The following is a 141,018-nucleotide window of genomic DNA, read 5'->3' as shown; positions in this document are numbered from 1 at the left end:
CCATCTCCATGTGCAGGAGGAAGGCTGCTCCTGGCTGCGTGCCTGGGACCGACACCACAGAGAACCTACATTCTCATCGAACCCCTGGGCAAGACGGTGACAGGGGAGATGGGCTCTCCAGACAAGGGTGCGTGCCTATTTCGGTGTATTTATAGCGTAGCCTTCCTTTGCTCTGCTCTGTGTCCTTGAGGGATGAGGGTCAATTACGACTGAATGTCAGAGCTAACACCGCTACCCACAGTCATCGTATGAACAGAGGGCTGTCAGCAAGGCGAAGCAGGCAGGGCAGTGAGAGGCCTCGGTGGTCTGTTGTGCAACCTGGCCTTTTGCCAAAAGTGATGCCCCCCTCCCCGTCTCCTCTGGTGATGATGTCTGCAGTATCTCTCCAGCCCCTCACTGTGGGTGCTGCTGTCACTTCAGGAGGCAAAGCCCCTGCAGACAGCATTTCCCACACCCAGCTTGACCCACCTGAAGGGTGGGTGTCAGGTGTAACCTTGCCAGCTGTCTGGAGCAGCTCGGACAGGGCAGGGCAGTGGGCAGCAGGCCCCTGCAGCCAAAGGCACCTGTCCTGTGGAGGGACAAGCCACGCTCTCCAGGTGGAATTAATCCCATCATCCATTTCTTGCTTGTGGACCTGCGTTGTGCACAGGTCATGAATGGTAACTCGGTTTTACCAAACCAGAAAGAAATAAACCCAAGGCAGCAGCGTTTGAGCTGGAGATGTTCCAAATATTATGAACAAATAGAAATCACGGAGCTCTCCTTGTACAAAACATTTGTGGTGCTGTTAAATGAGCCGCTGCAAATGCTGTTCCACTGATTCTTTGTTACTCAGCAACTACTGGGGTGGTTGAGCAGTGAATAGGCTAAGCTGAGTTTTCCTAGCAGAAAAATAAGGAAAGAAAATTGAAATCTCAAGTTTTAGAAGGAGACTGATGAGACTGGTGGCACAGCAGGAGGGAAATGAGGAGCAAATGGGGGCTTGGCAGTCTGGAAAGGTTAGGTTTCAAGCAGAGCCCCTGGAAAGAGGTCAGGGGTTCACCATCCTATTAGGAGATCAAGGGAAGGCAAGTCGTGAAGCCAAATGGGATAATTTTAAGGAGGCTAGTGAGAGGGAGAGATGGGAGCAGCACAACATCATACCAGGGCAGAGATTTGCCTGGTTTGGGACAAAAGGAGTTTGGTAGGACTATTATAATCTTAATTTTCCGATTAACTGAGCAATTACGGAAGATACCAATGCATACTTTGAAGATACATAATTTCAGCTTAAAGTTAAAACTGGTTGAATCTTAGGGGCAGTATCTCAAGTTAAAAGAAAAAACAAATTAAAAATGAATGGCTGGCCAAATCCCTGCGGCTCTGCCTGTGCAGGCAGGACAGCTGATCGCCTTTGCTGCCATCAGGTAAGGGAGCACTCGTGCACAGCCCAGAGCGCTGCTCCCTGTGAGCACTGATCCTGCTTGGAGCTGCCTTTCTAGAAATCCATGTGTGCTCATCATGGGAATAAAGCCTCTCTCCAACTAAGGGAATTATTTTATTTCCTTCACCTGCTTTAACCTATTTCTCATCTTCCTCAAATTCTCCTTAGCATTTTTTCCTCCATTTCTTTTTTTGCACTTCTATTTTGCACTTCCCTCTATACCCTTTATTGGCTGCTGCCAAAGATAAGGTGGACCAGGTTCATTGTTAGGCTGATGTATATGGTCCTTTTTAATGTTCTTCCTTGGATAACAGCTTGCTAAAATTAAATCATTTAGTAAAAGGACAAATTAAATCAGCTGGGGTTCTTTTTTCCACGGGTAACATAAAAGGATGTCTGTTGCATTTCATTTGAATTAAGGATATAATCATATGCACATTGCTGAAACTATTATGTTTCATAAAGTGGTCTTATTATTTTCTGCATATTTTTCTTTGTGTGTGGAGTCTTTTTCTTTCTATTAAATTGCATATCCATGGAGGATTTGGGGGCACTCAGCCAGTCAATCCAATTTGGAGTTGGATGATGGCTGTAGTGGACTAAGTCCCTTATCTGTTCCCTTCAGCTGTTTTACTGCTCTGCTATTGATGGAAACATAAAATTAAAAGTGGAATCAACTCATAGGAAGCAAGAGCCCAGTAAGAGATTTAGGAGGGAAAAGTTGAGGAGGAAGATTCTGACTAATCTCTCTACAGCTGGGGTAATGTGCTGACAGATTTGATTTTAAATACACATGCAGTAGATTGGGTATTTCACAAATATTGCCATTTCATTTATCTTAGTGGGTATCAAAGCAAGTACAAGAAGAAAATTGAAATCAGATTGGTAATGGTTTGGGGTTTTTTTTGAGGAGTGGGATTTATGGAATTCTGGTTTCCCATGTGATGTGTACTGGGAAATTATGAGGAATGAACAGGAGGCCTGGAGGTGGATTAGCCATTCCTACAGGATGATAGCAGAAGCATATAGAGGAACTAGCCAGCGTTTATACTTGATTCTGTGCATGCTTCATGTTATGTACAGGCTATTATGAGAAAGCAGCTCAAGCAATTGAATGAAACCAGTGGTTGCAATAGTGCAAAGTATGATGTAAATAAGAATTAGAATATGATGGAGCAGACTGTCTGGTGTGTCTGTGGGATTCATAGTTCTCTTTGTACCTTTTGACTCTGGACCAGAGAGGGCCTTGCATTTTTTCTACATTAGTATTTCTCAGTAGGCTAAATGGTAACAGCTTCCTACATCCCTCCATGACCCAGATTGCTGGAGCTGCACAGGAGTCAAGTGGTGCTGCTTTCTTTATGCAAACCTCTCTTCTGTGCTTCTGTTTTGGGCTGGCATTTAGCAATGCACACTGACAAATAAAATCTCTTATGTAAGGGGTTTCCCCCCCAGGGAGGATCCTCTGCCTCTTGTATCACAGTGACGTGACAAAGAAAACCTCATGGTCAGCATCAAACCCCATCAGCAGGCTGGTCCGTCTGCAGTGAGGGCAGGAAAAGGACAATCCTTTGTGCCCGATGGACAGATAGGCACATGTTCCTTCTCTTGATGGGATAAACCCCACCTCTTTGTAGGATTCATGTTCTCCAGATCACTTCCCTCTCATCCATGGGGACGACAAAGGTACATCTAGGGCTGGATTCGGTATGAGGAGGGGAACAAGCAGATCTTTGGAGCCTCTGTTTGTGAGACAAGCAGTGGGAGAAGGGCAGAAAGACTGCAAAGGTGTCAGGAGTGGAAGGTAAAGGATCAAGGGAGTTTCTCTGCATCAAGGAAGAGTGAAGGGAAAGCAACATAAGGGAGAGAGAAGCAGTATTTCTGTACTTATGTAAGAATATTAAAAGATGCTGTCATAGATGAAAGGAAAATGTAGCGAAGAGAAAGAGAGGACAAAAGCAGAATGAAGGTGTTTTTCAAATCAGGAAATGTAATGCTAAATGAAGCAAAAAAATACATTGCTGGTGTGAGTGTGATTGATTTGCTCCCTCCTACTGGGCAGCTCAGTGGGCTTCTGAAAAGAAGGATGCTTAAATCTCATGTAGGTGAGGTGTGCTGATGAAAAAAGCTTGGCATCTTGTGGACTTGCCTCCCCACTTGACTGACACTGATGTCTCAGACCACAGATACTGCTTTTTGGATCTTGTACAAATTCTCAGTGGTGCTGCAAGGGACCATTCCTCCCCACTCCTGTCCTTGTGTAGGCACAGACACCTCTGAATCAAGATGCTGATGCTGAAAGCTAATTGTCCTGGCCTGGATTAATGCTTGTGGCTGTCTGAAAGCTACTGTAAGTGCAGGGGAGGTGGTGAGAATGGGCAGCTGGGGGTGGTGTCCAAAGGAACCTTCCTTTACAGTGGTGACACCGATTTATGCCAGATTACAGGACCTGAGTCTCCATGCACATAAGAGGCCTCTCCTGTCTTGATTCTCTGGTGCATAGCAATGTGGGAGTTCTTGTTTATTTATTAGAAACAAAGCTGAAAAGAGGAAGCTCAAGACAGCCTCTGTTTCTGCAACCTGTCAATCTGGCCCCACTCACAGTTATAATCTCCTACGTTTTTCTTGGCTCCTACCCCTCATTTCTCTATGCAGCTTCCAAGGCTCCCCCTTTTAGATGCTCCTGCATGGCACTGCAGTACGTAGAGGAGTCTTTGGTCAAAATCACTAGAACTCCATGTAAATTTTGCCCCAGTACCTACAGCAGAGGCAGGTTTCACAGGTTTCTTGGTCTTTCAAATACATGTTCAGGGCTCACTTGAGCAACTTGCAGAATAGAAGCCCATCTTGAGTTATTTATAGATCCTTCATTGCTCAGGGAGATTGCCTCACTAGTTGTCTCTTGCTAAACAAGAATAACACTTTTTGTCTTTTCTTACAAAAGAAAAGACATATATAGTATAGTAAAGTAAAAAAGCTACTTGGGCCTCCCTTCTTGATAAGAGGCCTTTTTCAGTGAGTCACACTTGGATCAGTTCCCTAGCTCTGTTCACAGAACACTGCCCACCCTTTCAGGGACATAACTTCACAACCCCCTTAAGGATTTTCTTTATATGTGAAGAGATTGCCACATGGTGGCAATTTACCTCCGTTTTACAGTTATATATACAAGTGCCTAACCCAGTCTAGATTCTCATCCAAGTATGTTTTCCTTCCCTTCCTTTGCTCTTAGGAAACATTGGTGCGTCAATGTTGAGATTACTTACTCCTTGTTTGGTTTTGTAGGGGTGTTTGTCCCTCTTGTCTATTCCTTCCCACTCCACAATGCTTAGGATGCCATTACTTTTTCCTTCCTCCTTCCAGCCTTCCTACCAAAAGAGAATATTGGGACGGGCTTGGATTTTATGTAATCCTTGACTACTTTCTTAAAAAGCAATGTAAACTTTTCTTAACAGGCATGAATGGAATGACAATAGGTACAGCTGAGGGAGCAGGGAACTATGTCAGGACAGGTGCAGAGGGTTGAGGCAGACTGCAAGCATGTGCTCAGAACAGCTTCCTACGACCCTCTCTCCTCAAGATGGCCCAGGGAACAAATGAGGAGGCATAACCCAGTCTCTGCTGTAATACCATTGAAACCAAATCATCTCTATGAGAAGTTTACACAGTTACTTTAAAAAAGGCAGCAAGCATGACACGAGTGCTCTATAACAATCATGGTGTGAGGATGTTAACCCTTTGGTGCTCTGAAATGGGTCCAAAGCAGGGCACCATTCCCTGTTGTCCCTCACACGCAGCTGCACAGGGTCCAGCGCTCCCATGCTCTCACCTCTCAAAAGAGCAACACCCCTGAGATGCTGCTTGCAAGTTGAACTGTAGCACTGAAGGAAAAGTATTTCATTCCACTGCACAAAAACAGCAAGAAAGAGAGGAATCCTGGCACAGCAGGAAACCAAGATGTCCCTGGAGTAATTCCAAAGGCTTGCAGGACGATGCATTTTCACAGCATCACAGAAACATGAGCTCTTATTTTTCAAGAGTCCTGATTATAGGTTAGTGCCTTTTGTGCTTTCCCTGTGCTTTCTTTTCAATATGAATTTGTTAAGAAGTATTGAAAGTGATCTCTTACTGAAATTTAGTCTGCACCAACCGACCCCTTTTTGTTGGCATATATGTTTAAAGCACTATTTTTCTCTGTATTGAATTCCATTCTTAGATGGCTGAAATAGATTTAGGAGTGTGAGTATTTATCAAGCAGTGTTTAGGATCAAGCACCATTTTTTGCCATTTAACCATCATAACAAACATATACTCAGCAGACATTCTGAATAAAATTTCATTGTATGGAATTGTCCTCAGTTGTGAATTATATTTTTTATGGCAGATTTACTCCTTTGACAGAGAAAATTCAATATGTAGCTGCATTTCTATTACAGATACAGTCTTCTGCTAGCCAACAGATAAGCTTTTTATCAGCAGCCATGCTTCTGTGGCACTCTTCTGGGCTGCTGCCAAGCTTTGCCGTCCTTCCTTTCATGAACAGATCAATGTGCAAATATTTGAAAACCCTAAATAATATAATAGCTACTTGAATGCATGTTCAAAAAAACAAAAACAAAAACAAACCAAAAAAACCCTCAAAAACAACAACAAAACACCCACCCAAAACAACACAAAGCAAGATCAATTTCAAAACTGTTACACCTACATAATGTACCTAATGCAAATCTACAAAACCAAGGAGAGAAGGGAAAGGGGTAGCATACAGCAACCATTTCCAGAGCTGACCCACAGACCATACAGGTCATCTTTTCCTCTAAGCCACAACGGAAGCCTGTGCCTTCCTGTGCCTCTTCGCCACATTCCCCCTCAAACAGAACATGCAATGCCAGCTTCAACCAGAGCCAGTGATGTTGGGAAGACGAGTATGGGTAAAGAACACGATGAAGAATAAGCACACAGGAGAGATTACACTATGTTGGGTTTTTATTATGCATAGGAGCAATGCTGAGGTGTGTGGGGTGTGTGTACAGCCACTGGTTAGAATCCAGCCTAAAATTCAGAGACGAGCAGCAGGTGCAGCTGTGTTGTCCACAGTGGTTGCTGAGGGCATCCTCTGCTGATAACTGAGCACCCTGCATTTTTAACGAGGCAGTGAGACTCTTCCACTCACACCACCACACAAGCTGCTGGCTTTAGCCCAAGCACATTTTATCTTCTCTGCACTTGTTCTCCTTCTATTTTCTGTTCTTCTTCTTGCAATGGAATAAGAACCTGTGGAGATAAGATCCTTTTTCTCCTCTGCTGCCCTTCAAATGAGAGGATGTGCGCTTGGAGTGATGCCCATTAGCGGAAGCGATGCTGGAATACTGGAATCAAAAAATTCCCCGTGGAGGAACAGCAGTGGTAAAAGAAGAAAATGGAATAAAGTGAAGTGACCTTGGTGGACAGCTACTGAAGGGAAAAAAAATGAGAAAAGAAAGAAGAAAAGCTATCTGGAAATGGGTTAATGTGTGAGGGCAATATAAAATATAAAAAAGTACAAGAAAAGGAATGGGAAGTTAACAAAAATGTCACAACAAGCAGAATGAGAAGGCATAAGCAATAAAGCAAGAGAGGCAAAAAGATTAATCAAATCTCTCCTTATTGCAGGGTTGAATCACTTGCCTTATGTTTTTTTTAAATGTAAATCTATAAATAAACCTCGTTGGCTTTTTTTCCCCCATTGGGGGGATAGAAAAGATGCTAATAAGTTCTTACAATGGGTAAATAGTTTAAGGGGATGATACTAGTAATACTGAAGTATTAAAATGAAGATCAAAGCTAGGACTTCCAGTATAGGGTTTCTAGGTTATCCATACACCGCTACAGCTCTAACAGATTAAAGACTCATTTGAACATAAAAAGCTGAAAAATCATAGGGATCGTGGCTATTATAATAATGGTGTCATTACAAAACATAGTAAAGGCCCAGTTCCTTCAGCCTCAGACCAAATAGTTCTTTATGAATAGTTCCATTAAAATTAGTGGAATCATCTTGGTGGGATCTGTTCCTCATCAAGAGTAAGGGTGCCCAAGGTCAGTCTGCTCAAGTTCAGTGACATTTTTCAACTCTTAGACCAGTTTCCATTCTGACCTCTGGAGCAGTATGGGTGACAGTGATGCTTTGACTGTTCACTTCCATCAGCAGCAGTGCACTTACAGTTTATATAGAGGAATACTTTTCATAAGAAGAAGAATCTGTGCTCTGCAACCTAAACTCATCAGAGCATTGAATATTGTTAAAGTAGGTGCTAGTTCCAGCAGCAGTCTCTGGTGCTATGGGGATGAAGGTTTCTGCATTGAAACTCTACAACTCCTTGGCAACAAGAGCTGTTCTGGGACCAGTAACAGGTAAACAAGTGTAGCTTTCCCTGCTCTCAAAGCCATAGCTCTCCTGGGCATTACCATTTCAGACTCATTCAGTAGAGTAAGACCCTGAATGACATAAAAGTTACACCACAGAACAGAGAAGAACAGATCCCCTTTTTAATCTCCATTTCAAATGTCACCTACTATAGCGATATGCTCTCAGGTCAAGTCAGGTTTGTGGAGAAAAGAAAAGTTGGGTTTGAAAGACAGTGTACTTTTGAGATGGTTTCTTTCTTGCCATTTCCCATGTCAAGTGCCAGCAATTCTAGGATTTTACATATACTCTAGAGTAGGATTGGAAATGGATATGTAAAATTCAGTGTATTAGAACTCTGGAAGTTGCAAACCCCAGCTAAAAAGCAGCTATAAAGGGTAATTGCTCAGGTTTGGTGTTCATACCTTTACATTTCCACCATATACCTGTCCATTTTTTCTCAGATGTCTCAGACTTGATGTTACCATTATGCACATTATGATTACTGTCACGTTACACACAGGACAGGTAATGAAAGAAGGCAAAAGTCCATGAAAAAGCTACCATGCCTTCGAAATTACCTTTAGGATTATGACTTCCAAGACAGACTTGAAATTTGTGACTTGGATTCCCCTATAGGTCTATAAGAAATCTATAAGAAATTCCCCTATAGGTCTATAAGAAATAGAGTACATCCACTCCCGCTGCTGACAGATGGTAGAGCAGAGAACAGCGACTATGAAGATAACAGGATTTCACCCACGAGTTTTTCTTACTATATAGTAGCATAAGGTAGCTGTGAAATCAATGGTGTTTCAGAACACTCCTTGCACTACTGAGGCTTCTGGCTGGAGGTAGCCCAAACACTCAATCAGTCTATAAACTCTCAATCTCAGCACAGAGGTCACATAAAAGAAAAAGATACCTAGCCAGATGACAGGCAGGTTTATGTGGGTCATGGCTGTTTCTACTATGTGCCAGAGGCCAAACCTGCTGCTTTTCACCCTGAAATGAAGAACTACAAAGCTTTAAACCCCTCGGGGCTTTTCCCCCCCTCAGCTTGTCATGACAGCGTCTGGGCAAGATACAAAAAGGAATTGCAGAGAAAAAAGACTGAAAAAAATTGAAGCTCTAATATATTCCTATTCTCTGACCCCATTCCTCCTTTTCTGTGCATCAACAGTTTTAATAATCTGGCAAAAGCAAACCTTGAAACTAGGAAACCCTTTCCTAACCAGTGTCACAAAAGCCCTTGTTATTAAACATTATAATGAGACTCAATGGTTTTCATACGTTATCTCTTCTTCTCTTTTCTTTTTTTTTTTCCTTTTCATTTAATACCACTTAGTTCATCATTTTTTAAATAGCTGTTTTGATAAGACCAATTTGCATTTTACAACAAACAAAAAATTAGGATCTGCTTATGGAATTGAGGTTTGTATGGTAGTGGCTGTTAAAAAAGATAGACGAATAACAATAATAAATATCAGTGAAATCACTCTTACATATAATGTTTTCACTATGAAATAAACCTCTGTTACATCCACGCTAAGCGTATGTAAACAAAACAGATGGGGGATTTCCCACTGCTGGTTTCTTTCTTCTAAGGATGGTTATTTTCAGTTCACAAACTCTCAGCTGTCATCCCTGATTTATCTTCGCAGCAGATTCCTGTTGGGGTCACAGGGCTGGGAGCTGGGGCGATGCGGCACGTCCCCCGCTTGCTGCGCTCTGCCGCCCCTGCCAGCCACAGTGTTCGTAGCTGGGGTTCGTGCTTCCCTTTTAACCCCTATCTCATCCCTCCCTCTGTCAGTGCCTGACATTTTGTGCATCTTGGTTGTGCTCCGGCATGGTGAGAGCCGTGTGAAGGAGAGGCACGAGCTGAGTTTGTTGGTGAGCATCCTCCTTTAATTCGAGGAGGGGAGAGAGGGCTACTAGAGATAACGAAACCCCTCCTGCGTTCAATCTGCTACCCAAACAATGGCTTTATTTAAAGATATGAAGACATCGCTGTGTAGAGATCCTTTAAAAATGTTTTAGCCTTTCCCAGCCGTAGAGAGAGCGACCACTTTATTTGCTGGAAAGGGCTCTTCCCGCCCCTTCCTACTCCTGCCCTCCCTCCGCCCTCCGCCTCCCTTCCCCATATATTATTACTCTATGCCACCAACGTTAGAACAGTCCCACCGCGCTCCGTGCCCGAGCCGCGGCCGGCGGGCAGCCTTTCCCTGGCCCCGAGCAGCCCACGGCCGCCGGGCGGCTCCCCCGGCCCCGGCGCCGGCCCGGCCGTGCGGAGCTGTCTCTCCGCGGCGGGTGCTGAACCGCGCGGCAGCGGCGGCCGGAGCCCTCCCGGCCTCGCCCCGGCGCCCGGAGCGGAGGGAGGCGGCGGAGGGGGCACCGCGGGGGATGGGGGGAGCCGGCGGCGACCCCGCGCCGCCCGCCTGAGGAGCCCGCGCACAAAGCCGCGCCGCGGCCATGGAAGAGGAGCTGAAGTGCCCGGTGTGCGGCTCGCTGTTCCGGGAGCCCATCATCCTGCCCTGCTCGCACAATGTCTGCCTGCCCTGCGCCCGCACCATCGCCGTGCAGACCCCGGAGAGCGAGCAGCACCTGCCGCCCCTGCTCCACTCGCGGGGCCCCGCGCCGCCCGCCGCCGCCGCCGCCGCGCCGGGAGCGACCGCGGGCTCTGCCGCCTGCCTGGACTCGGAGTGCGCGGCGGGGGCCGGCGGCGACCACGCGGACAAGCTGAGCCTGCACAGCGAGACCGACAGCGGCTACGGCTCCTACACCCCCAGCCTGAAGTCCCCCAACGGCGTGCGGGTGCTGCCGCTGGTGCCCGCGCCGCCGGGGGCGGCGGCGGCTCCACGGGGCGCCGGCCCCGCCAGCTCCTCCCTCACCTGCCCGCAGTGCCACCGGAGCGCGTCCCTGGACCAGCGCGGGCTCCGCGGCTTCCAGCGCAACCGGCTGCTGGAGGCCATCGTGCAGCGCTACCAGCAGGGCCGCGCCGCCGCCGCCGCCGCCGCCAAGTGCCAGCTGTGCGACCGCAGCCCGCCCGAGCCGGCCGCCGTGCTGTGCGAGCAGTGCGAGGTGCTGTACTGCGCCGCATGCCAGCTCCGCTGCCACCCGGCCCGCGGGCCCTTCGCCAAGCACCGCCTGGCCCCGCCGCCCGCACACCCGGGCGCCCCCGGCGGCGGCGGGGACGGCGGCGGCGGGAAGGGGGCGGGCGGCGCCCGCAAGCTGCCGACGTGCGCCGAGCACGACCTGGAGAACTACAGCATGTACTGCGTGAGCTGCCGCAGCCCCGTCTGCTACCAGTGCTTGGAGGAGGGCAAGCACAGCAAGCACGACGTGAAGGCCCTGGGAGCCATGTGGAAGCAGCACAAGGTGAGTCCTGACAGCCGGCTGGGAGCTGGGGTGATGCCCAGAGCGGGGGTAATGCCCAGAGCTGGGGTTGGTTCATCCCCAGTGCCCCAACAGTGGGTTGCAGTTTGTGGGACATGAGGTTCTTCATGTCTGTCATCCTCTCAGACTTCCCTCCCTTTGGAACGGTGCTCTGAGGTCTTTGGCCCTTCCTGACTTCCCAATGAGCCTGCAGCCTCTGCTCAGGGTTGGAAAACCCAGACTCCCTCTCATGTTGGCCTCACCTTGACCAGTGAGGCTCAACCAGGTCTCGGGCAGATAGCTGGAATTAGCAAGTCCATCTCACTAACTTGTTTGCCTTCCACAGGGTCCTTGGCCATCCTGTTCTTAGCCTTCCCACCCTCTTGCAGTGGCAGCAGCTACCTGTGAGGAGACAGGATGGTTGTTCCTTCTTTTCACCACCTTCCTTTCATCCAGAACTCAGTGCAAGCTGCCACAACCGTATGTCAGTGAGGGAGAGTGGCCCACAGCCATCCAAATGTTTTAGACAAGAAAGCATGGTACAGATGATTGTGGACATTGGGTCGTCTCCTGGGCCTTAAAGAGGTCTCCTCCCACTCCGTTCTTAAAGAAGCCAGGAGTAATAGCTGGAGGGACTTTCATGACACAAAGATAAATAAGGAATCATAGATGGGGGGACTAGGGACAAGTAAAGCTTTTTCTGATTCACATATTGTCACTGTCTGATTCATGCTTCCCTGCAAGTGATGCTCCCTATACCTCCCTGGATTCCTTTGTGGAGAGGTCAGAGCCATCTGCTTTGCTACACAGGGGTTTAGTGAGGTCTGGTAGAGCTGGCGGGTCACTTGGTTGTGCTTTCCTTGCTAAAAATAAGGCTTTGCAACCATATGAATAAAGAGCAAGACATGGCCTTAGAAGTTGAAAATGTGTATGAAGTTAGTTCTTTCTTGCTGAGAATGATGGAACTTGGAAAAATGATTAGTTAATACATGTGAGTGTACAGAGGGGGCACTTCAATACCTGTGAGCTGAGGACAGTCCTTTGGAGCTTCCTGCTGTTCTGGGGATAAAGGACTCCTCCCACGGCTGTGCAAAGAGCACTTGACCAGCTCTGCTAGATGCCCCTCTTTTTACTCTCTGCTTGCAGTTAGCAGTAAAGAAAGCACAGAGAGAGATCCTTTCAGACACTGCAGGAAAGGTCAAAATCAAGACTGGTGTCATCACCCCTCAGCCATGGAGTGGTTGAGCCCAAGCTAGGCTAAGGTATTTGGCAAGGCAAAAAATTTACTTTCTATTTTAAGATCCAAAAAAGATGTCCCTTGGGGTGATCTGCATTGTTTATCCATCCAAGAAGAAAGACAAACTTCTTCTGTAGGTGTTCCAGTTTGAATGCTCTGCCGGTGTCTCAGCCATCGTTACTCCCTAACATGAAGAATGTTTGTGCAGAGAAGTTCTCTTGGCCCAGAAGCATCAGATTAAACATTTGCAGCTGCTGTTCATATCCCAGTGTCAGAATCCACTTCTGAGCAGAATTGTTTTGATGAGCAGGGTCTGAGTTCACAGTTCAAATGTGACTGATGTTTTGGAGAGCGTGAGAGACAGCTTGTGATGTATTATGTTCTACCTTGAGTTAAAACTGTTTGATGCCTTTTGGAACATTACAGTCCAGTGTAATCAAAGTTCAGAATCAGTGATTTTCTGTTTTTCCTACAGTCAAATACTGAAAAAAACCCTTTTTGCTTGTATTTTTACTGCATTTTTTTCTGTGAGTGTATCACAGAGGTATCACAGAACATTATTTTTCTCTTGATTTGCATATTCAATCAAAGTCAAAATTCTAGCAAAAAGAAACCCTCAAAATTAAGCAGTTTGGAGACTCTAAAATTGTGCTCTTGTGAATATTATATTTTCCAGAAAAGTGTGCTTGGAAGAAAATAAATATAATGGAACTGTACAGCCAGGCAGCCTAAATCATCAGCTCAAGTCATTCAGATAAATTGTTTTGGAATTAGATACTTCTGCTTAGAAATAGTTCTCTGATACAGCAATTTCTACAAGTTTATTACCTGCAGTTACTTTGGCCAAACCATAAATTACTTACATTGACTGGTATGCCAAATGTAATTTAAGGTTTATGTGTTGTCTCCAGATGCTCCAGGCATAGCTGGCACAGGCAGCTGAAAGGTTTGTTCTTAGACCAAGAAGCCTGCCTTGTATTAGCCCTTTGTTTGGCTCCTCCTTTATCTGGGCCTTATGTAGTGACCTAGTGGCAAATTAGAGAGTGCATAACCTTGTCCTGACAGTGCTGCAGACCATGCAAAGAAATGTGAACTTACTCTCAGCTGTGCTGATGACACCAAAGATCTACTAGACTGGTTGGCCCCTGTTAGTGGTGGAGGTTCCCCATTACTTACTGCTGTGTATAAGTTCTCCTAAAGAGAAAGTAAAATTGGTGTTAAATAACAAGGGTCCAATGGCACAAATCTGTGAAAATCCCCTGGTTTAGCTGGACTTTATTATATTCACTTGTCTAAAATGTGCATCTGGACTAGCAGTTCCAGGTCATTAAGTAAAACTCTTAGTCTTCTGTTAAGTTTAGTCCTTTCATGTCTTCTTAGCAAGTACAGTGGTACTGTAATCACATTTAGGTAGGAATTCAGACCTATGAATATGAGGAATGATGGAGGACACATTTCAGCTCTTCCCATTCTAAAGGGTTAACTATATATACATACTGAAATGCTGAAAACACCCACAGCTGGATAGGTCTGTGAAGGGCAGGCAGGCAGGGAGTTGCAAGCAAGCATAGGAATCCACATGCCTGCTTTTACTTCCTGATCTAAAGACTTGTGTTCCCAAAAACATGTGGGCTTTATGAGAATTCAACACCAGGACAAGTTTATCTAATCAATAATCAATCTGCTGCTGAAGAGAGATGGAGGGAAGGCAAGCTAAATGAGCATGAACTGTTTGGTGGAAAAAGGACATGGGCATTATCTGGTTCATTTTCTGAAATCAAAGTAAGCGTTGGTCTTCCCTGCCCGTCTGGGTTTAATTACCCTTGTGATCTCTGTGTTCCTGTAATTGATGGAAATAGAAACTTGATATCCATCTCCAGCCCCCACGTTATTGGTTGCATGACCAGGTATTAAAGATAATGCCAGGTAGAATACCATTTGTCCGGAGTTATTAATTGTCACAGTCAATGGAGCTTTTTACATCTCAGTTTGGCTTGCAATAAATATTTCTGTGGTATGAAAGATTGCTCTGGGTGTACAGGGTGTTTTTTAAGGCTTGGTTGGTTTACTGAGGGCTTAGTCATGTAGCTCCACTTGATTTTAATGAGAAGTGCGTGACTAAATTCCACTGCTTTGCAAGGTATCTTTTACAAATGCTTGGAAAAATAAAGCTATTATCTCTAAGTGGGTTTCACAAATGGAAATCTGGTCTCTATTCGGCTTCATGCTGCAGTCGAGTTAATGCAACCACAGGTTTTAATGAACAGATCAATTTGCTTATGAGCCCTTTAGACAGTGACATGGCTGAGTTTCTGTTGCAGCTCTTTGCAATGGGGGTGTGCCAGGAGCTGGGACTGACTGTGCTGACTGCCATTGGTAGTCATATGCTGTGTACAAGTCGTCTGTGGTGGTTTTCTACAGCTGCTGTGGTGCCCACATACAGCTTTTGTCTCTTCTGATCTGGTGAAATGCACTTTGAGATGATTTGAGAGCTAGGGCAGATGTTGGGAAAGTGGAAGTTTTACTTTTGTCAGGAACAACCATTGGTTTTGATTAGAAAGAAGGGAACCCTTGCCTCCCTGGGACAATTTGGTCAGGACATTCAGTGACAGAGATATAATGCTTTTGCCACCTATTTCTTTCTTGTTTACACCCCAGCTACTTGGTCATATGCTGCTTTCACCTTGTTCTGTATCAGCTTGGCAAACCAAAGGCTCAGATGTGCCTTGCAAGTGGAGCAGAAAGTGATCAAAAAAGATGGGCTTCAAACTTTGGCAGACATGATTAGCCTGTACAGAGCTGACCTCAAGTCCTGATTGATCTGGCAGAAAACTGGGACTCTTTCATGGACCTGGAGTTTGCTTCTGTAACCTCATGTAGTGTTAATATCAAACATCATAATTTCAGGTTTTTGTGCATTTACAAGAGTTTGTGTAGGAAAATAGTAAGGATATTCAAATATTGAGAGGTAGGCACAGTAATGTGTCTTCCCTTTACATTTGTTACAAATGAATTTTGTAAAGCATATTTTCATTTAGAATTTAGCACTAATGTGCTTTCAAAGGGTCATTTTCCAGCCTCTTGTTCCCCAGTCTTACGTACATCCAGGGTTGCTCCATCCCAGGTGCAGAACCCAGCACCTGCCCCTCTTAAACTTCATATGCTTGGTGATTGTCCAGCCCTTAATTTTTCAAGGTCTCTATACAGGGCCTCTCTGCCTTTGAGGGAGTCAACAGCTTCTCCCACTTTAGTGTTGTTGGCAGACTTAATTAGCATAACTTTGTGTCCTGCATCCAAGTCATTTTTGAAGGTGTTGAAGAGCACTGGCCCTAGAATAGAACCCTGTGGATCCCTACTAGTGACAGGTCACCAATCTGATGTCACCTCATTTACCCTTTGTGCCCAGCTCATGAGCCAGTTGCTCACCCATCTCATGACATGTTTATCCAGCTGTGTGCTGGACATTTAGTCCAGAAGGATCCTGTGAGTGTCCGTATTGAAAGCATTACTAAAATCCAAAGAGATGACTTGCCTTGATCACTTACGTGGGTTACCTTGTCACAGAAGGAAATCAAGTTTGACAAGTAGAACTTTCCCCTTGTGAAGCCATGCTGACTGTGACTGGTGACTGCCTTGTCCTTCAGGTATTTATCAGTAAGTCCCAGAATAATCTCCATAATTTTACCAGGCACTGAAGTGAGACCAACAAGCCTGTAGTTTCCAGGGTTTGCAGCAGAATGGATATAGCCTTTGTGTGTAGGTTTATGCCTTTCCTGAAAACTGGGGTGATGTTTGCCAGCTTCCAGTTGACATCTCCTGATTCCCAAGACCATTCAAAAATAATTGAGAGAGGTCTCGCAATGACATCAGCCAGTTCTTTGAGTACACTTGGTGAACCCTGTTGGGACTCGAAGACTTACAGGGATCCATCTGGAGCAGCAAATCCTGCACAAATTTGGGATTGACTGGGAGTTTATCATTCTCACAGTCATGGTCCTCCAGCTCAGGGCACTGAGACCCCCAGAACCCATCACTGGGTCTGCCAGGGGCAAAAGCATTGTTTGCTTCCTGTCCTTGAAGCTCATCAACAAGCCGGTGGTTCAGCTTAGAGATCTCAGGTGTCAGCTGAGGAAAGAAGGTTAGGCCTTCAGTGTGGACTTGAGAAAGACATACTCTATGTGTCTTACCAGTCAAAAGTTAGAGGAAGGGTTTTTTCCAACTTTTCTGGAAACATTCACCCATTTGTTGAGTTGGAGCATGGGAAACTGGCGCCTCAAAGGGACATTACTATGAGGTCTGAGAAGGCAGATTTGTCTTTAAAATCCTAGTGTATCAGGTTTGGTAGGATCTACCAAATTTATAAAAATTTCAGACTTGGATAAAAAAAAGTGTCATTTTGGAAAGCACTTGGGGATTTTTCAGCATGACAGATGCTACTGTGTAAGTGTAAGACTATTACCTCCTTATACATGTGGGTAGCTGTCTTATAAAAAGGTATTTTGACTTACCAAGTTGCTGCAATAAAGTGGAACAGGCAGACACAATACTTGACTGCCCACACATGCATATTTCACCCTCATTAATTCTTACTACAGTAAAAATCTTAACTATTCATTTTCTAGTACAAACACTTTGTGGAATTAAGAATACATGCAACAATAAGTAAGCCTTTTAGCACATTATTAATCATCAAATCCAAGGATTAGTAAGAAACACATTTGCATTTTATCACTAACTTTTTCTTTTTTCTCCTCCTTTTTTCTCCCTTGCAGGCACAGCTGTCTCAGGCTTTAAATGGTGTTTCAGATAAAGCGAAAGAAGCTAAAGAATTTTTGGTTCAGCTGAAAAATTTATTGCAGCAGATCCAGGTAACTGTAGAATATTATCTGTTTTGATAATACAGTAATCAGTAGAATTGAGTAAATAATTTATTTGATGACTTTGTCTCCTGTGCTATTCTCATCTTTGCCTTTCCTGGAATCATCTGACCTTTCTTGAACGGATTCGCTAGGTAAAATTATTCATCAAATAATGTCTGCAAGCCCATCTTAGTTTCTAGATTGTTTGCTGTTTATTGCAAAAAGCTGATACTCAATACTAGACATCTGAGCTGTGTTGATTAGTGTTTGATTGAATCCATTAGTCATGCTTCTGGGCTCCTCCCTGACTGCAATTGCTTGAATTCGGCACTTAGGATAAGTTCTCATTTTAACACATTCAAAATTTACTGCTAGCTTTTCATGTTACATTTCCTTAAAATGTACTAATATCTGCACAAAATCCAGTCAACCTGCCTATTAGAGTACTTGTAGGAATGTCCTACACATACTCAAAATACAGGAATATTCTACTAAAAAAATCCCGTAACTGCTGCTAAATCAATGTGTTGTTTATTGGAGCATAAGTTATTTTCATGCCTGTAATTGTCCAGATTTAGTAGTCAGAAAAAGGGCTCATGGTGAGTGCAGTAATTGAGGGCACAAAACCCAAAATGGAACAAGTCCTATTTACAATCAAATTTAGACTCATCAGTGCTGGAGGTCCCATGATCCTCAAGGTCCTTCTCGCCCTGCAGAGTGTACCTGGAAATGTGCTACTGTAGTATGAGCTGTGCAGTGCCCAGGAGGGGACAATTGTTTTCTGCTGCAGCAATGCTCTACAGTGATGGGACATAACATCCTCTGCTCTTCAATAGCCCACTCTGCTGCTTGCTCATCTTTCATCAACAAGTCCTGTGCTTGCTAGTAGCAGAAAACCAAAGCAGAAGTTCAAAAAGTTTATAATTTAATCATTAAAGTATTCTACTTAAAACCCCAGAGAATGAATTCATACCACAAGAGCTGCCCAAGCTCTTGGGTTGCCTCAGGGCAGCCTAACTACTCACCCTCACAGTCTTCCAGGCCATGGTGCGGAGGGAACAAACCAAAACTGAGAAACTGGTAAAATTAAAGGACATTTAACTGAAAGAAACTTGTGCAAAGGCACTGACTGGCACCTGTAATGTGCTGTATTTTGGCTATAGCGTGAGGTTTCTCTCAGCTGACTTACCCATTTAGCAGTTATGTAGCGCAGCTAGTCTACTCAGACGTCTTTCGCTGTTCAAGGAGAAAAGACAGGCACATCTAGAGAGCACTTCTTCCTGTAGGTATCAACAGCTGTTTTAGGATGGGATAACCCATCCAAAACAGCAGTCTATCACCAATCTTTCTTGAGTCATCTAGCTCCATTAAAAATGTATTTTTCCCTCCTGAAACCTAGAAGTGGCCTATTATGACTATTTATGACTATGCTGTAAAATCCTTTAATGTGTTTCAATAAAATCACTGCCAAATTGCTCTGCATAAGGGAGCTGCTACAGTTAGATCAAAAGACCAAGCCATTTATTTGATGCTGCTCATTGCTTAAAATGCTAGAGGAGAGCTCAGAAGAGGAAATTATATCCAGCAGTACCCTCCAACATTTAGCCAAGTCTGGGCACAAAGCTGAATCTGACCCTCACATATTGAGCTAGTCTTCATCCTGAGCCTGAGTGAAACATCGAATTTCAGCAAACCCAAACAGCAGGACTAATCAGCTGCATATGTATTCCTAAGTAAAACAAGGCTGGGGCATGGCTCCAAGATGATCACCCACATGCTTTAACCCTTAAGGAGCTCCCTGGAATGTTTTTCTCCTGTGACAAATTGCACTCTTCTCATGTGATGATCGAGCAGCCTTTGGTGATAGCACATACCAGGGAATGCTCCTGGTAGTCAGGTTTGGTACAGCCACACTCTTCGAGGGGAAACGGTTTAGATGTGTCATGAGCCAATCTGCCTTTTGACATTTGGACCAGTAAACAGTTCTTGTACTGTTATTTTGGGGGGGAACAGATGTAGCCTTTCTGCATAGGTTTATAGCAGACCCACATATCTCAGAGCAGGTTATTTCCAGTAGAAATCTTATGACGGTTGCCACACTCACATATGGACATTTACCCCTCAGCAAAAATGCTTTTTAATAATACTTTTACACAAAGGGGCAAGCAATTTGTACATTTTATTATCCTGTCTCAATGCACAGCAGACCACACTCTTTATCTCCTCTCTGAGTTTGGCAGAGCTACCAGGAACCGTGCTTTTATCTTACCCGGGGCAGTTTGCAAATTCATAATCTGCTTTTCTTTTCCCTCCTTTGCAGATCTGTTGTTTCCCCCTCTTTTTTCCTTCCTTTTTCTTCTCTGAGGTCACTTTTGTATCTCTTGGTCTTTTCTTTTCAGATACTGCCTGTTCCTCATTGCTCCTGTTGCTTCCTTGCTTCTCCTTGTTGCTGTCATGATCTGATTTTCACATTTTCCCATCTGCTGTAACAATTTCATACTTTCTCACTTGAAGGAGGCATATCGCCAAACACCCCGTTTGATGTGTGAACAGAAAATGAGGAGAGAAATGATGCACTACAGCCATCGACTGATTCAGGCTCTGTGCACAAACCAGCACTTCAAGAGTAACGGGATGGAAATGGGCTTAAGGGGGAGCTGGGTGAGATATAAGCCGAGGAGGGAAGAGATGCAAACAGGAAGAGTCTAAGACAAACCTGTGAGCAGGAACTGAGCTGTCTGGTGTCTCCCCACCACCAGATAAACCCCTGCCCACATCTTGCTGACAGGTCTAGGACTGCAGTGGAGGCCTCTCTGGGAACACTGACCCTGCATCCATCAGCTGGAGAATGGGATGTGCCGGTCACAGTGAGGGAAGGGAGTACAGTGCTGAAAATTTTGAACTCCAAATAAAGAAGACAAAGCAAATGAGTAGAAAAGAAGAGAAAAACAAAAGAGCTAAGAGATAGTAATTAGTTAGGGGAGTACAATGGCTTAGCAAAGAGGTGCTTCTTCTTCAATACGTTTAAAATCTCACATTTAATGATGCTTTTTTTTTTTTAATTGGGGCATGTGGGAGGAAAACTGATAGCACACATAAGTGTCTACTTGGAAGAGGAGGTTGAAAGCTTTCTCCTTCTAGTCTCATGAGCAGAGGAGGTGAGGGAGAGTCTTCCTCTGAATGGGTCCTACGGCAGCAGTTCCAGGGATTTATGTAATGCTAAATTGTATCCAGACCTTAGTAAAGGCTCACTGTTGTCTACCTCATGCTGGTTTCTGCCTAGCAAAGAATTTTACCATAATGTGAATAGAAACTTGCCTTTTTTTTTAAAAGCTAATCAAGTACATAGCTCCACTGCCAAGTGCTAGCTATTTTAAAAAAAGTACTCGAAGCAACATACAAACCTTAGGGCTTTGTACCTCATTAATTTCCTTGTAATAAGGCAGTAGACCAGATTCTGCTCCATAATTCTGGTCTAATTGATGTGGTATAGAGCCAGTGATTTCAAAGTTGCTACAGTGGGATAATTAAAACAGATTGGAGCAGAATCCTCTTATGTATGTATGCACTATGTATGTTACATTTAGCATTTACATTATGTTGTACTACATCTGTTGTCCAGAAAGTGCCAGTAAATCAAAGTTGTGAATAAGACCATTTGTGGCACGTCATTTTACTGTTTCATTTTATATCATGCAGCTATTACTGGTACAGCTGTAATGAAACCAGAAAGGCAGCAAAAATGCTGAGGGTCTTGGAAGGAAAGCTTTTCTGAATAGAAAAGCAGGTATGAGCAATAGCTTAAGATGCAAACTATGCTTTCTTTGATGAGTATGACTCTCACCTTGTTCTAGGAGAACGGGTTGGATTACGAAGCCTGTCTTGTTGCTCAGTGCGATGCCTTGGTTGACGCGTTAACCCGGCAAAAGGCAAAACTGCTCACAAAGGTCACCAAGGAACGGGAGCACAAGCTGAAGGTGAGCGCTTCTCTCATCAGCTCAGCACAGCTGCTGATAGATACCTGGTGTGTTTTGTCAAGTTCCCCAACCCTTTACACCATGAAATTTCCTAGTAACCAAATTCTAAAGTCCTTTAGCAGGTTCCAGTTCAGCAGTTTAGTGAACTATGCCTACACACTTTAAATGATGGATATACTTCAGCAGTTTATTGAATCAGGCCATCAATCTTTATTTATCTGATGGTTTGGGCCTATCTTTTGAGAGGTGCTTATCAGTGAAACCTGTGTATGGTTTGGATTTTGGGACCTTCTGCCCAAGTAAACAGTTGTGATTTTGATATCTCTTCAAATTTTTAAATTCAAGTAAGCCACCTCCAGAAATGCATGAGCTACTCAAAATATATTAATGAAATGCAGTAAAAGGAGATGGCAAGAAGAAATCTAAAATGGTTGAACGAAGTGGCAGTCAAGAAATACTTAAATAGACACATTTCTTAAAATGCTGAACTTCATGTGATTTTGAGGTACTATAGTGCCATTCACATTAAAAGTATCTAAGACAGAAGGAAAATTTGAAGTGGATTATCTAACATAATCAGTTAACAGAATCTACCTGAGATCAATATTTAGCTTGCTTAACAAGAACCAACACTTAGGACATAACTGCTGACAGCACAGCAAACCCTGCAGTTTACTGCTGTCACAAGTTGTCCCGCAGAACACAGTGCTGTTAGACCTAGTCCACAGCCATGTGGCAGCAGAATCAAGGCTAAAATCTGGAAAAATGGGATGCAGCTCTTTTATTTCGTAATCCTGGCAATGTGTTCTTTAGCAGAGCGGGTTCAATGATAAATTGTGAAGAGAATGTTAGAGTGTGATCTGCAAGAAACCACTCCAGGAGTTTGCCTCTAAAGTGAAGGACTTTTTAAAAGCTCAGATGTTAGTTAAAGTGGGACTGAAAATGTGAACACTGCAAATGCAGAAACATGTTCTGTGCCCTTTCTGCCCCAAGCAAGCCTAATCTTTAGCAATTAATCTGCTCTGAAAATTGAGATTCCCCATGCACAACAGTTTGCCAAGCTAATTATCGGTATTTACAATACAGAGCAAGAGAGTGAAGCTGATGGAGATATGGCAATGGCCATATGGCGGCTAAATTAAGCATGGATTTAACACACTCTTCCATTCCTTGTCTCTTCTAAAATAATTTTATGCAATTCACTGCAAGATGAGGCAGCCGTAGAACTGTACTGATGTTTGTTTTCCAGGTTGTTTGGGACCAAATAAATCACTGTACGCTGAAGCTACGCCAGTCAACAGGGCTTATGGAATACTGCCTGGAAGTTATCAAAGAAAATGATCCCTCTGGGTTTTTACAGGTATTTTTCTTCCTAATGTTCTGGGGGGGAAAAAAGGAAAATATGTTAAAGCTAAGTCTAAAAATGTGTAGCTTTGTTAATTAGCCCCTTCCACCTCCAAGGCAGGTTCACCTTAACTCCTATAAACACTGTCTAAAAACTCAGAGAGCCTGAGTGTCCCAGCAAAGAGATGGCTTTAACAGCTGCACCCTGTCTGAGGTGGGGACTTAGTGGTCACACCACTTGCCTAACTCCTGATGTCTTTCCTCTTGCCAGCCTTTCCTTCTAGGCTGAAAGAAAGACGCTATGCAGTTAATGATAGCTTTTTGCAGAATATTATTTTATTCTCGTCTGAGAAACCCAACACAGGGCCCCACAGAGCTCTCTGATCAATGTGGAGAGGTCAGTGACTCAGCAGAGTAGTACTTCTCCCCCTTGTGCTCCTCCCCTTTGCTTTCCCATTGAAAGAGTCCTTTCAACATCTCCCCTGTAAGGAAATCTACTTTGAAGTGGCTTGCTTGTAGCTTTGCTTCACTGAGATTGTTGCATCTCATGTGGCTTCAAGACCTGTTGTAGCTCCAGGTACCTTTTCTTTGCAAAATATGGCCTAGGCAATAACTGCCTTAATTTGCAGGATACTGTTTCTTAGGTGCAAACAGCAAAAGTGTCTATTGATGAGACAAAACAATTACAGTGTTATTTTCCCATAAATTATTTTGCTTAATTTATTCTAATATGTTTATTAATTATTTTATTTTGCCCTATTATTTTTGTTGCCTTATTAATTGCCTAAGAAGAAAGGCACATCAAACAAAATTGCCTATACACATGAATGCATGAGTGTTGTGGATCTGTGAGAGCATCCCTAAAAAACAGGATGAGAATTAGCCAATTTAAACCTATTAGCACTCCAGACTGGTTGTTACTGTCATGTCTAGTCTCAAGCAAGAGAGGGGAATGTGGGGTGTAGATTAGTCTTATGATTACACAGATTTTAACAGGCTGTTGGTTGGACACTACAGGACAAATGAAACCTTTAGGTCTTACCTACATGCTATCTAGATATATGCTTTATTTTCTTTTAAGCATACTTCCCCTGTAACTTTTGGGGCTTTGTTCTTTGCTGCCCCCCTTTATAAAAAAACCCAAACCATTTTTTATTTTATTTTTACTGGTTTATCTAATGATGCTTTCAAGACAGCCAGCAGATGCTCAGTCACTACATTACTTTGAGCAACTACTCCTGCAGCCAGGATATTGAGACACGGCCAAGGGATCCAGCATCCCAGTAAGTGACTCCAAGGTTGCAGGAGGCTATGGGGTGCTCCTCCACTTACAGCACAGAATGATTAGGAGCTGTTGATGCAGGGGCTCAGACAGGAGTGTCCTCAGTAAAAGTAATGAGGAAAAGTACCTGAATTCCTGCAACAAAAGAAAACTCTCTGATATACCCAGAAAAAAATTCTACTCCGTGTGACTTACAGGAAGTTCACCATGAGGGACTCCAGATATCCAAATGGCAGCTTCACTGAACTCAAGGACAGTTGAGTTCATTGATTTCCACAGAGCCAGGATTTCACTTCCAGAAGTGTCTGTTGTGATCATTTTAGTTTGACTTTTGGCCTAATTGTCTGCGGGCTGAGTAAGAGCAAAGCTTTAAAAATTAAATTCAGTTTTAATGTAATGGTAGAAAATCCATCATATACTTTGAAAATCTATCTGACAATTTACCACCCTCACTGTGAGTAATATATACCTTCCTTACCATTTGATTTTTTTAATCCTTTAGCTTTCATCCACTGAATCATCTCTGCTGAATGGAGACACTCTAACATTTAAGCTTCTCTTTGTGCAACTTCTTTTTAAACAGGAGAGCAAAAGTAGACTGTGCAGATCAGAGAACAGAGTACAGAATTATATGTGGCATTCAAAGGCATGACACACAACATAATCTTAACAGGCTTTATAAATGCAGTTTTTACTTTCCTAGCCTAAGATGAGATTTATTTTGAAAAGACAAGATGAAAGGATGCAACATAAATGGACCTCACCCCAAAACAACCAGATCCCACCTCGTCTGTTGTGCTGTCTTAATCCTGTTTCCTTTGTGCTGTGTTACACAGGCGTTCTGTCATTTTTAATGTGTGCATCTGCCATTTCATTAGAAACTTGATACTCTCTTTCAGATTTCGGATGCTTTAATCAAGCGTGTTCAGGTGTCTCAGGAACAGTGGGTCAAAGGAGCCTTGGAGCCAAAAGTGTCTGCTGAGTTTGACTTGACTCTGGATAGTGAACCTTTACTGCAGTCAATTCACCAGCTGGATTTTATTCAGATGAAATGTAGGGGTGAGCTTTTATAATTTTCCTTTTTCTGTTTTTCATGCATGTGTTGAAACAGTGCTGGGAGGTGTGAGGACACCAAAGGAGGAAAGAGGAATGACTTGAATTTGCTGGATAGTTTTAAAAGGTTTTCAGGCAAATTCAGATTACTGGATGTTTCCTGGAAAGGTGTGCTCCCCTCACATGTAGTGAGCTGAACAAGCTCAGATAGAAATACCAGATGCACTTAAAGATTGTAAAGATAAATTCTTCAGAGTAGGGCTTTGAAGATTAGTAAGACATAAGCTGCATGAAACTCCCTGCCATTTTGTAGCATTCCTAGATTTGACATGGTTAATTCAAGATACCAATTACCCCTCTGTTGTCAGAATCGGCTGAAGTAGAAAATAAATATTACTTACACACACACACACACGCTTGAATAGGGGAAAAAACCCCCAGCCTTTGACCTTTGACTTGTATCTGGACTGTGCTGCAGACAGTGCCCATCTTAATAAAAAAATCATGAGGAAGAGATTCACAAGGGGAAAGTAGTTCCATAGTTATACCATTCCATGGTTGCAGGTATCTGGATAGTTCTGATGGACAAGCTAAAGGGAAATGAGGTTAAAAAATGTATCTAAAAGAAAAAGCTGATGAACAGGAGATGCCATTGACATTAAAAAAAAAAAGGAATATGAACATCATGAGCTTCTAATGGGGTTAGTTTATATGGAGCAGGATGAGAACTGCATCAGAATTAGATAGATCCATAGAACAGTTGGATTTGAAAGCCATTGTGGTCCCTGGGAATGATGCCATTAACTTCCCTCAGTGGTGATTCAAGCTTTAATTATACATGTGGGTGACAGGATAGAGGCTGCCAGAAGTCAGTGAATGAGTTAAGGGTATTTGTGTAGTGATGTCAGATGTGCTTTTTTTTGTTCTGAGCAAGCATAAGGAATTTTATTGAGTTTATGTGTTTGCTCTGGGCCTAATTCTGCATCTAAGACACCCAAGATGAAGTAATTAGGGTGGATAATTTGGCAGATATGTGGAGAAACAATGTACAAACAGTTAAAGGCCAGAATCTGCTCACCAAGAATGGTTTGTATCTTGGCATAAGCAGGCTGTGTTAAAGTTATTCAGTAAACATCTGTGAACTGCTCTTTTGAAATGTTGTCAGACAGGTAAGTAGAGTCAAGAGAGAAGGAATAACACTGATAAAACTCCTGTGAATGCTTTCTGCATATGTCTTTTAAAAAATTAGTTTATATTTAATGCTAGCCATATTTATTGTGAAATATATTTAATACTAATCTCCCATCAACTCTTCTTTACAAACATATGAAAAATTTAGTTAAACTAGTCACATAGATTGCTAATTAACCACAGGTTGCCTGAGGTGAGAGCAGCTTAGGTATTTGGCTTGTGGATGTTCACCTGGCCTTAAGATTGAAGACTTACAAGACTTTAATTGATCCAGATTCACTTGTGCTTTATGAAAGATAGTGTTGTCAGCTACGCTATCATTTATCATAAGATGGCAGGGAAGCTCTGGTACCAAGTTGGACACAGTCTGAGGAGCAGAGAAGAGGACAGGACTTTTGTTGGCCAAACCTGTGCAGAGCTTCCAAACACCCTTGGGCTTTGCTCCCCAGGGGCAGGGTTAGCCCTCAGGAAGAGCTTTTGATTGAGCTGTCTTAGTCTTGACCAGGGATTATCCCATCAGGTTGGTCAGCACAACTGGTGTGACCACGCACACACCGTGCAAAGAATAGTGGAAAGGGTGTTAACCTGGCCACCATTCCTTAAGGTGCATCAGGGATGGCATTATTCCCCTTCACACCTCTGTGTGCCCAAGCAGAACAAGCCACCAGCCAGTTCCAAGCTATCATTCATAGGTATTGAGGATTGTTTAGTATAGAGACGTATATTTATCTTTCTCCATTTATGACAGCAAGTCTGTTTCCATTTGAACTGCTCAGTCTGACACTTCAGCCTTTTTTTCCCTGAAATTTTACTTCTGTGACCTCAACCAGCTCTGCGTTATCTTGGAATCATAAAGTGATCTGGGTTGGAAGGGGACCTTAAGGATTGTCTAGTCCCAACCTCCTGTCACAGGCAGGGACACCTTTCAATAGGCCAAGTTGCTCGGAGCCCTATCCAACATGACCTTGAACAGTTCTGAGAACAGGGCATCCATGGCTTCCCTAGGCACCCTGTTCCAGTGCCTCACCACCCTCACAGTGGTAAATACCTAATTTAAACCTGCTCTCTTTCAATTTGAAGCCGTTCTTCCTCGCCTTATTACTACATGCCCTTGTAAAAACTCCCTCTCCAGCTCTCTAGTAGGCCCCCTTTTTAGGTACTAGAAGGCCACAATATGACCTCCCCAGAGCCTTCTCTTCTCCAGGCTGAGAAACCCCAGGTCTCTGCCTGTCTTCATAGGAGATGTACTCCAGCCCTCTGATCATCTTTGTGGCCCTCTTCTGGACCTACTTCAACAGTTCTGTGTCCTTCCTATGTTGAGGGCCCTGGGGATGGACACAGTACACTGAGCCATTGACCACAACTCTTTCAGTGCAGCAATCCAGCCAATTCCTTATCCATGGAGAGGTCCATCCATTAAAATTCTTGTCTCTTCATTTTAGAGGCAGGGATGTCATGTGGGACAGTGTCAGATGCTTTGCACAAGTCCAGGTAGGTGACACGAGAACCTCTTTTCTCGTTCACCACTGCTGTTACTCTGTCACAGAAGGCCGCCAAATTTGCCAGGCACGATTGGCCCTTCTTCAGATGCATTATTTGCATTTCCTTATGCAGAAAATGCATTTGGAAATACAGGTATCACAGAGTAAGCAACTCAGCATTTCAGGAGCAAGCACCCAGACTAATTGGGAACATCACTTTGCTGACTGTAAGGAGGAGCTGCACTTGCTCATGGTGTTTTGCTATTTATCACCATGAGCAGATTGCCCTGAGAGGTTGTGGCATCTCCCTCACTGCAGATAGTCAAGAACTGTAGGGACACAATCCTGTGCCATGTGCTCTGGGATGTCCCTGCTTGAGCAAGGAGGTTGGATCAGATGACCCACGGTGGTCCCTTCCAAATTGACCTGTTCTGTGATTCTGTGACTTGCATATTTCTGAGAATCCAATTTCACAAAGAAAAAATGTATATGTCTCTTCACGTCTGCTCCTCTTTCTTCAATCCTACCTATGCCAGCACACCAACAAGTCATCAATCTTTGCCAAATGTTGGTGTTGAAGTGAGTGTTACTAAGTTATTTTACTGGTTGATCTGACAAGAGCAGGTGCATTAAAAATGTCGATGATCTGTAAAGGAAGTTTGTGAGAGATTTAGGAGACCAGGGCAAGCATGGCTTTTCCAACCGCCAGTTGTTTTTTCCCAAAAGCTTTGCAGTGTAAGATCTGTATTACTGTTACCAGTGCTTACTGCATCACTGAATTTCTATTTTTTTTTCAAACTCTGGCCTCATTTAACCTCACTGAGCTTGCATGGGTCATTTAGAGTGAAAGCATGCTTGTAAGTAAACATTGATTCACTGTGTTACACAAAGAAGAATGAAAATGAGAACAAATCACATTACATTTGCTTTGATGACATGTTTATCTACATTACTGATGCACTCTCTATAAGCACATATCTAAAGCTAATCCCAAAAAATAAAGATCATAGGGTTCTTTTTCTTTTTTACAGAAAAGAAGCAATTTGAGAACAAATTAAATGTGCAGAGATGTGATAGGTGCAGAAGTAATGCTTAGGCAGTCATGTTGACAAAAGGGTCTCACTGAGTCCCACACTCCCTGGGCCAGCTGACCTGAGAGACACTCACACAGCTCTAGTAATTGCTGGCATTTTAGCTTTCCCAGATAATTTTCTCTATCCATGTTTTCTTCCCTCTGTTGCTTTTACTGAGTGCCTTGGCACAAAATTCCTGTCCTCTGATGCCCGGCTTAATGTGTACTTCATATTTCCTTAGTTAAAGCTATTGGCACAGGCAAATACATGTTCTGGGTTTGTTTTATTCACACAGCTGGAGCTGGCATGCAGTCTTGATCGGTTGCAAAACAGGACTACATACAAAATAGGAAAATACGTAGCTACTCTACTTTTCTGTACCACCTCTGAACATTCATTCATATACCCCTTCTTCTTGTCCCAAGTAACTCCTTCCCTCTTCTGCAAACCATGAAGATTCCCGAGACACATCTGCCACAAACCTTCTCTGCTTCTCCAGGCATGAGCTGTACAGCCCCGATAACTAATGGAGAACTGTTTCATAGTAGGCTTTACCTCTTGTTCTATCTGCTCTGTGTCATGGACTCAGCTCGTCATGGTCTCTCCTTCTGTCTCAGCAACACTGCTTTTAGGGCACTTGCTACAGCAGTGACCCAGGCTATTCCAGAGCTGTACTGCAGTTTTGGAGGAAGTCAAAGTTTTCATGCTTCTGAGGCTCCCATTCTTTCAGTGCATTTAGTCCTTTAATCTGGGAAGGTGGATGGCATCATTGCACCACTTGCTTGACAAGAGGACAACAGTCAACATTGTAGAGCAGCCCTACTGTACCTTGTGAGAGGACTACCCTGATCAGCTGTGAGATGCATTGAACAATGTGTTTTGGGAACTGCTGAGTTGACAAGAGACACCAGTCAGTGTCACAGTTCTAACTGAAGAGTGACCTGCATGAAGCACTTTTAAAATAGCAGGACATCATTCAGGCTCATTAGTAAGTCCCGTTGTGCCAATGCAGTGTCATTTGTCCCTTTATATTTTTAATATTTTCCTTCAAAAAGTCTCTTGAGAAGGTTAAGTTGGTCAAGAAGTGGGACAGCACTGTAATTTAACATCTGAGTCTTTTTCTTCCCTGGCACTTTGCCTATATTTTTTTTTCTTAGTCCTATTCCATTGCTTGTTGCTATGAAGTATATACCAGTGTTCCAATTACTCAACTCCCTTTGCACTTTCCTATGATTTTTACAAGTGTTCATGTTTTCTCCTCCCAAAGGGAATTTGGGATCAAGGCAAATCTCTGCCCATCCACATCCAGTGCAGGAAGCAGGAGGGGAGGCACAGAGAGCATCATCCTGCAGAGCTGCACAGCTGCTTGGCGGGAGCTTCTTGCCTCTCCTGCAGGAGAGTTGTGCAGTTCAGGCCACAGGCTGGCTTAAAGAGAGCAGGAGGCTGATGTGAATTACTCACAAAGCCTTCAATATCCAGCAACACATTAAAGGAGCCAAGGCACTTTCCTATGATGTGTGTGGCTCTCACACATTGGGTCAAAATTCACACTTCCACTGGGAAGTGGGAACAACAGCACTCTTTTGGATGAAAACATATTTTATTCCTAGACAGCATTCCTGTTTACATAATTAAAAGGGAACACATACCCTCCTCCATAAGTTCTGCTCTTTTTTTTTCAGCATTGTGCATTACCTGAACAATTCCCGAAAGCCTCCCATCAGTGTTCCTAGGAGTTAGGAGTCTTTTTCAGAGGTTGGAAGGATTAGTGGTTTATTCAGAGGTGAAGGGGCATTGTCTGTTTTTCATCTTATAAACTACAGGAATTAGGTTTTCATCCAGTCTTGCCAGAAGTAGTCTCAGAAGTGAGGAGGACCAGACAAATACCTCCTGAGAGGGCTAACCAGCTAGCAAAAGTGGCAGGCGTGTGGATGGCTGATACAGCCCTATCTTCTCCCAGGCTTGTCAATCACCAGGAATACATAGGCTAACAAATACAGACAAAACTCTAAACTTAAAATGGTTCACTTGAAAAATCCCATTACCTCTGAATTCCTCATTTTCAGGTTTTTGACTCTTGTCACATTTCTGTGACTTCTCCAGACACAGTGTCTCCTAGAGAAAAGTCTGAACTTTCCATCTGAGAAAACAAGCAGGTTTTTATTTATGACACCCTCTGAATCATCCTTAAATATCAAGGAATAGGAACAAGGCTTCCTTTTCACAGAAAAACCTTCAAGAGCTAATTTATAAAGCTCTTTTGTTTCGTTCTTCTGGGCTACCAACCATCTGCGTTCACTGTGGTGATGGATAATGCCAGCGGAAAGCCGTGGTAGCTTCTGCACTGTTTATCACAAGTGTGAAGTTGACTTTTCGTGTCACTTCCAAAGTGGGGGTGAAGCCTCAGTTCTGTCACACAGTAGCATCCATTTTCCCACAGTCTGCTTGGTACACAGAACATGAACAGTCCTCTTTTATCCAGAGATGTAAAATAGGACGAAAGGAACAGCTCAAGGGCTTAGCTCTCATGCAGACAGAAGGAGGAAAATAAACTAGAAGGCCAAAGCAGAGCAGATAAAAGAAGAGCAAATGATACCATTAAGCCAATGAATTCTCAGAGCACTCAGTTTCTTCTAAGGCATGATTGAGCTCAGCAGAAATGATACTGAGATATTGAATGGTGAAATTTAGCCTTGGGCAGAAGACCAGGCAGGGTCCGTGCATCACTTGCATCCTACTTAACCTGTATGGTTTCAACAGTGCATGAAATGCATGCCAGGTCTATCCAGAAGATTAAATTTTATAATTTATAATATAATTATATATATATATATTTTTAAATATATAATTTATAATATAATTTAAAATTAAAGTTTATAATTGCTAGCGAAGAGTGAACAGTGAGAGTTTAGCTGTGGTTTGGAGAGATGGGATAGAGGTCTCTTTCCCACAGATACACAGCTGAATGTTTTACTGTTTCTTTTTATTTTTAAGATGCTGGTCTGGTAAACAGTCTCTTGGTGTTTCTTCTGAGCAGGTCACTGAAAAGGCACGTTGATAGAAAATGCTGCATTTGTAATTTCCATGAGGAGTCTCTTGTGATGCAGGAGTTCCTTTTGCTACCTGAACCATGGGATTTAGATAAAGTTTGCAGATGGGACAATTTTCTTCAATAGTTTATTTTAAGTATGGTTGCCATAAAGATAACATAGCCAGGGTGGTTTTGATGAAAAACTAGGGAGAGAGGGGGAGAGAGAGGGGTGGTAAACTATAATTTTAAAACACCCCACAACTATAGTGAGGAATTGTTTCCCTGCTGTTGGTGGAATTCAGGCTCTCTCTCTCAGCTGTGTGGGGAGGAGTGGCTGCTCTGCTTGTTAACAACCCAATTCTTTGTTAATGCACTGGGCTCCCTGGCAGCATTGCATCTGCCATGCCCCCCTATGGCTTGAGACACCCCCTGCCCCTCCTTTTGGGGGCAGTGGGTGCTCTGGTGGGAAAAAGAATTCTTCCAGACAGTTACTCCTGGAAAGGAAACCACACATGGATTCCCCAAACTCTAGTTCTTATGAGAAATGACAACCAAGTCCAGATATGTTTCTGTTTACATGTTTCAGTGAAATTATTTGTCTAACTGGGTAACAACATTTTGTTATATAATTTTACTGCCTTTTATTTCAAGGAAGAGAATGGACTCTCTTCCTAGCAAACACTCCCCTGCGAGGGGAAGGAGGTGAGCAGTTGCCATGCTGCTTACGGCACAGACTAATGGGGTAGGGCAGAGTTACACTAATCTGTACCCAGTTCCTGTTTCAGTGCCACCCGTCCCATTACTGCAGCTGGAGAAGTGTTGCACCAGGAACAACAGTGTGACGTTGGCCTGGAGGATGCCACCTTTGAGCCACAACCCAGTGGAGGGTTATATCTTGGAACTTGATGATGGAGATGGTGGCCAATTCCGAGTGAGAATTTCATTCAGCATTTATTTGTGTTTCTTTGTATGTGAGTTTCCTCTAGATATGGATTTGTTTTCTGTCCGAGGGTGGGGAGAGGGGTAGGGAACATGTGGGTTGTCAAAACTTCCCTAAGTCCATTGTGTTGATGGAGAAAGCAGTGCAGATGCTGCTTAATAGAAGGACCACTGGCTTAGGTAGGAAATTTGTTTGAGGTTATTCTCAGGGCTCTTGCAAAGAGGGCTTTGAGTTATCCCCAGTGCGTTCCAGAGTAGAAAATCCCATACAAGCCTGCAGGAGCTGGAAGTGGTTCATTGCACAAACAGAAATTTCTTTGAAGCCCCTACTCTCATCTGTCCATAGCACTCTGTTTCAGCAGCTGACATTCTTGGTCCAGAAATGCAACTCAGTCATTCCTGATTTTCTGAGTAAAAATATGATCCTGCATAGAAATACAGGATTTATAAATCTTGCCCCTGGGAGTGGATGAGACCAGGCTGGTGGAAACTTTTTCCACTGTCATGCTGTGATGGAATTGATAAATATGGAAAGGCTTCCCAAGTGCTGTCCTTCCAGATCCTCAGGGTGATTCCTCAACATGATGCTCCTGGTTGCAAGTGCAGGGTGCTTATTGGCTCTTATACTTTCTCGACACATCCTGATAAACAACCTAGAGAAGCAATTCAATCAGCTTTCTTCCAGCCATGCCCTCCTAGAAGCTGTGGCCCTTCCTCCTCAGAAAGGCTTCATGCTCCTATTGCTCAGACCCAGGCTGGCCCAGTGCTTTCCCTAGCGGCTAGTGCCTCGAAAGCATCTGGAGATCATTGTGGAGTACAGCTGCTCTCTTCACAAATGGGGAGTTTTGCCAAAAACATGTGATGGCATTTCTTCAGGAGCTGCTAACTGGCTCCTCACTGGAAATGTAAAGATTTCTCATGCTGAAAATGTCCTGGCATGGATCCACCTAAGGATCTGCCATACCACTACACTCATAGCCAGCAAAGGTTCCTGATTGAGACACCACTCATTAGAAGAGGCAGCGATATTGGCAGGGCATTTTGAAGAGGGCACTGTGGTTTTGGAAGGTCTCCTCAGTTCCTTGGTCCAAGTAGCATTTCACAGGGATTTGAAGAGTTTCCACAACTAAAGGTGTGAAAATGTACTTTTGTGAATGGCTGCTGAGAGCTGCCAATATAGTCAATATTAGTGGGTAAGAGGGTTATCAGTGTGTGATGAATGAAGAGTTAGAATAAGGTGATAGAATCTAGTACCTTTTATCCAGTTTATCCAGGATAAAGCTTTTAAAGTAGTATTCATGTCTTGTGAATAACAAGATTTCAGGCTGGTGTGTATCCAAGTTCATTTGTGTGGGTGAGTTTTGTTACTGCCAAAGGTTTTAGGATTGCCAGCAGTGCCATATAAGATGTTGGATTGGAAAAAATACAAAACCATCTCAATCCTTAAATCTTAATCCTTTTTCATCACATCCTTTTGGGTTTATACGAAAGAGCCTTAATCATCAGAACTATTCCTAGGCATTACTTAAGTCTTAAGTGAACTGGACCTGAGTGGTTTGCTTAGTGACAGGTTTAAGCACTTCAGTGCCTTTGCTACCATAAACCTACAGAGGTCACAGAATGAGAGAAGTCAGAGGTGGAAAGGAATTATCTTTCAACCTGCTGCCAAGACAGGATTTTCTAGGCTTCTTTCAGTTCATCCTAGCTTGTATAATCTGATCTTCATTGGTCTGCCTAGATGTTCCTCCTCCTGAAATATTTCACATTACAGAAGTACTTGCTGTATGATAAATCTTTGAAGACTTTTGTCATGGTTTAGCATAGTTTGGGTTTTTAGTAAAGAGGGCTCCATCAGCCACGGAAGTGATTCTCTTGCAAAGAGGTGCTTACAGGTTCCTCTGGACCCAACAGAACCAATCAACTGGCTAGTTTGAATATTGGCAACTTTTTTAAGCCACTTAAGAAGCTTGACACGCCTCTGTAATCCACATTTAAGAACGAACAAAACCAGGAAACCTCTCTTGCTTCCAGCTTTTGGACAGGTAACTGGGGGCCCGCAGCATGGCCTGGTGTGCTGAGATCTCAGCCGCTTCTGCTCGCTGGACACCTGGCACAGCCCCTCAGTGCGGGTTGGGCCGGCCGGGACACAGCCACCCCGGAGCCTCAGAGCCCTGTTCCACCCGCGGCCCTGCTGCGTGCAGGCGGCCCCGCAGTGCGGCTTGGCCAGCCCTCGCCCAGGGCAGCCAAATTCATCTGAGGCCGCTGCCCGGCAAAGCTCAGGTGACCAACAGCGATAAGGGAATTGCAGCTGTGGGGCCCAGGTGAGATTGATGCTTTTAGTGCTGTAAGATTCCTCCAGAGCAGATGAAGCCTGCAGACATTAATCCTCTCCCAAGTCAAAGGAAAGGGAAAGGTGAAGGCACCTGAAAAAAACACCATAAAGACACCAAAGTCAGTGAAGAAGGAAGAGCTGAAACCCCAAGAGAGGAGAAAGAGGAGATGCTTCGAGCTTAGAAGCTGAAATTCTGTTGTAAAGCTATGGTGATGGACTATGATACATCAGAGTACCCATTGTAATTTCATGAAAGCATGGGGGGTGGAGCGTTCAAACTGCAATTGTGAGCAAAAGTACCTGTGCTGAAACAAGCAATTGTTGAAGTAGCTGTGATTTGATGAGAAGCTTGAACAGAGAGAGATGAAAGTAATGAGGACCCTTGCTCCCAGGGAAGAAGAAGACCTCTGTTCCTAGAGATGAAGATGCTCCCAGAGATAGATGAAGAGAACTTTTGCTTCTGAACAGCTCATCCTTAAAATTGTACCCCAGTAGCTCAAGAGTGGACCCTTGAAAGCAGTTGTGGGGAAAGCTGTAAGATGAGGGAAGGGAGTCTCACATGCGAGCAGAGAACCAAGCCAGGCGGCTGGCTCACTGTGACATTGAAGCTGTGAGAGAACTGTTTCTTGTGGAGATGTCTCCACAGCATGAGCAAGAGAGACTCCTCTCCCTAAGTGAACTGAAGAAGATTATTATAGAGGTGGTAAACTGACTGAAAATCTCAAGGGTTGTCTTTTTACATTGTCAGTGGGTGAAGGGAGAAAGCTGGGGGGAGGAGAAGTGTTCTGAAGGTTTGGTCTGATTTTTTTTTTCCTTCCTTTTAGTTCTGTTAATAAACTTCTTTATATTCTTTAAAGTTTTGTGCTGCGTTGCTTTCTCCTAATTCTTATCTCACAGAAGGAAGATAAGTAAATAATGGATTTTGAACCAAAACCACTACACTTAATTGGTGTTTCTGCCCGGTTTATGAACTGAACCCGCTACAACTTTTTTGATCTCTTCGTTGTCTAGTTACTGTTTCATCATGTGGTGCATGTAATCCTAATTTTTAGGAGATAGTTTTATTCTGGATCTGTGTTTTCAGTTGTCAAAATTATATTTTAACCTAGACTTGAGGTAACCTTTCCAACAGAATAAAACTGCACTTGTTTTTTTATTCTTACATGCCCCTTTTTATTTTATCTTGCATAAAATAGCAGCCACAGTGTGTCAGATACTGGGACTACTCTCCAAAATAGTGATTTGGAGTAGATATTTAGGATAAGAGGAGCACAAAGATCTTTTTGTGTTGCCCTTTATTGCTTTACCCTTCCAGCTTCATCTTCACCTTAGTTTCTCCAGTGCTAACCCTCCTCGATGTCTCGCATGCTGTGGCTGTCTGCGTTATAACAGCATAACTCGTACATCCTGGGAAGCAAAGAGAAGCTGTTCACTTTTGGCTTATATTTAGAAGTCATAACTGTGTTAAGCTATGCCACTCATTCTCTCTCTCTCTCTCTCTCTCCTTTTTCTCTGAATGTTTAGGAAGTATATGTTGGCAAGGAGACACTCTGCACCATCGACGGCCTTCATTTCAACAGCACTTACAATGCCAGAGTCAAAGCTTTCAACTCCTCGGGCGTTGGTCCTTACAGCAAGACAGTCATTTTGCAGACATCAGATGGTGAGCTGGGGTTTTGCCACTTCCTAAATGAAAAGCTGCAGGTCTCAGTGGCAGGACACTTTCATCCCTTTACACCCATTAATGTATTTGACACCTACTGGCATTTTCCATTATCAGTAACACTTCAGGCTTCAAGTCATGTGATTTTAGTTGCCTGTAAAAGTCTGAGATCTAGCTAAGATACTTGCTTTAGCATACAGAAGCAGTTATGCAACTCACAGGATATTTTTTGATCCACTCTGTCTCCCTTTCTCTATACATCTTTGGGATTTGCCTTTTTATTCACTACTGCTTTAATTTCCCAGCAAGGTTTGATAATACAAAGATGGGAATTCATGCTTGTTCTTCTGTAATTATACTTGACATCCATACAGACATTACAGGAAGTTCATCTTCATTAATGATATTGTAATGAATCAAGAAGTGCATGCTATTATCACTTCCACTTTTATGCTGTGTTGCCAAAATAGGGCAGTATAAAATATTTATACTTCAAGAGCTTTTGGGGCATTTTTTTCCTTTTTTTAAGAAAAACTTCACTTTGATAAAATAGTGAAGTCAATCCTAACCAGCATGGACACAGCTAATCTCCATTTCCATTAAAGGTGATCCTGAACCAATTCACCTATGTGAGTAGTTTCCCTGTCGTGGAGAAGCCTTTGTCTCCTCAGTGACTTTCTTGTTACTCTGTGGACAGAATGTCACTACTCTTAGCAGCTAAATTTCAGAGGCACAAGGGTAAATAATATAAAGCACTTCTGAGCTGAAAAACAGCAGGGTACCAGCTCAGATTAATCTTGTGTAGCTGCCTACAGTAACAAGGAAAGATTGTCTTTATCACCTCAAAGTGCACTGGGGTCCTTACAAAGGCATAATTTTGTCCTTCTTAGTGAAGTAAAGCAGACAACACTTGGACACAGCCCCTCCTGATACAATGCTGCCTTTCCTTTTCCCCTTCCACAGTGGCGTGGTTCACCTTCGACCCCTCCTCAGCTCACAGAGACATAGTGCTGTCAAATGACAACCAGACTGCCACCTGCAACAGCTACGATGACCGGGTGGTCCTAGGCACCGCAGCCTTCTCCAAGGGCGTGCATTACTGGGAACTGCATGTGGACAGGTACGACAACCACCCGGATCCAGCCTTTGGCATCGCCAGGATTAACGTGGTCAAGGACATGATGCTGGGCAAGGACGACAAGGCGTGGGCCATGTATGTGGACAACAACCGCAGCTGGTTCATGCACTGCAATTCCCACACCAATCGGTGAGTGCTGCCTGGGGGCTTTTCTCCTTACAGGCCATTTTTCTGCTGTGCATCAGAGGCAGGTGTCTCAGCAAGCCATCTAGTCCAGCTCCGAGCTAAATGTTCTTATTTTATTCCTTCTTAAAAATCACTAGTGACAGTGATTGCACCTTAACAGTCTGTGTTGGTGTTTGTTATCCTCACTGTTACCAGTTTTTCCCTGAGAGCTTGCCTAAATCCCCCCTGCTGTGATTTAAGCCTGTTATTGCGTGTTCCACCCACATCAGCAGACAGGAGCACAGCACAGTGGGATGCAGGACTTGCACATTGCTGGAGGGAGAAAGGGGGTTGATTCCCTTCATTAGGAGGAATCTTGGCTGCGGATTTATACAATAATTAGACTGCAGGTGTTTATTTCCAGTTCTGAAAGCTATTAAGGGTTTTGCTGTAGGTCGCAGTGAGGCAGATTTGGACACAAGGGCTTGTTTGGCAGTGAGGGCTAAGTAACAGCTTTGGTTCTACTGAGCCATTGTACCAAAGAGCTTTGAAAAGCACCTCAACTAGTACAACCAACTTAGACAGGGTAGGATTTCAGAATACCCCCAAGCCACTGTTACCACGCCTCTCTCTCCCACCATTCAGAGGCTCTGTGTTCTCAGTGCATCTGAGCAGTGGAGAGACATGGTCTAGCTGCAGGTACCTCCAGGGATGGATCACACAGAGAGAACAACTGTCAGCACAGATCCTGTGTTATACTGACATGGTTGCATGACTTTCACTGCTCAGGATAGTTACCTCTACCAAGTGCTGGCTTTTGTTTCATTGTCGTGATGCCAGACTGTGTAGGGGAGACATGGTTAACTTTTCTTGAAGCTCCCCAAGGTATCAGAGCAGAACTGCTCTGCTCTCTCTCTGTGTCCCATGAGAGGGTCAGCCTTAGCTGAAGGTCAGCTGGGTACTCAGACCCTTGAGGAGATCTCCTCTGAAGAGAGCATCCTAAGTCCCTTGCTTATTTTGGAAAATGGTGTATTTATATACCTAATCTATCACAACAGGAGGTTGATGTATGAGTAAAGTGACTGACTAAGGATATGTAGCACATCTGTGGCAGAGCTGGAATCAACTTCTGTTTAGTTTTCTACTGACTGTCCCAGCAGATCTTCCACACTAACTGTCTCAGGTGCTTTTTCTGTTATGCCAAATGATAAAAACAAAGTTTTGCAGTGATTTTTAAAACACTGAAATGCAGGTGTCTCCTTAAAGAGATAAGGTTATGTCAACATGCACTGTAGCCCAAGGTTGGTTGCAATGTCTCCCGTTGAATAGTCCTTTATACAGCACACCTGTGCTTTAAACAAGTACACTGCAATTGCTGGGAAGTTTTGTTTGAAACATGGTTTGATTTTGCAGTTCATTACAGACAGGTGGAAGAACCCTGCAGCTGGATCAAAAGATTCTGAAGTCACTTGGATTATTTTCCATGGCTCCAAAGACCGTAGATCATGTCCTAAGACAATACAGAGTAAAATAACATCAGTATAATAAATATACCAAAAAGTTGTCTGTCCCTTTAACATCTTGATTTGATTCAGGGCAGAAGTAATGTTAAGCTGTATTAATTTTAATGCTCTGTGGAACAGCTTATGTGTTCTGGAAAAAAAGCTGGCAACCATTCTGTACATGACTGTCCCAGAAACCTATTTTATGAATTTGGTCCTTGGCATGCTCCTCCCGGCAAGCAACACACAAGCTAAGCAAAAGCTTTTCTCTGGGAAGCACAACAATGGAAACACTTAGGACTTCCAATCATTGTACTTAATCAGGAGAGCAAAGTGCTTTCTGTTGATGATAGTTTCCCAGTTTTTACCTGATAAAACACAAAGGCATGTGCAAGGCATGGTTAGACCCATGGAATATCTGTTCAAGGGAAGTACACTCGCAGAGGGCATGTAGTCTTATGAAATCACATGCGCTTCAATGAAATTAGGTCTAGGCATTATATTTTAACTGCGGCAGTCAACTAGGTCAATTTTTTAACTCATTAGCTGTAATAGTCTTGTGGAAACAGTTATTGCTGCCTATTTGTGTTTCCCCACTGGACACGAGTGCATGACAGCACAGTATCACAATCCAGAGGGAATTCATAGTCAACTTTTAGCCTCTGGGATGTTATTGTGATGAAAGTTACACCTTAGTAATAGTTTCATGCTTCGTAATCTCTGTAAGAATAAATTAGGGTAGTTAATAAATGAGTAGTTTCAAGGATAACCTGAGGTAGAGCTTGAAAGACTAATTTGTGTGACCCGTCACATTTAGAGGACTTTTCTGTTCCTTTCCTTCATAGCATGCAAAATTGGATCTAGCATGACTTCTGTAATGCTGGAAGGGGCATGAACAGAAGACTCTAATGCATCCAGAAACAGAGGGATCCTTTTGAGAATAGGCTGAGGAAACTGGTTAAGAAATTACTTTAGGGCAGAGATACAGCTTTGGGAGGCACTTTTTAGTCTTCTTGTTCCTGGAAATCCGTGCCTGGGTAAATCATGGAACAGATCCTTCCAGAAGCTATGCTAAGGCACATGGAGGACAGGGAGGTAATTCAAGACAGCGAGCATGGCTTTATCAAGGGCAAGTCCTGCCTTACCAACCTCATGGACTTCTATGATGGAATGACTACAGCAGTGGACAAGGGCAGAACTATGGGCAACATCCATCTGGACTTCTGTAGGGCCTTTGACATAGTCCCCCACAACATCCTTCTCTCTAAATTGGAGACATACGGATTTGATGAATGGAGGGTCTGATGGATAAGGAACTGTTTGGATAGTCACATCCAGAGAGTAGTGGTCAACAGCTGCATATTCAGATGGAGGGTGGTGACAAGTGGTGTCCCTCAGGGGTCCATACTGGGGCCAGTTCTATTTAATGTCTTCATCAATGTCACAGAGAGTCGGATCAAGTGCACCCTCAGTAAGTTCACAGATGACACCGAGATGAATGGTGTGGTTGACACACCTGAGGGATGAGCTGCTATCCAGAGAGACCTGGACAAGTTCAAGAAATGGGGCCATGGAATCCTCCTGGGCTTCAACAAAACCAAGTGTACAGTCCTGCATCTGGGTCAGGGCAGTATGGAGGATGAAAGGACTGAGAACACCCCTGACAAGAAGGACTTGGGAACAGTGGTGCATGGGAGGCTGGCCATGTTCTGTCAGTGTGCACTTGCAGCCCAGAAGGACAACTGTATCCTGGAAAAAATTGTCAGAGGGATGGAACATCTCGCCTTTGAAGGAAGGCTGAGAGAGATGGGGTTGCTCAGCCTGGAGAAGAGAAAGCTCCAGGGAGACCTGATTGTGCTCTTTTCAGCACTTAGAGGGGGTTTAAAAGAAAGATGGGACAGTCTTTTTAGCAGGGCCTGTTGTGATAGGACAAGGGGTGATAGTTTTAAACTGAAAGAGGATAAATTCAGGCTAGCTATAAGGAACATGTTTTTATAATGAGGGTAGTGAAACACTGAAACTGGTTGCTCAGAGAGGTGGTGGATGCCCCATCCCTAGAAACATTCAAGGTCAGATTGGATGGGCCTTTGAGCAGATTGACCTAGTTGAAGATGTCCCTGCTCTTCACAGGGGGGTTGGATTAGATGACCTTTAAAGGCCCCTTCCAGTCCAAACTATTCTGAGAGGTGCTGTGTGCCCATTAACAGGAGGCGTTGACATTCAATGCAATAGAACTGTTCCTTGGCAAAGTTCTCAAGAGCAGGACTACCAGGTGCTACAGACAATACTCCAGCCACTACATGTTTATGTAAAGAAAGAGATGTAAATCACACTGAAATATTTTGTACTGAAAAACAACAGGAAGTCAAAATCTAGAGTATTTGCATTTTTGTCTTAAAAGCCCCTTGCAATCAGGGGAGTGTCTTGACTGACTTCAGAGACCTCAAGAGCAGGTTTTTTCATCACACAAATATGCTACAAATGAATGAAAAATGCTGTCACTGGCAATATATATAGTAAAGTTGTTAAGGTGCTGTAAAGATAGCACTTAAAATACTGTTAATGGAGAGTTGGACTAATTATTCAGTTTATTAAATTGTTCATAAATCGTTAACATTTTTTAAAAATAATAGTGAAACTACTCTTCTTAATTCCTCAAGCCAGTTAGTGCAATCATATTCTGTGCATTGTCTAAGCTGTTACTGAAAGCATCTTGGAATAACAGCCTCTACTGCCACAGGCAGTGGCATTTCTCATGGTAGCCAAATTCTCCTTTCTGTACTCTGACCTTCCAGGCTTCTGCACGCACTTCTGCACTCAGGACTTATTGTTGCATACAGAAATCAAAATGTGCAGGACAAGTGGGATTTACCTCAAAAAATGAAATAAGATTGCCTATCTCCAGAACTGGATTGTCATTTAATGAATACTAAGTATTTATTGAGGGAGTATTGCAACAAAAAGGTTTTATTTTTCTTTTAAATGAAAGGTTATTGGGGTTGTGTGGTGTGTCATTAAGTAGCTTAAAAATACATTACAGTAAAGGAGCAGGGTTTTTTTTGCATGGTGCCACAGGAGTGTACCAGGAGGGAGCAGCATCAGTTTGAGTCTCTTGAGCTATTTGGCTTCTTTTACCACAACAACCGAAAAATTATCCTGTAATGCTGTTTAAATGGTGTACATAAGAGTGAGGAAATGCCTTGCATAAGTTTTCTCATAAAACATACTCTCCCATCTCTCCTCCTAGAGAAAGCAACCAGGCAAATAGTTCAAAAAGTGCTGGAGTCCTCAAAGTACTGTTCCCAAGGAAAGCATGGGATGCTCAGTAAGGCTGTTCAGCCTCAGAAGTCCAGCCTCCCTGGTAGCAGTGTGGTGAAGAGCTCCTGCCTGTTTCTGCCCTCCCTTAATCTTGCCAGAGCCAGTTGCTCACTTTGGGGAGATGGCGAAGTAGGAAGGGGGCAATCTACCTGTGGAATTCCTGCAGGACTTGGGGCAGGAAGGAAGGGAGAAGGTCCCCTTCCTTCTGTTTTGCCCCCACACCCCTGTGGCTCCTGTAGGGGCCTAAGCTGGGTCCTGCCCTTGCCTGGGCTGGAATCTGCAGGCAGAATCTATCTCCTCTTCAGTGGGGCTGTCCCCAGGGGCTGCAGAGGAGTCACTCAATGTCACTGTGCAGCTCACAGCTAATTAGCCCACAAGAAACAAATTAGCTTGTCGTATAGGAAAGAACATCATAATCTCAAAAAGGCAAAGTTACTGTTTCTGTTTCCCTAAGAGAATAATTTATGTCATTTAAAAGGATGTAATAAAATCTGTTTTAAGCAGGATCTAAAATTTGGTGTCCTACAATCAAAGCTGTTCCCAAACAGAGGGAAAAAAGTAATCTATTTGTAAATAGCTCCAAATCATAGTACTGTTGCTTCCCACAATCTCATAATGAGTTTTATGATTGAGGGCTTTTAATAAAAACAGTCTATATAGTGAGATACTGAGGGTAGGTAAGTGTCTTAAGTTTTGATGGAAAATAATTTACCTTGCAGTTTTGGAGAAGAGCTCAAAGAGAAACCTATTAATGCTTATAGGACTGGAAATCAAATCAAAGGAACCTGAGAACAGTGAATTTTCACGTCTGACATGTCTCAGAGACAATCCGTGATTCTTAGCTATTATACTATTATTGTTTGAAGAGCTTTAAATGGAGAAGTCAGAACAGTTTCCTGTAATCTACCTTCAGATGAAATGCCACATGCCACATTTAGTCTGAGGGAAAACAGTTTATGACACCTAGTGGACAAAAGGAAAATTTCTTGCCCTGCACTATATTCTTCCTAATTATATTCCAATCCCCCCCCCTTCCTTTTTTTTAAATATTTTGCCTACCTATTGTGATAAATTTTATGATAGAATAGCTTTAATCTTGTGAATGTTGTATGCCTGAGGCGAGTGCATGGGACAAAAGACAGCTGCTTCCCTTCCTACTGCAAATTATTTGAAATCTGATTTACCCTGGACAAATTGTGTCAGGCTGTAAATCCATCGCAGAGCCCCGTGATATTAGCAGAATAGCAGTGCCTGTGGCCAATCTGCATATCTAGTGGATATTTTCGCTCAGTGTTCTTTAAAGAAATACTGAGTTTGACTAACCCCCAAGTCAGAGTGCATTAATGTCAAATCGCTCAAGCGTGTAATGGCTGACTGAGTCTGTCTTGGCAAGCTCTGATACTGGAGTAGCTCTCAGCAGCTGCTCGTGACACAACCAATTATCACTGGTGTTAATAACTGTGCCTGTGCACTCGAGACAGCTCCCAGTCCTATAGCTGAGCACCTTGTCAGTCAGAAGCTACACTTATGCCTAATGAGCCCCAACTTCTCTTCCTCCCCAAAACTGCTGTCTGTTGTACCTGTGCTGGCTCCCTGAGCTCTGGAAATCTGGGTGCCCTTAGAGCATGCCAAGGTGAGTAGTTAAACTGGAAGTCTATTTCTCAAGCTGTTAGAAGGATATTGATTGGAAATGAACACCTAGCAAAACAACTTCCTTCTTTTTCATTTCCTGCCATGCATCACTTCACTATAACAGGGATACTCAGAGGTGCCGTGTCTCCAGGACTCCATTGGATTGCCTCCCTGTTTGTCATTAGCCAAGGGGACCTGTTAGCTCTGGACCCCATTTTCACCTCTTAAATTGCAGTTGCAGGAGAGGTGGATCTAATTTCTCTTTAGGATCCCTCATTGAGCTCCCATGGTTGTGGTACATATGCTTCAGATAAAGGTGTGGGTCAGTCATTGCCAAATGCCTCAGGGATAATCATTTCACTGTGCTGCTCCACGCTCCCTTTGCTTAGGAAGGCTGGCTTGTCCTAGAGACAGCAGCACAGTGTAGCCCTCTGCCTTCACCAGGAATGTACCCTTTGTACCTTAGGACTGAAGGAGGAGTTTCTAAAGGTGCCACCGTTGGTGTTCTCCTGGATCTGAACAAGCACAACCTGACCTTTTACATAAATGGTCAGCAGCAGGGGCCTGCAGCGTTTGAAAACATCGAGGGAGTCTTCATGCCTGCATTGAGCCTCAACCGAAACGTCCAGGTAAATCTTCTGCAGTCCAGCCCCACTTACCCTTTCCATCTAAAGGAGCTGATAGCATCATCTGTAGGTAGTCAGTACAGATAGGGGTTCTTTCCTTCTCAGACTTACATCTAGGCTACTCACACTTTTTGGACTGCATTTGACCTTTTGCCTTGCCTGTCCAATGTGAAGAGTAGTGCTGTAAAACAAGTAAAAGTACCTGCACACACTAATTCCTGTTCTGATTTTCCTGTGATGCTCCACTTGGAAAGCAGTGTCTCTAAAGTTTTCTCCTGCCAGTTTGATTAAAAACCATTCTAATTCCTCCTAGATCTTATGTTTGGAGATAGTTAACATTGGCAAATGACTGAAGTGTGAACAGCACAGTGGTAAGGAGAGCAAAGGCAGCATAGGTCAGGGAAGTAGTGCAACAGAGAAGACTCAGTCAGCACATCATTCTTGTGCTCTGTGTAAAAGAGGTTTTCCTCTTGGAGGAACTGCCTTTAAATATAATGCGTTTTTACTTCAAGACCACTGCTCATGGCTAGAAGCTGGATGCAAGTGTAAGAGAGAACCTGTGGGAATACCCAGGAGCCTGAGGACTGAAGGAGGTCAGGTTAGGTCAGGCAAGACCATGACAGCCAGGATGGAACACTCATCATGTAGATGGGTTCCACTCTGTGACCTCTGTCCTGAAGCACTTGGGGTCCCTCACGCAGAGGCCCCATCCACCTTGTATCTAGCAAGCAGCACTTCTGGATACGTACAGCTGGTGGCTAGATTTGGGAAAAGGTACAGACACCTGGCTTCTACATCCCAAAGTGTTCAGGAGGGAAGGAGGAAGGAGACTTGTTTATTTCAAAGACTAGATGTCATTGTCATTAATAGTCTTGATTTAAACTTGGACCTGCGATCCTGCAGCCCGTTCCATGTCATTTACCTGCACTTTGCCTTCACAAATGCTGTTTGTTGAGGATGTCTCAGTTTTGAATCTAATGTTATTTCTTCTTTTCAGGTGACCCTGCACACAGGACTGGAGGTGCCACAATCTGTAAAACAGCCCAAGTTGCCCAACAACTAATGAAGCCCCCGTCTGACACTGTGCTGGATTCTGTAAGGTTTCTCTGTGTGTTTTGGCACTTTTCAGTAAGTCAGTAAAAAAGCATCCTCGTCCCTGACTTAAAACACTGTGCAGCATGTCACTGAATAATGGGCTGGTTAGAGCCAGGCCACTCCATTTTCAATTTAACAGCCATAGCAAGCACATCCACTGAGCTGGCACTCGACTGCAGATGGGTACTGAACATACCCGCTCTGCGTTGCATACATATGTACACTCATGTGCACACACGCACGAACACGTCTGTAAAGCAAAAGGTTAAATGAGTGTATTTGCTCTCCCATGGCTGGACTTGTGCTTAAATATCCAGGATGCTGGAAAAAAAGGGTGAGACTGAAGGACAACGGATGTTGGAGCAGTTTACCAGTAGATGAACTGGATTCCCTTGCCACCTGAAGTCCTTAAATAAAGAAAGCATATGTTTTGACAGCTGAAGTGGAGGTTATATGCCCAAGAATTCCTGGTTCTCAATTACATTCAGGGGCTCAGATGACCATGAATTATTCCTTCTGGCTCTAGACTGCAGTAAGCTATAGGATAATGTCCCCTTAGAATTCAGTGGCAGAACTTAACCTTTATCTGCAACAAGACCAAGATTGGTTCCCAAACACTGCCATGAAATAGTTGGGCTCATTTTAGCTAACATAATGATACAAGCAGAATTCAGATACAGAAAGTAGAAAGAAAAACATCCATGATAACATTTTAGTGTTTGTTATTTAGGCATGACTGTGGAGACACGTACAGAAGAGCTGATTGTGGTTATCAGCACAACTCTCGAAAAACAGTGCAGGGGAGATTCCTTTGAACTGAAATGATAAGAGATTTATTTAAATATGGCACATGCAAAGTCTCCCACATTGAAAAATGCTGCTTTCCAGCCTTGATCCTGATAAACCCTGTGCAGCTGTAGTTCCAATGTAGCTTTGAGATCTGAAGCCTTAATTTTCTATTAGATTACTGTGAGCTAATTAATGTCTTGATCTTAATGAAACACTTGAGAGAGATTAATAGCAGTAATGCAAAACCTGTCCTTAAGAATTTTTCTGGATTGGGACATAAATCTTTTTCAAGACTTGACCAGTGCCTGGCATCTCCCATGAAAGTGAGCAGCCATTGCAGGTGCTGCCCGTGACAACTGGAGTCTGACTGACAGTGATCTTTGCTCACAGCCATGGCACTGTCACGTGCATGCAGTTGTCAGCAAACACATTGGTTTGCCTGTGTGCTCTGTTTTCTCTGAACCCAGTTAATGTACGCAAGTGTGTGTGTGTGTATAGTGGCAATGCGTGAGGACAAGATGCAGCAGACTGCTGAGCCCATGACATCCTGGACTCACGTGTTACTCTAACCCTATAGAAATGTGGTGCTATCAAACAAGAAAAGCTAAACTCTCAAATCCTATCAATGTACTATTTCCTTTTTTTAAATCCTGCTGCTTATACAAGTTTTCCTCTTCAAGCATACGTATACGCACACGCATATTGTTATCAGGCATGTAATTATTAAACCTGAAAACAAATACTCTAACCAAAATCCAGCTTACTGCTTTGCATTAAAGCACAGCCACAGGACAAACAGCCCAGGCCTGCCTTCAGGCAGCCTGCCAGCCCCCAGATATCCTGCTGCAGGCCCACTGCTGGTCTCTGTCTGGAGCACATCACTCAGCTAGTGCTGAGTGATGGCAAGGCTTCTCTGTGGCAGAGCAGCCAGAATCCTCCCTTGGGTCATCCCATCTCACAGCCATCGTGGGAAGGGGAAGGCAGCCCAGAACAGAACTTGGCTATTGCACAGACACAAAGCAGTCTGCCATCCTGCTGCCTCTAACCAGCCAAGCATCCTGTAGCCCACTTCTCCTGCAGAACAGCAGCACACCTTCAGCAACGTCAAGACTGAAATAGGAAATAAAACCAACGATGGAGTAGGAATAACATATGCTTTTAAGTGAGAAAGCAACAGTACTTCCTTTAAAGTCTGGAATGGATTGTATTAGTAAACTTGTAGACAATGGAATAACTGTGCTATGCTTATCTTGGTTTCACAAAGAATATCAAGAGACCAAGTGTGTTATAATCTTCAGTTTCATTCAATACCATATGAACTCATGCAAGATTTTCTAATTAGCAGGTCTGTTTTAACCTACCTCAGCTGGAACGCTACCAGACCCCAAATTTCCTCTTGAGTGTGCTCTTCTATGAACCTAACAGTTGTAATCATAGCATTGGCTTTGAGTATTGCCAGTCAGAGTAGTGTATGGGAATATTGTACATAAATTGCACATAGTTTTTTATATTGGGAAACATCCTGTGATAATTTTAATATGGAAGACACTCCACTTTCACTTGAATTAAAAAAGATGGGCATTGTTTGTTTTGGGACAGAACCTTTGTCTTTACTCCCAACCTCTGTAAAGGAAACAGAAATGAATTTATATCTTTCTAATCCTCATCCATTGCCAGATGTTTAAAATTAATTCTGAATATGTTTTAGAAGTGTTTGCAGTACTCAATTTTTGTTTTCATAGTTGCTTTGGTGTCAGTTCCTGGTGTATTATGTCTTGAGGAGAACACATTGAGTGACATGTTGTTAATTTCTAATGAATATATGGACAGTAGGTAGGAACAGTGAGTAGATAAGCTCGGTTTTTACCCTCTACTCATTCTAACATTCACAAAAGTAGGGTAGCTACCATTATAGTCTCCTTTTAACCTAGCAGAAATGCAAATCAATTAAAATGAATACAGTTAGAAGTAGGCTACCTGCATTAGTAAGACTACTTTACCCTAGGTCAGAAACTAAACAAAGTGTTTGCATGGGTTGGTTGTGTACACAATCAAGGACTTATATTTGGCATGGCCTGTAGCAATAAACCAGTTATCCTCATAGAGTGCACTCTTGTGACTTCAACTGGATACATTTTCATAGTTTGATTAACAGAAATAACACTTAAGTAGTTAAAATTACTCTAGGAAACTAACACTTCCACACGTGAATATTTATGCAGAGCACGCAGGGGCCATCTGAACATAAAGCAGAGCAGAATTTTCCCTTTGCAGAACAGCATTAGGTGGGGAGAGGTGGGGCACTCCCACTGCTCTGCACAGGCTGGAGGTAGTTTCCTCTGCAGGCAACTTCCCCAAGGTTGATCTCATTATAAACCCACCAGTTTTCCCGTCCTTCATCTACAGTATCTCTTACGTCAGTTTTTGTTTCCTCCAAATCCTTTCTTTAGGAGGGAGTCAGCCTTAAGTCCTTGCAGAAACTGTGTTGCTGACTGTCCAGGGAGAAAACAGAGAGCAGAAGAGTGGCATAGATACCCAGGGGGACCACTTTGTATGCTCTTCTTCCTTTTGTTTCCTCAGAGGATTTCTGCAGCTCTCTGGGACTCTAAGCTCCTCTGGCACCTGGGCCCACACAAAGCTGCCTGTTACGGGACTCTTCAGCTCCTAGAGGCCAGGTTGCTTCTTACAAGCAGGAGAGCAAAGCCTTTTGCACTGGGATGAATCTTATCCACTATGGTACAGAGCCCACACAAGGTAGCTGTAAATTGACTAATGTTTAAAAAAACCCCACCAAAACAGAAACAGGCCCTCCCCTTATTAACAAAACAAAGCTTGACTTCTGCATACACCAGTTTGGAATCTAAACAGCTGCAAAATAAATACAGCAGTCGAACTTTCTGTCCTGCAGAGCAGCAAAGGACTCCCAGTTTTCACCTATCCCTGGGAGCCCCAACCTTAGCCTTTTGTGACCCTTCTTCCTGGCTCTTTCCTCTGCAAATTTCCGTTAATTTCAGGAGCACTGTCAGACTTCCCAAGGCATGCAATGCTATACAATTTTCACTTCCTCCTTTTCCCTCATCAACTTGAAAAGAGCTCACAAGAAGATCTCTTAGTAAGACTTAATGTCAATATAAGCACACACATAGCTGACAATCCCTTGCTCCTTCTGCTGTGGAAAGGTATGCGCTATAAAATAAATGTCAGTGAGGATAGTAGCATACTGTGATGTATTACAAATTTGGAAAGCAATTTGGCTTCTGAAAACAGAAAAGATAGGCAAACAGCACTGTCACCTCATATACTTGCCTATGCACTTAAGATACATAGAGGAAAATATATTGGACCGAACAAAATAAATAAAATAAGCATGAGCTTACATATATCAGAGTTTAAGAGGAAAAGTATTAAATGTAATTTATTATATGCATAACATTCCATCATGTTGTAAATAACGCCATGATAGTGTATTGCTGTAGTTTGTTCTTGGCTGGTGATAGAGTTCTGTGGTAGTGCTGTGTAAGTTGTTTTTTAATTTATTTCTTTTTTCCTCAAAGCTTAGTTAGTAAAGATGGCCGAGAGCACCCCATACTCTGTTTTCCGAGTTGTCCTAGAGCAAGAAGAAATGTGAGACGCAGCTTTTTTTTTCTTTCTTTCTTACATGATAATATTTCTTAAACAAGGTAAGAGAGATGAGATTAAGGCTAAGCTGCCACCACCACTGTATGAAAAACGCTGTGTTTGCAACTGCCAACAAGAGGTAGTGCATTTCTGGACCACAGTTCAGATCAACTGTCCCTGTGAGAAGGGGTGCAAAATTCCACAACCTGGTAACAGCAGCTTTCTGGTGCCATCTAGTATGTCCTTTGGTCACAAACAGAAAGATGAGGAAGGAGAGATGTTAGACCTTATCTCAGGCCTTACCACCTTTGCAGCATTCTGCTTAAATAGCAAAACCAAAAAATTCAATTTTGAACCAGGCAAGATAATATGAAAACACCAAGCATCTTGGCTAGATCAGCTTTGGAAGGGAGATTAGTTACAAATCAACCACGTTGCAAATGCAAAGGGCACTTGTCACTGAAAATTACCAGACAAAGATGGAGAGTCTTTTTTTTTTTTCTTTTTTTGGGAAAAAAGGGTGAGCTGCTTCTAGTTTTTACTGACAGCATTTCTGGTGATTCCTCTGCCCAGCTCTACTGAACGCTGCATACACCCAAGCAGGTGGAGCAGCAGCCTGAAGCACAAATCCATCATCAATAAGACACACTTGGTCTTCTCAGGTGCAGAAGCCCGTATGCAAACCTCAGAGACTAGATGTGTGGGGCTCCTGCATCTTTGCACAATACAGGAGACAAGATGTGTGTTTCACTGACAGAGGCACTCAGCAGCCTTTTCTCCTTCTGTTAAACGACCTTTTTGTTGTATTTGTTATTGCAAACAGTTCCAAGCAGAATTAAAAAATTATTTTTAATGCTAATTGGAGAATTTCTAACATTTGCTCGTGAAGCAGTAGATAGAAATATTCCTGAAGCCTGATTGCATTCCTTTATCCTCCACCTCCCTTAAATGTTGTCAATAAAAACACTAACCTTTCTAGGTAGCATGGTGAGAAGACATTATGTGATGAATATTAAAAATAAATGCATGAGGTAAACCTGCTGTTATTTCTGATTGTTATATGAAGCATGAGTAACACTAATTTAAATGTTGGCAACTAAAAAACTGCAAAGGAATAAGATAATGGTGTTCAATTCTGGTTAAATGAAAGACAAGAAGTTGTTTCTGTCTTCTTAACTACATTTTTTTTCTTTACTGTCATTTCCCATAGCTTGTATGAATTTGGAGCTGGTGAAATATACATCTCTGCTATATGTGTCTGTCACCAGATCAAGAGGAAAATACAAAGTTTTTATAATTTTGTACCTGTAGCAAACGTTTGTATTTTTTGAATTAGAAACAAACTGCTTTTTGTCTCTTGGTCCAACTAAAACTTTGTGTATTATTACTATTATTACCCTTTTGAAAAACCTGACATGTAAGTTTATGCTGTTTTACAGTTTCTAAATAAATTCTTATAACATTGCCAACAAATTCAGCATCAGTACCCTATTTATTACAAATTATGATTAAATAATATTATGCCATTATGTAGATGAAGCATTCATACGGTTTTCATGCCTATCTCCTGCTGTTGATAGTGCTTTGTTACCACAGTCAAGAATAATCCAGTAAATGGAGAAAGGCAAGAGTCCTTCCTCAGGGCAACCATGTGTCCCTCAACTTCAGACATACCCTGATTGAGTGCCATGAAACACCTCTCTTTCTCAGCACCACTCCGTTAGCTCTGGCTCATGTTGGTTATAGGATGCCTGGTTGCAGTCACTTAGCTGTGACCCACCTTAGACACTTTGGGAAATCACCCAGCCTCCAGCAGTTTCTAACACTGGAATAAGCAGAGCCTGGAAAGAACTATGGCATCAGTAGGGTCGTATTGGAAAGCCCTTTGGGTAAAAGTCAGACTGGGCAGAAAGCTTGTCAGGGCAGGGAGGATGCAGACTTTGTGAGATCGTCTTGGAGCTGCACACCTCTATCAAGCAGATGGCCTGTGAGGACTCAGCAGTGCTACGGAGGCAGCACACTCAGCATACACAGCCCCTGCAAAAAGGCACTTGCAAAGCTAGACAACCTTCACAGATGTCTTGTCAGTAAGGCAGAATAAAGCACTCTGACACAGCGACAGCAGCACCAGGGTAAGAAAGAGGAACCCAGCCAAAACAATCACAGGTAAGTACAGGCAACAGTATGGAGATATCATCCATCACAGCCTTTCTTTTTTTCTGCTGCAAAAGACACAACTTGTTGTCAACTCCTTTATGGCAAAGGGTTTAACTGAGAGGAAAGATAATCACATGTGGCTTAACATGTAGGGAAACAGGGAATAAAGATAACTGTAACAGGAAAACGCATGAGAAAGAGAGCAGATAAGGAGAAATCCTTGAATTCTTCTTTATACCTCAATCCTTTATGCAACTGCAAACAGAGGGCAAAATAAATTGTGCCCTGCTCTCCTGTCCCCATAATCAATCTGTTATTCAGTCAATACTGGCTTTCATGTACCAGCACGTGCTCCAAAACCAACACAGCTTGCTGTCTGTACACTGACATACTCTCTTAATCACCAACACACACCAGCCCAGAGAAACACTAGGTTCAACAGGTTCTCAGCAGTCTGGTTTGCCAATGTTGATGCATCTAGTAACAAAGCAGACTGAAAGTACCACGTTTACCTGAGCACAGCATTCTACAAGAATGCAGCATGCCCAACTCAAATCGCCTTGGAGACTTGATATGAAAAAACAAACCTATCTCCCTGAAACAGAAGCCTTTCATAATGCATATACACAACATTAAAGTGTGAAAATGCAAAACTTTGAATAAACTTTTCCTTCCCCCAAACACTTTCATGTTCCACTATCAACTTGGCATTTCAGTTTTCAACTTTTTAGTTTAAGAACTGATTTTTTTCAACTTTTTACAGATCTTACAAGCTTGACTGCAAAAATTAGATGGTCCATTCTGACCAAGTTTCAGTCCCAAATAGCTTTTGGGAGCTGTGGTGGTGGAAAGTGAACACTTTGAGTTACCAAAGCTGATGGAGAACATAAAGTCCCACATTATATGCAAAGTGAGCTGAACGAAACTTTATCAAGAAGTGAGCAGTGAGAACTAAGCTCAAGGATTAACCAGGAATTGAAAGTTACAGGTAACCCTACAACATCGAAAGCTCATGTGTTGCCTGAACAAGTCTTGATGCTCTGTACAAAGTTCTGCTCAGTGGTTACACCTTCATGTGCCGTCGTGATTTGACATTTCTCTAATGTTAAATAAGTCATTAAGTCTGTAACCATACAGGAATCTTAATTCCAGTTTGAATCTGCAACCAATACTGAGTAAGAAGAAATCAAATTATGCGATTATGAAATGTGAAAACAGCATTTAGCAACCAAACTCTGCACACCCCTCCTCTTCCTACATGGCTCCAGAAACACTCCCTTCTGCTTTTTATCTGGCACTTGATCCCTCCAAGCCCTCTCCCTCCTCTTAGTCCTCTCTGTGCTGGCAGAGCACTTCTCCAGGACCTCCAAGTAAGGTGGAAGGTATGGGGGAAGCAGTGTGCCAGAAAGCATCCCTGTTCGCGGTGTGGCTCTCCCTATCCCAAACCACTTTCCCATCCTGAGAGGGGAGCAGCTTCTGATGCTGCTGTTGTATTTACCTGCTGCAAGCTGACACAGACCTCAGGGTTAGGGATCACCTTGCTCAGGCTCCCAGCCCACAGGGGTACCACTATACCTAGAACAAGTTTCTGGAGTAAGGGCTGTTTTCCTTCTCATGTACACATCCTTCACTGCCAGACCTGTTCCAACAAGCTCCACATCTCCTTACAACACAGAACAAACTCTGTTATTTAAGTTATGCTTATTTTTGTCTCCCCCTAAAATACTGAAGTTTCTTTTGGAAGAGTTACTAATCATTGCCCTTTCTAATGGATGGACCTTAAAAGCAACAAAACAAAGTATTTAGCTACAGAAGACAAACAGTGTTCTTCCAGAAACACCAGATTGCTGAAATCCAAATAGCACCAAAACACAGTTTTGGCAAAGATTCCGTAGAAAAGCCTTGAGAGGTATGGAATTAAAACAAACACCAAGAACAACCAGTAGCTATTGAGTGTCCGTGCTCATTTGGCTCAGTCTTACATGGTTTTGTTTTTACAAACCAACCAACCAACCAAGCCAACAAACCACACTTTGAAAGTGCTTATTTGGAGATCTCTACAGAGATATACAAGATGAGTGTGTAATTCTTGCCTGGGACAAAACTTCAGAAAAATATTATTTTCATTCCAAAGCAGGTAATTTTGAAACATTAAGAGGTTTTGCTGGACAGGAAAATTCTTGTGGAGTTCCACTATCCACTAACAATCCATAAGGATACAGATTTATGTCCAATAAATGTTTGGAGAACACCTACTTCAGGCTGAGAGTGAGTAAGGTATTTCTTTTTCCATATTCCTTCCATATGAGAGTGAAGATATATATATAAATCCGTTAATTTATGGATTAAAAGAGTATTTTACTTACAGCCAATAAGCTGATTCTAGAAAAAGAAATGTTTTCTTTAGCACATATTGACTAACAAAAACAGCCTGTATAACTTTTTTAATAAAAAGTCTAATTTTTATTTATAACATGGTAAATTCTAATGTTCATCCCAAGGCAGAATGGTACATAAAAATCCTGCAATAGCAAATAAGATTAAAAAATTAGTATATGGTGGGTAGGCAAAAGGCTCCAGAAGTCTGTGTTGGTAGCAATGTGAATTCCATCTTATGCATATTGTCCATTTCACTCTGTATCATTAAGTTCATTTGCTAACTTTAGATGATTTAATTTTCTTTATGTCACGGCTTTGCAGAATCAAGGTCCCATTTCTGAATTTTCCAACTTGTCCTGCAGGCCAAATGCTAGGCACAGATTTCTTCCTTTTGACCTTCCTGAAACAGGGAGAGGAAAAACAGTAATTAAAAGAAACAGCAGAAACACATGGTGAACATGATGAAAAATGTCACCTATTTATGCAGCATTTGGTATTACGGAGTATCAAACCATAGCATGTAATGACTTCAGAACATTTTACCTTCACAGACATTCAAAATTTGCAGCACATTACAGCATGGTTTACATTTTTAAATGTTTAGAAACATGAAGATGTTTGGATAGAGAAGGAAGATGGAGTACAGAGGGAACCTGCTGCACTAGGATTAGAAAATGTCAGCTCACTTTCAAGCCTCTGTATACTGTAGTCTGTGCTTTGCAGAAATTATTTCTTAGGGCAAATGCTCTGAGTAAGTGGTGTCTCATGAGTCTGCACACAGGGATTTTCATCCCTCTGACCTCCATCTTAAGACTAGGAGTCTTAAGATGTGTTGGGGCAGAACTGACATACTTTCAGTAAAGCTGTGTAACTGAAGCCTCTGGAACTGCTAGGCACAGAGCAGTGTCACTATTTTCTGAGGAGCTCAGCACTTGGAGAAATTTGTTCCACTGTGATGTGCACGACTTCTAGAGCAAGACTGTCCAGCTACATAGGAGAGATACACTGGGGAGACCATGTTAAAAACACCTCACCTCTCCTTCTGTTCCTTCTGCTTCTTCTTCTTAAGAGAATCACCCTTATGTTCCTGTTTTTAAAGACACATATTTTAACAAAAAAGGGATAGAGCATGTTGGTTAAACAACCACCTGCACACAAAACACACAGTAGCCTTTGCTTCACAGAGCAGCACGCACTTAGAGCAAGCTGGGAAACCTTCTGACAGAACAAGTGATGCAACACATTATGGAGACACTGGCAGGAGTGCCCAGAGCCCTTCCAAACGCCTTATGGAAAGTACAGCCCACTCACGACCAATGTGCTGTTCCTGCCACGTGCAGAAGCAGAGGCTTCCTTCTTGGGCATGAGACAGATCCTAGGGTCAGAAGATGGACTTGCTACCAGGCAGGTGTGTCCTGTCACCCAACTGAGGGCAGCTGTCAAATAACAGGGTTCAGCTGTGACTGGTCATGCACTGGATGCACTGAGCCACATGACAGAGGAGGAGAAGTAGGTTCCTGGGAAAGAGGGTGGCAGGAAACCGGCTGATAGAGCAATTATCAGCCCCACCAGCCTGCTCCCACCTACACAAGAAGGCTCCTTGTCAAGGCAGAAAGTAGGCTTAGAGCCAGATGGGCTGTGCTATAGGATGGATGCAACAGAAACCTCACCCTTGCTTTAAATAATGAGTAAGATCCTAGATGGAATTGAGCTGATAAAAAAGCAGTTGAAGATCTGGCTCTCTGTGGTTAGACACACGCAACAAACTTTAATTGGGGACCATTTTGTTTCCTCTTGAGAGGAAAGGATAAAAAAAAACCCTGCTGATTTTGTGTCATCAGTCTATCAGCCTGAAAGGGTGAGGCAGTGAAACCGACCACAAAGCAAACCTAACTCTGTGCCTTCATACTGCACACAACCAGCTTTTACCAATGAGATTATTCCTGTGGGAGCCAGGAACCCAATCCACAGGGAGCACCAGGTGTCAAGCTCGGGCAATTCTCCTGCACCTGAGGCATTATCTGTCAGGATTTTGGGCTGGCTCCTACATGCTGCCTTTTTATACAGAATATTTCACACAAACCTTTTCCTTATCAGCATCCTTTGCTGCTTTTTTCTCTTTCATTTTCTCTTGGTAAGTCCTGTAGTTCACATGTTCCTTTTTGGGGGGCTGCAACAAAGATTGGGAGGGATATCACTGATTAAATTTTCAAATAGGTTCAAAAATTATTCACACACTTACACAGACAGTATTTTTCAGGTGGCGGTGATGGCAAAACACTAGAAATGCTTATTTCCTTTTGGGTGAGAGGAATTGACTTAAGGGATGTAAAGTAGACACAAATTGTATCTTTCTTGGTGAAGACAGTAGAGAGAGGCAATAATGCTCTGTTATCAGTCCTACAAGGTTTATACACACACACTGAGCTAGGAAAATACCCCACTTCCTAAAAAACACCTAAACCATTATTTTTTTCTTTTACACTATAGTTATGATAAACTAAAAACTTTTCTCCACCTTTAACTCACTGGGAAAATGAAGTTTTAAAAAGTGAGCCCCTCTCTCCAACTATTTATTTTTGAATGGCCTGACTAAAAATTAGTAAATGTTGTTTTTCAGCCTGATCAGTCATATTTCATCTATACTACTTCCCTGATAAAACAACCATACTAATTGTCCAATCATCTACAGAAAATAGACAAGACAGAATGGATGATGTGAAAGTATGGATAATGAAGTGAGAGAAGGGTCAGGGCAGGGGATCTTGTAATTTAAAGGAGTAATACCAAAGCCCCTCACGTTCTTTACTGCTTTTCTGCACTGTAACAGCTGGGTGACCTCCAGCACAAACCTAGGGACAATTACCTTGGCTCCCAGCATGATAGCACGCTCCTGTTCCCAAACGCGTTGGTCCTGCTTCTTGTAGCCAGTGATTCCAAACTTGTGCACTTCCAGACGAGCCTACAACATTACAGAAAATAGCAATCATTTCATAATGTCCAACCTGTTGTAAAGTAATGCCTGGAAAAGTGCAGCAAAATCATGCTCCCAAAGAAATCCTGGCTAATACTGGAAATCGATGTGCTGTAAAATAAAACTGAGTTCGGAGCTATACTGCAGAGCAGTTAACCACTGTCCAACTAATCTCTGGATAGTGAGGACTGTCAGGGGGATGATTTTCAATTTTCCTCATTTCACATTAAAGTAACATATAGAATGGATTTCCTCCACGTAAAAAATGAGCACTTAACCAGTTTAAAACATGAATGGGCAGATGGTGGTTTGACTGCACACATAGGCAGAGTTAACACTACACACGAATACCTTGGCAAAACCACTAATGAAACCATAATTTTCTAAAAATGAGTGATTAAATCCCCACTCTTAGCAGTGCAGAGCTTCATGCAGAATCTCCAGTGAGAGATTCCACTAGATGATAGCACATCCCTGAGCAGAGATTAGGCACATAAAACAGCTCACACAGATCTGTAAACAAATTAGTAGCTAAGGTGGCCAATGCTAGTTATGCTCATGTAAGAACAGATGAGAATAAAAAGACAAATGGAAAAAAGCCATCTGTTGTTTCAAAACTGGATGCCAATACACTTTTTTTTTCCTTCCCACATGAGATGCCAGAGATTTAACACCATGGGGCTGAAAGAGCTGTGCTAAACATTATGGGAACTCAAGCACCTTCACACAGCTAAAATACAGTGATCCCCCTCAAATTCTCATGGAAAGACCAGAAAGAAAGGCCACAGAGTTGTAACAGCCTGTCTCCACATGGAGCAGTTGACTGCTGCCAGCCTGCTCCTCTTTTGGCATGGCATGCAGCCAGAATTACCTATTAGGAAATCCTCACCTACAAGAGGTAGCCATTTCTGGAAGGGTTTCCCATCAGTCCCACTGTAGCTTTCTCAAGTACACACATACACATACATAACTGTACAATAAACTAGTGACATTACACTGGTCCTACTGACTTACCTTTTCAAAGTTAAATTCTTGTCTGACTGCATCTTTCTCTTCATTCACTGTTTGGGTCTATAAATGAAACAAAACATTCCAAATTAATATGACAAATAACACCAGTTTAAATGCTGACTGGGATAGTTTTTTGAAGTCAGTTGTATGAAAGAATACACAGGTTTCCAGCAGTATTTTTTTCTAGGTTTATTACCTGGATCTATTAAAAGAGACAGTTTCAATGGCATTTTTCTAGATAAGTAAGAGAAAAACTGCCACATGTGAGCTATGAATCACTTGTATTTCCATTTCCAAACCTGTACCAAACTGCTAATGTAAAATAGGACATGAATTTTAAGTTATTTTGTTTTGAGACAGAGAGCACAGTGGTAATAGTGCATGTACTCACAGCTGGGGCAACATGCAGAACAAGCTTAATTCCCAACTGCATGGACATATATTAATGCCCATATCCAGCTCCACTAATGCCAGAGACACAGCTCCACAGGGTGCACTGTCAGCACAAGGCAGAAGCCACTCAGCACTGTCTGAAGAAAATACTTGCTCAAAATGAGCTCAGTGAAAACTACATCTTTTCTACTCCACAATTTACAGAGACCTTTCATCAGCAGTTCTCAGTTTGGAGGGGGACTCTCTAGGGGCAACGGACTGTATCCTAGAAAGAAAAAGAAGTACAAAATCCCCAGGGAGAGAGTTCCATGCTTGCTTGTTACAGGAGTGTCCCACACGGGACACTGTGGAGCAGCTACAAATCTCCCAGGGTTATTTTAGACTGTCTGCTTTCTGATTTCAGGGAGGATGTGCTGAGCCACCTCTCTGAGTGGAAGCTTAGCCCACTCCCAAGCATGCTGATGCAGGCAGGCAAACTGCCATCTGTTCAAGAGATTCTCCTGTTCACCTTCCCCTGTTTGCTCTCAAGGGTACAATCCACTCAAAGGAAGCAGGAGTACTACATAAGCATTAAAGCTGAACTGAAATATGTTTCATGCATTTCCTTTTCACTCTCCAGGACCTCAGGGCACAGTGAGTCACAGGTCCAGGCCCGAGGGCTACACCAGGGCTTCCCTCTGCATCCACCACAGTCAAACTCCTCTCAGCTCTGCAAAGGCTTCTATATAGAATTACCATTTCAACCACAAATAAACCTGGTTATCTTCAGAATGTTTTGCTAACAAGCCTAACAGCAGTCTTTACAGGTAGAAAAACTTAAGCCGTAAAAAACTTAAGAAAATTTTTAGCGGAAAACATGCTGGAAAAAGCACAAAAGTTTATGGATTCAAACAATTGCTGGATCAATCTCTTGAAGTTCCCAATTCCAAGTAATCAAACCCCCAATATCAGTAAGTCTCTCCGAATTCAAGACAGCCATATGTTGGCCCTTCAGAGCTTATTTCTAGAATGGGCTTCTGATGTTATGACCATAAAGACAACTCAAGGAAAACAACCGGAGAAGCTATAAAGAGGGATTGGAGACCAATCAACCTCTCTGCTCAGCTTCCAGCCAAACCTATCCAGACCTCCTTGCTGAAGCAACTCAGATACAGTTTTTGATAGTGCAAAGTAGTTTAGCAGTGACAAACCAAACCAGAAGACAGAGATCTAATGCTGTTATGCATTCCCCCACTGACTACCAACACTGATCCTCCAAGACAAATGCTGCTTGCCAATGGCCCAGTGCTGCTGGGATGCCAGAGAACAGAAGCAAGTTTTGGCACCTCCCATTCACACCTACTGACAAGAACAGAGCACCACACAAAATTCGTGGGCACTGAAGTAACCAAGAGGCTTTGCTTTCCATTTCGTTCATTTTTTGCAATAACATCAACAAATCAACTTATTTTGCTGAAAAACGCCTATTTCAAACACAGGATTCTTATCCAGAGATCTTCTGAAATTGAAAAAAATTGCCTTCAAGTCCTGCCCCCACCCCTGCTTCATCCTGCCCCTGCTTCCAGCAGCCCCACTGGAAATCTGCAGGGCTGGATGCCATCGAGCTGAGCACGTGGATAGCCAAAGGATCCCGGCTTTCCAGGCAGCTGTATCAGCAAGAGGGACAAACTCGGCACGGCAGGGGGCTGGCGCCGTGTCCAGGGACCGCATCCTTCGGGAAGGGGCGGCTCGGGGGCAGCGGGGACCCCGCACCCGCCCGGCTCTACCTGTGCTCCGCCGGCGGGCGCTGCCGGGGGGCCGTGCCGCTCCTTCCTCCTCCTCCCGCGGAACACCACGATCTCCACGGCGGGCGGGGCGCCGGGGGTCGGCGGGGCGGCGGCGGCGGCGCTCAGCTCGGCCCGCAACTCCCCGAAGAAGCCGCGGGCCCCGCGCCGCCCGCCCGCCGCCGGCTGCGGCCCCCGTCTCTCCTGCTCCTCCTGCTCTTCTTTCTGCGCCGCCGGCGGCACTGCTCTCGCTTCGCCGTCCTCCGCAGCGCGCCGAGCACCGCCAGGCTCCTCACCTGTGCCGAGCACATGCCGCGGGTCAGCTCCGCGCCGCCACCGCTTCGGTCCAGAGCGCCCACGCCCAGCCCCCCTCCCCTCCTCTCCCCGGTCCCCGGAGAAGACCGCGGTGCTGGCGCAGCGCCCAGCCCGGCCCCGCGCACCCACCCAGGTCGTAGAGGGCACCGAGCACCGCCTCCAGCCGGTGGCGCGGCTCCCGCGGCCCCATGGTTGCCGCGGCGGGCGGGCGGACCGGCGTGTGACCCCCGGCGGCTCCCGTCGCACCCGACATGGCGCCGCCCATGGCGCGGTGCCCCCGCCTTCCTCCGCCGCCGCACCGCACCAGGCAGCCGGGCCGGGGCGGCACGGGGCTATGGGCGCCGCGGGAGGCGGCGGCGGGCGGCAGGGCACCGCGGCGGGGTAGGACGGGCGAGCGGGGCGCGGGGCGGCGTGGCGGAGCTCGCAGGACCATGGCGACGGCGGCGGCGGCGCCCGGTCGGGCGCGGCGAGGGGCGCCCATGTACTCGGTAGGCGGGAGCGGCGGCGGGAGCGGTGCCGTGGGGAAGGGGCTGCTCACCTCACCCATCTCTCCCACCCCCGTGCCGCGGCGGTGCCGCTCACTCTGAAGCGGAATGACGGCGCTTGGCGTAATCTGCCCTCCCATCCCTTATCCCCGGTTTGGGTCCCCGGGAAAGCGAGGACCACGCTCCGGAGGGAGGGACGAGGCCTTTCTCGGGGCCGGACGTTTCCCCTCACCAGCTGACCTTCCCGCGCGCCCTCTTCTGCCTCGGGTACTCCTTCACTACCTGTGGTGTCAGTCGCGACAGCCAGAGCTCCCGATCCCGAGCGCCGCGTCTCCCCTCAGAGCTGCTGCGGAAGGCCCGCTGGGTTAGGGGAGCTGGGAAGTGGCTCCTGCTTACGGAGGCAGTGTCCCGGAGCAGCTCTCTGCGGTGGCAGCTCTCCGGGCACCGGGCGCTCCGCAGGGCTTCAGCCCCCCAGAAACCTGTCCTGCCAGCGACGGTGAACTCAGCGCTGGGAGACTGTCGTGGGGATGGAGTGGCCGAAGCGGGTTTTCCCGTGTTACATAGTGAAAATTATTTTATTGACCTTGTTTGCTCCCTGCAGCTCCTTTCCCAGCCTCAGACAAGGAGGTTTGGGTGTGGGGTGCTAAACCCCACCTCTGTACAAGCAATTGGAGGAGGGGACTAGGGAGAGAGGGAAACAGCTCCTTGCTTCGGCAGAGATTCGTAAACTTCTCTTTTGTGTCTTGTCTCTATGTTGGTATCCCAAGGACATCGCGAGCACCATCATTACTATTGCATATCCTAGTTACATGGAAGCAGAGGAGTTCCAGGCTCCTGCTGTTTTGCTTTCATACTTCACCGCTGTTGCAGTAACAGTGCATGTCACTGAATTTCTGATGTCCAGGTTTCCAACAGTGTGTTTTCTAAGTGTGTTCTCTACCAGTTGGCAATTGAAGCTGGAACAATGGCTTGGCTGTAATATTTGAAAGCACAGTTAGATATCTTTAGTGGTTGGTGAAGTGTGTGGTTTGGCTCCCTCAGTGCTCCTTCAGAACAGGGCGTGAAAATAACTATTGCTGTGGAGAGAAATCAGTTGCACATCAAGTCTGAAAACATCAGATGAGGAGCAGAGGCAGAGAGGTGATTTTTCAATGGGCCATGGCCTTTGCAAAGCTCTGCTCACCAGAGCTGCATTGGGGAACAGCTATAGCAGTGTGGTGACTGCTGATGAGGCCGATGGTGCCTGTGCTGAGTGCAGGGTTTCTTTGTCTGGGTTTCATGTAGTTGCAGATTGCAGGATTTGAACTTTTGTAACTGACATAAACATTGCTTGGATTTTCTGAGCAATGATTTGTCACATACTGATCTGAGTAGGTGATACTGAGAGGCAAATAATATTTTCTGCTACTATTCTGAGTTATCTTTTTTTGCCATTACAGAGCATAAGGGATTTATTTCTATTTTGTTTTTTAATCAAGGGGGTTGATATAAGGTGTCAACAGCAACAGATGGCTAATAGAAACTATTTCCAGTCATCTTAACAGATCTGAGCTTACTCAGCTCTTGCAAAATACCAACCAGTTGAAAGCTGTGGAAGAAGAGAGATTGAAAGCTGTAATGCTAAACCATATAGGATAAGAACTCCTAAAAGTTTTACATTAATAGAGATCTGGGTTTAATATCTGTATAGGATTATCTTGAAAGTTCCTGAAGAGTTTATTCTGCAGTCACTGTGAGGGAATTCTCTACACTGCAGTTGTGGAAAGAAAAGTTACACAATCTACTAAATGTAGTTATAGTAGAAGGATGGTCTCCAAATTTGCCTGTCCTGTGTGGGTAAAAGAACTTGAAATGCTCAAACATTATCGTAGGATTTGTGTCCTCCAACAAAACAAAATTGACTTTTGATACAGATGAGGCTTTGAAGGATTTTTTGGTCGTTCTGAATATCTCTTTAAGTGGAGATATTCCTGATTTGAGTTTTTTTGTTTAGTTCCACCAAATTACCTTGTGCTGATGAATGGACAGGAGCTGAAGATTTGCTCTCTACTAAGTGTCAGCTGGTCTGATAGTGTTGCTGATGGGGCTGTGCTCAGCTGTCAGTGAAAGCTGACTCCCTCTCCCAAGGTTGAAAAGCCAGCTGCCACTGGGCATTTTGCTTATCTGTTCCTGGTGTTCCCCTGTGTGTTTGCTGGCCAGGCTTTCCACTCGGCACCAGAAAAGGTCACTCTAAGAGCCCATGAAACATGTTTTATCCTTCGTTATCAGACTGGTTCTGCACAGGCCATATATAGAAAGAGGAGGTAGAATGAATGAAAAGGTTGCCAGTGCTACCTTTCAAGTGGTACTGTGGAGGAAGACATAAGCATTTTTATTTTTAGCATCTTCTAATAAATATACTTGGTCATAACTAATGCTTTTATATTTTTCTTTCACAGAGGCTTACTCCAGTTGTCTTACTTATCTGGTGGCTATTGCTGCTATTTTGAAGTTTAGAGAAATACATTTTCAGTCTTGGGAAGACTGAGGGGTCATTCATACAAACTGTAGTGATATAGGAGACATCTCTCTCTAGTGCAGGGCTCTACTGGCTCAAAGGGAAGAGTTTTGTCTCTGAGTTTTCTGCAGTAGGATGGATCCACAATTAGTTCTCGATGTCCTGGGTATTTTTCCTCCTTAACAGTGGTATTGGTTATGCAGAGGCTGTGCTCTCTTTTTACCTATGTGTGTACCATATTGAAATAATGAGGCTGACAGTGAGGTGTTTTTTTTTTTTTTTTTGTTCCTGCCTGGTAATGTTTCCTGTACCTTACATCCAGGCTTTGTGAAAGCCACAAGTCATCAAGGCCCCAAATGCAACTTTAAGTAGCAGGGATTATTTTCTGTAATATTGATAAAGTCAATTGATGATTGCATTTTTATAATGTCAATCATGGCATTGTCTTAATGAAGCTGTGAGATTTGGAATCAAAGGTCTTTTAGTTAATACCTATTAATCATGGAGAGGCTGGAGGCAGGGCATTTCAGCTTTAAAAGCCCATGTGTTCTCTCAGCTTCTTCCTGTTGGGTGGAATTAAGTAACGTGGCATAGGGTGATTTGGGGATCTTTGCAGTTGGGAATGGTTAGGGTGGGTTTTTTGGGGGGTGGGGAGGTGTTGTTTGTTTATTTTTCTTTTTAGTTTCCTTTTGGATCACTCTTCCAAGCAGGTAGTATGGGTTCCTGCAGTCACAGAGTATAGAATGCAAACATTTTTGAAAGCTAAAAAGAAATCCCAAGTGTTGCACAACATTGCATATCATTATGTTGGTGCTGTAACCAGGCAGATCACCAAATAGCTCAAGACAGTGTCTCATTCTTCATTTGTATGTTCCTAGCAGAAAGAGCTCACATCAAAGAAAAGAGATGAGTTTGAGGATATCTTGGAGGAAAGACGATTGTCCAGTGATTTGAGATACGCGATGAAATGTTACACCCCAGTGATCTACAAGGGACTTTCACCTTGCAAGCCAAATGCTATCAAAAATGCTGTTCTCCAGTCAGAGCAAGTTCAATATGTTATCAAGCAGGTGAGTCTGGACAATGCACTCGAAGATGAGGTGGACTGAACACAGCCAACTTTTGTGCAGCAGCCGGGAAAAAGAGATTATTGCTGACCTTGTTAAAATGATAACTGTAGTTTGGAAGGCAGTCCATTAAATAAATAACTCTCTTTTGGCAGGAAAAAAAATACTGGAGTTGCCACTAAAACTATCAGGTTCATGAAAGTGTTTCGATTTTGCATATACAACACTTCACCTTTAACTTATGCAGTGTGCCTGACTTCTTTTTTTTTCTTTCTACTCCTACTCCACTGTTCTCACCACAGAGCAATGTTGTGAAAGACATTAGCGCTCTCCTTCTTAGTAGACATTTTTATACTTTGAGGATAGGAATTTTTCTTGTAGGAATTTTATAGGTTAGTGATGTATTTAGGAACCAGTCCTGAATGCTGCTTTCACTAAAATGAGAGTTGTATTTCACAGATAATTCTTTGAATTAGAAACACTGTTTAAGATGTAACCGTATTTTTGTTTTAACATGAAGGGCAGCTACTACTTTATAATGAATAAAGTATTTTATGGTTAGACTGTCTGATATTTTGCACTGTGTTTAAATGCCGGAAATAAGTGTGTGTGTTAGTTAGCAGGATACCTAATTTCAGTATCCATGAAAAATAATTCCAAGTGTGTAGAAATATCTAATATGTTTTGGTTAGTCCTGAGTGACAAGCTACTGTAAATTTTTCTATTTATTTATTTTAATGGTTAGTGTTACCTATGATATATCAAAATCTGTTATAATGTGACAAAGTAAACAAAGTAGTTCTGTTTCCATTATGGATTGCTAAGTAGTATGAAAGCCAAAAAAATCTTTTAACTCTAGATACACTAAAAAACTTACTGAAAGAAAATACTTTACAGAGGATTTGACAGAAAGATGTTTGTGTGATGTTTTCTTCTGAAGTGCTTTTTTGATACAAAATGATTTTGATGGATATTTTCTGGGCTGGCATCAAGTGGTTGAAGGGAGTTAGCAGACCTGCCATTGCAGCCTGGTTACCAGTTTTGCACTAGAGATTACTGGAAGTATCTAACTGAGAGTGTCTTGGGCACTGTGCCCAGCAGTCTCTGATTAGAGTCCCTCCTGCCTGGGCATGGTTTACACAGCTTTACACAGGCGTACCAGAATTTGTTCTCATGCCAAATTGTTGAGGTTACTAAAGTTCAGTATGGGAAGTTAAGGTAATTTGTTTGTTTTAGCTTGCTGTATGTGACTGGTCTGGCTTATTGATTTCTGCTTTTGGGAAAAAGTGGATTTGCACTTAAATCACACTAGTGAAATGTATGGTAAGCTTTTTGCTGGCTGGTGAATGAGATCAAAATCTGTTCGTGGTGAATAACAAGAATTTTTTGGCTTCCTAAACAAGAGTGATTTTCTCAGGCTTAAGTGGAAGCAGTTTTTGGCTTCTTTAAGTGGCTGAAATAATCAGTTTAAACTACATGTGGAAATACTTAGGATGATGGGTAATGCATTTAAGAAAACACAGTTGAACCAGTAGATATGGTAGTAAAGTATATGGAAGTAGAGGAGACGGATTTTCTCATATGTCACAAAATAGAAATAATAAGTAAGCAGCACTGGCTTCCAATCAGAGCCATGCTTTTTTGGAGGCTTTTTCTTCTGCCATTCCTTTTCTTTCCTCCTCTGTGTTGAGTAAAAGTTATTTTCCTTATTCCATAACAGTAAAAGGCTTAACTTTTCAATTAATCAATTCAATTAATCAATTTAGATTCAAAGTGCCAAATCAGAGGGATGGCCATTATTTAAGTCTATTTCAAGAAACTTCAAAAGGGAATGTTCATGGCAACAGAAGAAAGATCATTGATATGCACAGTTGGTAGAGACAGTGCTTTGTATGCAATTCAGCTCTCCATTGCCAAAGTAAAACATTATGAAGAAATAGAAGTGTGATAGGGCTGAGGTTCTTTGTAAACTCTAACCCAAAAGCACTTAAAATATTTGTGTTTTGACTGTCTCTACAAACATAGGCTTCATTTTACTATTCAAAGGAAAAGGCACAGATCCTTCTTCATTCCTTCTGATAATACAGGAAGTATTCTTTGAACTTAAATCTCCCCTGAATATGCTACAAGTTTTAACATTCAGATGGTGTGTTTGGGGGGAGGATTGTTGTACACCATCCCCTCCCCCCATTGACATCTAAGCTCATTTTGATTTTCAAGCAGCTTAAACTTGGTTTTGTCATGTTGGCTGGCACCGAACACTTCTATATGATTCGATCCATGCCTATCACATAAAATAAAATCTTGTGGACTATTGCAGTAGCTCTCCCATAGTAGCTGTGGCACATGAGAATGGTGTGCATGGGCAAGGAGAAGATAACAAGTTGTCACTGCTGTTTTGTTTCTCTTTAGTTAGCAAAAGAGATGGGAGAATCACCTGATATTATTCAAGAAGAAGCCATGGAAATCCTGGATGAGATGGGCCACCGTATGCAGCTAGGAGCTGTCAGATTTTTTGCCTTCACTCTGAGCAAAATATTTAAACAGCTTTTCCAGAGAGTTTGTGTGAATGAAGAAGGAATGCAGAGAGTGAGTACTGGTGGGAGGGAAAAAGTTATTTTCATACCAGTCACTTGGACAAGAACTCTAATCTTCAAATAACAAATATGAAAAATAACCTTTGAAAAAAAAATGACAGCACTCACTTTTGTTTATTGGTGCATTTCTTAGTAAATCTGGGAGGAAAGACAGATGATATACAAGTATTTTAGAGGCAAACAGCTATCAGGATTTTTTCTATATTTTCCAAGTGCTTTCTATGGTAAGGAATACCATGTGTCTGTGATTCTGGTAGATCAGCCACTGAGTCTTTTTGATCTTCTATTATAAAATAATAATGCATTTAGCTGAATTGGGGGTCAAAATATAATATTTCATGGCTGAGTGGACTGGCTGTTCTGCAAAGCCCTCATACAACTAAGAGTGGTGACACACTGTGCACCTCTGAGGCAAGAGATGCTTTAGGTTTGCCTCAGTTTCCGGGAACTGTTGTCCCCCTATTTCATGTAAGAATGTTGCTGTTCTGGAGGGTGCAGTGCATTCCCTGGGAGTCAGCAATGTCAGTCCTGGCAGCCCCTATTTGGTTTCCCATCCCCATCAAAAGGGATTGTAAATGCACTATCCCATAATGGGGTGGCCCTAGTTTTTGAGTCCTGTGATGCTTGTGAACCTCAGGTTGCTACTCTGGAAACAACTGCTCCAAATTTCCTATGGCTTCCCTGTTGAAAGAGGTATTGATTGTGTCAACAGAGAAACAACCCTGAAGCAAATGGGGTTTTGTTTGCTTTAAGCCCTGTGCAGGTCTATATTTGCAAATTTCAACAGTCACTAAATATTGGGACAAGATTGTTTGCACTGTTCTTTTCCAGTTGCAACACGCCATTCAGGAGCATCCCGTTGTGCTGCTGCCCAGCCACCGAAGCTACGTAGACTTTTTGATGCTGTCTTATTTGCTATACACATATGACTTGGCCTTGCCTGTCATTGCTGCAGGAATAGGCAAGTATGTTTTAAACAATGTTTTCAGGATTCAGAGAATTGGTAGCATTCTCTGGTAGCTGCAACTATAAGTAATTGTGTTTTAACTTCTGTGTCAAATACGTCTTGTTAAATCCTCCTTGGGTGAGGTGCTTACAATGTCTGAAAGCTTCTCATTGGTGCTGAGTCCTGTCAAAAAGGTGACTTTTTTTCATAGCAAATTTGCCCAGAAGTACCCCATCTGTAGACCTGAGGCTGGGGCAGAGATAAGGGTTGTGAAGAAGACTTCTATTTGCTTTTATAGCCTGGGAACAGGCAAAAAGTTGCCCAGGTGCTACTGTGGATGCAGAACTTTTTGTGATACTTTATACAGTTTAAAATGCAGTCACAGTAGCCAGATACGAAGTACCAGCCACCTTATGCTTGTTTCTGATGTGACTGATTTCTTTGAAGCATTGGCAGAACTTTGTGAAATGCTGACAGCAGAGCTGTCTGGGAAGTGGTATGTCATATCAAAGGTCAGGATTTTGGACATACTTAGTTGTGAAGCAGATGAAGCCAGTATATTTGTGGGAAACAGTTCTTGAGGGCTTGAACAGTAAATGTCTTCTGAATTAATGTGCTTTTTGATTATCTGGATGCTGTCAGCATTTAACTTAGAAACCTGATCTTGGAAGTCTCAGGTATCATTCAGATCTTCTAAGCAGGCAGAAAACCACCTCAGGTCTGGTGCAGCACTGTAATATCCACAGGTAAGCTAGCAGAGATCTTGGAACCACTGCTTTACTGTAGTCTGCTATTCCAATCAAGAAATTAGGAAGACTGATAGAAGCTGTGAGAATGTGCTTGCTATGGAAGATGAGATTTCCCTGGTCTTTGAGTTTGTGTCAGGGTGATGCAGGTTAGATTCCCAAGTTGATGTTTCACAGCTGCCTTGATCAAGCTATTGCGGTTTGCCTGTTGTCTATTGTTCAGAATATGCTCACACGCTGTTATAGGTATTGGTGTAATCCTTTGCTGACTTGGATTAGAGTATTTTTGAGTTTTGGACCTCAAAATAGTATCTTAAGATACTATTAGTTTAGCTTACAAGGAATTTTTAAGGATTAACATTTTTTGAGTGTTTTGGGTGCTTCAGGGTCAAAGTTCTCCTAAAGAATTAGGGGCTTGTATCTTGAAGCTGCCTGCACGTGCATATTATTTTAAATTCCTTTGGAGAAAATACAGTTCTTTATGGTTGTAGTTGTATTTACTGTATATCATGTTCGAGGTTCACAAGATGTGGTTTACAAACTCACTCTCAAAGCAGCACTTGTGCTGAGTGGAGAGACTCTCCTGATACAGGTGATAAGTGCCTTTGCTTTGTTAGTTATCTCTTGGCTTCAAGCATACGGATATGTGGGGATTAGCTAAGGGAAGATAAACAGTTGCCAGTAACTCTCTAGGACATCCTCATACGGTACATTAGCAGGAATCTAGTTGGTGCTGGAATGACCTTTTTGACACCTTCAGGGCAGTCACTGTCAACGTTACCTCTAGAAATGTGAGTTTATTTTACTGAGTGCATATCTGTTCTTCAGTGTTTCATGGATTGAGGTGGCAAGGAGATCGGAGTGGCACATTGCCAGCTGATGTGTAGACTTGTTTTAAATGCTTACATAAGAAATTTGTTAATGTTAAATGTTTTTTCCTGCTTTTGACAAGTTAAGCATTGACTGTCATTGCTTAAAACTAAAAAACTGTAAAATAATTTTAGGTGGTTCAGTGTACATGCCCCAGAATGATGAGTCAGGATCATAGATGGTCTAATATAGTTTAATTGGCTGCTTGATTTCTGTGTCTTCTGGGATACATTCAGTAGTAACTGCTTTTTTCTAAAGATGAGTGAGACAATGTACTTTAGAAACTTAGTCTTTATTATGGTTGAACTCTGGCCATCTAAATTATGAAAACAAATTGCTCTAAGTGAATGCAGCTTAAAAAAAATTGAAAGCATATTATAATATGCCATTCTTGTTTATGTAAGTCTTGCTAGACTATCTGAAAGCAGATAAATGTATTGGCAACAATGGAATCCTTGAAAGAGATCTTCTGTATTCTGGTAGTCAGCATGCTAGAGAACATGGTTGATTCTGCTGGCTGATATTAATCAATACATTTTGTGTGTATGATTTGTTTTTTCTTTGATTGTTTTTCAGATTTCCTAGGAATGAAAATAGTTGGTGAGCTGCTACGAAGGGCAGGTGCCTTTTTTATGCGACGTTCCTTTGGTGGGAACAGACTCTACTGGGCAGTGTTTGCTGAATATGTAAAAACAATGTTAAGGGTAAATAACTTCCTGAACTCTCACAATGTATACTTAAGAAATACTCTGTTGGAACAATTCAGGCGAAGCGTGCAGGATGTTACGGCTGTGTGATTGAAAGTCTTCATGGTGATCTGATTAAATGCTTTTTACCTCAGATTTGCTGTAGGTGAAGACCACATGTGCACTCTATTATTATTATACACTTCAGTAAATGATAAACAAATTACTACTCATCAGTTGCTTTGGATTGTGTGCCCATATCTCATGACAGACCCAACATTTTCATTAATAAAACTATACAGTGTGGCAAATACAATGGATGAATGTAGGCTTGCAGATGACTTAAGTTAGATATATGTGTCTTTCATTAAAAAAAAACAACTAACTTACATTTGAAGTACTTAAAACTATTTTTGGACAATAAAGAAGAAATGTTTTTTCTGACTAGCTTTTCGTTTGTTTGCTTGTCTTACTTTTAAAGAGTGGCTATGCCCCCATTGAATTTTTCCTTGAGGGGACTAGAAGCCGCACTGCCAAGACTCTGACTCCAAAATTTGGTATGTTTATTTAAGATTTGGAAATTTTAATATTATTAGTGTTTTCTTTAGTGGCTATGTGCTTTGTAAGTTCTTTGGATAGAAAGGGATGTTAAAGTAGAGGGAAATTGGGGAAGTCTGTCGAGTACTGGAAAACACTATGACTGGGTTCCAAGGCCAGACAAAGAACAGCAATACATTCCACTTGCACGCTACTGCTTTTGCTCCCTTTGCCCCATTGTGTACTAAATTCAATAATTCTTCACCCTTTTCTTCCTAGACAATAGGCATCCCTTGGCCAGCAGAGAAATACTGTAGTTCTCAATGTAAAAGTAATTGGGAATCTTTAGGAGGATGCTGTGTGAGCACAGAGCAGTCCTGCTGAAAAGAGCACAAATAGCTGTCCAAGGGCATTGCTTCCATTTACCCTCTGTTTTAAGACTTGGACAATGTCTCTTGCTTCTGCTTGCTTGAAGGGAGAACAGGCACAGTGCACACCTATTAGCAGCTTCTAAAATGCAAAGATATCCTTTCCAAAGTTAAATTGCCGTTGCTTTTCCCTCTTTTTTTCCCAACTGGCAGGTCTTCTCAGCATTGTGATGGAACCCTTTTTCAAACGTGAAGTCTTTGACACATACCTTGTTCCCATCAGCATCAGCTATGAGAGGATATTAGAAGAATCTCTCTATGCGTATGAACTCCTAGGAGTCCCAAAGCCCAAAGAATCTACATCTGTATGTAAATTCCTTAAGAACAGAAGTGGACATATACACATCCTATAGCACCAGAATTTAAGTTTTCCTCTTCCCATTTTCATAGGGGTTGTTAAAAGCCAGGAGAATCCTCAGTGACAATTTTGGTACCATACATATCTACGTTGGCCAGCCAATATCCCTTAGAACCTTGGCCTCTGGGAGGATCAATCGGTGCCCATACAATTTGGTTCCCAGGTACCACATCTTTCCATGGTGTATGCACAGGAAAAACATTTGTTTAGTCTACAACTGTGTGAACTAAGATGTCCTCTTTGTTTTTGTATTCTCTCACCTCCCTCCATCTGACTGTTCAAACTGCTGAACCTCTTTGGTCTGAGCAGAGGCTTATTGTCCTTGTGACTGGCTGTTTCTGAAGTGAATTGTTACTTGTGTGGCTTTGCCCTGTGTTGAGAAGAGGCCACTTTAAAACTTAATGGTAATGCCTGAACCAGGCAAAGCTCTGTTTTCTGAGAATGTGGTGCTTTTGCCGCTTAAAATTTTCACCTTTCTCTCACTTCTTGCATTATTCCTGCAAGCTGTTAAGTGATCGTGTGTCAGGGAGCTGTAGCTGTGTCTGGATTGTGAGGCTTTTGCAATTTTCTATGTAAAACATAATGCTTTTGAATTTTGTTTGAAGATAGCAAATGTTCAGCATCCATACAGAGGTCTGTGCTTCAGGTAGTCGTGCAGCTACTGATGTTTTGCTCTGTACTTGTTTTACATGGCATGTAGAATCACCCTCCAGATGTTAGGTGCTGTAAAGTTATGGATCTGGGAGCAATATGGAAGAAATAAAGAGGGGGCTGATTTATATTCCACTTTTTGAGCTCTATACCTTAAATTGCATTGTTTTTTTCAGGCATCTTCCCCAAAAGCCATCTGAGGATATCCAAGAATTTGTCAGTGATGTAGCTTATAAAATGGAGCTCCTGCAAATAGAAAACATGGTTTTGAGCCCATGGGTGCTAGTTGCTGCTATCCTGCTCCAGAATTTGCCAGCCATGGAATTTGAACTTCTAATAGAAAAGACTCTGTGGCTTAAAGGCTTAACACAGACTTTTGGAGGATTCGTTGAATGGCCTGGTATGCAGAGAAAATGTTATTTCTGTTCCTCTTGTTGCTTATGAAGGATAAATTATGTTTCTGTGGAAGTAATGTGTGGTAACAGCTTTACAGAATTCTTAGAATTATGAACGGATTTTAGGATATGGCAAAAATTATGCTGAAACCTGACAGGTTTTGACTTAACCTGTTGAAGATAATACTTTAAAAAACAGTTAGGTGGAAACAGAACAGATATTTTACTGTTGTGTCATGAAGTGTGGCATGAGAGAGAAATTGTAAGGTACTTTATTAGAGTACTGCGGTTTGTCTAATGTCTGTCTTTCTGAACTCTGTGTTAAGCCACAGGCAGTTTCCTGATCTGCATCAGTGAACTCTACGTAATGCTACATTTCCTGCTTGGTACTGACTATAGTATGAGTTGTTACTGGTGCAAAGAACTAACAGAAACAAATGGATGGGAGAAAATCAAAACTCTCAGTTGTCTGTTTATTTTTAAATTTCACTTTATCTCCAGAAATGATGACTTTCGGAGGGAAGGCTTCTTTGGTGGTCTTAGTAATACACACACACACACTTATATATATATATATATATATGTAAAATATATATATTAGCTGCTGAAAGGTTGATTGTGCTTTCAAACTTTCTGTTTTGAACTTCTCTCTGTGAGCCAGAGTGACACAGGCAATTAACTTTAGAGCCTCAGGATGTAAGTGGTAAAGCTAGCAAAGAACAGTATTGTATAATGCGAGTACATTTGCCTTTCCGCTGTGGGCAGACTTAAACCAAGGATCTTTGCTTTTGTAGTCCTGTGTATAATCAAGGATCCCTCTCACTACTACAGTAAAGGAATAGGAGCTGGCTACTGGTATAAAAGAACTCTGTCACCTCTGGAAGAAAACCACTTCTTTCAGGGATTGGCACTAAAGGGAATGAAGGCAAGGTCTATTTCTGCCAGACTGGTAAAAGCAAGAATTTAATGGCAATATTTAAACAACATTTAGAGTCTTACTACACAATAAACTGAAAAACATACCACATTCAGGTTTACTTATTTATTTGGTTTATTTTGTTAGCAACAGTGAGTAAGCATTTGCTCTAGTGGAGTTGTGATGTAGTCAGGGAATAGCAAATAGGCATGGTAATGAAATGGAGAAATGACAACAGCTGAGTGGATTTTGTTGGAGTGTGCTGGCTGTGCTCAAGGCATCAGTTGCATGGAAACTGGGTTTGTTGTTTTGGTTTGGACTGTCAATTTGAAAGAATAAATACATATTAAAGGCCAATTTGCTGATGCCAGCAACTACATGTACCCTCTCCATTCTTTGGTCTCCAAACAGCTGGTTGGTTCTACCTTTGTCGTGCTGGTTGGTTGTTACAGGCAGAACATTTGCTTGGCTGTTAGAAATTTTATATTCAAAACAGGAACTGTAAAATGACTTGCTCAGACTTCTGCCTCCTATTGCCCTGAGAAACTTGAGAGCTTTAGCAAAACTGGAACAAAGTAGGCTTAAGGAGGAAATAAGATGCAAGGAGACTCTATATGAAATCTGTCTTAAAGGACAACAATATGGTGGGTTTTTTCTGTCAGAGGCTATATTGATTTGATATGCTTGTGGTGCTGTGAACATGTAAAGTGTATTTTAGTGTTCAATATGAAGTTTTTATTTCTTGCCTGTCAAATTGATTCCAATTTGATGCAGGGAGTGTTTCTCATTGAGTAGGTATGTTATGTAACCATATTTATGTTAAGAATTTTTCTTAATTTAATTTGAGTTGAGGCCTTGCTTGTGTATGAGAGTTGATGAAAAAGTTTATAAAGACCTGTACCTCCGAGTCCAAACCTGTAGTGTCAGAAATGCTTAAGCAGAAGTATAGTCTCCATTTCCTTGCTAATGCATGTATCCATCAAACAGATCTATGCCTTTTATATTCGGAGGCTCAGAATACTTGTTCCAGAAACAAAGGAAGTATTCGTAATTGTTAGTAAGTGGAAGAATTCAATGTGTTTTAATTATAGAAATGTCTGAAATTTGTTCTCTCCATGTCATACTATGCCTAGTTTGCCAATTCCTGGTATGGATTGTATTGGAACACCTCTCTAACTGAATGTTTGGTGTAGTGTCTAAAATACTGGTGCATTTTAGGCTGTTGCAATAGAGTTATGCTCCCTCTTGCAACTTCCTGGGTGTTACATTTTCCTCCTAGATAACCTGTGTGCCAAAAAAGCAGTCCTGTCTGGCCTCAGCCTGCATTCCAACATTGCTTGCCTTGTCGATGGCCACGTGGTCCTAAATGACAAGGGGGTGGAAGATGGAGCCGTAGGGGAAATTGTCTTCAGGCGCGCGCTGGCCATGCTCATGTGTGCCACGTACAGGAACCAGCTGCTGAACGTCTTCGTGCGCCCGGCCCTGGTGGCACTCGCCTTGCAGATGACACCCAGCTTCAGAAAAGGTACACTGGGGCTCTGAGAAGCTGCTGGCTTTGCTCCTTGTGCCATCAGCTGGGAGAGGAGCACGAGGGTCTGGTGACTGCTAGCAGGAGCTATCTGAGGCTGTTATACTTGGGATAAGGTAGATGTGTTGGGAGGGCAGGGGTTGTTTTGCTTGCCTTTTTTTGTTTGTTTACCCTTTGATCCTTTTGTAGGATTTGATTGTGGCATTTAATGCGTGTTCTGAGAAGCTACAAGCCTCTGCTCTTTCCTTTTCTTAACAGTTGAGTCAAGTTATTTGAGTACTTGCTGTTCTGTTGTGGTTTCTGCCATTGTATGTATGTTTTTAATGTCAAGTCCATATCTTAATTGAAGTAGGTACTCTCTCAAATAAGAAGTAAATGGCTTTTCACTTGCATTTACTATATTTTTTTCAGAGGAAGTCTATAGCTGCTTCAGCTTCTTGAGAGATGTTTTTTCTGACGAGTTCATCTTTTTTCCTGGCATTTCATTGAAGGTAAAAGCATCCTTTATACAAAAATACTGATAGTAATGCAGCCAACTAAAATAGCATCTGATTCCAGGGCTCTGCCAAACAAGGGCTTTGTGATAAACACCTATGGTGATATCACCTTGATCTGTAAGTGGGAGGTAGAACTTAAAAGAGGGTCATTTAGTTGGTTGCAAAATATTGTCTGAATCCACAAGGTTGCATGTGGAATTTTTTTCCCCATTCCAGTGAAAAACCAAAAAAGCCTGAAACTGCCCAATTCTGAACTATTAAAACGAGCTGTTGCACAAGTTTGGCTTTTTTGCATAAAGCTACCAGCCTTCCAGCACAGATCTGAAAATCCATGTTATATAACAGTCTTTTAAATGAAGTGTAAATGCTGTCAGGGATTTAGCCTGTGAAGGTTTTTGAAGTGAGAGCTTTCCTAATGGCATAAAAGTTTCCTTCTTAGAGTCGTATGGAAGCTTTAGTTGCATCCTTGTTTGCTCGAAAAGAGTTTCCCCTCATTTTACCTCCTGCCCCATGCTGCCATCAGTCAGACAAAGCCAGTATTGTTCCTGCATACTGCCTTATTCCAGGGCTCAGTGTGCCTGCATGCACCCCTAGCACAGCTGGATACGGGCGAGCTGGGAAAACTGCAGGCAGCACTTGGCTCTCTGCAGGACTTGCTCTGTCAGTTTGTACACAAACCTGCTGGGTCAGAGCTGGCTCTGGTCCAGCCTGCTTGAAATGCAGGTGAAAACAAGTTTATCAGTTAAAAAACTGGTTCAACATCACACACAACATAAATTGGTATGTGTAGTTTTATATTTGGATTTTAAACTGATTGCATGTGGTTTTTATCAATGCTAAGGCCAAATATAGCATGATGATAGTTGTAATCTTTCCTGCATTATAAAAGAGAGAAGTATAATTTTCACAAGAATATTCAAGACTTGCAAATATATTAAAATCTCATAGATTTTTATGTAGAAGAGAATTGGGCTTTTTTTAAAGGCTGATTGGAACTGTTATATTAAGTTTTATTTGTTAGCAATTGTTGGTCTCTTGCGGCTTTTTTGAAATAGCAGAAAGTAGCAGGGAGCAGGAAGGTGGCTGGCTATGACTGACTTTGCTGGAGTGAGATGAAAGAGTTGCTGTGATGCGAAGGGATCTTTCACCCACCCACTCACCCCATTATTTGTTCATATGTCTGTCATGTCCATTTCCCATCCCCTTGTGTTATCTGTCCCCCTTTTGCCCGTATTGGCAGTAAAATGGTATTGTCATTGACATTTCCATAATTTGTAATTTTTTGGCCATTTTGTTTTCTCTTTGGTAGAGGGCAGGTCAGTGAACTGTATCATCATTTATTGCAAATAGTGGACCTGAGATAAAGGCAAACCGTTGCTTCCATAAAAAACACCCACAGGAAAAAAAACCTAAACTGGGCAACCTGACCCTGCTTTGACAAAATCCTGAGGGAGCTCAGGCTGGCTGTTGCAGTAAGAGCTGGGCCGCTTTCTTTGTGCCAGGGCCTGTTGTGCATTGACATACTGCTGTGTTCAAGGACATGTTCCCACTACCTTTCTATAAGGGTATTGCTGGGAGATAGGAAAAGTTGTGTTTGATTCTCTTGAGAACTGAGTGCAGAAATGGAAGTGGTGCCCTGTTGTGGGGGTTTCTGTTGTTGATTTTGTGAGAAATGCTAGCTGCACTTCCTGTAAACGTTAGAATTTCAGTTATGCATCTCTCTCCCAGGATTTTGAGGAAGGATGTTTTCTACTCACAAAATGTGATGCCATTCAAACGAGTCAACAGGAGATTTACCCTACTGACAAAGGAAGTGGTACAGTGTCTTTCTTGTCAGCTATGTTCAGACCTTTTGTGGAAGGTTATCAGGTATGTTGTCCGTAAAAAAATGATCTTTTTTTTCCAGTGTTTTATAGGGAAACTAAGAGAGCTGTGATACTTCTGAGATGTAAATAGTGACTCTTTTCGTGGCTGGGAAATGCAAGAGTTAAGAAATAGCAGTAATAAATCTTAAACACCACCCTCCCCCCAGGATCTCAATTTTAGCTTTTGGCTCAGACTTGTCCAATTTACTAAGGCGGTAACTACCGTGTAATGTGATGGCTCATTGTGGGTTTATAAGATTCATAGGGAGTGTGCTGCTACCAGGTTCATTGTTCTTTTTTATGAGGAGCTCTTGCTTAATTCATTTTATGTGGGCTGTCCTGCCAGGTGTGGAAATGAGTTTGCATATCCTATCTGGTAGCTTTTATGAGAGTCATGAATTCCATCCATAGCTCTTTAAATCCTCCTGGTTTTTCCAAGGTTTTAGTAAGATTACATTCCTGTAGTAAGCAATGTATACAAACCCAGAAGGCTAAAATCTCAGGTAAGTCAGCATGAGATTGGTGAGACTGTAGATGTTTAACATAGGGAAGTCTAGTTAGTGATCTGATGTATGAGGTGGGTTGAACTGTACTGATGTGCCTACTTTTTCTCATCTTTAGAACAGGTATTGCTTTAAAAAAAAGAAACTGTTTTTGATTGTAAGAACAAGGATGTAAAATTAATGTCTAAGGTGGCTATTAAATACTGAGTCTTATTTTAATATTGGGATTCTCTTGCCTGTAAAACAGTAATAAAACTTTCAGATGCCCTATGCAACGATGCCTTTTGAGTTCCTCTCCTACGCTTTTCAAAGTGGAGTAATATTACTTACAAGGGCACATCTGTTTATAATTCACTGCAAGCTGACAATCAAAAAGAAAAAAAATGCTCATTTTCTTTAAAATCTTAGTTAATTTTCAGATACCTCTCAAAGGAAATGAAAGAAGCATTTACAGAGAAGCAGTTTATACCCGGAGTCCGCAACTTTGTTTTTCAGCTTCTCGAGAAGGGTGTGTACAGCTGTTATGCAATATCATTTTACAAGAGTAGTCTGTTAATTGAAAATTACAAAAATTTTAATTGTGTTTCTGCTTTCTCCATAGGGAGTACACAATGTTATGAAGCGCTGTCTTCTGACATGCAGAAAAATGCCTTATCAGCTCTTGTGCAACTGGGTGCAGTGAAGAAGAAGAAAATGTAAGTAACATTAGATTTTTGGTGTATAGAAATCACTGTGCAGTCTTAGTGGCAATTCTTAATATTAGAGATCCTAGTATGAAGCAGAACAGCAGAACCCCAAATGCCTGAGCACCAGAGGTTGACTGGATTTCCTGGAATTGTGGAGAAGACCCGGTAATTCCTTTCTGTACGTGATGTAGAAGTGGAACGCCACACCCTCATAGTGGAAAGACTCCTGTGGGACCTAGCAACAAAATTCATTAACTCACTAGTAGGCTGCTTCTGACTCCCTTTACTTTTTGAGCTTTTCTCCTGAGGCTCTGATAAGCAGAAAGAACAGCACTGCTTATTTGTAATAGAAACACTGTGTTACTGTAAGCCTTGTCAGGCTATGTAAACAATAATCAGGAATACTGCAGGTTTTGGGGGAGTTCAGCACTGAACTCATCTCAAGGCAATTTAACTGTAAAGCTTAATCATTTGAGTCTTTTAACACAGTTCATGGTTTGTAGGCCTAAGATTAAAACCCACCTGTTGCTGTATTATGCATTACTCTGTTATCAAATGAATTTGTGTTGTGGTGCTTCTTACTGTATTTAAAAGTATGACCATGGAAGTCCCCAGTACAAGTCCCTGCAGTGTCTTGAGTGTTTCACGGAACATAGCTGGCAGCTGATGACTTGAGCCATTTCCTTATGCCTCTGTTCATGAAATGAATAGGTTAGGATAGATGTCTATAGCTAAATTCCCCTTTCAAGTAAAAGGAATAAATTGAGTGCAGCAGAATTTGGGGACTGTAAACAAGAGAAAAGATAAAGAAGCCATGACTGCTCCTGAGTAGAGTCTGACATGTCCTTAAACTTAATATGCATGCTGGTAGGATGAAAAATACTGTGTAATTATGAAAATGTTTTAATTCAGATTATTTGTGTAGAAATGACTGGAATAAGAAATCTTTGTTGAATAAACTTTTTTTTTTTTGTAGGCCCAGTGGATTCACTTATAATGTAAATCAAGAGGCTGTTAGTAAAATCCTGGACATGTTTGGTAAGTGTTCTCTAATTAATTTAAAGAGAGCTTCTCAAGTTATAAATTACTTTGGACAATACACATATATTAGATGTAGTGCTTTTTCCCTAGTAATTCCATAGATTTAACTGTATAAAAATCCTAGTAATATTTTTTTACAATACTTCTTCTGGTGTCATTAGCTGCAGCTTTCAATCTCCCTTCTTTATTTCACATACTGTGCAACTCAGTGACTGAGGGCAATAAAGTAAGGAGTAGTTTATTTGTGTGGTGTTTACAGCATGTTGATCAGAAGTGTTTGATGTGGGTTTTTTTGTTAGATGCTCGGATACCTGTACAGAAACCTGTGGCTGCACGACTCTAAATGGTTGCCGATGCTGTGAGTGGATGTAAGCTCCTGCTGAGAACATGGACCACTATCCCCCAGGAGCAGGGATGGGAGTGGACAAGGTTCCCCTCTTGCCCAGCCAGCCTACAAGCATGGGAGGCACAGAAGTGTTACTTCAGCTGGACAGCTCTCTATTGCCACTTAGGAAATGCTGCTGAGGGGCTTAGAGGTGTATGTGCATCCTCACCGTGTTTTGTTTTTTAAAACAAATTAAACATTGTCTTTTTCTAAATAAATATTTAAAGAAATATGCACAGTAATGACTACCTAAATACATTTTTCTAGACTTGTAACAAGGAATGTGATTGGATTCAAATATTTGATGGATGTGAAAATGTAACAGGGAATTAAAAGACTTGCTATTAAATTAATATTTAGAAAAAACCATTGCTGGCTGGCTAAATGCAAGGCAAGGCCCTCATGAGTAAAGAGCACAAATCAAACCCTTGGGCAATAGCAGAACTGATAAATGTGTTGAATTTTGTGTTTTGGTATTTTTTGTTTGGGCTGGTTTTGTTTTTTTTTTTCCTTTTTTTTTTTTTTAAAGGCAGCTTGGCATTATTTTAATTACTTAATGAATGTTATATTTAAACATTGAATTAAAGCAGCGTCGTTCACGTGTCTGTCATGTCTTCCCCCCGTCTCACCGCTGCTTGCGGTGTCCATTGAGGCAGAGTTCTGCCTTCGTCTTCCAGGGGTTTTATTTTTCCCAGTCCTCTCCCTGCTGCCGCGTTACAAAAGCCGGGGCGGGCCAGGGGCGGGGCTGAGCCCGGAACGGGGCCGGGCGGGCGGGGCCGGGCCCGGCACGCTGCCGGGCGGGGCCGGCGCAGCCCCCGGCCCTCTCGGCGCCCGGCGGCCCACGGCAGCAGCATGGCTCCCGGCGTGGAGCTGGGCTTCGCGGCGGCGGCGGCGGAGCCGGGCGGTGCTTGGCGGCTGCGCAGCGCCTACTTCCCCAGCAAGGTCGGGGGGCGGCCGGCGTGGCTGGGTGAGGCCGGGCTGCCGGGCCCCGCTGCGCTGCGCTGCGGCCGCTGCCAGCAGCCCTGCGCCTTTCTGCTCCAGCTGTACGCGCCGCTGCCCGGCCGCCCCGACGCCTTCCACCGCACCCTCTTCGTGTTCGCCTGCCGCAGCCCCGCCTGCTATCGCCTGGCGGGCCCGTGCGGGCCCTTCCGCGGTGAGGCGCAGGGACGGAGGGAGGGACGGGGCGAGGGCCGCCGGCCGCCGTCCGGCTGACAGGCGTGTCTCGCCCGCAGTGTTCCGCAACCAGCTGCCGCGGCGGAACGACACGTACCCCGAGGAGCCGCCCCCCGAGGAGCCGCCCCCGGGCCCGGCCCCCGCGCCCCCGCGGCAGCTGGGCAGCGGCGCCGCGCTGTGCCGCGTCTGCGGCTGCCTGGGGCCGCGCTGCTGCGGGCGCTGCCGCCGCGCCGCCTACTGCGGGCCCGAGCACCAGGCGCTGGACTGGCGGCGCGGGCACCGCCGCTCCTGCGGGCAGCGCGCTGCCGGAGGTGGGTCCGCGGCGGTCAGGGACCTCTGAAGCGGGGGGAACTCGACACGCGTGGTTAATACTGCACCGAGCTGCAGGTTTTGAGTTCTTAAATGCTGCTGCTAGCACTGTTTGGTCTGCCTTCCACATTCCTTGGATTTACAGAGGTTCAAAGCAACGTGATTCCTGTTGCAGTTTTCCACTGTCCTTAATGTAACAGTGTTTCTTAACCTTCAGGTCAGATGTAGCAGTAATGTAAATCGTTCTTGCTCGTGCAGTGTTTCTGCTATGTAGATTGCTGTGTAGCTTTTGGGGAGAAGGACGTGAAATACGAGATGACATTGTGAAGTGGTATCTGTTTTCTCTTTTCTAGATGACTCGCCAGATGCCATTCCAGAGCATAACGAATTCCTTTTTCCAGAATATGAAATTTTGATAGAACCTGAGGAACCAGAATTTCCTGCTGACAGCACTGATGATGAACAAGGAGCTGTAGATACATCAAAGGATGTGAAAGAACAAGAGAAACTTGGAGCTGCAGGCATTGCAGGTCAGAAATAAAATGCTGCCTGTAATTCTTCCCAGTGATACCTGGTCTCACATCTTTCAAATACTGTGATTTTTAAGTGTTCATTGTATTCATTGTAAACTACTGGTGAAAAAAGGCTAAATCTCCACTCATTTGCAATGCAAGTTTGTTGTAGAGATCTCATAATATAAGTTGCCTTTATGGGAGAGACTTACTAAGCTCTGACCCCAGGAGCTGTTGAAGCAGCTGCTGCTGCAGATAGCTCGGAGTTACAGTGTGTCCCTGTGTGCTTCCAATAGGTAAGGAACAACTCAAGTGAGAAAGGCAGGACCCTGAGCACCTACTGCTGGATGCTGTTGGAATCAGGAGATTGTTAGATGGTCTTGGCTTGACTTAGTTCTATTTGTCTTAATTTATGGAAAATAAAATTTCCTTGTCTGTGCCAGAAGAAAACCGGTTTGAGGGTATTTTAATTGACTTTGAATTAAGCAGTTGAAGTGCCGGCTCCTTCGTCCCGCCTCCCCCTAAATTCGGGATGGGTTTGCAGCGACCACGCTGGCTTTGAACATACCCAGGGTGGAGAGTTTGTGGTGGTGCCAGGGAGGATGCTGGCAGTCCCTTGCTGTGGTTCAAAGCTGTCTCAAGAGTGCTTAGTGCCCCCAGTTGATGTGGGTGTTGGAGTGCAACAGATACACTCTTCAGTGCTAAAACTGAAGTCTGGCACATGTGCAGCACGTGGAGCCTTTTTCAAACGTCATATCCTGAAGGTTCTGTGATCTCAGTGATACCTCCTGGGAGCCATAAACTTTGGTAGATTAATTCCTTACCTTTCCAGTATTCCAGTACTGACATCTATGTTTAAAATGAAACTAAAACTAGTAATTGGGCCTGTATGTGACCGAATCTTAACATGCCATGAAAAGAAAGAAAATTTTAGATTTATCCCAGGAATGACTTATGAAGCAAAATTAAGTTACACGTACTAATACTGTTTTTAATTTTTTACTGTCTTGTATTAACCTGTAACTTTTACTGGTTTTTTTCTTGCCTAGATGATGCACTTCAGTCCTTAGATGAAGAGACATTGGAAGCAATGGCAAAACATGAGACTGAAGAAGAAAAGATCTTCCAAATGTTTAAAAAACAAGTAGCTACTGAACCAGAGCAGGTCAGAAGATGGGGCAGCCTTAGAACTTAGCAGTTCTGGCACAGCATCCTGCTGCACCTGCAACATGTTTCACTGCCTTTTGTACCTAGTTAGAAATGGGGATGCTTCCTCATCCTCCACACACCCAACCAACACACCCTCATCTTCCTTACATGTTGAAGTTAATTCGTGCTGAAGTAAGAGTTTAGCGCCTGCTCATCCATCTTCAACAACTTTTGGTTGACATGGCACAAGAATGCTGAAGCCCCCACAGTGTGGGAAGGAGTCACCATCCCGCAATGTGGTTCCAACCAAAAAACATGGGGAACCACTGCACTCTTCCCCAGCCTGTGGCCCTGTTGGCTGTCCTCAGCACAACGAAACTGCAGAGAAGAGCTCTGTCATTGTCATCAGCTGCACTGGGGGGTGGTTTGGCTTTTTTTAAGGTTGAAGAAATCAGTGATGGCTTTAAATTTTCACTATTTAAAACAGAAATTTCCCCCCATGCTATGTCTTATTACTGCAAAAAGCTAAAAAGCTACATTGTCAAACAAAACCATGGTCCCTCCTTTCATTCAGAGAAGACACAGGCCTAAATCCATCAAAGCGGTGAAGAAGAAACTGACTCCATGTTTTGCCTGGTAGCTGAGTGGTTAAGGTACACACCCAGAAAGTAGGAGACTTTGAGTGTGTTCCCTTCTCTGCTTTAGGTACGTGCCTCACTCTGGCCGTCTCTGTACTGACTGATCTGTCCAAGTGTCCTTTTGCTGATAATGCCAGATTTGGTAGTAACAGGAAAACAAAGAACATGTCTGAAAATACCTTATTGAACACTAGGACAGTCTGCTTGTATTTAGATGCAGAACTGCAGACAGAAAGATCTGGATTGCATTCCTGACTGTGTGCAGGTCTGTGGGCTGATTTATCCAGCTGCTCTCTCTCTGTCTCAAGACCGTAGCACACCCAACCTTGCGTTTCCAGGTGCCTTAATTAGGGAAATACAAATCACTGCAGTTTATCCCTGGATCACTGACAAAATGCAATATGAGTACCTGCATGATTCACATAGTTAGAAAACTCATATAAGCAATCTGTCTTATTTAGAATACTACATTTACAAATGATATTTTACCATGGTTATTACTTCGAGGAACTGACCTTTTTCTGCTCCATCTACAGCTTTGTCTATGTCAGTAAACACCAATTTTATACCAAGATGAAAAGAAAGTCATGTGAACTTAAAACTTTTGCTGTATTTCAGATAATTAGATACTGCAGAGGAGGAGAAGGTCCACTCTGGGTATCAGGTGAAAATCAGCCTGAAGAGAAAGATATCCCAAATTGTGTATGTGGCGCCAAAAGGATATTTGAATTCCAGGTATGTAAACTCATTTAAAAATAATACAGGTAATGTATTTCAGACTCACGATCTGTTTGTGTAGGTGGTTGGTTTGTAATTTGAGCAAGAAGGTTGAAGTTGCAACAAACTAGCTATGGTAAAGGATTGTACAGAATCTTTATTTACTCCTCTAACTGCTTTTTCACTTCATGATGAACATTGTAAATAAGTTTGGCTGGAAGTATTCAGCTGCAGAATTATGAATGCTGGAAGTGTATGTATGGCAAACATGCTTCACATCATGCAAAAGCAAAACATAGTTACTAAGGGACTTTTAAATGGCAGGAGGCTCACAGAACAGGCAAGGCTTATAAGGTCAAATAAAACTTACATAGATATCCAGATTTATTTTATTTGAGCTGCTGTATACATAGTAGCTTCAGCTGGGATTTTGGTGTAAGAACATAAATTCTCTTACACCAAATGCAGGGTTGTTCTTCAGGAGGAGTGGGGAGAGGGGAGAAGTCTGGGGCCTGCCTATAAACCTTTTGGTTTTCCTTGAAGATTATGCCACAGCTCCTGAATCACCTTCACGTTGACAGCCTTGGAGAGAGCATTGACTGGGGAACGCTGGTGGTGTACACTTGTGCTGACAACTGCGGTGGGGGAAACGAATACCTGGAAGAATTCATATGGAAACAAGACTATTCCATGGGCTGTACTTTATGAAATTGGGTCATCCAACTGGAATACTCGATTTGGTTCACTGCACCTCTGCACTATGCAAACAGGTAGTTGAACTAGTCACTGAAAACTGTGCATCTTGTAACAGTGAGGAAACTGCGGTAACTAGACCTTGACAGCCTCTCTTGTGCTCCAGGGGAGCTTTTACTTCGAGCTGGTAATGAAGCCAAATGCATTTGTTTCAGAGAGCTTCATTTCAAATCTCATTTTTGGAAGTTTATTAAATAAAAGATGAAAAACTTTTGGATTGGTGAAATAATCTTTTGTTGGTAATGGAACTCAAAAGATTGTAGTCTGTCAGGATTTTCAATGGGCTACTCAAAAATTAGCATTCATTCAAAGAAAAGCAGACTGCTGTAAACTCGCTTGAGTGCTTATGTTGAAGAGCTGTACAGGAGTCAGCTAAGACAAAGCTCCACAGCATTTTGCTCTGAACTTAAATCTGGTTCCCTTTCTCAACAGGTACACTGAACCTAACTTGGGAGTTTGTTGCATGTTCTGACTGAGTGGTTATTTGAGATAAAATGCACAAAAATTAAGTATTTTATCTGACTTAAAACTATTGGCCCCATGCAGAAATAGTTTAAACAAAGTCAACCCTACCAGAACACATTTGTCTTGTTACACACTGTCTGTAGCAGCAGATTTTCAAGCTGAATTGTACATCTGCCATCATTGGTGAAGTTTAAAAATAAGTGTCCTCTGCAGGGATTCTTCCACTATATGACTGCCATATAGCTGAGGCAAGAGAAAATGAAACCGTAAATGCTGAGCTTTACTGTGGTAGTTGCTTAACTACTCCTATGGCTTTGGCTGTATTTGCAGAAAAGGCTTTTTTGTGTGTTTCAGTATAGAATTGACTTCAGTTACATATTTCCTTATCCTGCTCCAACCATTCCTGGTTGCTTACCTGTGACTCTGTGGAGCCCACTGTGGGGTTTTTGAAATCTTCTGGATGTTGAAAGTACTCAAATGAGCAGGCAGAGAATGCTGTACCTGTAAGTGGTTTTGTTATTACAGAACTTAATTTCTAGCAGAGTAGTTTTAAGCCCTGGTGTGTGTTGTGAGACAGCAAACTGTCTTAAGTCACTGTAGTACAGCTCGACTGATTTTGTTGAAAACCATCCCATGGTTTCTTAGGGCTCCAAGCTTTCTGAAGAGTTGAAGAGTTTTGCACATAGTTGGTAATAGTTCAAGTCCTGCAAAAGCATGGGCAGCCATACAGTTATAGTCAAGAGCTCTCAGGAACACTCATGAGCTCACAGCACAGAGTGGAGCAGCACTGAAGGCAATGCAGCATTTGAGTATCTTGAACTTAGCCTGCACAGCTACGTCAATAAACAGCATCTTTCTGGTAAGATGAAACAGGTTATTAAAACACCTGGAAAGATACTGGTGTAGACAGAAGACTGAAGATTAAGGTCACTTGGGATTTGCAAATGGAGCAGTATCAAAGCCAGCCAAAACTTCATTTCATCTGGAATGAAACACTAACTTGGTAATGAGACCATTGTTTACATTTGGGTTAGTTTCAGATAAAAGCTGTTTGAAATAATGTGTAAGTCATAGAGAGGTTACTATTACTGGAAATTTACTGAAGAAAAAAAAAGTTTCTTTTTAGTTCTCAGCCCGTTAGGCTTCAAGCATGGTTCAGAAGGAAGATTATGTACATACTGACTTCAGTCGGAAGGGCTTTGACATTTTACAGGAACACTAATATAGTGAGGCTGTCACAGCTGGTAAAATACAAAAGTAGTAATTTAAAGAAATTCTAGAAGCTAAAGAGGGATCTTTTGCTTCAATTCAGTCAAGTGCAGCTATTTAAGACTTGCCTAGATCCCATCTGTTGAATATAAGGCAACACATACTCAAACACAAGCTTCTTTAACCAGTCATCTCTTTTGCTTTAACATATTGGAAATATTCAAGGTAGACGTTGCCAAGGATGTGACTGCTGGTATGCAAGCCAAAGCACTGCTAAGATTCTCTCAAAACTAAAAATCACTTACAGTAGTGAATCTGCTATTAAAAAATCGATTAAATAAAAAACAATTGATGTATTTCATTCTACCAGCTGGGTAATTTTAAAATTTATTAAGACAGTTCCCATAGTTGTATAAACAGGGTTTATTGTACATGTGGAGTTGAAGAAGGAAAGAGAAGAAAGGTATATATTATATATATATGTACAGTGAGCCATTTTAATTAATAAATTCATTCTATCCTGCTTAATACTGGAAGGAGGGAATGTGTCTGGCACCAAAGAAATTTAAAACGGAAAAAATTTAAAAGCTAAAGTTCTGAAAATTATAAAAACCATGGTCTTATGGAAGGAACTTAAAACATATATACATGGCAATTTAAGTGGTTTGTACACTGAGTGACACAGTTGCATTTGTCTTTAAACCAAATTACCAATTTTCTATTAATAGAACTGGCATTAAAACTATTTAAAAGCTAGAATATAAATAAAAGTTGGAGGGACTGCTCCAGGAACAGCCCAGTAAAGCAACTCACAGTAACTCAGTAGATGTATTCAAGAATACAGTTCCCCTTCAGCATCAGGGAAGTAGGCACTAACTGGGAAATAGTCCAAGTTCTGGTGTTGCAGTTGCACTGGAAGTCCATTTCTTGTTACTGCTGTGCCATACACAATACCTTGTAAAATATACCCCTGATTTCTCTGAAACATGTAGAAACTGTTACGTTGTCTTTCTGAATCCCTTTAAAATAGGATAGATGTTTTCAAATGCTTCATAGATTTCTGCTCGTACTTTAGCGCCTGGAAAAAGAGAAGGGATTAAATTAGTTTGTACCTTTCACCAAATACTTAATTTTAGCTTTTACAATGTGTATTTGAGTGCAACTCTATATAAAACTTATGTGTATCCACAAATCTCTATTTTTACAATCCTTTTTAACACATTTCATACAGAGCTTACATTACCAGCCTTCTCTGTTTAATCTGACAACTGCTAAAACTTTCCCTAGCATCTCTGTGATGATGCTATGTTGCACATGGAATTTTCATATACATAATTTCCACAGGAGACCCAACAACAATGCACAGCCCTGTAGGAGGTTTGTGCAGAAAGGCCTAACTGTTTTTGAGAGTGAGAATATCAGGGTGAGGAAGGTCTGGCAATGGAGACCACTGCAGAGGACTGCATTTCCCCACACTGCAGGGACATGATCCTTCTTTTGTCTGTGGGTCTTGTGGGTTTTCTTCTCCACGGTAAGACACAGCGTGAGAGGAAATGGGAGGGAGTAGGTGGAGCACCCAAGGCTGAGGAGGTCCTAGAGCTCAAGTATCTCCTCTTCTTTGGCTGCTGTATCATGACCATGGCAGCAGCCGGCAGCCAAGCTGCCAAAGAACAGCTAGCTCAATCACACATACTCAGCCCACAGAAACAAGTCTTTAGATTTTGCCAGAAAGATCACCTGCATTCTTACAGCTTTTTTGGCACCTGAATACCTGACTAGGGCTCATGATCATTGTTCCTTTGAGCTAGCCAAATGTGCTGTTGCTTTGTGCATTCTCATCTGTTCAGAAATACAGTGTGGGTAGCTCTGTGTGCAGTGGCAGTGCTGAGCTGCAGGCTGAGCTCTGGGTGCAGGACCCCCAGGAAATCGGCCTGAACTGCTGAATCTTTGCATAACAAAGCCTGGTGCTGAGCCCTCAAGAAAGCCTGGTCTGACTGTGAGTGGGGTGTGTAGGGAGTCAAGCAGGGCACCTGCTGGCTCGATGGAGCTGCCCACTGCAAACAGGCTTTGGTCCTACTTCAGCTTGTGCAGCTGCTGGATGGCTGCACAAGGAATTTTCCTTAACATCACCATCCACGGAGTACTCTATTAACTCTCCTTTCTCCGTACTGTCATCTCTAAAAGAGAAGTACCTGGCAACTTAGGTATCCCTGTGTGTTCTCTTGTCATAGTCTAAATCTCACCTCTTGGAGCAAGATACTGTCTTCACTTACCAGTTAAAACCACTTTTCCAGAAACAAAAATAAGCAGAACAATTCTTGGCTTAATCATTCTGTAGATTAAGCCAGGAAACAATTCCGGCTCATAGCTGTAAGAGAAGAGAGTGAGTGTTTACATGTGCTTGCAGACACATGTTCCCATCTATCTTCTGGGCCCAGTCTAGGACTGGGCAGAGCAGATGCTGACTTCCCTGAAACTTGGAGAGGGTAGCAGGGAAGGTAATTTTGACAAGTTCACATTGGGCAACCTCAGTTACACCTGGGGCAGTGCAGAGATGGGAACAAAGATGCAGTTTTCCCTGTGGTGCAAGGGAATAATCTAAACAGATCTCACTCTCTAAGATAGTATGCAACAAGAATGAAACATAAGCAAGCCTTTTTTTACCTGCTGAACTGCTGGTGTGTAAGTACCAATCCTTCCAGTCTGATGGGAAATTTCACATCACAGCTGCCCACCATATTCTGAATTTTAAAATCCAAAAATTTTGCAGGAAAACCCAGTTTCTGAACAACTCTTGCATACTTCCTTGCTGCCAGTCTGGATTGCTCCTCACTGAAGTAAGAAAAGGATATCCGTATTACTGCCTCAGTTAAGTATTACTTCAAGCAAACAGCATTAAACCACAAATACCTAACTGGGGAAAAAAGTCTGTGTGGAGGGAGAGGGGAGCTCACATGCATAATTTTTACATCCCAAATTAACAACTAGCTCTGCTTTCCATGCTAATTTTGGTAATAGGCTCCTGGTCACCATTAGTGTTGCATTCACTACTTCATGAGAGACAAAACAGTAAATTATAAATCCATACATTTTATACTTTTAAAATATTGACCAGAGTCCCTCTAATGGGACATTAAGACTGTTACTTAAGTTTTCACCGTAGAACAACCTTGAACTACAACTGCTAGAAAATACGTATTTCTATAAAAATCTGTCAACTGCCAAAATCTTCTGCTTGATTCAGCCCACACATTCAAACATGGGTTTAACACAACTGCACAGCCTTACATACTGTTGCAGAATTCAGTTTGCTTCAGGTTTGTAAACAGCTGAGGATCTGTTTGCTCCTGATGCAGACTAAGACAACTTGAATTTCAAGTGCCACCAGGCAGAGAAAGTGTTTCCCTGTACAGATCTAGTCATTCATCCTGCTCATTAGTATATTCCTTCTGGATTCCTAGCAGACTTCTTCAGAGCAGAGATCTCTCCTGCCCACAAGAGTTAAGCTTATGTTTAGTTTTCAATCCTTGTGCTTCAAAGGTCATGTTAAGAACAGATCAGACTACAGGAACCAGAGATTTGGAGCTCTTGTCCTGTGATAAATGAATCCTTCTGTCGCCATCCTTTACACTTTAAGCAGTTCCAATGCATAGCTGCTGAATTTTTTAAATTACTAGAAAAAGCAGATAACTGCAAAGCCAAAAAATTGAAAACAGTAACCTCTCCAAACCAGTTTATCAGACCGAATGAAAGCACTTCAGAAATAGAACTACCATTTCCCTGTAAGTTAGGAAGTCTCTTCAATCATAAACAGGCATTTTCTGTAGAAATGTGTATAATTTGAAGTAACTGAAGCAAGATTAGCTGTACCTGTACAACTTTGATCTGTATATATAAACAAGCATCATGGTACACAAGAAAAGACAGCCTGAATTAGTTTGCTTGTAATGCCTAAACATACCTTTTTGCTCCTGTGCACACCATTTTTCCAGAGCTGAATATCAGTGCAGTAGTACGTGGTTCTCTTATTCTCATAATAACAGCAGCAAAACGCTGAAGTGTGAGCATCGAGACTGTTAGTGACACACTGCTGTCATCATTACATTAAAAACAAATCTGCATCATCTAAGTAGCAAGTTACATTGTAGTGCAAGGAAAACTACGGTCAAACATACTTCCAGATCCCTCAAAGTTTACTTGAAATGTTTAAACCATAAGTACCTTCAACCACACACACTGAGAGGCAGAGCCGGCAGGAAGGATATTTACTGTTGCATTCCTACTCATCTCTCATTACTATATATGCAACATACAAATAATGCTAGCATTCGCATCAGAGCAATAGAAACAATTTTAAAAATAAATTTTTAAAAATTCCTCCATATGTGTTGAAATTTTATCTCTTATAAGTAGGATGGAAAACTATCCCAAAAAATTGGGACAGTGTTACAATACCAGCAAACAGAACAGCTGGAGATCAAAGTCCTGTGTAAACAGAAGTCACCTCAGCTACCACAGTAGGACACAGCAGCCCAATTAGCTCTAGCTTTTTATTCTAAGTAAGCATTTCCAAATATTCTTAAATTCCTTGAAGCAAGAGATACTGGAAACTGATGTAGGCATACACACACAAACCCCTGTTTGTTATATTTAACTTGGAACAGCTCATGATGCAGCCCCATGAATTGTTCTGCTGACATAACCAAGGCGGTAGCGTGGGTTACCCAACAGCACATTTGTCAAAATATGACTTAAATAATACAGCCAAGCAACATCTTTCTTTGATAGATGAATGTACTGACTAAGGAGTGTCAGGAGTGTGTTACATAACCCTTCTTTCCCTCTGCCATGGAAAACTGTGTTTCATATTGATTATTCTAGCCTACAAGTTTTACACAGCCACCTACCCCCCCTACCCTGGGAGTCACCAAGGCATGCTCAAATGTTTGCTGCGCTAATATCTTACTCACAATTATGTAACAACATCACTGGTATAAGCTTACAGTAATAGTCATTTATCATATATGCCTGCATGCGTGCTTTAACCTTTGAGAGCAGAGTTCAGGTCAACTGCAGCAAAATACTAAATGCTAAAACAAAGAAAACACACACATCCCAGGAAAACTGAAGCCTTCCCAAGACAAGCCAATTCAACTACACAACATCTAAACTTTTATTAGTGTCCAGCTACTGTTGTTGGAAAAGATAACATTTTCAAAAGGAGTCACCCAAAAGAAACATGAAGCGACATAATTTTCTTGATTTAATACTCCAGGGTCCTTTGCTGTTGTTCAGGTGTCCCAAGCTAAAAAGAAGCCACTTATTTAGAACCCCACTACTATTTAGAAGCAGCAGGCAACTTTGAAGTCAATAAAAATCAATTTAACTTTGCCGTTCCACCAAACTTAAGCTATCAGAAGCAATGAGATGGCAGAAGTACTGGGGGAGAACATGAGAGAACAGAGGGGAAGCAAGACTGAAGAATGAGCAAATGCCCCGCGACCATAAGAATTCCAGAGGAGCAGCTAGGTGGAGGAAACCACAGCTCTGGCAGGAGCCCAGGACTTGAATCCTTTCCTTTCTCCTTTTTGGGAGATAGGGAACAAGATTTCATCATCAAACATTTCACAGTAACATGCAAAAAGAGCTCTCTGAGCACTACCAACAAATATACCTATATGAACAGCAGCAGAGGCCAGCTCTACCCCAAAAAGCTTGGCCAGTCTATTACACTGTTGCTTATGTTTTTTCTAAATCTAACAACTTACAACCTGGTGCACATCACAGCTACCTCAGCATAAAAATGCTTTTTATTAATTTGAACATTCCAAATGTATTAAAATTTCCCTTTTAACGACACTATAAAACTGCATATATAGCAGGTAGGTTTTTCAGTCTATTGCAGCAGCCTGCAGCCACAACCTGTGCCTTTGATATATCTGTTATAGGATGAACTCTAATACATTTCTCTTACCTTGGGATTATATTCAGCATTTCGGGCACGAAGTGCAATAGTTTTTAGGTCAAGTTTGCAACCAAGATTCACTGTGGACACAATATTCCTAAAGACAGATCAGAGAAATATATTAAAAAGACAGGAAGGAATTAATGTGTCTTCCTCATTTTTAACCACACCTGATCAATTTTATTTTTTTATCATTTTGTTTCTCCAAGTGAGTTTGAATGGCATCTTTCCTACTAACAGGAGCACTGAGCAGTGTTTTGGCTCAGGAACCTCCTTTTGTAGGGCAGAAGCTCCTAAGGCATAATTGCTGATTCCTCCTTATCTGTCAGCTATTATGAAAAGTGTCCCATGAGAAGAATCTCTATTTCAGTTTGGCAGGAAAAATTATTGATGCTGAGAGCCCTCACCACAATCAGGGAAGCTGCTGGAAACAGGAGAAAATGAGGTATTACCATCTGAAATTTTCCTTGCTATGCCCTTCAAGGAGGAAGGTGCAGAACTAAGTGGGAATGACCCAGGAGGTAAACCCATTGCCAGGAGATGGGATAGCGAGTCTCCAGAAAGTTTAAAAGAAGATCCTAGATAAAAAATTTTGTTTTCTGGGAAAACCCTGAAATGTAAAGGTCCTCAGTGAGGGAAAAAAAATGAAAAATATGAGAAAACTACTCTTTCAATTCATGTTACCAACCATTTCCCTTTGTTCCTTCCATAAATTTCTGAAATAGTCTCTTTAAAGCTGAAGTTCACTGAAAATACTTCCATACCTAAACTTAGAACTAGTTCTAGGGCTTTTTCCCTTCTCAGTGTTAGCCATGCATTGGAAAAGAGAACATCATGAACTCCTGAAGTGCAAGGAGTTAAAAGTTAGGATGGTGTTAAATGAAGACATATATAACCCTCCACTGGTATGCTTCAAAGATGTACCGCTGACAAATCACTAAGAAACTGTTTATATTACTACGTGGTTTAGTAATGAAGCTAAGCTAAAATTAAAAGCAAAAATCACTCATATTGCTACAGGAGACTCGTAAATTCTCAGGACCTCCCTTCCCACCAAAATGCAGTACCTAACTCCTGATGTGACTTTGGTCCCAAGTCTTAAAGGGACTGAAAAAGGACATGATGCACTCGCATAGGGGCACTCACTGTAGTTGTGGCACTATGCCAGAGCTCTCTGATGCTGGTGTTGCAGGAGTTATTGGAGTCATTGGAGTCATTGGAGAGGGGTACAGAGGTGTGGTTCCTGGTAAAGGGGCTGTGGTAAGAGTCTGTGAATGGAAGAGCTGGGGGGTTTGACCAGATGTTCCCTGTGTTGCTTGCTGTGATGTGGATTGCTGTGCTGCTTGCTGCTGCTGCTGCTGCTGCTGCTGCCGCTGCTGTTCCTCCAATATGGACAGACTGTTGGTGCTCTGGACAGGCTGCGGTGTCAGTCCTGTGCCATATGGCATCATCGGGCTAAAAATTGGAATTCCTGGAGTCATTGCACCCTACAGAAGAAAATGTGACACAGAAACCACAGTTCATGTTGACTCCATTTTGTTTTCAAGAGACAAAGTTTTCAGGAGGAGTCTAAAAATAAATCTATGTTAGCTGAGTTGCTCATATCAAACCTGAAGCATATAGCAGTAAATCATTAAAAACAGAAAAACCTTGAAAATGCAGCTGTTCTATGGAATAAAATACTACCCCATAGGAACCTAGGGACATGACACGCTTCTCACACTGCCTTGCAAGCATGTCTCAACATTAACCCACAACTGAACTTGAAATTGTTTGAACACCAACTGTGCTCACTGTACCCAGTGCATTCATAGCCAGCAACAATCCCTTATGTACATAGTTTAAGGAGCAACCACCAAAATTAAATTAATCCTTCCAATTTGTCAGTCATGTTTCAACTTAGAGCAACCCCATTAAGAAATATTCTTACACTCTATGTGTAAGAAACCACATGTTTCTCATACTTCTGGATATAGACATCAATGGTTTTAAAATTCTGCTTCATACTATTAATACTATAGTATTATTCTATACCTAGCAGAATTTTTCAGATCTGCAAACAAAAAACATGAAGCTACACGCAAGAAACAGAAAATGCTTTCATAAAAGAAATTCAGATCATAGTTGCATCTTAAATCATTTGTTTTTACCTGAGGGGAGGCTAAGCCTTGAGCGTAGGGTGGCAAACTGTTGTTCTGATCCATGATTCCAGTTATTTCTTTGGTGAGGCCAGAAGTACTTCCTTCAACTAATTTAAATAAACCTTGAATCCTAGAGGGTTTTTAACCATTTAAAACATTCCAGCAAAGTAGCTTTTAAAGCCAAGCTGAAAGTGATAGGAAAACATCAGCTCCAGAGAAACACGTTATGAGTCTAAAACACTAACCAAAGCCTGGAAAGAAAAAAAGTAATATCTTGAGAATAATATCTAAACACAAACCCAAAAGTAAACCTATCAGCTGCTGACTCAGATAAGAGACACCCACGTACAAAAACATGTAAGAACATTCACGCATATGCACACACGCATGCACAATCCATAAAAATAACCTTTTTCAGGCACGCTCCATAGAAACTTTGCAGCATGATTCTGCTGAAGTCCCTGGCAGGTTACCTGACTCACATGGGCAGGCCTCTGTTTAACCAAACCCTCCTGCACAAACAGCTCAAGCTGTTAATGCTCATTCTACTGCGAGCTTTGCTTTACCTGGAAAAGCACTTATTTTTTAGAATTTAATTCCCCTGACTACTAACTGACAAGCTTACTGACACATTGCTTGTAAGTCTCTTCCTGGCCATTTTAAGGCTTGGGCTTTCAAAAAAAACCTTCTTCTTTTCTATGAGAAAAGCATGGCTGGTCAAATCAGAGCTAGGAAAACCTCTTCCATCCAATTCCATAAAATAAAGCACTAACAGATTTCAAACTGCAATGACATGCATTTCACGAGAAAAAAAAGAAATACGTGAAAACCAGTTTCCAGTACACAAGTGAAACGTACAATGATTTTCTTTTAGGTTTTAACTATATTTCTGTTGCTGTGTTATGGAAATAAACAACACAAGTGGAGAATTTAAATGTTATGATACCAATGATATAAAATATTTTCCCATTAATTTGTAAGTTCCTTAACTATTGCCGAGAAATATTCAAGGTCATTATCAAGCCAGAGGTAGGCCACCTCAAAAGCTGAAGACAGCCTATTCAGCCTCTTTTTTTTAAGATATGAGAGCTTAGAATTACATTGATATTTACACTGCAGCTAAAAAGGCCTGCTTTTTTCCACCCATGACCATAAGATATTATCATCTTTACCCCTACCAAAGGTATCAAGCAGAGCACCCAGGTTTTACAACGGGGGTACATTACAAGCCTAAACATTATCCTGGAAGAAAAAAAAGTCAACTCCTCGACAGCCGAGCTGTTTAATAAGAAGGCTGGATACCAGGCATGCCAAAACCTGCAGCCAGGGCACCTTCTACGCAGAGGTCCCTCCCGTAACCGCTCAACGCGGCTTGCTCGGATTTCCACTACAAACGTCGGGCGACGTTTTCATCGAGGGAACAGAGTCCAGAAGCAGGAGACAGCCCGGAGGAGGCCCCGACCCACCCCCGAGGCCCCTTGCGGGCTCTCCACCAGCCACACAGCAGCGTTCGGCGTGCGGTCACAGCCTGCCCGCACGCCCCAGCCCTCCTCGCTCCCCACCCAACACCGACCCCAGCCCCGCGCAGCCCCCGCCCCGCTCCCGCCCGCCCTCGTAGGGTCCCGCCGCTGCCCGCGCCCATCCCGCGGCCGCCGCTCGCCCCCGAGCCGCGGCGAGGGAGAGAAAGGCGGCCGTCGCCTCCCCGCCGCGGGAGTCCCTCCCCGCTCCCCCCGCCGCGGCTCAGGCCGCCCCGGAGGTGCGGAGCCAGCCCGGCCCGCGCACCGTCCCCGCCCTCCAGGCCCGGCCTGCCCCGCACCATCGCGGCCCCACCGGCGGCCGGCGGCCCGTCCGCGGGCAGCGGGGCGAGCAGCGGCCGCGGGGCAGCGGCGGGCGCTCGGTACCTGGCGCTCGCTCCGCTCCCGCCGCGCTCAGCGCCCGCCGGAGCCCGGCCGCGCCCCGCCCCCGCGCCACCGGCGCGCCCGGCGCGTCACTTCCCGCCGCCAGCGGGACCAGAGCCTTCGCAGGGAAGAGCCTTCCGAAATTAAACAAGGACAAGTGCAGGGTCCTGCACCTGGAGAGAAGTAACCGTATGCACCAGGACAGGCGGGGGGCCAACCTGCTAGGAAGCAGCTCTGCGGTGAAGGACCTGGGGGTCCTGGTGGACAACAGGCTGTCCATGAGCCAGCAGTGTCCTTGTGGCCAAGAAGGCCAGTGGTGTTCTGGGATACATTAGGAAGAGCATTGCCAGCAGCCCTGGTGAGGCCACATCTGCAGTGTGTGTCCTGTTATGGGCTCCTCAGGACAGGAGAGACATGGAGCTCCTGGAGCAAATCCAGCAGAGGGCTATAGAGATGATTAAGGGACTGGAGCATCTCTCTTATGAGCACAGGCTGAAGGGCTTGGGCCTGTTCAGTCTTGAGAAGAGATGACTGAGAGGGGACCTCATTAATGTGTATAAATATCTAAAGGGTGGATGTGAAGAGGATTCAGCTGGGTTCTTCATGGTGGTGCCAAGCAATAGGACTAGAGGCAGTGGGTAGATACTGATGCACAGGAAGTTCCACCTGAATATGAGGAAGAACTGCTTCACTGTGCAGGTGACTGAGCACTGGAAGAGATTGTCCGGAGAGGTTGTGGAGTCTCCCTCACTGGAGATGTTCAAGAACCATCTGGACACAATCCCGTGCCAGGTGCTCTAGGATGACCCTGCCTGAGCAGAAAGGTTGCACCAGATCACCCCCTGTGGTCCCTTCCAGCCTGATGGATCCTGTGAATCTGTGGGGGTCCCTGGCAGTGCACCAAGCCCTCACAGAGGCTGTGGTTCCTCACGTTGGAGCTGTACAGAGTTCCACACTGCGGTGCTGCCACCTTCGGGTCTCGCTGCTGTGTGTGCACATGGAGACTGCAGCCACCACGGTTTTGCTTCCCAAGCACAGCAACACACTTCTCCTCAGGAGCACCACATGTGTTCCCTGCATCTCACTGTCCCCCCTCCATCCTTCTCCCCTAGCACCTCTTTGAACTTCTATCCCAGCCCTTCCCGCTTGTTTCCACTTGTGCCATGGTGCCTGGCACTATGCCCCATGGTGAGACCCCATCTGGAGTACTATGTCCAGCTCTGGGGTCCTCAGCACAAGAAAGACGTGGACCTGTCGGAGCAGTCCAGAGGAGGGCCATCAAGATGCTTAGAAGGATGAAGCATCTCTTCTATGAGGAAAGGCTGAGATAATTTTGATTATTCAGCCTGGATAAGAGAAGGCTTCAGGGTGACCTACTAGAAAGGTGGAGAGGGACTTTTCACAAAAGCATGCAGTGACAGGGCAAGGGGGAATGGCTTCAAACTGAAAGAGAGACGGTTTAGATTAGATATTACGAGGAAGTTCTTTGCTCTGAGGGTGGTGGGGCACTGGCACAAGCTGCCCAGGGAAGTTGTGGATACCCATCCCCGGAAGTGTTCAAGGCCAGGCAGGATGGAGCTCTGAGCAACTTGGTCTGGTGAAAGGTGTCCCTGCCCGTGACAGGGGGTTTGGGACGAGATGATCTTTAAGGTCCCTTACAACTCCAACCATCCCATGATTCTATGATTCCCGACCCTTGCTCTTCACAGCAGTTCCAAAGGCGCTCTCTCCTACAGAGCAGGAGCCACCCTGCTGCCCACCCGCCCAAACATGAGGGGTGTTTGATGGCCTCACCACAGCCACTGATCAGCCTGTGTGTTTCCACGAGAGGGCACGCAGGTGACAGCGCTTGGACAAGAGGCGGTGCCGACGCTGCCTGGGGGCCCAGGCACACGCACCTTGCCCCGGGCTCCGCTCCAGAGCGGTCCCGCCGCCCTCCGGCCAGGGCAGGGCGCTCGCCGCCCGGCAGAGCAGCCGAGAGGAGGCGGTGCTCAGGGCCCTCCCCGAGCGGCTCCGCTTCCGCCTCCGGTGCCGCCATTTCGTCGTGAGACAGCAGCGATCGGGCCTCCGCGATGCTGTCCACCGCGGGACACGGGCCCTCCCGGCCCGGGACGGGCTACGAGCTGGAGGCGCCCGTGCAGCACTACCGCTTCTCGCCATACACCTTCAACGGAGGGTGAGGGGCCGGGGCGGGGAGCGGGCGGGACGGGGCACCCTCGCCCGGGACAGGGGGCCCAGGGGAGAGCGGCTCCGGGTTGGGCCTGCCTCGCCTTGCTCCTGCCTCCCCCCGGTGCTCAGTGCGGGTTTATCTCCCCTCACGGTCTCCTCTTTGTAGAGAGAGCGGCAGCACAAGGAGGAGCTGGGCTCGGGCTTGCCTTGAGTCCTTGCAGCCTTTCAGGGTGTTCTTGCCTGTCCGTGTGGCTTTTGGGATGCTCGGGCTCCCTAAACTTTGACTGGTCTTAAAGTACGCATCTTTTGTCTCCCGCAGAGTCGTTTCTTTCTAGTGTCTTAGGAAACCCAGGTAATGGTCCTATTACAGAATAGTTAGGGTTGGAAGGGACCTCTGGAGATCATCCAGTCCAACCCCCCTGCCAAGGCAAGGCGGGGTCACCTCGAGCAGGTGACACCAGAACGCGTCCAGGTGAGTTTGAATGTCTCTAGACAGGCAGACTCCACGAGCTCCCTGGGCAGCCTGTTCCAGTGCTCTGCCACCCTCAATGTAAAGAAGTTCTTCCTCGTGTTGAGGTGGAACTTCTTGTGTTTTAGTTTATGGCCACTGCTCCTTGTCCTGTTGCTAGTAAATTTGTAACTGGGTTGAACGCTACTTTGCTCTAACTGTTAAAGTCAGGTCGTGTTTTACACACCTGAGTTGGTGACATGATCTGGCCAGGTAGGTGTTTTTTTTCTTAGGATGACTACTGTTTTTTAAAAGGCATCTCTTTGTAACTTAATGGTAGTACACCTGTGGTGATCACAAAACTAGTTGTTAGGAAGTAATACCACCAGATTTAAAAAGTGGGGTTTATGTAAGTGTATTTATACTGTTGCTTAGTACTTTGCTTGTTTTAGAAGGATGAATCATTGTCAGTCAAATAAAATACCTCGTCCATTGGGTCTGGTTCTTGTCTGGTGTAGAGTCTCTGTTTTACCAAGTTTCCATACAGTTTAAATCAAAGTAGAGGGCCACGTGCATATATTTTCTTCAGTGTGTCTAGCATCTTCTTCCTTTGATGTTGAGTAGGGATGTGCATAGTGGGAAAAATAGCAAGGAACATAAGATGCTTGACAAAATGTGAGTCTGGTTACAGAATTACTATCTAGTTTGTTTCTGTGTTGCCTGAGAAGATACTTGTGCTGAAGGTCATGATTTATCAATTCTCTTTTTTAAGGACTGTGCTGGCGATTGCTGGAGAAGACTTCTGTATTGTTGCCTCTGACACGCGTCTGAGTGAAGGCTATTCAATTCACTGCCGGGACAGTCCAAAATGCTACAAGCTGTAAGTCCAGATCTGCAAGGATTGAAAAAGATGGAAAATCTTTTGTATAGCTGACCATGTCACCTGCATCCTGCTTTAAGCAGAATTCTTAGAAGAAAAAGCACGGTAACAAAGTAGATTTTGGGGTCATGGTGACCCTTGCTGTAATGCAAGATGTGATGTGATGTTGTAAATACAGCCAGATTTCTTCTTTCATGCTCTTGAAGTTAACTGAGAACAGAACTTTTTTTGCACAATACAAACCTTAATGTGGGGTTTTTTGTCTGGATAATCAGAAGAATTTTTAATTTAACTGTAGCAAAATTTAATCCTATGGTAACTCGCTCTGCTTCATCAGAAGACCTGGTGATGGTACACAAGTGTGCCCACTGCTGCCAGTTGTAGTGTGTCTCTTGTTAACTACCTGGCACTTTGCAGAGGTAAACCTATCAGTCGTTCCATTTTTGAACTTTCTATGCTCATTTTATGCTTAGTTTGACTCACCTGGGTGGCATCTCCGTGGTGTACAACTGCACATTATTTATGTTTATTTTACTGCAGCAGGTGCTTGCCTTGTAGGCTGTCATCAACTGTGTGAACATTTTTTGTCTTATGGGTTATTATTTCTTTTTCTAATTGATGACATGAGATCAAAATAGCTTAGGTTTCTCCTGGCTAACTTGTTACTCTGTTTGACTCCCTGATACTGCCCAAATGTACTCTGGTACAGTATACACACTGCATATGATGGCTTTGTGTAATTCTAGTGACAGGCTGAGAGGAGATTTTGTTTAAAGATGTTTTCTGAATGACTGCTTTCGGTTGGTCTGTGAGTGTTAATGTTTCTAGACTCTTTTCTATTTCCTAGAATTAAAATTCCAAGTGTGTGTTCCCGTGGTTAGTGTTTATAAAACATTTGAAAACTGAGCAAAGAGCTAAGCTCCTCTGATGCATCTGCAGCCAGATCACTTCTGTTGCGCTGACACAGAAAGCCACCAACACCATAAATGTCATGTAACCATCCTACAAGCTTAATGCAGCCCTCTGGTCCAATGGAGTAAAAATTGGACTGAGTGATAGGATCTGTGGCTCCTCAGTGTAAAATGGATATTCTAGCAAGACTGAATTGCTACAGCTGGAGTCAGGGGTGCATGAAGAAATGGAGAATTTCTTTTTGTCAGTCTTACTGACAGTTGAAGAAGGAAGTGGGTTGAAGAAAAACGTCTGCATGGTCCTGTGTTTAATAAGTCCTCTCTAAGATGTAGGTTGCAGGTGCCTTTCATACACCACAGATCTGTTAGTACATTTTAGACAACTTTTTGACAGCATTACAAAAACTGAAAATACATTTGATGTTTTCATAATAACGTACTGTGTGAGAAATTGCTGTTATTCATGCTAAGTCTAAAATTGCAACAAAATTTTACGTTTTTCAGAACAGAACAAACGGTCATTGGATGCACTGGTTTCCATGGGGACTGCCTTACCCTTACTAAAATTATTGAAGCCAGATTAAAGGTAACTACCTATCCTATTTTATTTAGAGACTTAGATTCCTAATAGTACACTTGAGACTGATAATAAGGTAAATTTTAAGCATAACTTCTGCTGGTTTTTTTCAAATGTTTGTATTATAACTGTTTTGCTAGTGAAAGATCTGGCAGGGAAAATTGGTGCTGTGTTCTTACTAAGTGTGACACCACAAATTTATGGAATGGAGGAGCTGGAGAAGATATTGTTAATGAGGCAACACCTATTAATTACAAAACTTTGAAGGTGTGTTAATCTCTGGCTTGTAAAAAGACATGTAGACCAAGGTGTTTTCACTGATGGTGCTGGTTAATTTTACTTAGCATCAGATTCTTCTGTAGTGAGGTTACAGAAAATGTAATTCTGATTGAACGTCAGCTTTAGTGTTTGACTTTCTTCTTGGATGTGCTCTACCACTGGCAGATGTACAGACATTCCAACAACAAGACCATGACTACTGGGGCTATTGCAGCAATGCTGTCTACAATCCTGTATTCTCGACGTTTCTTTCCCTACTATGTTTACAACATAATTGGTGGACTTGATGAAGAAGGTAAGACTTTAAACAGAAAAACAACAAAAAAAAGAGAGGCTGAATTTCTGTGGATGGATAGCTATTGCTTTACATCTCAGGGGTACTGATTGAATAACAAAGTTTGTGTTCCTATTCCTAACACCTGCCTTTATGCATTATGGTATTTATACAGATTAAATATATATTACGTATCTGGCTTGTTTCCTAGTTTTTGTTACTCACTTGATCTTTCATCTCTAAAGGTCTGAAAGTATAAAAACTGTTATAATTATTTGATTACAAATAAAATCTCTGAAGTGAAATAATTCATACTTTAGACTGGAAAATTTTACAACAGTTTTGCTGGATTTCTTAATCACATCTTTAAAGTAGATGTCACCAGTAAAATTGTCAGTGTTTTACTCAGACCTGTGAGTGTGGTAAAGGCTATTAAATACGAAGACTTACTCCAGAGACAGGTTTCCACAAAGTTATTTTTAAATATTAACTGACCTCTAATGAAAATCATGACTTCTACACCGAAGGTGTAGTTTAATGTACAGCCCTTCCAGGACTTACTGGGCTTCTGTCCAGTGATTTGGTTGAGTTGCTGAAATACTGTGTTCTCTGGCTTTGAGAAGGAGCTCAGAGGTGGTCTTGTCTGGATAATTTTAGCCATTGCCTGCAGTTTGTTTTTACCATTAAGTTACACTGCTTTCCCAGTCTTGCTAAGACATGTCTATGATTTGTGGGATCTGGCAGGGGATTAGTCTGCCCTGGATAATGATAAATCTCAGATTATAAGGGTGTATAGCAGCTGATCAGAATCAGAGTGCAGGTTTGCTTGCATGGACTAAATTTGGGTGCAGCAAGATTGATTTTTGATTTGGCTGGCTTTCTCAGGGCTGTTCAGCTCCTGTGCTGTGCTGGCAAGGGCACTGGCCAGATAATTGAGTCAGATGCAGCCTGTCTGAGCAGAAAGGTTGGGCTTGGCCAGCTCCTGCATTCTGACTGGCATGTCCTCATCAAACCCTGATGCTTCAGAGCTACAGTGCTTCTGTATCTCTGATGTTGGTGCAAGCCAGTAGACTTTGCACAGCTTGGCCTGGCTTCAGAGGGAAGTGTGCAACAGACCAGAGCATCATCCCTGGTTCTGGGAGTGTGATGCAGAGGCATCCAAGCATGCTTTCTGGAGGTAATTCAAGAAATGTATAGTTCAAGAATGATGTCTGAGCTGCCTGTGTTAGCCTTGGAACCCCTGGGGTTCTTTGTGCAGCACTACACTCTAGCACATTTTTCTGCTTTGATTATTCTGCATCAGCTCTTTTTCTGTGGCAAGTACTGTAGGAAACATCTGTTGGACCGTGGTTGTGGCTTAAATAGAGAAAATAACCTTGGCCACAGCCATAGTGAGTTTGCTGTACAAAGCATCATCTGAACATACTTAGTGTTGTTTGGTAAAGGTTTACTGGGATCTGCAATGTTCCAGACACTGCTTATCCAGAGAGCTGGTTTTGTTAAAAATGCTTATCAGTATTGAGCATCTTTCTGAATTGTGATTGCATACTACTTTTTTTTTTTTTTTTCAGGGAAGGGAGCAGTTTATAGCTTTGATCCGGTGGGCTCCTATGAGAGAGATTCTTACAAAGCAGGTGGATCAGCAAGTGCCATGCTGCAGCCTCTGCTGGATAACCAGGTAAAACAGCTTGTTGGGTTTTGTTTTGGTTGTTTTTTTCTTATCTCAATAAACATTTGCGACATTCAGATTAATGTAGCTTAACTTCTGGGGAATACTACTTTTGAGAGAAGTTTTAAATCTGTTACAGGTAGGATTTATTAATCTGTACATTTATAAATTACGTGACTTTACTTTCTCAGGAGAAATCAAAGTTTTGCTTTGGGATCTCTTCAGGTTTTTAATATGTTATTAATAGTGCAGTGCCTGTTTAAAAGATAGAAATGTTTTAATTGGGGAGCTTCTCATAGAAGTTGTTTGGAGGTTTTTTTCCTGGGTGTTGGGAGTCTTTTCTTGGCCAATAACATAAATATGCCTGTTACTTAGCATGAATTAATACTAAATTAAGAACACAGAATTAATACATACATTTTATCATTTAACATACTCTTGGTTAAGTCTTCAGTTTTACACAGCTCAGATACCATTTTCCACTAAGAATATTCTTATATAAAACTGCTGGAAACTTATTCAGCTAAATCTGTCCAAAATACTTGAAGAATATTTTCATATTTAGTTGAAGCTGTTAATAATTGAATGGGAGAGATACCAAAACATGTTTTACTCGTTTTAATTTTTTGACATTGGTGTTGGTATTTAGTCACTTGAACCTGATGTCAACACAACTTTTGTGGTTACAAGTGGTGAGCATTCTTGACTCTTACTTGAGAAAGGAATAGAGTCTTCCTTTTTTTTTTAAACTTCATTAACTGAAGGAAATATCTTCTGCAAAAACCAAGTTGTCATAAGCAATTTTTGCTTATGGTTTTCAGGCAAAACATGCAACTCTTCTCCATTACCTGTTCTGATGCTTAAGTTGGCACTTATATTTATGAGCTAACTTACGCTATTTAGTAGGACCAGATGTGCTCCAATATAGACTTAGTTTTGAAGTCTAAGTATCTTAAGGAATATTTGCTTTTAAGAAATGTTCCTAACTGGAGCTGGCCAGAGAAAAAAAGCTCATGTGCAGTTCTGATACTGCCGACCCAGTGAGAAGTTTGTGAGGAATTAGATCAGATCCAAATGTTCATTGTGATCTTATATGTGCTGAATGAGCAGGAGGAGCTTTGCTGGCTGTGCATTGGATGGATGTGCTTCTAGTTAATTTTCTAAGAGTACTGGTATTGGCAAAGCTCTCAACTGTAAACTCTATGGAGAAATACGTTTTCAGCTTTTGTTTTTTTAAAATAGACAAGCCATTTTTAGTAATTCACCTAAATCTGTTCATTCTAGTGCAGAGACTGAAACAGTTTTCATAGATGGATAAAATGCATTTTCATCTCTTCTTAGATTGGCTTCAAGAACATGCAAAATGTGGAACATGTACCTCTGACCCTGGAAAAGGCTTTGCAGCTGGTTAAGGATGTCTTCATTTCTGCTGCTGAGAGAGATGTGTACACTGGGGATGCACTTAAGATTTGCATTGTCACAAAAGATGGAATTAAAGAGCAAACTATCCAGTTACGAAAAGACTAATTCAGTTCCTGTGTAAGCAAGTAATATATGATGTATGATTTACCTGTGCTATGAAGACATTTGTCTTATTAAACTTTTTTCAAGAAGTTCAACTACTCTGATGCTGAGTATTTTGTCTTTGTTAGAAGTAGTAGTATTTTTTAGAAACCAGAGCAGTTCATGGTAAGGAAGCAGCTAAAAGTTACAATTCAGTTTCCTTATTCTCATCTTAATCTATCAATCAGTCTAATTCTAATGGCAAGTTTAATCCCCTTCTCACAATCCCTTATGCTGCAATATGAGGGAGTTTAAACTTAGGAAAATTTAGGTTCACAGACTATTCTGATAATTCTTTCAGTTCAGCTTTGGTTTAGTGAGTAAAGCATTTTCTCTGTTCATGCTGCCTTTTTTGCGCTTCATAGCTTGCTTTTCCTGTCTTCTCCTTTATTTCTCTGACATGCTGTCGTGACATTTGACTTCTGTGTACTTACTTGCAAAGACTGTATGGCTCACCTGAAACCAGTATCACTGTGTTAGAGGGAAGAATGCTAAATGGAATCTTTCAGAGTTTGGTCCTGGACTCTGCATCTGGGCTCACTTCTGTGTGTTTCTGTTTGGTTAATGCCCAGAATTTGAAGCATTGTCCCCTTCTGGCTACTGATGGCAAATAACTTAAACTGGAGATTCCTTGCGTGCCTTTTAATGCCTGGGGCTTTTGTTAGCCCTACTACTGCTTTTGATTCTTGGGAAATTGCATCAAGTGTAGTTTGTTTGATGTGCTGTATCACATCCCTGGAACTTGGCTTCAGTACTAGGACCTTTAGAAAAGTGGGGCTGCATCATCAAGGGTTAGATAATTTTCTCTTGTCCAAGAATCCTTTCACAGTCTGTAGCTCTTTAAAAAAAGACATATAAAATATCTCGTTGCTTGAGGTGCCATAGTTGTTCCTTAAAAGAACAATCTTGCTGATGTGCTTGACCCTATGGTAGCCTTGTCTCCTGTTTGGATGTGTGTTTTAGGTACTCTTAGCTCTGGCTATCTTCACCAGTGATGGTAGTCTCAGGCTTCCTAGACAGTTTAGATAGTGGGTAGCATTTTGAACCTCAGTAATCGAAGAACTAGTGCTTTTAAACAGACTCTGGCTGTGTTCAGGAAATCCACCAAGTTTCCCAGAGCATTTGTGAATGCTTGGCCACACTTGGCCACTGGGTGCCAGTGTTGGGCCGAGTAAGGAGGGAACAGCTCGTTCCTGGGTAGTTGGGCAGTAAGAAAGGCACGCAGTGTCTCAGTCTACTGCGGCTGAAGTCCCTTGGTCACACAAGTCAGAACTTCCAGACATGTTCAGGTGTCTTAAGGGGATGTTTAACGTTATTTGCAAGAGTCATCTTAGATGGACAAGGTTGGTGGTATAAATGACTGCAGCTGTGTGCTGTCTGTACTGAGCAAATGGCACACAGTGCAGTAATTCTAAGAACAGAAAGCCTGTGCCTATTTAAAGTACAAATCAGCAATATAGAATTAAATACATGCTTTGTGACTTCTGTAAAATTAAGCTAAAGCACGTTAAGCTCAGCTGTCTTTGATACCAGATTTATGTTGAATTGCTCAAGCGTTTCACAAGAGGCTGTTAGAGCTTCACGCAAAGTTGTTGAAATCTACTGAAACTAAATAGTGTTTCAGTTGCAAAGAAAAGCAGGAGAGGCTAACAATTTGACATGCCTGCCTTTGGGATGGGTCTGTGTGCAGTATTTGGGGTCTAAACAGTGAAGGGAACAAACAAGGGGAACTACCTAATTTCTACATGAACTGACTTAACGTTCTTGCAGGATGCCAGATGTGTAAGGGAGTTGCAGTGATTTAACTCAAAAGTTTTGATAAATTTGGCTGTTCTTATATTTAAGGGTAAATTTTACATCCAAAATAAATGCATGTTGACAGGTTTTAGGAATTACTGGCTTTAGTTTGATGTGGCTTGCCTCTCTAAGTTCTTTCAGGAGAAACACAAGGTGATTAGAATTTTCAGGTGTCCTTTGCAGACTCAGAAGAGATACAAGAGCAGGTACCTGTTTTCCTGACACTGTGTCAGTGCCATCCTGTTGGTGCACTTGTGCCGATGTGAGATGGCTGTTTTGTCTCCTTTTCAGATTTCCCTGCAGAATACATCTAGCTGAAGAGCCAGCAGGGAAAGGAAGCTCTTTCGCAGGCCCATTGGACTGAAAATGCCAAATTTCTTTCACAGAAGAACGTAGCACTGTGTTCACGCCCTTTGTGGATGGGTTTGGAACCAGTGAGATGGGAAGGTTTGTTTCCCACATTTTTAACTTTCCAGTTATGCCCTGCCCTGATGCCATCGACTGCTTGTGCTCAGAGTGAGGAGTTGCAGGAGTGACAGATGTGTGAGTACAAAAGTATTCACAGGCTGCTCAGCAGAAAGTTGCTTGCTTATTAGTATTAAAATATCCCAATGTGTCAGATGTGTATTACAGATGAAAGGCACCAAGATGTCTTTTTTTTTAATCCACCAAGTTCCCTATCTCTGTTTGTGAAGCTTGTCATCATCTCAGGATGAAAGGTGGGAAGGCCCTGACTGTCTGCAGCTCTCCTTAGTTCCATGCCTGTACTTCCCATGTGGAAGTCAGCTCAGTATTCATCTAGCACTGTGTCTACAATGTAAATTAACAGTTTATGAAGCATTTTGGGCCTTACTGGGTTACAGAACTGTCTAGGCAGGCAGGCTATAGAGGTGCAGCTAGGCAAAACAGTTGTAAATGCCACTTAGGGCTACTAGAAAGAAAGGTCTGGGTTTGACAGATCTGCTTGGGCAGGGATTAGATGTCTTTAATACAATTTTGTGAAAGAGAAAGAAGGGAGAGCAAAAGTATTCATCTTGCAATTCTTTTCTTAATTTAAAATATGTTACATGTACCTTCGAGTGAGGGTTGTGCTGCGGGATTGGAATAGCCTTGGAGCGAGCGCTTCTAACTATGAGGGTGTGTAACAAGAGCAGTGTAACGCTTCACCTGCAGCAGTACTGAGGGCCGCCCTAAGGTGGCAATAGCTGCTCGCTGTCGCAGCCTCGGCACAATTACATACTGGGTGGGTGGAAATAGCCACACATACTCCCAGTGTCCCACTGTCATGTGCTTTGTGGTGCTGTTTGTTGAGGCGAGGGGAGGCTTTATTTTGATCTCAGCAAATGGCTGTGTACCCTTGCTTATGTAAAGGACTGTACAAGGTCAGAATCAGCCTTAAAAACTAGGTTTGTAAAGCAAAGTCTTTATTAATTTTGGACATGTTTCCAGCAATATTGTTTATGCATCAAGTCCATTTTATATACGGAAGAGGGGGCTTGTTACTATGGAAAGTGAAAGTGCTTGACAGGACATAAATATTGCCTTTATGCTTCTAAAAGCTTAGTTCACTATATCAGTCAGTTATAAGTTTAATTTTCTTTTAACTAAAACCGAGACTTTCTTGAGGCTGAATCATAAGATGATGTTATATAAACCAAATACCAAGCTTTCTCACTCTAGGGTGACATTTTTCCTTTTGCATTGAGGACATTGAGCCTGTAACATTACATATGCCTTAGTGTGATGGGAGCCAGGACCAGGCTGCTGACTAGAGAAAAGAATTTAAGTGGAAATTATAAAACACAGGAGTTTGAAGTGGTCCTACAGCATCTTATTCCTTTATATTATTACGTATTTATTTACTTAGGGGACAAAGTTGTAATTTTCCACATTTGATAAACCTTTTTTTGATACCTGTAATCATACATCCTTGCAAGCTACTTTGGCAATTTTTTTCTCTCTTTTTAGTAATTTGGGATTTTACAAATCTAAACTTGGGGAGAGGTGGCAGGAGCAGGTGGGAACTGATTAAAACAGTATTCATGTGAATCCAGGCAAAATAAAGTAGTCCTGTTTCTCTCCAGTTTGGTTGAAGATAGTTTATGCTCCTGAAAACTAACTGCTGCCTTATTCAGGGTCACTTATCAAAAATCAGGAACCAACTTTTGAGTAGAAGGGATTTGGAAATGACAGCTTTCAAATTCCTCTTTTCTCTTTCTTTCAGCCATTGCTTTTGTTTAGTGTGAATGTCCTTTGCTTTTAGCCCATTTGGGGCAGTCGTAAACCAGACAATAAGGCACATGGGCCTGAAGTTAACTAAGATTGGTCTCCAGATCTCTCTTCTCAAGCCAAATTCCTTCTGAGAAGGGTTTTTGTCTGTGTGAGTGCAACAGAGTGAGACCAGTTTTATATTCTTTCAACACTAATATGTAGTTAGTTTAATTGTATGGACCATTTTCTGTGTACTTCCTTTTCCAAGCAATTTCAACAAAGTATTCATAATTACAAAAACATGGTTTAGCAGAAAAAACAAACAAAAAATTCTGAGTATCTTTCCTGTTAGGCTGTTCTTGGCCCTTTTCCTAACAGTTGCTGGCAAAGTTCAACTTCACTGTTCATTTCAGAGGCTCAAGTGGGGGTAGGGATGGACTTCACTGTAGCCTACAATAATTAATATTCTTTGGCACAAGACACAGATTAAAGGGCTACTGGCAAGAGAGTGGTCACGGTACCAGAAATTTAACCAGTCCTTTGTAATTGAGCTCCAAGAACCATAAAAGGAATGTTAAAAAACAGGATTGCCGTTTGTGCTGAGGAAAAGCAACAAGGTGTCGAAGTTTTTGCTGTTACATAGATACTTCACTGTTACGGTAAAGTGCTATTGACTTTCCTGAGACCTGGCTTCCCTGAAACATAGGTATTTCTGTTGCTTAGCTTTCTGCAGCTGCACAGGTTTGGTGATTCTGATGGTTCCACAAGAAGTCACCAGTGTGCTGATTCACCTAGATGCCCACACAGGTGTGGGTATGTGACACACACAGTGCCTGGGCCAGTGATGTGGCTTAGCTGAACAGGATTACAGGCTCTCTGGACCAATCCTCTGTTTGACCAGGCTTCGTGGAAGCTGGCTGTGATCAGCTTGGCAGTCAGATTGGGTGGATGATCAAGCTGGTCATTGCTCTTTCAAGGCTACACTCCCATACTGGAGCCCCTGGGTGGCTCAGCTGAGCACCTCCTCTCCAACCTGGGCAGCTGATGGAGGCATAACCAGCTGGGGGTACCTGGCAGGTGGGAGATGCTGTAGAATGCCTCCAAAGTCAGTCCCCTACCAGGAGCCCATCCTCAAAGATCCTAGCAGGAAACACACTTCTGTTTGTAGCTTGTTTATGCAGCCTTTGCAGAGTACCTCATGCACCAAGATACCAGAAAGTTAAGGGTCCTGATGGGGAAATGCCCCCCCCACACAACAAAAACCATGAATTGAAGTGGAGCCTTTTTTTCAGGGTTTATATAAGTGATCATTTTGGAGAAAGCTGCATTCCAGTGTCACTGCCTTGTGCTTGATCTGAACTTTTCTTGACATGTACCCTTGAATGCAGAACGGTTAACACAATCTCCACTAAGTCCCATAGCAAACAAACGTTTTGGTGTGGCTGGTATGTGTTTGCTAGTTGCAGACAAGCCAATCTCATTAGAACTGCATTTACAACTTTTGCCAAGCGTTTTGAAACTGGTTGACATGCACAACAGCTGCCTGAGCTGGAATGACATTCCATTCCCTGCCTCCATCTTATTAGCAGAGGGGATGGCTTGATTAATGACAATTAGATGGGATTTTTAAAAATTAAAGATCATTTGTCTTTGGAAGGGCCATGCAATGTGTTTTCATTCTCTGTTTTAAAATAAGTCACAAAGTGTCAGTTTTTATGGCTTTTCTCAAAAGCCAAGAGAAGTGCTTACCCTGAGCTAACCCACAAAATTTGAAGTGAAAACATTTTAAAGGGTGATGCAAAGTGTTTTCAGCTGGTGCATAGCTCAACTGCAGACAAAAGCATTTCCACAGGAACAGGAGGACCTGGTTTCCCCCTCATTTCTCCAGGCCCTCAGTGCAGAGCTATTAAGCTTACAGCCTTGAATAGAGAGTCCTGATTCAGTGCAGGCTGTTACATCTAAACCACTCAATGTATTTTGTTTGGCTCTACAGCCTGTAAAGTCAGTGGCTGTGGTGCCCTCCATCTCTGTTAAGATGCCTCTCTGTCAAAGGGACGCTCTCCATCAAACACAGCAAAGCACCAAACAGACAAGATGCTCTTCTCTGAGCAGCTGGGGAGTTACAGTGGCCAAAGCAGTTTCTATATGTTGGCATTCATATATCTGATTTAACCCATAAAATTCCTGCACAAACATTTAACAGGGGTTTCTGGTGGTTTAGTTCAAGCCCAGTGCTTAGTTTAAGTCCAGTGTTAGCAGAAAAGCTACACTGATGTTCACTGCACAAACCTAGAGCTCTGAACTCCAGTTTTTGCTCACAGATAAATTTAACTATGCTGCTAGAAGTCATCATTGCAATTTAAATTAAAAAAAGACAATGAATCAGACTCCTGAAGTAAGTGAGGTCCTTTTGGCTAGTTGGCTCAGGTTAAAATAAAATAAAAAATAGACTTCTCATAAGAGAATGCACTTGCAATGTTTTAACTAATATTTTGACCTGAACAGGTAGAGGGTTGTTTTCATGAATGTTCCCATTCAGAGACAAAATGCATTTTGGAACTACTCCAAGAATTTAGTTTTGATAAGAGGCTACACAAATCTGCCCTTTTCTTGCACCATTTCCTTCTCACACTCTTGCTAACAAAAGAACATCCAACAGGCCAAGCTACCCAGCAGCAACTAGTGGATAGCCCTTGAGTGTACAGTTTGAGATCCCAGCAGTCTTGGCTCTGAACTGGAGATTAAAAGCTGCCTGTTTGTTGAATTTAGCTGAGTTCCTCTAGTTAGTCTCACTACAGAGAAGGTGAAGTCAGAGGTGGTCTGATACATTCAAGCTTTATCTTAGGAGCTGTGGGGTAGTTCATGAGAGACACAGTTTTCCATCCACATCCACATCCCAACCCACGTGCAAGCACTTGGTCAGCCAGTGTGGCTCCAGCTACAGTGTTGGACTACAGGACTGCTGCCTTGTAAACGCCAATTGTAAGTTTTAATGAGACAAACCAATTAGATGGCTTGACAGACCATCACAACAGTGACGCAACCGCGCTCAACCCCCATTACAGGAGCAGCAGACTTTCAAAGAACTGCTATTAAAGAAAAGTCACAGAATAGCTCGCACACAGCCCTGCAAACAACAACATCACCCACAGGCTGTGGAGCAAGGGGAAGGGCGGTGAGAGTAAAGCAGAAACAAGTGAAAGGAATTAATCCAAATACTGATTTTTCCCTTTGTAACACTCAGCATGGGCACAGCTTGGGTTTCAGGTACCATCTATGAAATACAACTGCTGTACATAACTCCTACCATATTATTGGTCCAACAGAGCCTCAAGAGAGTTATAATATGGCCTTTGCAAAAATGCACCTGAACAAAATCACTTGTGCCAGGCCGTGCGTTACATTGTCCTACAGATACCACCCAATACGCAGGGCTGTATTCACTGATCCTCCCACACCCACAAGGCATTCATTCCCTTCCTGAAAGCCGGAGGAAATTTTTATCACTCCACACCCTGACCTGCAGGTGTGATCACTGCAGAGGATCAAGGGATATGGATTTTGGAATTTTTTCTCCTCTTCATTCTCCCTTGGGTACCAGTTCATATATCACCTGCTGTCCCTCGTGGTTTGAACTAGGAGTTTGGCCATCCCCACAGCTTGCTACAGGTAAGCTCTCTGGATGATTAGCCTCAGAACACTTGTTTTCAGCATGTTGAGCCCAACACCTTTAATGTCACTAAGACACAATCCAATCTACAGAGTATTTGGGTGATGCTCCCAAGATAAAATTCCCTTTGCAGGGTGTGCATTGAGTAGTTCTCAGCAGTTACAGTCCTCTCCTGTTGACACTGAAAGACACATCAAATAGAATGTCCCAAAGGCATGGCAAGGCCCCACTTGTTAAACCAGAGAGCATTTTACACAGCTCTTTTTTCCAAATGAGCCACTTTCCCTTATTTTTACATATGTGTCAAGGAGGATCCAAGACTAACAGAGTAATGAAAGTTGCTGGCTACTGAATTCACTGTGGCTTGTCAAAGTTATTTTCCCTAAATTAAAGACCCATAAACACACCCCTCTTGGACTGCATGACACACGGATCATAAAAGGTAATCTCAAGACCTGAGCTGATGCTGAGAGGACCCTTTGTTGATGTTAATCACGAGAGCGAAGGGGACCCCTGTGATGCTGCAGTACACTGACAGGGATGTGGGCAGCAGGAGCTCATGTGACTGTGTGGAACATCTGTTCTGCCCCATGGATGCTGTCCAAGTCTCTCTTCCCAGCCTACTGCTTGTCTATTCAAAGAAGTATTAACACAGCGTCACCTCCTTTGCCATCAGCTCTGACTGACCCCTGTCCCAGTAAGCTGTTGGTGGGAAGCACCCACCAACGACTGTGAGGCACCATACCGTGGTTTCAGCCTCAGATCCAGAAACCATAACATAGCTGGAGCTGCAATGCAGGCCACCACAGGCTGCAAACTCTCTCACTGCTTTTCATGTTAGTATAAATCACTTGACACCATGTGAAGTATCTCTGCCAGCTCTTGACAGCCTCTCTGTAAGATCTAACAGACCACAACATGTCAGAGTGGGAGTTTTGCCTTAACAAGTCCAAACCAAGCTACTCCAACCCTTGTGAGCAAAGAGCAACACTTCAGGAGGAGAATAGATGAACTTTGTACACTAGAAACATGTCTGTATTTGTTTCTGTGGGGTAAAATCTGTCAAGCAGCAGGTCATTAACACATAACTAGGTAGTTTTCAATAAACTGGTGCCCAGCTACTGTGGCAGTAAATGATAACCTAGTGCCTGGTAGCATCAATGAAGCCAAAGGATGTGCCATTCCTAGCTACCACACAGTCACAGCTCTGGAGATTCTGATATGCACAGTAATAAATGATGTGCTTTAGAGAGAGGGAAGACAAGGCAGAGCAACCTGGTGCAGAGTAGAAAAGCTACTCTGCGGACAGCGAGCTCACTGCAGATGCAAAATGTTGGCAGGGTGGGAGATACACGCCCTGGAGCTGCCCTTATAGCCTTAGTCCCAGCCCCAGATAAAGGGGTGTTTCTTGGGAGCGCATCCTCTACGCACGTGCATTACAGACACCAGTGAAGAGCTGCTGCCACAGGGATGTGGTGGGCAGTAAGCACAATGACTGCTTTCCAGGGACATGGGCTTAACGAGGGGGGACAGCTGAGTGCTGCACAACAACTGCCTCCTTTTCCACACTCCATTCAGAGCACTAGAGCCAGTGACAGGTCAGACCTCTGCAGACTTATGTCAAGGGTTAAACAAAAGCCAAACTGCTGTCAGCAGCAAAGTGAACCTGCAACTGTATGCCAAAATGTGGATACAGGTCCGCAGCATGCTTCTCTTGCAGAGCACCCTGACACACTACTCAGGAGGCAGAAAATCAAGCCAAAACAAAACAAACAAAAAAAAGCAAGATAGAAGAACAGCATTACATGTGGCTTACAAGGCCATTAACTGCAAGATGGAAGTCTTGCATGCAGTGACTTCAGGGTTGGTCCAGTCAGTGAAACTTGGAGCAGTGCACAGCAATGCCATTTAGGAGGAGCAGAGCAAAACTGCGGTTTTCAAGATTTTCCTGGCCACCACTTTGATCCTGACATTCCCCAGTAAAAGGGCTGAAATATGAACTTGAGATAACACACAGGCACAGTGCAAAGCTCTGAGGCCTTCCTTCCCGTTTACTCAGGCACCTGTGTGGTAGCATCACAAGCTGACAGAACGCAGCCTCGGTCCTTCAGTCCTATCTCCCCTCTGCCCCCCAAAACCCGCCCGAATTTGTCACAATGGCTCAAGAGGGAGTGAGGCTCACTTTCCTCCGCTGGCCCCCTCACAATAGAGGATTGCCCTATTTGTGTGTGAAGGAGAGGGGCTGCTGCCCCAGCCCTCGCATCTGTAAGGGCTGGAGACAAGCCGCACAGATAGGCAGAAATCAATAAGCTGGCGGATCAGAGGGCCTGGCGGAGGAGCCGCTCCTTGCACACGCACAGGGGCCGAACATCTGTCAGGCAAACAAAAAGCAACCCAAGCGGAACAAAAGAGAGGATTATTTTAACTCAAGTTCTTCTTCAGTCTCAGCAGGCAACGTTCAAGCCGTCCTCGTATTCAGACACTGAGGCCTTATGGAGTACGGGCTGTCCGGGAAATGCCAAACACTGTTACCAGAAGACAAAAGAGGGGGGAGAGAAAAAAAAAAAAAAGTAGATATGGAAAATTCAGAATGTCTTGTTGAGTGCGACTGAGCAGGGGGAAGGTGGAGGGGCACCAATAAGGGGGCAGAGGGCAGGGAGGGGAGGAGGACAGAGTGACGATGCAACGAAGAAGTTGATGGCAAATCTCCACAGCAGTGCTGGAAAACAAAGCTGATCATATCAAATCTGCCAGAGAAGCATAAAATATTGTCTCACAGCTATGGATTGACAAGCACTGAGGGCTGCACCCCCCAGCTCCCTCCCTCGTGTGAAAGGGCAGGCTCACTGCAGCCCTTCTGCTTGTGCAGGCAAACCCCGGGGAGCTGGCAGAGCTGGCCCCATACCCCAGTGCCCTCCTCACCTGGAGGAAGCCCAGCTTTAACCACAAGCCCTTGGCACTTCTGGGGGAGCAAAGGATTTAGAGAAGCTCAGAAGCAAGCTGCCATGCTCCTCCCTTGTGGCTGGTGTTAGCCAGTGTACATGGTTACTTTGCAGATTGGTTTCTCCAGCACAGCTGTCTCTTCTAATCAACATGTGGTATATGTGCTAGAAATAGGTGCAAAACAGTGAATTCAAGATAAAACAGATCTAGTAAAATCAGATTTGGGCTTAAAATGCCAGAAACCTTTATCCTTTCTGAAAGAGAGGAGATCATGTCAGAGCTGAGAATGCCCTGTATTGTATTCACATGCTACTGCTCTGTGCCCTTATGCTGCTGTGGGCTTGGTGCATTTTCAAACTGAAGTATTATTAGGGAAAAAACCTTCTAGGTTTTGGGTTTTCTTCAGCAGTTTCACAGTATGTAGGCTGCCTTCACTGCTGAAAGCAGAAGCTGTTCTGAGTAAAGGTGGATTTGTTCAGTTGAAGATTCTGAAGTTGCAGTTCTGTGGCCTGGGATGCATGCATCCATCGAATACTACCCCACACATCCCACAAAACAGATATATGTCTCAGCCTTAAAAGCGACTTGCCATAAAAGATGTGGGTTCTTAATGGCATTCTAGGAAGCATCACAAAGGTATTTTGAGCCAGCGTCATTTGATTACATTCTGTTTGGGGTGGGGGGAGGAATGCGAACTGAAAGAGATTTTGACTTAGAGAAAACCAACTCTTTTATTAAAAAAATAAAGTAATGATTTGGAAAAAAAACCCACTCCAAAACATATGCTTAGCTGCTGCCTCATCTTGAAAAGTTCTAAATTTCCTTAGCCTTATTTACAGTGCCAGACACAACTGGGCTGGCTATCTTAACACACATTACCCTTAAAAAAGAGTAATCCTTGTTTTTTTTTGTTTTGATTGAGAGAGCAAAGGAGAAAGAAGGACTGCCTTGCTTACCACTGGGGAGGGTCTGGGCACAAAGCCCCAGCTGGCCACAGGTGACTTCCTAGATCTCTTGAATTCAGCCTCTACACAACAAGGAGGAGTAAGATTTTGAGGGACTTATGCTGCCTGTGTATTTTGCTGACAGGTACCACCTACCTGAGAGGAACCAGAGGTAGCAGAATAGGGGCTCTGGTCAGCAGCTGGAGACAGGTACAGCAGCCTGGTGCTGGCAGCATGCTCCTTCATCACCAGCAAACAAAGGCATCTGCCACAGATGCAGCTCCTCTCTTTCTTGGAAGCTTTGCTCAGGTGTACTGTGAGCATTTCATAACCCACAGGCAGGACAGTAACCTCTGCCAGCCACTGCAGATGCTGCAGACCTGGGTGCCTTCACCACATGTACCCTGGAGATTCCCCAGCACTCATGGAGAGGGCAAATGGAGGTTCAAGCAGCAGCAGACATACCGTGCCTGCTGCACTGCAGGTCTGTTCAGGGAGAGCACATCCAGCCCTGTGCACGTGTCCTACACAGATTGTGCACATGCACCTGGACTATCTGCCCAAATACTGAAAGGGTTCACAATGCCAGAAACTCTCTTCCTAAAACACAGTAATTCAGATGCCAGCCTTCGGCATCTCCTTATCCAGGCTTCATTGGTCCTGAGCCTTCACCTCTGCTACAGGGACTCTCATCCAGCTTCCCCCTGAGAGGAGCCCCAAACCCAGAAACAGAATCTATTTCCCACTGCTGTTTCTGGCCTACCCAGGTTGTTGTTGACTTTCCTTCATCAGCATTTACTCAACTCAGCTGCAGCCTTTCCTGGAGACCTCACTTCACCTGGGCTGCAGTTCTTTGTAAGAAGTGTTTCCAACCGACTGCTTGGTCATGTCAGGAATTGCAGAGGTCCCCTATTTTCCTGTTGCAAGCAGTTGTCCTACAGTAGCAAATCAATACCTTCTTATCTCACTGTTAAGACATTACTAACATTTGTCCATAGTCAATGATTTTCCTTAAAGCCAAAGTACTTGAGTTTCTTCTGCTGTTTTGGGTTATTTTTTGCAGGTCTTGAACTACATACAAGTCCTATGTTAAGCCGTACAAGCAGATGCTTCTATAGAGCTGGGCTTTAGAGAGAGGCTGTTAAAACAAGGGGTTTGATGTTATGCTGGTAAATAATAAAAAAATAATACAAAGCTGAACATTTACAGGAGAGAAAACTGTTTAATGTGAGGAACAGTTGTGGTAAGGGAACAGTACAGTACATTGTGCAGTAAAACAGGGAAGGTGTTGCCCTTTAGCGTCCATCACAGAAACATGCTCCTGATTGTCCTTGTGCACTGGCTCCTCCAGAAGCTGCATAAGAACCAAAGGAAAAGGCAAGAAAGGAAAGTAGTAAAACTAATAAAAATAATGTGCATCTTTTATGTGAAATTTTGCAACTTCACCATTGGAAAATAAGTTTGTTTGATGTGTTTAATTTTGTTGTTGTCTATCAGCAATGAAAGAGAAGCCATCTCATCAGGAGGATCTTTCTTGAAGGGGATTAGGCCTGAGTCAATCTGGCTGTGAGAAGCCCTTGGATTAGGGTCTTTTTTGCACGCAGTCTGGCATTGCTCTTTCCTTAGAAAAACAGGCTTTGGTGTTGTTTTGATGCCTGTGAGGTTGCTCCACAGGCAAAGGATGGACCTGGAACATGCAAACCAGGGACAGGGAACCTAGACAGAAGGCAGCACTGGTCACCTGCGAGTGGAGACTGACAGACACCTGCTCAAATATGATCTGTTGGTGTGATGGGTCCCCATTTCCTCTGGAGCCACGGAGCACCCTGCAGTCTGTCCATGCTCCTTCTCAAAGCATTAGAGAGACAATGCCAATGTGTGATAGAATGCACATGATGTGTGTTAGAACAGCTCTGTAGATGAGCTGACATGGTCCATTAGACTGCACCTTGGGCACTCCTGCTCCAGTAGCCTAAAAGAGAGATAGGACAACCCCCAGACAAGCAGCTGTGATGTGTGATCACAATGAATTGATGGTGGCCACAGTTTTGACAGTTAAAACCAAAACAACTGAACAATCAGAGCAAGTTTTTGTCTCGTGGCTGCAATGAATTCCCTGGTGGCTGCACGCAGCCACTATTATTGTCTTTGAGTGTCACTGCCCTAAGAGATGAGTTCTTAACAAGTGAACAAATAACTCAATTAGAAATTGAAACAGTACATTCCTGAGAGGAGTTCAGCAGCCTCTTCTCCTATTAGCAACAGTGGGAGTTGCCATGCTCTGCACATCACCCAGAGATAGCTCTTCTCCTTCCTTCAGCAGACAACTCTGCTGTAACTGATTTCTTCACAATGTCATCCCAGTTTTCCTCTTTTGGGTACCAGTTGCTGATATGTGTGAATGTGCTGATTTTTGGGCAAGTTTCAGCCTAGAAAAAAGAAATCATTTTACACAAAGCAAAATGGAAAGGGCAGGGAATTGGAGATCAGATTTATGTGGTGATGAGTGACATTTTGTTGAAAAGTACTTACCAAGTACTCACTTTGTGGATGAGCTTGTTCTATCAAGGAGAGAGAAAAATAAGTAATTCTAGGATCTAAAACCATTCAAGAAATCGAACTCAGGCAGCTTGAGGAAGATAGATTGGTCAATCTGAATTTTGTGAGAAGTACAGATATATTAAATTTTCTCCAAGGTAGGAAAGAGAGAGAAAAGTATTTTTATTAAATGTATTCAGTGGGCGTGGGAAGCCTCCTGCAAGGAATAAAATGTCCTTTGAGTCTATGTCAGGGCAGTATGGTACTGAAAAACAGAAGGGGTGAAGGAATTGTGAACAGCTGGTGAGTGGCAGTCCTATACCAAAAGAATGAAGTGTGGAGGAGGGGAGAAAGCAATTAAAAAAACCCAAAACAACAACAAAAAGGAGCTAAAATCCTAACAAAAGTAAAATAAAACCCAAACAGAAAAACAAAACTGAAGTGTTGGGAGTGTACTGTCAAACACCAGCTTCTCATGGGCTGCAAGAGCAACAGAAGCAACATTGTCCTCTGTTGGGGATGGGAACATAGCTGCTGTGTGCTCTCAGTCGCATTTCTCAACTAAGCCCAACACAGCTCTGACTCCTCAATATGATGGATGCTCCACAGACGATGACTGCACCCCTGCCTAGCTGGGGACATGGTCTGTGAGCACTCACCTTCCTTTAAAAAAAAAAAAAAAAAATCCCAACAGTTAGAAAGTAATTACTTCATTAAGGCTCTCAGGTGAGAAATAAACAATTGCTCCGTGGCAGGGCGGTGGGGACGTGGGACAGGGACTGGCAGCCAAACGCGTGGTGCAGCCCGCGGCCAGCTGCAGGCAGAGGTTCGGGCTGGGGTGCTGGCAGGCGGCGGCACGCCCGGCTCCCGGGCACGCAGCTGGCACACGGCTCCGCTCCGGGCTCCCGTCCTCACAGCTGCGCTCCTGCCCGACACGGCAAGACAGAGGTTTGTGCCCAGCCTCAGGCGACGTGCGCTGACTTTCCTGGCAAGCTGTCCCCGTGGCATTACACAAATTTGTCCTCGCGTGCTTCCACCTGGCACGGCAGCGTTTTAGAGGTTCGGCACTTCTGCAGGAGGGGCTGGGAGGAGCTGCCTGCTCCCGTCCGGATTGCCGGGGACTGCTCGTGGCTCAGGCAAGCTCGGCACGTTCCGGAGCACGACGGCACAGCCCAGCACTCGCCCCGTGCTTCCTACCCCAGCTGCACCGGGAGCTGGGTGAAGTGCTGCGCAAAGATGCTTAAAAGCAGAGGTGGTTTTTGAGAATGAGGAGATTAAGCAGACAGACTGAGCAACAACAGTGACATGTAACATTGTGACAGATACAGAGAGGCAACAAGGCAAAAGTTTTTCACAACTTCTCACAATAAAAATATTAACGGGCTTCACCTGAAACGATGAGACAGTAAGGTCAAAACAAACAGAGCATGAATCTCTTCCTGTATAGTATCAATTACAAACCCAAACAAAACTAGACAAGAATGGTCTATAAATGCAATTCAACACAAAGATATAGATACAGCATGAACTCAGGAATTCTTAAATCACGGAATGCCAGATACCAGGAGGGTACACAGAAAGAATTGTCTCCCTTTGCCTGTTGTTACACAGTTCTCTTGACCCCTGTTGGAGGCTGGAAAGGTCTTTACTGAATGCAAGTCTTGTTTTCTTCGATTTTCTTTTTTCCTTTAAAACCTGGCACATTTAGTGATTAAAAAAGAACCTGTCTTTGAAATAAATATATCCAAATCACATGTATCCAAAGTCCTATGTTAAGCTTACTGCCACATGTTTTGACATTCAGTATTTTTAAACTTTTTAAAAGGCTTCTGCTCGTGGATGGGCTCATCTTTTTCAGGGCATGATTGACAGGGGTCTACTTCAAAATACCTCCCATTAAAGAAAAAAAAAAAAAAGAAAGCAAACTACCTTAATGGTGAAGCAGGGAATGACAGCAGCAGACAAAAGGTCGTTGCTTCTTTGTTCTTGAAATCTGAAGAAAATACACAGAACTCCATTGTATGACTTTTTCATGCACAACATTGTCTCCCTTGACCCCATGCACATCTGCAGGCTGAAGTCCTCTGTTATCTCTGGATAACAGCTGTTGCATCACTGATTATTCATCAGTTCCACTTTAGTCTGCCTAAGGTGCTGTGACAAGCCCACAAGTTGCTGAATTTACTAAGTGAATTCAAGATAAAACCTAAAATTGCTAGGAAAAAGAAAAGGAATAACAACAGAAAACTCATACTGGACATTTTGTGTGGTTGTCTATAGCATATAGGCCTATACTTTAACATATTGGAGTTGAAGGATCTTTTAAAAGTCTCATAGAATCCCCTAATCTTCTCACCTAGCTCCTTTATAATTTTCATTTGGCTTTGGAGAGCAAAATGCAAGGGCAAGGAACACGTGCAGTCAGTACCGGGGAAACAAGCAAGCCCTTCAGTTATATGATGTGCTGAAGCAGAATTTGTGGAGCAATTAATTAGTGAGGATTTCCAGTTAAAAGAAGGGGGCCAAAGAGGTATGTGCACAACCCAGCCCCTTTGAATGCAAATACTCCTTGATCTTTATTTGGGGCAGAGGAAGTCATTTCTCTTCTGTCCTCTCACACTTGCTATGGAGACCACAATTCAGTATGCACCTCCTCCCCAGGTAATTCATCTTCTGGGCTCTTCCATCACCACCTCCCCCAATCATTTTCCACCCCTACCACTCCCCAGTTACCAATGCTCATATTCCCACATGGGTGCTAAATCCCATCAGTTTTTCTGTCCGAAGGATAAGGATGGAAGAGGATTTCTTTGATCTCCAAGACTCTTTCATGGGTCATTTGAGAGGTGAGGATAGAAGAAGGTGAAGATTTCCAGTTTATCAGCAAAGCATTGATGGCCACCAGATTGCTGGGAACATAACAGTGGATATTCCTGAAAAAAAAGGTTGCTTTTTAGCCCAGCACTAAGTTGTTAATGAGCTCCTGGTGTAAATTCATGGGGTGCAGGGACTGACCCTAAGCAGGTGGCTCTGCAGTGACATGCAGCCTCCAGTTATTTACTTACAAGTAAGTTGCACAGCTCCTGTCTCTGAAATATCTGCACACTAAATATGCAAGTTTAGATTAGTGTTATGGAGTCCACAATGTGCTAGGCATATTACCACAAACATAAGCTCACCTTGCAGACTGTAAACCAGAGAAAACATTTTCTGTAGGAGCCCCAGAGGAGGCATAGGCTATATTGTGGGGTGGCCCCAAGTTCTGATACTGGTGGCTCATTTGCCTTGTGGCCATCAGTAATGCAGAATGCTTAGAAGTCCCCAGTCTTTGATCTCTCTGAACATGAAGGTGCTGCACACACACCAATGTTGCAGGTAGCTGCAGTTTGTCTGTGGGACTTACGAGTGCCATAGCTCAGATACAGGATGCCAACACCTAAGTCTACTGCAATGATACAGAGGGACTGAGTTAAAGGTACATGTTCAACTTGTGTTCTAAATTCTCTCATTTGACTGAAAAATGACTTTTTTTCATGCTCTCAACTTGTCTTTTGTCTCCTCTGGTTCATCTGCATCACATCCCTTGCAATTGTGCCACAATCCCTTTGTCCTTATGCCAAGAATTTGCCAAGGACTTGCAAAATCCTCATTCCTGATTGTTTACCTGTTTGGTACAGCATTTCTGCCTTTCTCCAGGAAGCAGTTCTGCCATAGCCTCCTTCTGTTGGGCAAAATTATGCAAATTGCATAGATTAAATTGCTGTATAATGGTTGATCAGCTTTTCCTTATTGTTTGCCATTTGCTACACAGGATTTGCGTGCATTTAAGAGTTTTATGTGTTTAATAGTTATTTAAGAGGCTTAGCATAGCTAATACCTTCAAGCAGTTCTGCCCCTGCACACTAGAGAGAAGTAAAGGCTACCTCTGGCATTGGTGGTTTTGACTGGAGGAGTTTTAAAAATTGTTTTGAAAGCATGAGTGGTGAAGATGCTGGGGAGAAGATGCAGTGACATGCAGCAGATGCTGACATTGTTTGGAGACAGTGTTGCTGTTTACCAAAAGTCTCTTCTGTCTCTCTTTGATAAAAGGAGCTACAAAGCAGACCCAGCTCCCACTGGAGGAACGGGTCCAGCAGGATGCAGGTCTCCAAATTCCATGTTTTCAATTACAGCCTGATTCCACTCATGAACAGACAAATGCTTGGATTCACTTTGGCATGAGCATAGGCTCCTATTCTGGCTCGAGGCTGGTTGCAAGAGAACACATAGGCATTTCCTCTCAGTTGCCAGATCCTGTTCTTGTTAACATTTTGCCAAAAGCATTAATCATATCCCAAATCCCACATGCCCCTGAGCAGACTCTCCCTCCCAGCTGCCTCATCCCCATTCCTTGATAGACAGACTTTCATCTCTCTCCCACTCCTTACACATCCTCAATCTTTTCCAAGAGCTGCAGCCCCACCAGAGCAAGCAGGACAGGAACAATGAGTGCTTTGCTGCCATCGACCTAGCTTTTAGGCATCCTCACTGGCCACATAGTGGAGGCCACTCCAGTGCACTCAGCAAAGCACACAGAATCCAAGCAATACCTACAGCTTTTCTGTAAGCAATTAACTGAAGAAGTCAGGTTTGGTTTTCTTAAACAAATTAGCCTTTTAGTATTGAGTTATATACACCGTTGAGAAAACAGAGAGTAAAGTAAATACGTCCTTGAAAAGCAGCCCTTCTCCCACGCAGCCCCAGAGAGTACTACTCACACATTTGCCCACTGCAAACAGATGGGCCATTTTCTTGTGTCTCTATTAGGTAATAGGCTCAAGCTGTGAACAAATAAAGCCGAAAACACCCAATATGCCAATGTGTTAATTTTGTCTTCCTGTAGGTGTCCCTGTCGATTGCAAAATTGAGGCAGCCCCAACTTTTTCATTTCTTTTTTTTTTGGTTTTTTTTTCCTCCAACAAAGTCAAGTTATAACCTTTTTCTCCCGGGGCAAAATCAATTCTGAGCATTTTTCTCAGTAAGAGATATATAACAGTTGTTGAATAAGCCGTATGTGAGAAACAACTAACTCTAACAACTGGATTGTCTGTAGCTGTGTTATTCTTTTAGACAGCTGAATTCTCCACTGAAGTGTACATCTCCATACACATTCTTTACCAACCCAAAGTTTTAATGATAAGCCCAGAACCATTTTACCTAATGTGCAAATGAATACACACGGTATAAATAAATGTTTGTCACTTTCATGTGGTACATGATGCACCTCACTGGAGTATAGCTCAGGGCAGCATCTGGCTCAGGCTCCACAGACCCTAAAAACTAGTTACATTTGTGAATGGTTCATCATCACTTTAACACACCAGACTGTCCCCATGCTTGCACTGGCACTGCCAGAATGTTTCCACAGGGAACAAAATGGAAGATAACTCCTAAAGAGGTCTAGATATTGGCTAAAAAAACACGAACAGCTCAATATTCTTTTTCCAAGGTACTCAGTCGAATTCTGAAGCTTTATTTATCTTGCCTGGAAAGTCTTTCTCCTTGCAGAGTTGAATTCTTCAGCCCAGGGAGGAGCAAGTGCTGAGTGCCACAGGGATTTGTGTACTTTCCAACACAAATGCAACAGCTCTTAATGCACTCAGGCCTGTACCCAAGAGATATAAAGGTGCTTCTCTTTCTTTAAAGCTAACCTGATTAGAGTCACTCCTATGACTCTTAATTTACCACTATCAAACTGCCTCTCCTATTGTTATAACCTTTCTTTCTTTCACGAGGGCTCTTTGGAAGCTTTTCACATACTTGTTAAATGCTCTTGGTCACAAAGCCTGCTCAAAGTTCCCTTGATCATGTCATTGCTATGGTGTAAAATTGAATTACTTTTACAATGCATGCTGTACCCTGGCAAAGCGCAGCCTTTCCCACAGTTAACAGAGGTGGAAGGCCTCAAAAATAAATGAATAAGGGAGGACCAAAAAAAAAAGTGAATTTTCATTAGAAGGGGGAAAATAACTTTTTTCTTGAAATGCAGGAGCAAGCTCAAACAGTCCTTTAGTAAGTCTGCCAGACACATTGTATCACTGTTTCAAAAGAGAAACGGACTGCTGGGGAGGGTTAATAAGAGTGAAAAGTAAAACATTTAAAGTTTGCATGATTGTTTTTTTGTGGTGGTTATAGACAACATCTTGCCTTCCAAGAAGAATCAAGAACATTAACATCTTTTTTGTTGTGGAAAATGGCTGTGGGATATTGTAGGGCTGTGGATCACAATGTTAGGCAATGGTCACTCATCCTTACTTGTGTCCTTTTTATAGGACTGGACATCAAACGAATGAGGTTATCCAAACCAGAAATAAGTATTAAAACTAGGCAAGCATACACTGAGAGCATACTCCCCATAGCCTCAAAAGAAACCCTCTCACACATCCCTTCCCAGAAAATAAGCCTGGCTTTGTTACTCGTATCACCTAAATAAAGGACTTTGATTAGCCCTGCTTGTTCCAGATTCTTATTTCACTGTACAATAGCAGGGCCAGACTGGCAGCCCATTCCTTCCTGCTGGAGATAGCAGAGTGCCCCTTGGAAGGCAAGGCTCTCTTTAGGAGAGCTCTGTGGTGTTGCACTGTCTACAAGGTGTGAAACACATGCAGCAAAACACAGGACATGGCTAACATCTTGCTTGAGTTCAGCACAGTCCCCCAGTGACCCCATAGATCAACTGTTTTACCTGATGTCAAGAACCCAGGCTAATTTTCCTTTCACCTCTGTTTTTGGTGCCTGACCTGTCCTTTGCTCTTATCTTGTGAAGCTCACGGTCCCTTCTGTCACAGCCACGAGTTGCTTCCTTCACCTTCAGGTTTTCACATACTTAGCAGGACATTCAGTCCTCAAGCCAGCAGGCCAGGACCAGCAGGAGCTCGTGGCCAGGGGTGCAGCAGTCATGGCCAAGGCCCTAGCTGGAGAGGATCTACATGCACCCATTCTTATCTTTGGTGACTCAGACTCAGTCTCAGGAGTCCATAAAGTTCATGACAGTCCTGAGTGCTTTCAGTCTTGCCTTTTCTGTGAAAGGGGCTGTGCTGCCATATCAGAGGGTAATAGCCATCTTCCACAGGTGGTGTTCTTGCACATTATATTCTGCTAAAAACATGCTTTTGTGAGAGCTTGGTCCTGCCAAGAAGGGTGATTTCATTGTATTATTATCATGAAAGGTGTTTGTGTGGAGCTGCTTCCACAGTGCCCTGCCCTCTGATGCAGGCTCAGCACATCTGGACAGATGTGACCCCTCTGTTGCTCAAAGGGATTCCCAGTTAACCAAGCAGCAAGGAGAACAATGGGAGCAACACCCTTTTGACTTGCAAGGTTTTCATCTTTCTTTTGCTTCCCCTGGATTTTCTAAGGCAGGCTGTGAATACTGAAGTGTCACCACTTGCACTTAAAGCCTTTGCAGGTGATAGTGAGATGCTTGTTCACACCAATATGAGACGAACCCCCCAGCAGGAAGTCAGTTCTTTCAGACCTCTTTAGAAATGTGTGATAATCTTATAGTGTATCAACACTTTCTCCCTCCCTCTCTCCCTGCCTCTAATTTCTCTTAAACAAGGCTGTGTTAGTCTCTAGGTTTTGATGCTGCTGCTGACATAGCTCTCCTTTCTTTAAATTTGTCTGTTTCACACCTCGCTACTCAGTGCTTTGAGGACAGGTTTATGCATTCAGTCTACACCTAGCCTGCTGTGTTGCACTCTCCATGATGCTTTTTTCCACATGCTTTGGAAAAGACACATTTGGTGATAGATATGCAGGCCTTTTTGTGTTCTCTTCCTTTTTTTTTTTTTTTTTTTTTTTTCCCTTTTATTCCCCCTTGTGCCCTGCCTTCTCTGTAAGTTTTGGTCCCCATTTAAAATTTGCATGTATGAATCACATTCCTCCTTTCTTACTATGTTCAGATCCAGTCAGATTTTTTTTAACACAACCAGCTTTTATGATGTACCATAATTCTGAAGTTTTCCAGGAAAGGAAAGCCCCAGGTTCAAGACCCTCTCCGGAGTCAATGACAATTTGAATGTGAATCCACATCCCATAGGAACATACTTACTGTCAGAATGATATTTGTTCTCTGTATGTATTTGTTTCAATTACCAATCGCTTAAATAACCTTTGAAAGATTGCTTTATCTTGATGTGCAATAAAATTGAAGGGTTTGAGAAGAGTTTCCTGGCCAGCTCTATTTATGTCACTGTAGTCTCTGACTTTCTCTGAGAGGTTGATTAATTTGCTCATGCAGACAAGGCAGCAACTTGAGTTTAAAGATGGGAAATAAAGACACAGAGGACAGGTTAAACATTCTCCCAAGGTCAAACTCAAACCAGCAATGTGCTCTGCCACAAGGCCAATTGGGAACATGTCATACCAGCCCCACCTGTGCCCTAATTGTCCTCACCACAAACCTGAGAGATGACAGATGAAGGGCTTCAGACTCCAGGCTTTGGCTTGGTTGCACTCAGTGCTACTGTTCTGTTTGATGCAGATGGGAAGCAGCTCAGGAGGAACACGTGTGAACAGGTAAGTGTGTGGCTAAACCCACACCTCTGAGAGCTGAAGAGGACACCTCTGTTCACTCCTGACCTGTAAAACAGAGTGAGTAACTCAGATTAGGTTTGAAGCTCTCTCTGGTGACAGGAGATAAGGTCCCTGCGGCTTTCTTAGGGAAAGACAAATTATGTACAGTGAAAAGCCTGGAGGGAAGGAGGGGAAACTATAATGAGAAAGACAATGCATTCAGTATTGCCCTGACCCTGTAAAAGAGAAAGGGGGCAGTGACCAAAGCCCTTATCTAGATTAGATCCAGAGATCTGGTTGAGGCTGCAATAAGATAATCTTCAAAGCTTAAGTCCTGATTTCAACATTTGTTTTCTCATCTTAGGTAAGAGCTGGTTTGAAGACACTGCTTCAGGCACACCTTGAATACAAAATAGTGTGAAATTCAAAGTGATCAAATAAACAGATAGAAATATGTCATTTGGGAGATGAGAACTTTAACCAACACTGAATGAAATAATATAGAAATTCCAAGTTCAGTCAAGTAGGGTATCTTAACATATTTTATCATGGTTAAATGCCTATTAGTGTGGGCCTTTCCAGCAAGTGTCTTTTGATGCATTAGAAAGAATCGGCAAAAGAGCAGTTCTCATGGCTCTTTGAAAACCTCTTGATTTTTAAAAACTTAAGTAAGAGTTGGATTTCTGCCTGAAATCCTGTATCACAGATTGTCTCTCCCAGGGTGAAACCCTGTGTTCAAACATGTGCACATCTTTGCTATATCCAAGCCCTTTATTGTTATGGATTACTGTTTTTAGAGGTCCCTGAGGACTTTTAAGTAATTTTCTTATAATTAGTGGTACATGGTGAAGCATGCACAACAGCACTCAAAATGGAAATGTTCCTCATACTGTGTTATCTGGCACACTCCTTCTGAGGGGTGTCTGGTTTGGGCTGTAGGGTTTTTCTAGTTCATGTTTGTAGAGTTTGTCTTACATAAAAAGAGAACCAAGAGAAAAGGGAACAAGATCTTAAACCCATTCTCTTTTCTCTGCCACTGCTGTGAAATATGTTCCCAAGAATGGGAACAAGAATGAGAGCAGGTCAAATTATTCAGCATTGGTATATAAGTGCTCTGGGAAGGGTTACCAGGGCATTTCCATTATTTGCTGTGGTTGTTCAGTGGTTGTGACATTTAGAGGGTACTTTGAAGAAAATAGCCCGGCTGGTAAATGACAGCAGAGAAAGGGGAAGGAAAGCAAATGGAGAGGAGGGAAGTTCACAGAGATTTCTTGACAAGATGAAAGGGGGAAGAAAACTCAGTGAGTTCTTATTCAAAAACCATTTTGGTGGCCTCTTTTTGAATGAGAGAACTGTTTCTTGGTATGCTTAACCACTGCTTGGTCCTGTCCAGGAGTATGCTTCACCAAATGTCTGCTGTGTTTAACACCACAGGCAACTTTGTAATGTGTGATGAGAATTATTTTTACAGCTGAGTTTCTTAAGAGAGGCCCACATGTGTGTAAATCCTGGTGGGTTTTAACGCACCTCTGTTGCACTAAAGAGAAAAATGCTGATCTTCACCAGGATTTATAAGGTATACAAAAGTATTAACATCTGATGTTTAAGCCAAATGAAAAGCAGCCTGAGAACCTGGTGTCCTCTTCAGGGAACCCAGAGTGTGCATGTGTTGGAACAAGGACAATGACAGTACTTTCCCTGTTGATTCACAGCACAGTTTTGGTCATGTTACATCCAACCCTTATACAGACAGTTTCTAATGGTAAGAAATCCTCTGTCCTTTGCTCATAACAATAAGCAAACAGTTAAAACCTCTAGCTTTTGCTGAAACAATGGTGAAATGGGCAGTGGAGTTTGAAGGAAAAGAGGCCCAAGCCCTTCAGCAGTGCCTCCATGCCCTGGGCAACCTGGCCTCCTCTGTTTTCCTTGCAGCCTCTTTGTCCATGTGGAGCTCTTCACCCAACCATCAGTACACTGAAGGGCATAATTTCCTAACTTGCCCTGTTGGGTTCCCATGGGATTTACTAGCTCTCTCCTTCTGGTGATCTCATTTCCATGTGTATGGGATGAGGTGAGAGCATGGCCATTTCAAAGCCTCGGAAATAGACCTCCAGCACTGGGGTGCTGAAGGAGGACAGGGGAATCAGCATGAGAATGTTATCCTAACACCTTGGCAAGAATGAGAGCCCTCACACAAATGTTTATTCAGAGGCAGAGGGATGGCCCTGCTGCAAAAATAAAATGCTGGCAGCATTTTATTTTTCACTCTTAGAAGTGTGAAAGGGGGACGGGTAAAGAAATTTACAACTTGTAATTCCCCCTCTGAGACCTACAAGATGCTACAGAGTTGTGGAAATGAAAAAGGCTTTTAAGATGCGAGAGGGAATTCACTGCCCACGGTGAGCTTAAACCTGCAGCTTGTTCTTCTGACTGTGCTTGGAAAGAATTCAGAAATAAAGTTGATGTCAGCAGAAGATGGATCAGAAAAGAGCAATGGGATTTTGCCCAAGTCATGGCTTTCAGAATCAAACAAGATCATTCTTGTTTGTGGCTGGAAATGCTCAGCAGCCTGATACAATCTGGCCACGGAGATGTGCAAGGGGTGAGGTACCTACCAGGAGATCAGCAAATCTGGTCAGGTAATGAAAGTTATCCTCTGCCTAGCAAAAGCTGTGAGGACTGATCTGGTGCTCTTGAGAGAGCACGAGGCATGCTAATTAGTGTCAGACACTAATGAAAGGCTCTCATGGTGATTGCGGCTGAGCCAAAGCAGCGGCTGCTCCTGCTGCTGGTCAGCGCAAGGTGCAGGAGAATGCAGAGAAAAGGTCTTGTGTTCTGAACCAGCCCAACCTGCCCTCAGCTGTGTCCTGGGAGCTTCCTTCAGCTTCCAATAGCTCTTCTCTCTCATGTCTTTTGTCTATAACAAGAGCAGAACACATGGTTTTCCACATTGACATATCACACCTTTCTCCTTCACGAACGTATGTATGTGATATTTCTAAATATTTTGCCTAACTTTAGGAAAGATTTGCAAGAAAACAAGCCTTGTCTGCCCCCACAATATCTCTTGGGAGACCATCCTGTAAGTTTATTTGACATGCATGGAGCAACAGCCAAATATAATCAGAACATACCGTAGACAGGGGTACTTCATACCCAGAAAGTCCATGAGATTTTTGTAACCTGAACACTTGTGTCCCAAGGATCCTCAGCCATGGAACCTCAGCCCACTCTTCTGTACTGAGAAGGGCTTTGACTTTGGGAGCATGATAAATTGCTGTGCCCTGAAGAAGATTAAAGCAGGAAAACAGACAGCATGGTCTTATTTCTCACACAATTCACACAGGTGTGTTCACTTCATTTCTGAGGTTGCCTGTCAGTGATAAGCAGTTTGCATTAGTTTCCTGTTTTAACCAACAGCCTTGTGTTGGCTACCTTGTGTTACAGGGTAATGCCTCTACTCCCAATCAGCGAGTCCATCCCATGAGCCTGCTTCTGTCCAAAGCCTGACCAGCTGAGGAGGAGCTGAAGTGATAAGCCTAGCACAGTAGCTTGATCTTATTGACCAACCACTCTGGACAACTGAAAGAGATTGCCACATTCATCTGTGCATAAGACGGTGACATGTGTTTCTAACTTGTGTTAATGTGACCAGGACTAGCTTGAGCAAGGCCCCTTCTATGGAGCAATGTGTTGACAAGTTACAGTTTTTCATTATATTTAGCTTTTGAAATAAAAGCAGGCCATTTAATTAAATGTATAGGCATGAATGTCTGTGTTCAGATGTCACAGCAGAGTATTTTCTAATCAATATAGCATATACTTTCACTTCATGAAGTGAAGTCCGAAGCTTTTGATATGGCATTTTTGTCCCATAGATGGTAACACTTATTCTTCCTTATCTGAGAGAGCAACAGGTCCCAGAGAGACATTTCCAGAGAACCAACAGAGCTCCTGGGTTCTGCAAAAAATCCTCTCTCCCTCTACTCTGGTATAAGACTTTAGGAAAACAATCTGGCTTCATCCCAATGCTATCTGAGCTGCCCATTTCTAATAGTCAAAGGAAAAGCAGCACTTCTCAAGAACAGATTCAGGTCTCAAGTGCACTGAATAACCTCTGCAAGAGACTGGCTTTCCCCCAGCTTGAGCAGAAGCAAAGGAGCTAGGAGGCTGACTGGAATAACACACCTCAGGGAATCAGGCCACCACCAGGCTTCTAGCTTGTGTCAGCACTGCAGGCTCCCTTTACAGTCAGAGACAAAACAGGCACAGTCAGGCTCCTGTAGGAGAATATTTTCCCACCTGTTTTAGGAGGGGTTGAACTGCCCTCTGAAAATACCTGCCCTGTCCTGGACTGGCAAGCGAAAAAAGACACACTACCAGTTTGGATCTGCAGCTTTCAGACAGCCAGTGCTGGATGGGTGCCCTTAGGTATCATAGGTTAGATGCCTCCAGTTAGTTGATGGGAATCTGGGCAAAATACCTATGTCAGCCTCAGAGAGGAATTTCACATTTTCAGAACTGAAACCCTTTAAGCAAAAATCAGAAAAAAATAGCAGAAGAGATAGATTTATATTGCAGACGACTTATTGGACACTTATATCTTCAAATTGAATCATCTTCAGCTATGTGACAGCAAAACAAGAGCAACCAGAAACAGCTGCAGTGATTTTTGCTGAAGGACTAAGCCTTCCAGCCCAGGCTGAGATCTTGCACACAGCCTGGTCACTCTGGCTAGTGCTAATCTCACCAGCATCTTGAAAGATCAGATGATAAGCTTGCACATCCAAATGGAATTTTCCGCAACAGCCACAGGAAAATGTTATTTTCAGTGAACCAACCTCAAACTTCCTATCAAGGCATTTCAATTCCCGTATAACTGAAGACAGAGCACAGCTGGTTACTGCTTTTGGGGGTAGTAAAACTGTATGGAAAATTGAGGTTGTAGATATAAAACACTCAAATAATTATAATTAGACTCAAGATGCTCTGAGTTCCATGCCTGACTAGGAAGAATCATGTGCAAACAACTGAATCAAAGAAGCATTATACATTCTTTGCAATGTTATAAAGAAGCATTCCTGATTTCCTGATAAATTATCAGGCTCAGCACATATCTGAAGATAGTGTCAGGCAAACTGAACTCACGGTCTGATCTGGTGCAGCAAATCCCACTTTGTTTTGATTTCAGCCCTTTTTTTCCCAGCAGCAATAGTTAATGTTTGAAATGCAGGGCATAAGGATAATTATCACCACATCTGTTTTCTCAGTTACAGGCTGCATTTTTAGCCATGTAATCACTTACAATTGGATGGAGGATTCTCAGAATATGTTTATCAAAGATGAGTATTGAGAGGCATCTGTCTCATTTAGTCTGGAATGGAAAAAAAAAGTCAAAATTGAATACTTACCCTGGAGCAATGCTGAAATTATGCTACACGCTAAAGTCCAAGCTACTGCTCTATTAAATCAACTTTTAATGCCTCCTTGTTAAATCTACTAACCTTTCTTGCTCCAGACATGCCCAGATTTCGTGAGCATCTTTGCCAATATTAGGAAGCAACTGATGGTAACCAAGAATAGAATGCAGCAAAATTTAATTCCCAGAGTCAAACCATCTTGTATTTTCCACTGTTATAATAAGCAAACTCTAATTAAGTGTACTAAGCAAAGCCCTGGCTTGCAGAAACTCTGCACAGACTGCAAAAGCTCTGAAGGGCAGGAGATGCTTTATTTGAAAGCTTCTGCTAGAGAAAATAAAAATAAATACTTACAAGGAACATTCACATAACCCCTTGCTCATTTCAGAGTCTGTGGTTTGCAGATCATTGCAGACAAGCTGAAATTGCAGTGCTTGGCTAAGTGAATTCCCACATCTGTCTCAAAGTCCTGTTGCTCTTTGAAGACAGAGGAAGTTTCAAGTATTAAAATAGTCTTTAAGATCTTTATGAGGCAGTGTGACAAGGTAGTTGGTGAGTGTAGGGAGATAAAAAACCAAAGATCTGTAATTTTTTTTGCAGCTATTCTTATGCTACTGGTAAAACACCCTGGTACATGGAGATACTCTCTTCTCACCCATCTATTCTCCTCTCACCCCTCATCTCCCCTGCAGCTCCTGGCAGAGTTCCTGGCTGAGAACCTTGGGCTGCAGAGCAGAGACATCCATTGTTTGAGAGTTGACACTTCACAGGTCTTGGCCGTGCCTCAGCTGTGCCCCACTCTACACTGCTTAGTGGCCTGTAGAGGTGTGGAGGTCCCCAGATCCAAACCCTGAAGGATCAGGTGGGATAAGTTAAAAACCTCTCTTCCTGTAGGGAAGATCAGAAGTTGCTTTGCATGAGTTTTGTGTCTGCATGAAAACTCTTAGATGTATGGCGACTTCCAACAGGAACTATCCATCCATCCATCCATCCATCCATCCATCCATCCATCCATCCATCCATCCATCCATCCATCCATCCCTACCAGTGTTAACTGGTGTTAAGAAACCACTGCACAGTATTTCAGTATTTAGAACACCCAGTAGTGAGAGGTCAGATTTAAATAGAATCACATGTTTCAAATTCAAACAAATGACCGCCAAAGGTTGACTTCATGTTAGTCTCTCAGCTGGCTCCTGCCAGTGCCATGAACCAAGCAATTCCATTTTTTAATGCCATGTAAATGATAGTGCTGTGTTGTGATACATCAATTAAGTTCTTTGAATAAATTAATCAGAAAATTCTGTAAGGATGCTTCTTTGCTTTCTAAGGGGAAAAAATAGTAAACCCAAACACATCCCCAGGCTTTGTGTTTATCTGGTGGTTTGTTTTCCTCTGGAGTTAATTCATGGGTTGAAATTTCCATGCATATATATTCACACATGTAAATAAGGAATGAAAGGCTTCACATTCTGTGTGAAAGGTCTCAAAACACTTCTCATAATTTAACTTAATAGATGCTAGCAACATGCCAACTAAATAAAGTGCCTTACACACATTTAGATGAAGCATCAGTTTTGCAGCTGACTGACTACTGCTCCATTATTTCTGCTAATTACATATTTATCTGCCTTAAGGAGCAGTTTTACTATTGATTCAACTAGAAACAGCTTGCACAAAGCCAAAAATAAAGCAGCATTATGAAGTCAGACTTTTAGATGCAAATACGGGACCCAGTTAGCAGGGTATAAAGAAGCAGAGTCATGTAACTTCAGAAAGAGCTGCATCACTTCGTGTGACAACCAAAATTGTTTCATCTCAGGTTTTAACATAAAAGCTCAGAAGCTGGTTGTAATCAGAGGAATTTAGGAATAACACAGTACATGTGAATGTCCTGTGGCCAATGTAAACACATCAGTGCTACACAAAAGAAGAAGATTCATAAAGGCTGAGTATTGCTCAACATGGTATGAAAATCTTGGGACCTTCAAAAGAGATCAGTGCTGTGTTTTGAAAAGACCCTAATTTCTCAAAAATTAATAAACTCTTATTTTTGCTTAAGTACTCACAGAATGATCTGAAATAAAATCTTGGTTATGCTTGAGTTTTGCTGTAGTGTGACCTACATTCAAACATTATAAGAGTCAACACCCTTTGTAGCTAAGCCTGGATTGCTGCATCAAACTTACATCTTTATGTATAATTTAAATCCTGAATTCCATTTATATAAATTAAGTCATGATTTTCAGTGCTTACAGCTTCTCAGGAGTGGCTCTGGCTATCTGAGGAAATTAGGGCAATGTTTATCTGTTGCACAGAACTCTCAGATGCTGATTTTGCTCGCCCATCTCCAGGTATAATACACTTTCATTAACCCACAAAAGGTGCATTCTATCCTTTGTCTTCCCCAAGCAACCATACAAACCAAAAAAGAATGGAAAAAAGCAAACATTATCATGTAGAGTGGATTCAAATCTCACCTGGCGTGGGCCAAGACACTGATGCTGAAAGTCCATGGAATTGCACCGATTTATGCAAAGAAACAGACTAGATGCTGAACTGCTGCAGTTTCAAAATATGTCCCTGCATTTTTCTCCAAGACTCAAAACCCATAAACAAACATCACAGCCAGGTCAGGCAGCAAAAGGTGAGGTCTTGCTGGTGACAAGACTTTGGGAGGCTGCCTTATAGTGAGTGTCCTTCCTTCCTTCCTTCCTTCCTTCCTTCCTTCCTTCCTTCCTTCCTTCCTTCCTTCCTTCCTTCCTTCCTTCCTTCCTTCCTTCCTTCCTTCCTTCCAATGTATGTGTTTAGGGATTTTGACATCTAGCATATGAAAGGTATGTATGTGATTACTGTGTGCAAAAGGAGAAAAGGTGTATATTGTATATAATGCTGAAAGTGTATGCATGCATGTGTATAATGTCCATACACGCTATGTATTTTCAGGGGAACACAGGAGTGCTTCTTGTGGAATAATGAAGAGAGCAGTAGATGATTGGGGGGGTGGAAAAGCCACCCCATCCCCTTGCAAAACCAAGCATCATCTGTACTGCAGGCTGGCAAATAATAAGCATTAATGCCCTTTAACAATGTGTGCTTGAAGAAAAGGGATGGATGTATTGAGGGAGGGGAGATTTGTAAATATTGCCTGCAAATCATTCAGTGCTGCTTTCACAGTGCAGCACTAAAGACTAAATTAGCGGTCCACTTCCCCCGCTCTCCTTCCCACTCAAGTCATGTCTGTTTACCCTCAGTAATGACAAAACGTAGACAACTGTCTGCTAGGACTGTGGTGACATTGGCACACACATACCAGACAAGCAGAATGTTGTGGGAAACAGAGATTGAAGCATCTTGATATACGAGAAACAATTATCATGGGAATTGTTGTTTCTCAATGCAACAGCTATAATAAATAGTTGCCATATGCTAAGCACAGATGCCTCCTTGAAAAGCAGCCCTGTGATGGCACAGCCCATGTTCTCCAGAATCTGGGGCTTTGATGAAATGGCTGGGTTTTTGCAAGAAGAACTGCTGCCCCAGAGAAAGGTATCTCAAGCCACTGAAGAGCTTAAGGGTAAAAAAAAAAGGGCAAAGTAGCAGCTTTGCGTTTTGCACATCGGTTTTGCAGTGGAATCTGAAGCTGATTCCTTCAGTCCGGTGAGAGAACTAGGATGCCTCTGGGTAACGTGATTTTCACCTCTGCTTGCTTCTCAGAAAACCAGATAAACAGAGAGGCACAGAAAACCTTCCTGAGGAAGAAATACTGCCTGCAATACACATGTATCAGAACTGCAAGAGGATTTGCACAGCAGGGGTCTCAGGCTTTGTTTGATTTCAGAACTTATGGGTAGAATGCTTTATGTACACCTATGCAGACACACACACACACAAGCACGTATGCACATATGCACGTATGCATGTATCTGCACCCGTATATCACAAGACTGTTCTCCCAATCTAGACAGGAAAAAGTTATTTTTGTAGCAGAGGAAGATAAAGAAGCAAAGGGAAGATGATGAGGTTCTTCCACCTATTTCCCTGATACATTACAGGAGACTGATGCTGTTCAATACAGAAAGCAAAACAAACAAAACACCAAACAGGTCAAAATAAACCAGGCAGTCTGACTTGCACAGTATTCTGTTGAGGCTGTCAGCACTGATGCTATCTTATCACCACTCCCTATTTTGCAACTTTCTAGATGCCAGGTTCTTTAAAACCCTATCTTCCTTGCGTTCACAAACCCTGCAGACACATTCCCAGCCTTTCCCCCAGCACAATGCTCACACTAGATTGTTTAGGTGCCTAAGAAGAGCCCAGCCCCGGGCCATTCAGTGTCTGAAGGTAGCTAGCTACCAGGTTATAGTGACACTTAGGTTAGATTCTTCTGGAAAAAAAAACCAAACCCCAAATCTTATCTTTATCATTAGGCATCAAAAACTTAAAAATAACCCCTGCCTCTGTATCTTTCAGGTTTTACAGCACTCAGCAGTCTCAACCCTTGCATTGTGCTACAAACAACTACTAAAAATTTCTACTTCTTCACCTGTGCTAAAATGGAATTACAATCTCAGTCTGGGCATCCAGGCATTATTGTAGCAGAAACATCTGTTTAATGCTTGGGTCCTCCCTGCCAGGACATGCAAGACCTGAAACTCCAACAGGTTCCAATAAGGGAGAAAAGTGGATGGAAATCTAAACCTGCCAATGATGCAGGGGATGTGTGTGTTTTTGTGTGTGTCACTTTAAGAACATGGTAGGGCATATATTTGGAAAGCCAGCTGTAAACCCCTTAGATAGGCTTTGGAAAAAGCCAACCCATCGTGCACAGCAGATGCTGGCTTCATAAATGTCACAGAAGGCAATGATGTAACCTGCTGTACTGTTTGGCTGACATAATTTATGGGTGCTATCATACAGAATGCTAATAGTGTTTAAAATAAATTTTTAAAAGTGTCAGCCAAACTGAGAAACGTGTTACAAAAATATCAGCTAGTTTTTCATTTCTCATATGATTAACACAACAGTGTTTTACAGCTATGAGGAATTTCCAATAACTTTTCACATTTTTCATTCATGCAGTCCCTTTTATTAAGAAACTTTCTTTTATCTGAATTCAGTTTTATGCTTTGCTAAGAACTGTTACATCAACAATACCAGGAACTTCCTTATTATTATCCTATTTATGCCAAGGATTCTGATTGCTACCCCCCACTCCCATCTCAAATTTAAAGGAAAATGGAAAACTGTTAAGGAAAATTAAACCCTGCCGAGTGGTTGCTATGCATTTTGAATAGCCCTTTTGTGCATGTATTGTACATACATACATACTACATGAACCTTTTATTGGCTAAATTTGTATCTAGTGTATGTTTATTAAACAGCCCAAAAAAAGGCACTGTGAAGAGGCTGCCTGTTTTCAGTTCTTACTGGATTTGCAACAACACAAGATAGCTGAATAAAGGACAAATGCTGAAGTGTTAAAGAGCCTTTTTTTTTTTAGCATATGAAGACTTTACAGCTTCACACTTGGAGCTCTCAGAAGTGCCTCTGTTTCCAGGATCTTTTTGAGCATTTACTTAAACCTGTCAAACTTTTTTTTTTTTTTTTTAAGCTGACCTATTGGTCATTAAAAACAACAACAACAACAACTAAACACCAGGATTTTTCCCATCAGCCCATTAGCCTATTGAAGATATCATACAATGATGACAACATCCATACACAGGCTATTTTAACTCTGTGAATTCCACAGCACTGTTTTACATGAGGAACATATGGACTCAGACTCCATGGCTGCACCAGGCTGGTGACAGAGCAGCCTTTTCAGTCCCTCAGAGCTGAAGAGAAGGAATTAAGTTCAATACTGGCACTAGAGTCTGCTTGACTTTAGTCCTGGGATTGGAGGCATTTTGCAGTCGTTGCCTTAATCTTCTCCTCACAATATTTCTATGGAGAGCAAGAGAAGCACCAGCTGGAGTAAGAACCCCATCAGATTCAGCTTGTAGGTAATGCTGTACAAAACAAAATTTTTTGCTGAAATGAGGCTGCTGTTGACAAGTGTGGCACAAGGAAGCACCTTAGCCTATGAAG

At 43.1% G+C, this 141,018-nt stretch overlaps 6 protein-coding genes and 2 long non-coding RNA genes across 24 annotated transcripts; 5 read left to right on the top strand and 3 right to left on the bottom strand.

The window, feature by feature from the left end:
* The first annotated feature begins 10,280 nt into the window (after window positions 1-10,280).
* Window positions 10,281-46,036, top strand: TRIM67 (tripartite motif containing 67). Of its 14 annotated transcripts, none has more exons than XM_069008505.1 (11): window positions 10,281-10,411; window positions 10,502-11,186; window positions 17,193-17,288; window positions 21,137-21,256; window positions 22,506-22,616; window positions 24,782-24,935; window positions 32,485-32,642; window positions 36,507-36,645; window positions 37,609-37,912; window positions 44,807-44,969; window positions 45,964-46,036. In XM_069008505.1, the coding sequence occupies exons 1-11, from the start codon at window positions 10,281-10,283 to the stop codon at window positions 46,027-46,029; spliced, it is 2,127 nt and encodes a 708-aa protein (XP_068864606.1). In that variant the 3' UTR covers window positions 46,030-46,036. The 14 variants fall into 14 exon arrangements, with proteins under 14 accessions (XP_068864606.1, XP_068864607.1, XP_068864600.1 ...); XM_069008506.1 differs by having other exon boundaries at window positions 21,134-21,256; window positions 32,497-32,642; XM_069008499.1 differs by having other exon boundaries at window positions 21,134-21,256; window positions 32,497-32,642; window positions 36,507-36,785; window positions 37,566-37,912.
* A 9,029-nt stretch (window positions 46,037-55,065) lies between these two features.
* On the bottom strand, window positions 55,066-61,713 carry FSAF1 (40S small subunit processome assembly factor 1). Its single transcript, XM_069008384.1, has 7 exons — window positions 61,567-61,713; window positions 61,149-61,484; window positions 58,993-59,049; window positions 57,871-57,966; window positions 57,088-57,174; window positions 56,039-56,091; window positions 55,066-55,404 (listed from the first exon to the last, which is right to left on the bottom strand). The coding sequence occupies exons 1-7, from the start codon at window positions 61,711-61,713 to the stop codon at window positions 55,275-55,277; spliced, it is 906 nt and encodes a 301-aa protein (XP_068864485.1). The 3' UTR covers window positions 55,066-55,274.
* On the top strand, window positions 61,655-81,749 carry GNPAT (glyceronephosphate O-acyltransferase). 2 transcript variants are annotated; one of them, XM_069010233.1, is made up of 16 exons: window positions 61,655-61,948; window positions 65,321-65,512; window positions 67,922-68,098; window positions 68,938-69,067; window positions 71,245-71,372; window positions 71,836-71,911; window positions 72,473-72,624; window positions 72,710-72,840; window positions 73,505-73,728; window positions 75,919-76,164; window positions 76,579-76,658; window positions 78,393-78,533; window positions 79,441-79,540; window positions 79,634-79,727; window positions 80,695-80,756; window positions 81,059-81,749. In XM_069010233.1, exons 1-16 carry the CDS (start codon window positions 61,712-61,714, stop codon window positions 81,100-81,102), a joined length of 2,214 nt encoding a protein of 737 aa, XP_068866334.1. In that variant the 5' UTR covers window positions 61,655-61,711; the 3' UTR covers window positions 81,103-81,749. The 2 variants fall into 2 exon arrangements, with proteins under 2 accessions (XP_068866334.1, XP_068866335.1); XM_069010234.1 differs by having other exon boundaries at window positions 61,656-61,948; window positions 65,324-65,512.
* Window positions 81,750-81,949: 200 nt separating this feature from the next.
* Window positions 81,950-86,624, top strand: PDCD2 (programmed cell death 2). Its single transcript, XM_069010229.1, has 6 exons — window positions 81,950-82,297; window positions 82,377-82,628; window positions 82,980-83,156; window positions 84,188-84,303; window positions 85,544-85,660; window positions 86,186-86,624. Exons 1-6 carry the CDS (start codon window positions 81,997-81,999, stop codon window positions 86,348-86,350), a joined length of 1,128 nt encoding a protein of 375 aa, XP_068866330.1. The 5' UTR covers window positions 81,950-81,996; the 3' UTR covers window positions 86,351-86,624.
* Window positions 86,625-88,663: 2,039 nt separating this feature from the next.
* TBP (TATA-box binding protein) lies at window positions 88,664-98,155 on the bottom strand. 3 transcript variants are annotated; one of them, XM_069010231.1, is made up of 8 exons: window positions 98,077-98,155; window positions 96,185-96,426; window positions 95,181-95,521; window positions 94,044-94,131; window positions 92,031-92,122; window positions 90,734-90,901; window positions 90,343-90,437; window positions 88,664-89,147 (listed from the first exon to the last, which is right to left on the bottom strand). In XM_069010231.1, exons 2-8 carry the CDS (start codon window positions 96,236-96,238, stop codon window positions 89,068-89,070), a joined length of 918 nt encoding a protein of 305 aa, XP_068866332.1. In that variant the 5' UTR covers window positions 96,239-96,426; window positions 98,077-98,155; the 3' UTR covers window positions 88,664-89,067. The 3 variants fall into 3 exon arrangements, with proteins under 3 accessions (XP_068866332.1, XP_068866333.1, XP_068866331.1); XM_069010232.1 differs by lacking the exon at window positions 98,077-98,155 and adding an exon at window positions 97,992-98,050; XM_069010230.1 differs by lacking the exon at window positions 98,077-98,155 and having other exon boundaries at window positions 96,185-97,624.
* Window positions 98,156-100,085: 1,930 nt separating this feature from the next.
* On the top strand, window positions 100,086-106,899 carry PSMB1 (proteasome 20S subunit beta 1). Its single transcript, XM_069010228.1, has 6 exons — window positions 100,086-100,249; window positions 101,463-101,570; window positions 102,986-103,067; window positions 103,503-103,632; window positions 105,183-105,289; window positions 106,622-106,899. Exons 1-6 carry the CDS (start codon window positions 100,146-100,148, stop codon window positions 106,805-106,807), a joined length of 717 nt encoding a protein of 238 aa, XP_068866329.1. The 5' UTR covers window positions 100,086-100,145; the 3' UTR covers window positions 106,808-106,899.
* A 13,313-nt stretch (window positions 106,900-120,212) lies between these two features.
* On the bottom strand, window positions 120,213-125,693 carry LOC138108083 (uncharacterized). Its single transcript, XR_011149857.1, has 6 exons — window positions 125,540-125,693; window positions 124,611-124,667; window positions 123,680-123,879; window positions 122,876-122,939; window positions 120,941-120,969; window positions 120,213-120,837 (listed from the first exon to the last, which is right to left on the bottom strand). It is a non-coding gene; the product is annotated as an uncharacterized lncRNA (long non-coding RNA).
* A 3,702-nt stretch (window positions 125,694-129,395) lies between these two features.
* Window positions 129,396-133,253, top strand: LOC138108084 (uncharacterized). The gene is made up of 3 exons (XR_011149859.1): window positions 129,396-129,505; window positions 132,706-132,848; window positions 132,950-133,253. It is a non-coding gene; the product is annotated as an uncharacterized lncRNA (long non-coding RNA).
* Window positions 133,254-141,018: the final 7,765 nt, after the last annotated feature.

Source organism: Aphelocoma coerulescens, chromosome 3 (assembly GCF_041296385.1).
Source record: "Aphelocoma coerulescens isolate FSJ_1873_10779 chromosome 3, UR_Acoe_1.0, whole genome shotgun sequence".
NCBI classification, from domain to species: domain Eukaryota; kingdom Metazoa; phylum Chordata; class Aves; order Passeriformes; family Corvidae; genus Aphelocoma; species Aphelocoma coerulescens.
This window is presented reverse-complemented; position numbering and strand designations above follow the sequence as displayed.

What these genes read in the sequence shown, in the direction of transcription:
- TRIM67 (XM_069008497.1), top strand. Translation starts at nt 10,281, where the DNA reads ATGGAAGAGGAGCTGAAGTGCCCGGTGTGCGGCTCGCTGTTCCGGGAG. An exon ending in AACGGGAGCACAAGCTGAAG is followed by an intron (nt 21,257 to 22,505) that starts GTGAGCGCTTCT and finishes TTTGTTTTCCAG; the next exon opens with GTTGTTTGGGACCAAATAAA. An exon ending in GCCTCAACCGAAACGTCCAG is followed by an intron (nt 44,970 to 45,963) that starts GTAAATCTTCTG and finishes TCTTCTTTTCAG; the next exon opens with GTGACCCTGCACACAGGACT.
- GNPAT (XM_069010233.1), top strand. Translation starts at nt 61,712, where the DNA reads ATGGCGCCGCCCATGGCGCGGTGCCCCCGCCTTCCTCCGCCGCCGCAC. An exon ending in TGTCATTGCTGCAGGAATAG is followed by an intron (nt 69,068 to 71,244) that starts GCAAGTATGTTT and finishes ATTGTTTTTCAG; the next exon opens with ATTTCCTAGGAATGAAAATA. An exon ending in TTTTCAGCTTCTCGAGAAGG is followed by an intron (nt 79,541 to 79,633) that starts GTGTGTACAGCT and finishes CTTTCTCCATAG; the next exon opens with GGAGTACACAATGTTATGAA.
- FSAF1 (XM_069008384.1), bottom strand. Translation starts at nt 61,713, where the DNA reads ATGTCGGGTGCGACGGGAGCCGCCGGGGGTCACACGCCGGTCCGCCCG. An exon ending in GGTGCGCGGGGCCGGGCTGG is followed by an intron (nt 61,485 to 61,566) that starts GCGCTGCGCCAG and finishes TCTGGACCGAAG; the next exon opens with CGGTGGCGGCGCGGAGCTGA. An exon ending in AAGAATTTAACTTTGAAAAG is followed by an intron (nt 57,967 to 58,992) that starts GTAAGTCAGTAG and finishes GTAATGTTGTAG; the next exon opens with GCTCGTCTGGAAGTGCACAA.
- PDCD2 (XM_069010229.1), top strand. Translation starts at nt 81,997, where the DNA reads ATGGCTCCCGGCGTGGAGCTGGGCTTCGCGGCGGCGGCGGCGGAGCCG. An exon ending in CCCGTGCGGGCCCTTCCGCG is followed by an intron (nt 82,298 to 82,376) that starts GTGAGGCGCAGG and finishes TCTCGCCCGCAG; the next exon opens with TGTTCCGCAACCAGCTGCCG. An exon ending in AAAGGATATTTGAATTCCAG is followed by an intron (nt 85,661 to 86,185) that starts GTATGTAAACTC and finishes TTTTCCTTGAAG; the next exon opens with ATTATGCCACAGCTCCTGAA.
- TBP (XM_069010231.1), bottom strand. Translation starts at nt 96,238, where the DNA reads ATGGATCAGAACAACAGTTTGCCACCCTACGCTCAAGGCTTAGCCTCC. An exon ending in AAGGCTTAGCCTCCCCTCAG is followed by an intron (nt 95,522 to 96,184) that starts GTAAAAACAAAT and finishes TTTCTTCTGTAG; the next exon opens with GGTGCAATGACTCCAGGAAT. An exon ending in ATGCTGAATATAATCCCAAG is followed by an intron (nt 92,123 to 94,043) that starts GTAAGAGAAATG and finishes CTCACACTTCAG; the next exon opens with CGTTTTGCTGCTGTTATTAT.
- PSMB1 (XM_069010228.1), top strand. Translation starts at nt 100,146, where the DNA reads ATGCTGTCCACCGCGGGACACGGGCCCTCCCGGCCCGGGACGGGCTAC. An exon ending in TTATTGAAGCCAGATTAAAG is followed by an intron (nt 103,068 to 103,502) that starts GTAACTACCTAT and finishes TACCACTGGCAG; the next exon opens with ATGTACAGACATTCCAACAA. An exon ending in TGGTGGACTTGATGAAGAAG is followed by an intron (nt 103,633 to 105,182) that starts GTAAGACTTTAA and finishes TTTTTTTTTCAG; the next exon opens with GGAAGGGAGCAGTTTATAGC.